Source organism: Brienomyrus brachyistius, chromosome 2 (assembly GCF_023856365.1).
Source record: "Brienomyrus brachyistius isolate T26 chromosome 2, BBRACH_0.4, whole genome shotgun sequence".
Taxonomy (NCBI): domain Eukaryota; kingdom Metazoa; phylum Chordata; class Actinopteri; order Osteoglossiformes; family Mormyridae; genus Brienomyrus; species Brienomyrus brachyistius.
In genome coordinates, this window is record NC_064534.1 from 9869858 (window position 1) to 10014036 (window position 144179).

General features: G+C 44.6%; 3 protein-coding genes and 1 long non-coding RNA gene across 6 annotated transcripts; all 4 read right to left on the reverse strand.

Moving 5' to 3' along the window:
- Positions 1–8823: 8823 nt before the first annotated feature.
- On the reverse strand, positions 8824–9806 carry LOC125718591 (uncharacterized). The gene has a single exon (XM_048992475.1). It carries the CDS (start codon positions 9796–9798, stop codon positions 8824–8826), a length of 975 nt encoding a protein of 324 aa, XP_048848432.1. The 5' UTR covers positions 9799–9806.
- Positions 9807–18789: 8983 nt separating this feature from the next.
- On the reverse strand, positions 18790–29059 carry vsig8b (V-set and immunoglobulin domain containing 8b). Its single transcript, XM_048996075.1, has 9 exons — positions 28811–29059; positions 27967–28029; positions 26000–26082; positions 24734–24903; positions 24114–24318; positions 23022–23174; positions 21860–21982; positions 21251–21389; positions 18790–20024 (listed from the first exon to the last, which is right to left on the reverse strand). Exons 3-9 carry the CDS (start codon positions 26055–26057, stop codon positions 19793–19795), a joined length of 1080 nt encoding a protein of 359 aa, XP_048852032.1. The 5' UTR covers positions 26058–26082; positions 27967–28029; positions 28811–29059; the 3' UTR covers positions 18790–19792.
- An 18663-nt stretch (positions 29060–47722) lies between these two features.
- lrrtm4l2 (leucine rich repeat transmembrane neuronal 4 like 2) lies at positions 47723–84465 on the reverse strand. Of its 3 annotated transcripts, none has more exons than XM_049004797.1 (3): positions 83938–84465; positions 68122–69737; positions 47723–50017 (listed from the first exon to the last, which is right to left on the reverse strand). In XM_049004797.1, exons 1-3 carry the CDS (start codon positions 83939–83941, stop codon positions 49952–49954), a joined length of 1686 nt encoding a protein of 561 aa, XP_048860754.1. In that variant the 5' UTR covers positions 83942–84465; the 3' UTR covers positions 47723–49951. The 3 variants fall into 3 exon arrangements, 2 of the variants coding, with proteins under 2 accessions (XP_048860754.1, XP_048860762.1); XM_049004805.1 differs by having other exon boundaries at positions 68069–69737; XR_007388868.1 differs by lacking the exons at positions 68122–69737; positions 83938–84465 and adding an exon at positions 65490–65860.
- Positions 84466–102497: 18032 nt separating this feature from the next.
- Positions 102498–104359, reverse strand: LOC125725476 (uncharacterized). Its single transcript, XR_007387500.1, has 3 exons — positions 104108–104359; positions 102926–103071; positions 102498–102604 (listed from the first exon to the last, which is right to left on the reverse strand). It is a non-coding gene; the product is annotated as an uncharacterized LOC125725476 (long non-coding RNA).
- Between the last annotated feature and the right edge of the window lie 39820 nt (positions 104360–144179).

Sequence of the window (144179 nt, forward strand, 5' to 3'; positions counted from 1 at the left end):
TGCGAGGACCTCTGCACCCAGTCCATTAGGCTCTGTAATCCGTGCTGCGCGGATGGGCTATTTGTGGCGAGATCCGTCAGCCGCCCAGGAACCCTCCACCAGCTTCGCGATCACAGCCAGCACTGAGGTGGCGTGAACTTCAGCCCCAGCGCTTTTAATTTGCCACGTGGGCCCCGCGGAGGCTGCCTTGACGGGGGTGGGCCCCGGCAGCCCATTAAAAACGCCAGCTGCCGCTGTTTCCGGCTTCGACGCCGCTCTCGCTGACGTGCTCCTTGTGGTGAGCGGCTTTCAGTCATCATACTAAAAAAAGCCTTCATTTAAAAATTAAATCAAAATTAAAAATAACATAGGTGCAGTATATTCAATTTCTGCGATATATATCGTAATTATGGAGACATAAATAGTGACCATGCATGCATATTTATTCAGCTGTATAATTCATATCTACAGTTTCCTCACTGAGCAGATAATATTAGACAGGGAGCAAAACACAGAATGTAATATTTAGTGCTTACCTTCATTTTACTGAACACTAAATTATGCAACAATTCAAGTACTCTCACATGTCTGTGTTCCTGCAATTAACTTCATTTTAGAGGTGAATTATGTAGCTATGACGACGCCCGTGACATCAGTGACTACCGTTTATGATGATGCCAGCCATCCAGTTCGATTCCATCGACGACTGCCCGCACATGCGGGTCTTCTGCAACCACAAAGACTTCAGCCCCAGCAGCAGCTGGGATTGAGTCTGCTTCTATAGTATTTCACCTGCAAGAGAGTCAAGCCAGAGAAGGTAAGTCCCATAGCTCTCTGTCTGTCTCTGTCTGCCTCTGTCTGCCTCTGTCTGTCTCTGTCTGCCTCTGTCTGCCTCTGTCTGTCTCTGTCTGTCTGTGTCTGCTCTGTCTGTTTCTGCCTGTCTCTGTTTGTCTCTGTCTCCCTCTGTCTGTATCTGTCTGCTTCTGTCTCCCTCTGTCTGTCTCTGTCTGCCTCTGCCTGTCTTTGTTTGTCTCTGTCTGCCTCTGTCTGTCTCTGTCTGTGTCTGCTCTGTCTGCCTCTATCTGTCTCTGTCTGTGTCTGCTCTGTCTGCCTCTGTCTGTCTCTGTCTGTCTCTGTCTGCCTCTGCCTGTCTCTGTCTGCTTCTGTCTGTCTCTGTCTGTCTCTGTTGGTCTCTGTCTGCCTCTGTCTGTCTCTGTTTGTCTCTGTCTGCCTCTGCCTGTCTCTGTCTGTCTCTGTCTGCCTCTGCCTGTCTCTGTCTGCCTCTGTCTGTCTCTGTCTGTCTTTTTCTCTGTGTCTCTATCTGTCTCTATCTGCCTCTGTCTGTCTCTGTCTTTCTCTGTTGGTTTCTGTCTGCCTCTGTCTGTCTCTGTCTGCCTCTATATGTCTTTTTCTCTGTGTCTCTGTCTGTCTCTGTCTGCCTCTGTCTGCCTCTATCTGTCTTTTTCTCTGTGTGTCTCTGTCTGCCTCTGACAGGCATCTTAATCACTGGGAAAACAGCAGCTATAAGAATAAGCTGAATACAACTCAATTAAACAAACAGTTAACTACCAATCGCCAGTGTTCCTTGTCATTCCTATAAAAAGTCTATTCACATTAGATTCTCTCTCCAATAAATTTCACTTGAATAAAGAAAACCTTTACTAACATTATTATTTAGTAATATTAAAAAAACTAAAATGAAATCTGAAAATATTAATTCATATCCTCCGCTTCCTCATTGCTAACACAACACGCACTCCTCCGCAGATCCTTCACTGCTGCAGGACTGATGGAAGATAAATACAATGATACAATGACACCCTGTAAGTGCACTTTAATAATGCAATTTTAATTTTTAAGTGTGACAGAAAGCAGTGTCACATTCTTGCAGATACCATCTTCTTTTGATTGTCAGATTTGAGCCCAGTAGCACAGACGTGAAGATGAACATGAAAAAAAATAAAATGCAAAAAATAAAATCAAATAAATTGCTGATAAATATGCAATCAGGGCCCCCTTTTTAAAAATAAAAAATGACAGAATCTGGTCTGCAAGCTCTCTAGGCCAGTTTTTAGCACTGATACACCTAGATGATTTGGATTAACAGCACGTCATTGGTGTCCACTCTACATGCATCTTCAGTCTGCTTATTCAGGACAGGATCACAGGAATTGCTGGAGGCCTTTGCAGGCTGAATGGAGTATGAGGTAGGGGACCGGTCTGCAAGGCACTCCAGGCTACCACAGGGCACACACACAATAAGCAAAATAGAGATGGCAGTTTGTCTGCCTGCATGCCTTTTCAATGCAGGAGGAAACCAAAAAATTCTCCACCCAGAGAGAGTGGGAGGGATGCATGTCCCAACCCCACACAGCTAACAGCACTACCCGCTGAGCCAGCAAACATACATAGACGTTTTGAATCTATCCATTATACTATTCAGGGTCGCAGAAGTCCGGAGGTTATGGGCGCAAGGCAGGGAGGAACCGGTATGGGGCGCCAACCCATCGCAGGGCACACTCACACACCATCCACTCACACATATGGGCAATTTTTAGCAAGTCCAATTAGCCTCAGCATGTCTTTGGACTGTGGGGGGAAACCGGAGTACCCGGAGGAAACCCCACGATGACATGGGGAGAACATGCAAACTCCACACACATGTGACCCAGGCGGAGACTCGAACCCGGGTCCCAGAGGTGTGAGGCAACAGTGCTAACCACTGCACCACCATGCCGCCCCATTAATAATAATAATAATAATAATAATAATAATAATAATAATAATAATAATAATAATAATAATAATAATAATAATAATAATAATAATAATAATAAATAATAATAATAAACTGCCCCCTGTTCCCAGTAATAATTGCTGTCTTCTTTAGACATCAATGGGAATATGCCTAACACATATAACACTCCACCCTGCAGGCTGGCTTTCTACGTGCCCCTGAGCTCCGCCTCCTGCTGATGGGTCCCCATCCAGGAGCAGACCCTGAATAGTTTTCTTTGACCTCAGTAACTCTAGGCTGAATTTGAATAGCATCAGGTATTTGACATTTGACAGTGTCAGGCTCTGCCCACTGACCACCTTCGAGATATGAGTCAGCCATAAATCTCATTGTTGCCTTGGTCTTCTCTGACATATCAGGATTGCATCAGATGTCAGTTTCAAGTCTTTCATAAGTTCAATCAACCATAGTGCTTTTGCTACACTCAGAACCCTTCAGAGTTCAAACATGATGCACTGTGGTCTCAAGGAGATCCCCCCTGGACTCTGGATTTGCTCAGTACCCTGCAGCTGCTGAACTGTAAAGGCAAAAGTCTGCACCCAGACCTTTTCAAGTACAACAAAGACTTCAGGACATTGACTTCAGTCACAACCACCTGCTGACCATTTCTGGGTTCCTGTTCAGCTCCTTTTCCACACCCATTCGCATGAACTTCTCCTCCAGCTTCTTCACGTGTGACTGTAGCCTGATGTGGGCCACATCATGGGTCAGCTCTCCTGAAGACACGCAAGTGAAACAGATCCTCCAGCGTCATCTCCTGTTCTGCATCCAGAGTCTTCTCTGGGAGGACCTCCAGCCTGTGTGTATACTTCAATATGTCTGCCATGTTCTTTCTGGCACCCTGGGGCTTCAGATTTTGGGCGGAGCAGCCAACATGCTATACAACAGCCAATCGGAAGATCTACCTGCAATGGTATATCAAGTTATCCAACCAGAAGAGCCGGTGGGACCAAGAGCCTCTAATCCACAAGACATCTGATGATCCCACCACCTCTAGTTGCTTGGAGTCACCTCCTCTACAATCTGTTTGGTTATCTCTCCAAACCAATCGCTTTTCATTCTGCCTGCAGAACATTTTTCTGTAATTAAAAGTCCCATCAGCAAGCCAGGAGGTCTAGATGGATCACGCTGGGTTCACCTGTGTTGCATTCATGGCGTAGAGTCAGCATGACTTCTTATGGGTCATGCATGAGCTCATCCCTCATGTGGAGGACGACGTGGAACCCACATGGGTGTGGCAATGTGTCCCGGACCGTGACAGGGATGCCAGGCAGCAGCCTGCTGGACGGCGTGGAGAGCAGCATCCAGTGCAGCCGCAAGACACGCTGCATCATCTCCGGATACTTCCTGCGGAGCGACTGGTGCAGGCTATATGTAGCTGTTCTTGGAGAACCATGATGTACTGGCCAGGAGCGTAACTTACATATAATATAAAACTATTCAAGTCAATAAATGCAGATTTATTTCGGTGGGCTAAAGCCCCCCTAAATTAGGCCTAATGACACCCCTGGCCCTTCCGTTCGTCTTCTTGGAGGTGATGTCCTCCCCGTCGTCTGTCGTAGTATCAGTGGCTGCGCATGAAACTCCGCAAGAAGTCCTGCCTTGACTGGCCCGCCAATACCCCCCATGCCCAGCGAGTCGTCTGGGAGAAGCTGCGATCCCTCATTGCAAAGCCTCATGCTGCAGACGGGTACCTACTGTGAGTCTGAAACCAACAGAGCCCAGTGTGGCCCCCAGGGCCCAGGGCCGGACAGCAGGACATGTGATTCATGCACAGAGTGTGGCTGTCAAATCATCGATCAGATGATGTAGCTATGATGCTAAGGCTGAAAGTAAGAAGCGAAATTCCACAATGCTTGATACTCAACTGTGACGATTCTGTGTGTCTTTCCATGTGGAAAATGCCTCCAGATTTTACAACTGATTTTAAATATGCTAATTTTACATCTTAGGGAGTCATTTCAGAACTTAGCAAAATCCAGCAGGACCTTGTTAGGCCAGACTGGAGCACAAAATATGGACCTCAGTATCCAAACTTAAGAGACATTTTAATAGAGCCGTAGATTTGCAGCAGAAATGTATTCATTGCATTGAATCAGCCTAGGCGTTTGGTTGCTGTTCGATAACTGCTCATTGTATTACAGTGTCTACATTTACACTTGTTGTTGGGGTAGTTCTGCCCCTAATTGTGTATTACCCCGGCTGCTAGTTTTTGATGTGAAGAGATGTGTGATAATGGTCTGTACTGCTGGTAGATACGGACTAAGAAGCAGAGCTTTTGTGTCTGACAATGAAGCCTTTTTGCGGGAGTCAGCTGAGGAGAGAGTAAGAGTTTCTTTCGAAGGCGTCAGGTGGCATCACCGCCATTCGGTGTTCGCCGAACCATGAACCATGTGGGAGGCTTCAGCTCCATGATGTCCTCCTGCCACCTGGACAACAGCGGGTGTCTGTACCAGCGTTTTAGCCCCTCTTATGAATGTATCCCGGGAAGTGACCATCAGAGACAAGAAGGCTTACAGCGAATGTGCCCTGATTAAAAGATCAGAGCTGATGTTTGCACACTGAGGCGATTCAAGGATTATTATTGAATTTTAAATTATGTAACAGACAGAGCAGGGGCGTATGGGGGAGGTGGGTGTATTATTCACCATATTGCTCTTGTGCACATCTGGTACCATTTTATGCAACGGGCCTGCGACCCACGTTTTTTCTCGCTGCCTGTGGATGAGCAGGTGGAAACTTGAGTATATAGTCATTAAACATTTAACGCAAGCGGGACTCAATGGTTAAAAACATAAAGATTATAATGGAAGAGAATAAATGGTCTTGCTTGTAGGGATGTTGAATAAGTTGGTCTTACAAAGCGAGCCGGTGTGAGCTCGGGATGTGAGTAGAAAAAAATCATGAATCCACAATCGGTTGTCCTCCCTTCTAGGGAGGCCCTTCCAGGCTACATGTATCAGAAGGTTAGGATTTGAGGAATATATGGGCTGCTGTTACAGCCTCCAGTCCGCCTCTCTGACTTTCTGTGGCACCTGGGACCTGCTCACAGTTGACATTTAACTGAACTGCCTTAAAAGCAGTCAGACGCACCACGGACAGCTAAGGTGAATTTTCTGGGTGTGCAGTGCGTAGCTCAGAGAGTTAGAAAGGTTACTGGTTTGAGTCTTCGTCCTCGGCAGATTAACCGCACGTCCATTCGGCCCTTGAGCAAGACCCTTAAATTCCTGCGGTGCTCCTGGACTCTGGATAAGCAGCCTGACCCTGTGCTCAGACCACAAGTTTGCCCTTTGCCTATATTTATGGACAGTATTGCTCATAAAAGTAATCTATTACTGAAAGAGGTGGAAATTCAGGTCCAGCGACTACAAATCCAGACTAAGGTTTTGTTTCAACCAACCAGCTGAGTAAAAAGAGTCACAGTCACAGAGGACTCAACCGGTTGGTTAAAGCAAAACTTTGGCCTGGATTTGTACTTTCTGGACCTGAACTTACTTTTTGGGGTCACATCCCGAACACAGCTCCTGTGAATGTCTCAAAGGAAAGCAAGATGTGAAAAGAGCATTTCAATCTGCTTGTGCAAATTGCAAATAAAGCACCACTTCATTAATTCATATATTTACTTAGTATGTTGATTACAAATATGTAATGAAATAACACAATTCATCCATCGCTATTATAAAACAAGAGGCACAAAGAAAAATGTTCTCAGGAACTGCGGAACCCGTTTGGCGTAAACACTACATCGTTCTTTATTAGGTCCCTCACACATTCACTGTGATGTTGTGACATCATAATCATGACTTTGAATGGTCTTGTGTGTTAAATCTAGATTTATGAAATCATAGGTATGCAAGCCGTGGTCCTAGACTGGAGAAGCTGTTGTGAAGCGGATGAATGGATGTTTTTCCAAAAAAGAAAATCCATTTTCCTTTATGCTCACCTTTCTGAATGGAGGCCTCGGCGTCCACTGCATAAGCAATATCTCAGCCTTCATACCCCAGATACAGTGGAAAAGACGTGTTACTTTAGCACACACTGTTTTTCTCTGATGAAAATTCACTGCCCCTCTGGTTGATTTTCTTTTCACAGCATGGTCCTCACTAATGGAGAGTGACCTTTTTAAACACCCTTGGGAGTGCAAATGGCAGGTTAATAGATCACTGATTTGTGGTCTATAGATGGGGGAAATTGGGGAAAAAACATAAGAAAATGCTTAAAAATGTAGGTTCCATTCTTTTCTTTCTGAAAGTACAGACTCCTGCATAGATTCAAACCTGATAAGACCAGCCGTAATTGCCCCCGTAGGATTGAGGCCCGCGAGCAAGATAAAATGTTCATACTTAATTGGAGTCTTACAGTACCCTGTTCTTAAAAGTCCAGGGCAGAGGAGACAACGCCTCCCACACTTTCGCCACAAAAGGGGATACATCAAATCTTCTAGATCGAGCTAAATGACAAAAAAAACTACGTTTAATAGACCTTCGACGGTGACGTGATGCCTGGCGATTTTATTTATGGCTGCTTTTAAAACTTAAATAAAATGAGGTACCAGCTGCTCGATGCCCGTCTCCGACGGCTCGATTGCGTCTCTGCTCAAAGCTGCGCTTTTCTCGCCACTTGAACGATCCGGACCAATCGAAGTAAAGACCCCCGATACAGATGGATCTAAATGGCGACAGAACTCAGACGCCACTCTTTTTTAAAAAGTACAAAATGGACGTGTTTTCTATGTTATCCTAACCCTGAGATCAGCATTTCACTCTCATTAATGCTCATCACTGAAAGCTCACAGCAGGTACTATAAGCATAGCTGAACCGCAGTGATAAAGATATAAGGCAATAATGTTGTCATATGTCGAACATCCTTTTGCTGTAAAAAAAAAAACAAAAAATCAAATATGAGCTTATAACTTTTCACTGCTACTCAAAATAAGCAAATGCATTCTTTGCAAAGCTTGATTGGTAAGATTATATTTGTAAGTATTATATGCAATTACATAATATTAACACAATCGTTATAGTGAATTTTACATACAACCCTGTGTTTGATCTATTGCTGAACATATTCATTATGTCCCACTATAAATCCATACTGTACATACATTCATCCATCTTCCATCCTCTACCCCAGTACATGGTCTCACAGAGTACTACTATAATTGTCAGGCAATGATATACAATAAAAAAAAAAAAACAGATGCATTTTTAACTACTCAGACAACTGTATTTTTCATAACGAGCAGCTCTTTGTTGATAAATGTCTCTTTCACCCAGAAAATGCCACACAGTTTAGACTAGCAGGTATCATCCGCTAATTGCTATAGTAATTCTCAGGACAAATTTGGGAACCTTCAAAGTAGAAGGCAAACTTTTGAATATTTAATGAACCCTTTTAATTCAGAATTAAGTGATCAATTGTCATTGTTGACAGACCACAGTTGAAAAACAACAAAATGTGTCCTCTGCACCCAGGGAGCAGTGCTTGGGGGTAGAACTATACGCAGAGTATCTCAGTGGTGGCTTGCTGGTCAGGGATTCAAATCTGCAATCTTTCAATTACAAACGTGCTTCCCTAACCATCAAGCCACCACTGTCCACATTGTTAAAGTTACTTGTCAAACAGTCACTTTCCCATTCATTCAGATTTTACTTGTGCGACTTACGGGACACTGAACACCTTTGTGTATTTACGTTTAATTTATTTGCATTTACTCTGTTTATCTTTTGTCCAAAGTGAAATGCATGCTGTTGAGGTATTGACTATGCATATGAGCAGCTAAGTTGAGCTTCCAATGAATAACCAGGTTCAACTCTATAGCAGCGAGAGCTTTACAACACCTTTCACATGGCAAGAATCTAATAAGACAACTATCAAAAGATGCAGTGCAATGCTAAGAACATTCAGGGCACATCAAGTGGTGTGAGATAGTTTAGGTGTATCTGGAACAAAGAGGTCTTGACTTATACTTGTAACTAATAAACTTTAGCTCATGAATCAGCAGTGGACATACATCAGACACACATGTGGTCATGTAGAACTTGGCTTAGTGTCCTGGAGTCGTCTTCTCTTTGACCTTGTTCTCTGGCACCTTCAGGCACTCCAGACAAGGATACTCATCGATGAAGAGGTTGTGAAGATGGAGAAGACCCTTCCAGAAGGTCTTCTTGCCATAAATGAGTAGCAGAGAGCTGGCGGCAGTATAGATGGAGGAGAACAGGATGGACAGCATCATGACGTTCTCCATCTTGGCAATACTCATGTAGTACACGTAGAGGTCCACCAGCAGGAAGCAGAGGAACACAACCACCAGGCCAAGGTTCATGTGAATCACTCGCATCTCAGAGCCCAGCTTGGGGGTGTGAAAGCCATTGTTGCTGGTCTTCATGTGATGCAGGTGGATGGCCAGGTGGACGCTGATGGAGATGCTGCTCTTGAGCATCAGCAGTCCAGGGATGACGTCAGAAATCAGGAAGTAGTAAATTACGTAGATGGTTCCATTTAACCCGACTGGAATGATTGAGCTGCAGAATTCATTTTCGATGGTTTTGTTTAAAGGGGCGAGTACTGTTACCAGCGGCATGCAGGTAATGAATCCACACACAGGGATGGCGATGACCACGGTGCCTACATGCTTAAGGAAAGCCTCCTGGATCTTCGTGTAGCAGTGGATGGGCTCAATCACTAGTTTTGTGCTGTAGAAGAAGGTCAGGAAAGCGGTGATCCAGATGATGGAAAATTTGAGGCTGAAGACTATCACCAAAATTATGGAGAAGGATTGCTCCTGCAGCATACATTTCCTGTCCAGCTCCTCCATTGTCATCCAGATGTAGGAAATGATCTGGTGAAGGATGTTGGTCAGTGACAATGCTGAAATGATGGTCTCACAGGGCAACCAGTGGCCGTTCTGCCTGTAGCCATGGAGGCTCATCAGTAGGATGTAAAGGTTGAAGAATATTGTGAGGATGGCAGTGAAGCCAACCAGTACCCAGATGCTCAACTCGGTACTATTCGACAGCATGTTCTTCAGTTCCCTTTAAAGGTTTTATTTCTCAGGCTTTAGACAAGAGCAAATGCTATAGCATGTACCACGAGATATTACAATCGATACTGTGACAACTGATATCCCTTAACAAGTAGAGGTATTTTGACCTACTGGCATCAAAGTACTTGAGGTACTTCTGACTGATATTCGAGTCCTTTCACTGCATGCACTCTAATGCAGAAACTCCAGTAGATGGGACAAGAAGACTATGAAGAAAGTTTTAGATATTTTAAAGTACCTTATGTAAAGCATATATTCTCACATGCAAGGCATATATAATTTCAAATCATTTGTATGCATAATCCTACTTTTAAATGGTTACAACTATGTTTGTGAGCCGATACAGCTTAATTCCTCCACTTCATTTCATTCATAAATCCATTCAGATTACCCGGCCCACTTATTTCTGAACTTTCAGCAGTGTCCTGGATATTTTAATTACTTTGGGGAAGAGAAAATGATGTATTACATTATATTGCCAGATAACCAGTCAGTTAAACTTTTCTATCATTAGAGTGAATGTCCTGCATTGTTTACCTAGATTGATTTCCTTTCAGAATTCTCCCTCAGGCTGGAAGTGACTCAAGTCCATTACTCAATCAGAAATTCGATAGAAAAGCAGTTCACCCGTCCATCAACTCCCATCGAGCAGCATGTATGAGAGTAATACCCACACGTCTCATAGTCAAAAGAGAAAACTGATGGAGAGTACTGGCATTTGTTCCCTGAAAGGATCTAAGTCTTGCATTGAGCTTCAGTGAAGGATGTTTCAATCCAGTGGACAGCTCTTACACTGACGTGTCTGATGATCCCTTTGCTTCTGAAGGAACAGTTGTTGCAGAGAAAAGTCAGCCGTGACAAGATCGAGGTGCTTGAGAGAATGACAACCCGGCTCCCGTGATGGGTCCTTCCTTGAACTCCTGGCGAGCCCTTGGCTGGAAATGGAAGCAGAGGAGACAGGACTTTTTATACCTACGTGCATTTCCATAGAAGCTAGAGAAGAGCCCTCATGGGAGCATTTACATAGAGCGTAATAAGGAGGATGTAATGCCTGTGTGATTACAACTACGATTAGCACATCCAGGGGGTAACCCCATCCTTGTGCCTTATGCTGCCCGCGATAGGCTCCACCCACCTGTGAACCTGACCAGAATAAGGTTAAAAGATGGATAAATGGATGAATGAACGAATGGATAAATAGATGAATGTTCACTGCACATAAGGAGCTAAGCAGTGTGTGTGTGCGTTTGTATAGCGTGTCTTAGTTAAATGGGACAGAAAAGACTGAAGGATAGATGGGCTAGTATTGTGTTGCCTGGTAGTGTATTTATGGAAAGGTAGAGTTTTCTTTAAGTTTATGTTTTGTCATGGTGGGTATCCTGCCATGTCCTAGGGTACCTGGTTCAGATCCTCGGAGACGCTCCCATGAGTCATTTCTACACAGTCCATTTGCATGAGGCCACCGCGGAAGATCTTCACCCACAAACCTCAGCTCACCTGTGGCTAAGGAAATCGAGCAGTGACCACAGAAGAGCACATGCAACAGGATGAAGGTCACTCGCTTTATTTATGTACCAAGCTTTTATCCATATTTATGTCGTTTTTTTTTTTTTTTGAGAAAGCAGAACCAGAAATGTTCCGGAGCAATTGGGGGTTAAAAGGCCTTTGCTCAAGAACCCAACGATGAAATCACTTTTGTGATTCTGGGATTTGAACAACAACCTTCTGATCACATGCATAGTGTCCTAGGGTCCAAACCCACTGAGATACACATTACCCCCCAAAGTAGAAACTGATTTGGTGTTGCGAAGGCTGTAAGTCGGATTCATTTGCACCACAACATGATAACTAACCAGCTCTTTTTTTAACTTCAGAGAAAGAACACATCACAACTCTTCAGGAGAGGATGGCTTTGATCCGTCGACCTCTGAGTTTTGGGCCCAGCAGGCATCTGCTGCACCACTCTGCTCCCTGGGATGCTGACATCACTCCCATGTGTACCTTAAGGATGTCTGCTTGCATGAAAATATACAGTACAGGTGTCTGTCAGCTTATGTCCTTGTCAGATACTATCCTATCAAGTCGCCTCAAAATAAACGCAGTAGGAAGTTAGCTGGCGTGTAACAGTTGAAGGACATGGACAGTGCTGCCAATATCTAATTTGTAATGCAGTATGCATGCAGTAATGTATATGTGATGGAAAGCCGCAATAAGTAGATATGATACAGTACCTGTGCTGTATTTCATTACAATAAAAAGACACTTACTGTAATAATGTACAATAAAATATTTCGCCACAGCTTCAGGCACTGTCATCTTTCTCAGCTCCCGTTGTTTGCTACCATACGTATCTTCTGATTTCATAGTGCGATTCGTGCTTTATTTTTGGTGCAATCCCTTTGTGTTCTAAAATGCTTTATATTTACATTATATTACTAATGGCTGTAGAGTACTATGTATATATTACAATTCTGTCTTGCCTCCCCCCCAAGACTATCGAGATATGCCCAGATTGACTTGCGTCCGGTGGTTCCAGTCCCAAATGTGGATGCACATTGACAGATACCTGTATTTATGATAAATCCAATCATGGTATGTAGGGTCACTGGATGCCTCCCACAGTCAACACTGGCCATAGGACGTCAAAGGGCACACACAATACGGACAATTTTGAGATGTCACATCACCTAGAAGCACGTTTTGGGATTGCAGGAAGAAAAATGGAGCACCCAGAGGAGATGCATGCTGATGGGGGGGGGGGGGGGGGGGGGGGGGGACATGCAAGCAGGCATGACACAGCGCAGCTGGCCTTCAAACCTGTAATCCTGAAGGTGTGAGGCAAGATCGCTGCCCACTGAGCCAGGCAATAAAGAAATCAGCTCGTCAGTGTTTCTAAGCATTCCAGAAAACGCGCGCCAGCTGTATGCAGAGGTATGATAATGTGCTCATAGCTGACTGAAGCGCTTGAAGCTGTTTGGTGTTTTTTCAGCGTTTCCGCAGGAGACAGCCTCAGCCACCGCCTCTGCTTGGCAGGCTGACTTTGAACTATTCTCCATGATTTATCAGTGTTTTGAGTAGCACTGTGTCCCTTGGGCCGAAGTGAGGACGTACCGCGGCCAGTGTGCAAAGAACATCTCTCTCCAAGGAGATCCGATCAACATACCGATTCTGCTAAATCTCCCTGGGGGAGGAAGGAAGAAAAAAAAAAAACATATCAAGCCACAGGTTATCGTCTACTTATTTTTGGCTGAATGAAGGAAGATGATGGCCAGAGAAAAGAATAGCTTCACGCTTCTATGTCTTCTACGGCGTTTCTATGGCCATTACGACATCATTCTTCTGGGACGTCCTCAGTGTCCCAATAGCTGATAAGGCAACAGGAACCTTCTGCTGCATATATACATATAAGATCAGCTTTCCACCACACCTTTGACACTCTAGGCGTTTTATTTAGCTATTTTTAATGCTGCAAACTCTCAAGAGGGATATGAATAGTTGTCAGCCTTAATTGGGTAGATGAACTGTAGGAGGCTTTAAAGACCTATCGCACGATGGGATCTATTGGGCTTTTGCTGCGTGGGAATATCTTTTTTTCTCATGGCTTAAGCTTTTTTTAAATGTTATTTTGCCACCTTGTGATTTTCTGAAGGGGCTGTTTTCAAGAGACGGAGACTCTTATCTGCTGACACACGCGGCCGCGATGCGGAGATATTTAACCGGAGTGAGGCGAGATTATCGTCTCTCAGGCGAGAGGCTAAAGAAGAGCGATGCGGCAGCCCGTAACAAACGTGGGTCGTCAGTATCGCTGTCAGGACGTTGTCATGCAAACAGTCGTCACGGGAGCAATGGGGAGGAAATAATCTTTTATCGGAGAATCTCACTGGAAAGGAGCAGAGACGACAAACCAGAGCATGTTTTATTCCCCCTCGGTCTCTCCCCGAGTCGGATCTGCTTTCCAGGCCAAAGGAGAACCCAAAAGGAATATCATAAATATCACAGACGTCTACGTTGGCTCTCATTCACCCTCTACTTTAATATATTTTACAAGGTGTATGTTAGAAAAGATTTTAGGACCTTGTAGCGACCGCACATATATATTGATTTTATAGCTTTTATTAACAGCCAGAACAGAAGGAAACTGAACACAAAGTGCGAAAGGCCAACAGGAAACAGTTTCTCAAAAACGAGAATCTTATAAATCGAATCTGCCAACACACACGCCCAGCATGAAAATCCAAAATACGCACTTCTTTTGAGGAAATGTACGTAACTCTGCATTCACCCATTTATTTTTTTGAAACCACTTGTCCTATTCTCAGAGGCTAGGGGCACAAGGCAGGGAACAACCCAGGATGGGGCACCAACCCATTGCAGCGCACACTCTCACACCATTCACTCATACATGCACACTCGGTATTCAGAAACATTTTTCACCATACAGTTACTTCACATAACATAGCTGTACATTACATTGACTTAGAGGGTGTTTTTTTTCCAAAGCAAGGTGCAAGGAAGGCAAACAATGTTTCATAAGTGTACCGTTGTCAATGAGACAATTCAAGAGTAGCTAGACTGAGCTTTCAATGAATAACCAGAAAGAAGTTTACGTTAAAGCATAGCAATGTTCAATGATGTATCAATCACCCTGATTTCACAGGAAACAGAGGGCTTACATCAGACAAAGCCCTGTAGACCAGTCAGAATGCTTCCCAGTGGCACCAGCAGGTCACCTAGCAGCCCTTAGGGGGCGCTGCACAGACGTGTTGCGGACAGGGAAAACGGTGAGGTATCACAGCATGAGAAAAACAGCATGTCTAAGACACTAGCTGTGTTTGTTAAATGACTACATCTCACATGATGGAGATACACAGGAGAGGATGGGATACAAATTATATCATCCATGGAAACATGGAAGTCCCATCCAAAAACGCATATTTTAAGCTAAAGAAAGAATTATGAAGCATGAATGAACGCGCTCAGCGTCGGGGTCAGACCCAAAGATTTGCCTGTCTAGCCACTTTCCCCTCGTGTTGAGCCCAGAATTATGTGGGTGGCCACATTTGCAAAGCTGATTTACATTTCATAGGCCAGCGATCCCACCTACATCTCAGCTAATTACTACAGAACGGCACGCACGTGCCTCATGGAAAATCAATCATCTCTTGGATCCCACCGCAGGGGTTCCCCTGTTAATGAGTGTGCCAAACCAACTCGTCTATAAAGAGATGATGCGACCCTGGTTTTCCTGGTATGCAGCGGGGGAGAATTGTTTGTGATATGGTGCTTTTGGGAGGACAGCGTGCGATGACAGACACGAGGGTAAAAATAACTGAATTGCAGGGTTGAGAGTCTATATTACTTTTCAGGCAAACTGATAAAATTATACATTCTCATCACTGCGGAAAGACAAATTGTTTAAATTGTCCTCATTTTATCTTGTCTTTGCAGGATGGAAACTCACGGTTCGATACGTATCCGGGTCTGCCCTCAAAAAAAAAAAAATTAAAAAAAACAGGCTGCTAGAAAATCAGAACATCATCTCGGAATAAATGTAGAACAATTTAAAAGTGCCCGTCGCAAGCCAGAAGCTGCAGTGTCACTGGAAAAAGCTGAAGCTGGCGTTCACTGCGTTCTGGGCTCGTACAGTGTGTGTGTCAGTGATGGATGGCAAACGCTGTACTTATCTTACTCTCACCAGCAGAATCCCGTACTGATTTTCCAGGGACACCGTTTCATAGTGATGAGTAGAGCAGTAGATCCATTTGACAGTCTCAAATCTTTCTCAAATGAAAATTGCACCTCTACGTAAAAAAATAACACAATCGCATAGTTTGTCTTCAAAACTACAGAAACGCGTATCCCTGTGCGGACGAGAGGGTGAGAATTAGCACTTTTAAAGATCTCCCTCCATTTTTTATCCAAAGGCTTTCGGTTGAGATTGTTAGTTTTAAAATAGACTGGAATTAATTTCATTTTAATTCAAAGGGGCTGTGTGAATCACTCAGACTGGGATGTGAGGTGAGCCGTGTGACATGGCTTTGGGGGGGGCTGTGGATAAGAGGTTTCCCTTATTCTGGGGTGTAGGGACAGGGACCGAGGGGGAAACACAAGAAAGGAGTATAAAGAACATAAAACATGCAAACCCATGACCGATAATGGGAGATTGACAGTGGGGGTGAGACAGGACGGACTTCATCAGATTATACCAGTGTTTCTAAGCCCAGTCCTTGTGGACCCCCAGGCAGTTACATCTTAGCTCCCTCCCAGCTCAAAATACACCTGTAGCAGGTACACTGTGTTCTTAATTGCTTGATTGTTTGGCGCAGGTGTGTAGGGAGTTGGAATGGAAAGGAAAATGTGGGAATGGGTTGAAGAACACTAGTTCATAGATATGAATAAGGCAGTTTTAATGAATACAAACAATGCAAGTCACCTGATTATTCCACTTGAGATAACCCCCCCCCCCCCCGCAAGGATACCACTACATTTATCTGCATTATCTCACAAATGCAACCCTTTAACCAACTGCCTGGTACATGTTTCAGTTCTGACTCTCTAACTTATCATCTGGACAATTAATCAATAATGGGGGAGAAAAGACTTCTGAATGACTTAATGGTAATGAGAAAGTAGAAGATGCAATTAGCAAGCCTCGTTTCATAGAAAAGTAATGAGTCTTGTCTGGAGATACAGTCTGAAGACAGTATAGCAAGCAACACACTTCCAAGGACCAGGAGCGGTTTCATCGCTTTGTGGTGACGTCATTCATCGGCACACAGCACACGGCACTCTCTGCGGACCTGTGTGATCTTAGATTACACCTCACACCCAGGCTCCCGGTCGCAGTCACTTTTGTAAATGATTCTCTTCTCCACATTTTTTGCAAGGTTATTTACATACCTGTGTGGTTGCATATGAAAATAATGCTTTGTTTGCGTAGTCAAAATATCCCTCATTATTTGGATGAGTCTGCTTAGAGCATTTGGGCTTTGTCATGCAAATAATTAACTGTGTTAAGTTTCAGCCAAGTTCAAATTAAAGTTTTATGTAAAGTCCAAGCAAACTATATCTTTTTTTAATTAAAATATTCCAATATGTTTTGCCTAAGTTAATCTAAAAATTTAAGTGAAGGCACTAATAAATAGAACGCATCCTAGATAAATATTGTATATGGCGGGAATATCTGATTTTAGATCTCCAAATATTTCTCCTAAAGCTTTCTTATCTTGAGTTGCAAGTAATTATTGTAACATCTGATAAGTGTTTTTCGCGAGCAGTATAATTTGCTTTGGTGATATCTGAAAATAAGGAGCTCAGAGCCTATATCGGACATTTTCCACTGGAACTGAAAATGATTAGATGCCTGAGTATTAGATGAAAGAATTACATTCATATACATACCAGCGACTGACTTCCCCCCCTGTGGTCTGACCGGCCCTGTTAAATTCTGCCTGAAGTCTTCATCGCACCCCACTGCATGTTTGTTTTAACCTTCCGGCGGTGTTAGGCTCGGCTCCGACTCGTTTTTAAGTTTAAAATGCATAAAAAGCATCACATAAATTTGTCTACTGCATCAGGAACCTCTATTTAAACAAAAATAATAAAGGCACGTCCCAACATGCAAGGCAAGATAAGACCAACTGTGACCCTCCAGCACAAAACCGTAAGGAAGCCGCATGGCCGTATTTTTAGATATTTTTTGAGGACTTTTTGTGCTCTTTCATTTGATACCATAATCCTAATTTCAAATTTTTGACCCAAGTGTACAGTTTTGTGCTGGAGGGTCACAATTCAGTTTATTTAATTCACTTGAGGTTTATTTTACCATTATATTTTTACTGAAAACGAGAGGTACGCTGTCAAAACAAAGGTCCAGAAAGCCACACCAAAAATATTAAAACCAATCTTTTCATGGAGAAGGAAGCCTAACAAGGTAACCAAGAGGTAAGAAACAAATTGGATGATATATAATTGTTTTGAGGGTATTTTATGGCTGACTTAAGACACGGGTCGGCACCGACCAGTCTAACATGAGAGATAGGAGCAGAAAGCTAACATAGGATGATGGAAAAAGAAAAATAAAAGCCAACATTATATGACGTGTGACAAGCTCCTTTTGATACAAGCTTTTCAGTGCCCTGAGTCGTTTACTTTATGCTTTTTAGGAAGAAACAGTATATTTCATACAAATGCTTTTCTTTTTTTAACGTTTGCCAGTTAAACGATGTAGCTGTTGACAGAGGGATGTTCGGGATGGTACCTCATATCTCTTCATACAGCTACAAATGGCACAGGGTCCTTCTGCGGAGCAGGGAAATTCCGATTTGGCTGCCTACTGCTTACAGCCCATTACCGGCCCAGCAGAGCGTCACCAAACAATCGATTCCAAAGATTCCCACCAAGCGATTTGTCTGCAGGAAACCTTTTATCATCTCGTCATAATCTAGCTGGTAAACAGGTACATAAGTCACAAGATTTCTTCTATGAAAATATTTAGAGCATCGTGTGTGTGTGTGTTTATCTTTGTGTGCGTGTATGTCTGTGTGAAACCGAGAGAGAGAGAGAGAGAGAAAGCACCCAACTCATATTCCCACACCAGCCTGATGTCTTGGAATGATTGTTTTTTTTTAATCTTGAGAAGCCACATGGTAGCTGGCGTTGAAGAAACAATGTGACAAAACACACACACACACACACACACACACACACTTGTCCTTCTCTGTCCGTTTTGACAAAGTTGTTCCAACAGGAGGAATGAAATGGGGGGGGGGGGAATCAAATACGGCCAGAGAAAAGCAGGCCACTCAATAAAAAAAGCTGCTGATTCAACTCCCCCCCCCACCCGACCAAACAGGAAATAAAACCCACCATCAGATTCCACAATCACTGCAGCATCAGCGAAGACTGAAAATCTACACAGCCAATAGTGATCCCAGAAAATACACTTCATAAAACCACCAGCCAATGTGCCTTTGCGTTACATTTTATTGTTATGTACTGGATAAAAAGGCTGTATATGCCTGGCAGTGGCAGGGATTTCAGAAATTTCTGTAATTAGTACACAGGAATGGTTGTTACACAGTGATCATTTTATCATGTGCAGTAACAGAGCATAAATACCATCAGTGCTGAACACCTGCTCGCTAGGGTGACCACCTAATCCACATAGTAATATGAACTAATTCACGTTTTACAACCTACTTCAAAACTGAAAGGCTCCTGTGCTTGGCTAAATAGTCCATCTCTTCTTGGGTTTCGACTGGTTTCTTTCCTTGATTGAAAGACTCATTCAGCTGTTTCACATTAACATTACTGACACATGTGTGATAACAGGAGACTGACCAATCAGCACACAGCAAGAACTCCAGAATCCAGGTTTTTTTAATTGTGATGGTAGTTTGCGAACCCTGTTCTAGCTCATAGTCTCCTCCCTGACATGGATCAGGTGGTCACCCTATTTCTCACAGGTCCTACGCAGTACCACATACCACCCTTACAGGTCCTACGCAGTACCACATACCACCCTTACAGGTCCTACGCAGTACCACATACCACCCTTACATTCACAATTTTGGAAAGTAACTTCTCGTGAATTTGGTGAATAAAATAGACATTCAGCGTTATTTGTCATGTGATCATTTCAAGTCGATTCTCCACAGTAGCAAATATAAAAACAAACTGCTACATCAGTACAAGTTTACATATATACAGCCAGTAATAATATATACAAGGTTAAAAAAATATGTTCTTCGAAAGATGTCCCTCTATCACACAGTACAGAGACGAACCAGTTCACCTTTAAAAAAAAGTTAGTCCATTTGTGTCCTTGACTTTGCAGGTAGGTGGCATCCTAGGAGCTTCAGAGTAAGAGTGCTTTGCTGAGGTCATGCCCAGGGTGGGAAGGGTCACGGTCTTGTGGGTAACCTCAGTGCCCCGCCCCCTGCTCTGCCTGGTCACATGACACACCTGGTCACACCGGGTACCCGAACTGACTGTCGTAGTGCAGCCCGTGGCCACTGGGCAGGGGCGTGTGGTGTCCACTGGGCAGGGGCGTGTGGTGACCACGGCCGTGCTCGGGCCCCATCTTCACAGAACTGTAGATCACCCCCGGGTGCGAGCGGTAACCCATGACGGAGCGGAAACTGGAGTTTCGGCTTGAGGGGCGGCTGGCAGGGCGGCTGGCGGGGGCTGCGGCATCCTCCCTGTGTGCGGGGGAGGGGGAGTTATCGTAAATGAAAACTAAGAATAAGAAAATATTGTTGCGAACTGAACTAAACAACTGCGATGGGCTGGCCCCCTATCCAGGGTTGTTCCCTGCCTCGTGCCCATTGCTTCCGGGATAGGCTCCGGACCCCCCGCGACCCAGTAGGATAAGCGGTTTGGAAAATGGATGGATGGATGGATGGATGAACTAAACAAAACAATAAATGTTGCTCCTGAAACTACCTAAAATAAAATAAAAATAAACATCGAATACTTTCCGTTTCTGCTTTCAATACTATTTTGCTAAAGTAATTATCTATTTATCTTTAGCTGCCACTATTAATACCTGAAACATGTTTTTCCCATTCTGAGGACTTTGCAACAATGTACCTGGGATACTTATTTAGGATTTCGGAACCATCAGTCATAAAATAGGTCTACGACTTTTAGCCCATTCATAGAAATAAAATTACTAACACTTACATTTAAATTAAAATATACAAAGACTAAACAGAAATATCTTTAAAAAAACGAATAAAATCCAATACAATCAAACTGAAATTAAAACCAAACTCGATTTCAAATGAAAATTGAAAATAATATAAAAAATCAAGTGCATGATAACACAGGTGAGTCCCAGTCCCAGTCCCAGTCCCAGTCATTCTCTCCTCGTAATGCAGGACTGCATACATCCCCACATGAATCCTTCCACATGCTGCTGTGCGACGGGGCCCCGCCCCCTTCCCCGGGCCTCCTGGGATACGCTCCAGGTAACAGCAACCCTGATTGTAAGCGATTGCTGAAAAAGGAAGAACGCGGCTAATCCTGCAGGGCTGGCTCGTCTTTTAAAGACGGCTGAAAGCGGGGAGTCTGACAGAGTGATATCGCGCCTGGGGTCTTTGCTCCACTCTCAGCCTTTCCAGTAAATACAACCCTTTGCTTTGCACAAAATGGCAGGAAAATAATAGATAATATTTTTTTCGGGAAAAAGAACAAACTTTCTGCTAACCATTTGATAACATTTCAAAAGGGTCAGGTATGAATTTAAAACACATTAAAATGAATGTGATTCGAAACCTATCTGTGGATCAAAGGATTATCCTTCTTAGTGTTAATTCATGTAATACATTGTGGAAATATGCATGTGTTTGTAATACAATAAAACAGAAAACGGTGAATATGATAAGTGCTCAGCTTAGGTTGCCCTATTTAGTCCACGGCATACCTGATCTCATTAGCCACTTCTTTCTCGTAGCGTCGCTTATTGCAGCAGCAAATCAGAAGCCAGATGAGCAGGAGGAGGAGGAGGAACAGAAGCAGAGCGCCAATCACAGCGCCCACTATCATTGCAGCTTTATTGGTAGCTAGAAAGAGAGACGCAAGCAATAAGCACACACCTGAGTGAACATAACCTGAAAGGTCAGGCAGATCAACCCTCTGCTTTTGTGGCACAGAGACACAGAGATTTATGAGACAATAGGTAAGTTGGTCTGTGTATTTTAGAGCTGAAATAAGACTGATTCCAGTCGGCTGTTGAGTGTAAAGCAAACATGCATTTTGCTTCAGATCTTTATTAGGTTTTCCCCCACTGATTTTAATCTCTGGCTTGAGTAGACAAATGTAAACAGCATAACGGTATCCACATGTTCTGTTGCTTTAAGAAAGCAGCCCCTTTGGATCCCTGCCAATATTCATGATGGATGAAACTCCGGCACAGACCAAAACATCTGCTCAGACGGGGAGCTGGAAGGCAAGGGGACGCCATGTCCAATCCTGGAAGTAAGGTGATGGTCGTGGGGAGTGTTTGCAGCTTTGGGGGGGAGGGGCGACTCACGCTGGTAAGCTCGCAGGCTGTATCTGCACTGCCCCTGACCCACGTTGTTCTTCACGTCACACACGTAGCTCCCGGTGAAGCTCTCCGAATGGTTCCGAATCAGCAGCTCTCCTGTCCCGGGGTCTGAAAGTGACAACAGCCACCGGTAACCCGACGTTGGGGCGACCAGGTCAAGGATCAGACGGCAGCCTTAGCCGATACGTACAAGTGACTCTGCAGGAAGTTTCGTGTGAACTGAAGGCCTACAGCTCCTTTCACCTTGAACGCTGCTCTCGACTAGACACCAGCGAGGCCTCTTCTTTGAAGCCGAGCCATGCGCATCAGCAGGGCAGAACGTTACCCATTACATCACTCACTGACCCAGCACGCTTCTACCTCTGACCTCTGTTTACTTATCATCATGTTCATAACAAGACCAGCAAGTGGTCTTCGGGCTCAGGGATCCTCTTAACCAAACAGGTCTCCGCAGAAGACTAGCGGAGGTCTTGCAGGTCCGCAATATGCTTTATATGGAATGCTACCTTTAACCCTGATGAGGATTATGGACATTACATCAGATCAAGATAATAACCCAAGTTTATAGTAAAACGTTCTGCTTTGTGGGAATGGGTTACGGGTAATCTTAATGGTGAGACTGCTGCAGCTCCAGTACTCAAACATAAATACGGGCAGACGGATCGTTGAAAGTCTAATCTCATGACAAGAACCAAGTTCAGTCTAAATATATTCATATAGAGAAAGGCATAAGGTAAAACTGTATACAAACTTAAATATATATTAAATAACTAGATAAATGGACTGATATATAAATGGGTAAATACCAAGATGTCTATTAAAACAAAGCATAAAATAAGATTGCTTACAAATAAAATACATATGAAACTTATTACTGCAAGACGTGGATAAAATGAGCTTGTTATATAAATTCTAAAACCCTCCTTCCTGACACATTATTAAAAACACCATGCAATATAACACGGGAAAAGAATTGTTGTCTAATGGTACGATAGGCAGAGCAGTCTAATAAAAATATGTTTTATTGTTAGAGGGGTCTTACAATGTTGACGTGATGGTGGATCCTCAGACCTTAATAAAAATGTCCTAGGGTACTTAAATCCAGGAAGGATGGCAGATGAAGAGGAGGTCGGGATACCACACTCACTCTGGGTGGCTATGCTGGGGAGGGTGCCCCCGTCGTCTCTCGTCCACTGGTAGGTGAGCGGCATGGAGCCCTGCGAGGACGTGCAGCGGAGCGACACAGGAGATCCGATATCCTCGGCGCCATTCACCCAGCACTTTGGCATCGATGGGGGCACTGGAGAGGCAGGGACAGGAGCCGGATAAACGCCAACGCACCATAGTGTTCCCGATACCCACCCCGTAACGACGTTTCACGGATAAACGCGTGAGGAGCTCTGGGGTTTGAGCGTGACGGGCCGATGAACCAGCCGTTATGAACCAGCCGAGGTGCGAACCAACTATCCGTTACGGAGTCAGTGAAGCGGTAAATGCCAGGGCAAGGACTCCTGCTTTCGAAAGGGCGCAGGGTCACGCTATGACCCTGAACGGGCGAGCCGATCATTTCACTAAGGAACCTTCCAGGAAATCCAAACCTTCTTCTATTACTGAGCCTATAATTAAACATGCACTGTTAAATAATATACGCATGCATATTAAATAATACAGTAATAAACGGTCAACTGTAATGGAACATACAATTAAACCGCATACCAAAAATAGCACTTTTCAAACAGCCAACTTTAAAAATGTTTATGTGTTTAACCCTCTGCAGCTAACCCTGCAAGATCTTATTTTACGATCCTTGCAGACAGAGGTATAGGAACTGAGGGGGGGGGGGGTTACCCCCAAAATTTAATGTGGATTAATTCGCACCCCATATAAATAGACCTTCATATCAAACTCTCTCCTGCAAGCGTGACTACATGCACATTTCTGCCAAAGATATATAGTCTCAAGAACACACACACACACCCCAATACTTTACTGCTTTCTTGCTGACACAAACTGGGCTCAGGAAGCCTTCGGCTTATCACCGTTTCAGTGGATCGGGATCCGGCATTCGGAGTGGGAGAGCTCTCAATCACAATTACACGCTTTCACATCATAAGAAAACACACTGACGCATGAGACGCGTTATTCCGGAAGAACAAGCAAGAGAATAAACTAGACGGAGACGGGGAGGAACAAGCGGAACCGGAATGGGACCCAGGCCGGTGTCTGGACGCCGCCTCACCCAGCACCACCAGCGTCTGCTTGCGCGTGTCCACACCCGGAGCCTTCTTCACTTTACACTGGTAGGTGTCCGTGTCTGTGGGATTCAGGTTCGTGATGGTGACTGAGGCGTCGCCATTGGCCGGGTTCGGGGAGCTGAAGTTCATCCTCTGAATCCCACCGGAGGCCCCGTATCCGAACACCTGCCCGCCTGTGAATGACAGCACCTGTGGGGGTAGGGGGTCGCAAAGGGGAATTAAAAGGTGCGAGCCCATTTTCCCCACGAGGCCGCTGAAGCTCTGTTGGCAGAGTACGGGAGGCTGGTCAGCCATACGTCGAGATGGGCTGAAGGTTTAGATTGACAAATTACAGCCTTTATGGTGGCTTGGATGGAATAATTAGGGAACGTTGGGGAGTTTCGGTGAGCAATTTCAAGAAGTGAAAAGAAGTCAAATCGCTTGTCTGTGGAGATACAATAAACGGTACAATTTGACACAAGCTATTTAGCAATTCATTGAGGATGAAGGTCATCACCATTACAGCCACCACCATCATCGTCATCAGCATCATCATCGTAATATAAGGATGGAAAAGGCACCCTGCGGAAATCAGGAGGTTCCCCTTAAAGTGAACTGTCCTCACCAGCTGGTCCTTCTGCGTCATGTCGGGGCTAATGATGGACCACTCGATGTCCAGCTCCCCTATGTCGGAGACCGCAGGCGAATAGGTGCAGCCCAGAGTGACCGTCTCCCCCAGGGCTTTCTGGATTGTCTGGGGGCCCGTGGAAGTAATCTGCATCGCCACCGCCATCCCTGCCGTGCGGAAGGGAAGAAGGACAGCACCATCGAGCCGGCTCTTACACGCAGCCGACTGGATATGGAAAAAAAAAGCCGACATTTTAACGTGAAGTGCCGATGGTAAATGTTTTTAGAACGTGGGAAGCGATCGGCGAGCAAATGCAGATAAACACGCACGGAATTTACAACACCCGGCTGACAGAGCTGGCTCCACGCTCAATCGCGAAAACACAATGGCAGAAAGGTGGAACCACCTATGTGCTTCTGACATCACAATACTTTCCCATCAGGCCTCTGTGACACCCATACGCCACCCCCCCACGCCCCTCCCCGCCCTGCCTTCCACATCTCAAGTTTGAAAAGGAATATTTATGTGTGTGGTCAGGGTAGGAATTTTCATCGCCGGTCTGAAAGCCTAACCCGGTCCCTAGGTGAGGCGAACTCGGGTGGGGTAAGATAATTTCTCACCCTTCCTGCTCTGTCTGCTGCATATTTGCACTGGGTGCAACTGAGAAAAAAATAATAAAAACAGCCAGCTGCTGGAGGGGTGCGGTGCTAGTGTGAGGGCAGACAACGGCATGGCCACGCTCCAGCACTCGTGACACAAAGGAATGCTAATAGGACACAGAAATGGCCAGCAGGCAAACCCCGGCTGTGAAACCAGAGCGGTTCCCGGCTCCTGTCCAGCCCCGCCCTGCCTGCTCTCCCCCAGAGATAATCACCGAACAGCACGGGCCAGCGCATTCTGGGGGACCGCAGACCGAAATAGGATTTAAAGTTAAACTCATTCAAAATCGCTCTTGTATTTTGGATGCACTTTTTTCCCCCTCCCAGAAGCTCGTACTGTACTTTGCCGGCTTCTGAGCAGACGAAAGGACCCGGCGGGCCGTCGGCAGGTGATCCCCCTGGAAGAGTCGGACCTCGGAATTTAACAGACTTATCGAACGCTTCCATATTGCGGCCACGCAAGGAAATGGAGAGCGTGTACTATGGGAGTCAAATGCAGGTACCACTGACGGGCACAGTGACGTCAGCGATGACACGTGTGCAAAAAAAAAAAGAAGGTTGAAGAGGGCTAACTTTCTGCCGCGCTGCATCATGTGACGCTTACCTGTATACAAGAATGCTGTGACAGCGCATAACAGCGTCCGTTGCGTTGGGTGCCACATGTTGTATGCCCGTATGGTCTGGCCTCTGGGGAGAACGGCAGACAGAAATTAACAAACCGCACAGAACCGAAAGCCAGATGCAGGCAACAAGCACAATGAAATTTCGGTCTTCGCATTTCCCGTCATGCTCTGTTCGGTACTGGCAGGCAAGCGCACTGACTGGAGCATAAAGTGTAAAAACTGGCCCAAATTGCTTCAGATTCAACTACTCATTGCTCTACCCAGAAATGTCACATTTGAATATTTTTCTCACAAAAAGATAGGATATTTCTTAGTCTTTTCGCCAACGAATGCCTTAGCATCACTTCGCTCAAAAACCGCACTGAAATCGTGCCAGTACCTACTGCTGTGAGACACACACTGATGCACGGGCCCTATTGGTGAGATAGGGGCCCAATGCCAATATGGCCCTCAGGGGCCCAATGCCAATATGATTACTCTGTCCAGGATTTGACCGCTGTCACCTTCGAGAGACAAGAAAAGAATCCTAACCTGGGAAACCACACATCCGCCCACTGCTACTCTAACATCTGACATCAGAGGCCATACCAAACCTTCAGTTCTAGCTGGGAAGACTTCTGATATCGATCGGCACAGGCATGCCCGATGATGATGTCGGGTTTTGGCTCCACACAGGCATCTCAGCTATTCGGCTCAGGGCAGGACAAATCACCACGCTAAGCACTCAATGGCACGGCTCCACGCCCTGCACCGTGTGCCAACTGGCCTCTAATAGGCTACAAGCTCTAACTGCTGTAACAGTAGGCATTATTAAGGCTAGTAATGGGTACCGGCAGGTATGCGCATTGACTGCAGGAAAGTTTACAAGTGGGCGCAATATGGTTGAAATTCAATTTATCATCATTTCAATCAAAAAGCAGTTTGACCACAAGTATTTCTCAATTTCACCCTCGATTTTCTCATAGAAGCCAAAGAAAAACCCCACTAAACTAGGTACCAAAAGAGCTTGAAAGACAAAGTTTTTCAGGACGTTTCTAACAACATCCCATAATCTCACGAATATGAAAATGAGATCCCCCACTCATGAGGTCGTGGGATACCTCAATAACCATACCTCAAACACCATTAAAGACAATGACTGGAAACTGTTTGTGTCTTTATTTTGTATCAAAACAAAACATTCTTAAACAAAATGAATTTTTAGATCTAACCTGAGCCAATTTTCAGTCTTTACCTGCCCAACCTTTTACTAATTGAGACGTTTGCATGTCAGTTACTCCTGGCACAGAACAGGAGGGAAGGTTACAAACTCCCTGTGCTACTGCGAGCCAGTAAAGATGCAAACGATGTGTGCATGCAAAACGACTGGAATGAGAGAGAATAACACCTTGCAAAACAACAGAAACTCCTTGTTTGCTCCCGCGCTGTTAGAGGTTGCATTGTATGGCTTCCGAAAAGTAAACACTGATGACAGATCAAACAAAAACGTCTGAAGGAAAAAATATTTGTGCCGTCACAATTGTGCTTGGGGCGAACGAACAGTGTGACCTTTGGAAGGACAGGTAAAATAAAGGCAGGCAGGCAGACCACGTAGGACCGCATGAGACTTATATACACACCAAGTAAGGGGTTTACACTACGATCTCCCCAAAAATAGCACTGCCCTTTACACCTGCTGGAGCTGTGTGTAAACATTCATCTACAGTATACTCTAGGAACTGTGTGTAGATATACACACAATTGCAAAATATGACCTAATATGGTCATGAAAACAAGCCTATTTGTTATATTAATATCAATGATCAGTCAAAAACTCACTGAATACAAAACATGCCACTAACTAATAAAATAATAAAAGCAAATGTAAAAACCAAAGACAGACAAACAACAACAACGACAAATCAGCCATTCATATGGGAACAGAAATGCCTCAAACAGGTAAACTTACCTATATGTCCTGTATGGCCTTTCGGTTGCTAAGAGCTCAAAGAAACCTGACTCCAACGCCAGCCTGCGGAGGAAAAACAGTTTACCTGAAACTTAGATGACAGCTGACAAGGTGTGGGATGGAGGGGGGGGATGGGTGAAACACTACAGTATGATTGGTATTAGGCTTCACGCAGTGTTTTTCGTCACTCTGTGTGTGTGCATGCCCGGCCCATTCCGCCAACAGCTACAATCTCTCTCTCTCTGTTTCTCTTTCTCTTGACTCTCTCCCGCACCGCTGAGGCCTGGAACAGGTGTGTCAGTACTAGTTACGCCCTGTTTCTCTCGTCCTTACTCTTTCATTCTTCCTCACACACAAATGCTCTAGTAATTAAGTGATAAAAAGTCTCACTCCATAATTTTCAATTTATACTTCACTAAACTCGCGCACAAGTTTGAGGCTCGATGCACAATTTCTTAAAAAAAAAAAGACCACTTGACTAAAATTCCCATTTATCTGTTTTTGCTGAGGCCGCCCGTTTATTCTGACGGGACTGGTAAATATTCCATACGACATAAGTAATACGTCTCTTTACTTGGGAAAAAAACGCCAGTTAAACTTGTTGCACGGACGTCGATGTCTGGTGACCAAGGTAAATTCGTACTAGTGTCTTAAACCTAACGCCTGCAGTCAGTGACAGCCCTCCGGTGTAAAGTCCGCAGCAGATCATGCCCGAACGCATGTCACACCGGCCGCCATTCACTAACAATCAGTGCTGCGCTTTATTTTCCCGTCGGTTTTCCATGGAAAACAAAATGACTTTTTTCTTTCTCACATGTGCCGCGAAGGTTTCATCCCCACCTACCTCTTTGTTGTTACCACGGAGTATGGATGGCGGTAATTCTCCAGGACGAGCACGCCGGTCCCACCACACTAATTCCGGGGCGTAAAGCAGCAGCAGCAGCAACACCTGGGACGGCTCGCTGCCTCGGCGATGACGGGGTCTCCATGGCAACCCGCTCGCGGGTCCGCGCACAGGGGCGGTGCCCCGGGGGGCGGGAGCAAAGGGGCGCCTGAAGACTAAACAAACTGGTTATATGAGGAGGTACGTGCTGTCCTCTACGGTGAGGGTAAACAGCACATATAATGGTGTGGGCGTAAGTAAAGGGGGAAATACTCGATCATTTATCAGCATCGAGAACGAAAAATGTCTTTACTAGTTTGTTTTTCACTTATTAATTTTCACGAGGCGATTAGATGGTAGGAGTCCGTCGTGAGTAGGAAGTTCTTCAGCTAAGCTTAAAACGTGTAAATGAGCTTAATATCGTTTATTATACCGTGACGCTGGAAGCGGATAACCGGCTTGAAAAATGCATGGATGGGATGTCATTTATTATTCATTATTCTTGCTGTTCCATAACAGCACGTTTAGGCTTGGGGTGGGTCTGCTGGAGAAGCGGCACACTGGGCTGGTAGATAGGAACGGCGAGAACGCCGTTCATTTGACAGTCAAACGGGGCACCTGATTAATTTTTCAAACAAAGCGCCCCCCTCCCCCATACCTGTCCTACCTGCTGAAGCCAACAGGAACCGCGGGTCTGGCAGCCGCGCAAGGGAAGCTCCCGGGCTCAGGTGTTCCGCATTCACCGCCTTTTTGGGGGAGGGCGCGTTAATGACTCCCAGAGAAGCGCAATCCGTCGCTTGCCATTTCCTCACTGGGTATAAAGTGTCTACATCACTCTGTTCACTTGAGTAAGCCTTGTGCAGTGTGTTTGGGTTTCGACTGCATAAACATTGTGACGCAATGCACTGAACTTAAAGTTTGTTTTCCTGTTAGCTGTAGGTAGGCAGAAGTTTTGTTTGAATCCATTTAAAGGGTTAACTGAAATGAGGAGCACAAGTGACTGTTCACTTGACCTTCATGTGAAGTTATGGTTACTGGTGGTGTTTTGGCACTCTAGCCCACACCTGTAGGGTTGGGGTCTTGATTGGCACCTACACTCTGTTTTTGTGGTGTTTACATCCCCTCCCTGGCTTTGTGTGGGTTTTAAGTGAGTTCTCTGCATTTTCTCTGTAGTCCAAAGACAGTTAGTTGAACTGATGTCTCTATATTGTCCATTGTCTGTTGCTGTGTGCAGGGTCTACAAAAAGTTGGGGGTAGGAGTCAGTATGATTCCAGGATCCACCTGAGTGACAAAACAATTCAGAACATGATTGGATTGGTGTGGGTTGCGGGCCCAATATAAAAATCTCTAGGTTTGTGTGTCTTGTGGAGGACTGGCATCCCATCAAGGATGTGCCTGACCTCCTGTTCTGTGCATCCTGGGATGGATTCCATGCTCCCCTGAACCTCATACTGGATAAGCGGTTATAAAGCAGTGTTTCCCAATCCGGTCCTTGGGGACCCCCAGACAGTCCAAGTTTTTCCTGCCTTCCAACTCCTAGTAGGGAGAAAGAAATGTGGACTGTCTGGCAGAGAACTGAGGAGGAGCAAAAACAGGAGCTGCTGGGGGTCTGAGAGGACTGTGTTGGGACACACTGTTATAGAAAGGGAGGGAGAGACGTCTCCCCCCATGTCAGCTTGGTCTGTTGGACCGCATGTCTACCGAGCCCTGGATCACAGCCTTTCCTGGGGTGCAACACTCCCATTTGACCACAGCGGGGTGTACAGATGACAGGATCGGATCAGATGACATGGACATGGCGTCTGTCGTGCCTCTGCTGCGAATGCCGGCTGTTCAGTAGGCAGGGGGCTGGCTGGTGGACAAGCCGAGAATCACCCTTGATGGAAATATCAGCGGAACATTCCGGTAAAATCTAACCGTTTTCAAATATCCTCTTGGACAGGAGAGCAAAACTCGCCAGGTGAGCTGTTGTTTGGTTGTGGTCTACAGGGTGCAGAATGCAGGTGAGATCAGCAGTCCAAAAAAAAATAAAAATAAGATGAACTGAAACCTGTGGTTATAGCAGCTTCTGTTTAAACCTGGGGTTTCTATCTATGAGGGACGCTTCCCGCCGCTGGTGCTGTTTCTGTTTGTGGTCGTACATCATTCTTCACACTCCCATCGGTTGCCTTGCCGTCGTGTAGAGCTGTTAAAAATAATGGCCACTATTTTAAGAGTGGACAGGGGAGAGTTTTGAAGGGAAGGTTCGGTGGGGTGAAAAGGACATCAAAACAGTTTAGAGAAACAGAACATACAGAACAAGAAAAAAAATCCAGCAGGGCAGAAGAAGGTGGAGACCAAAGTGCTGCCATTTTAGTCAGGAAGAAATGAAAAGTGAGAGTGAGGTATTACATCCCAGTGTTAAAGCTGAACAGGGCAAGGATGCCTCTGTTGCGCTCAGTGCACCTCCAATGGGCCAGAACTCCACCGATCTGCCTTCCTTTGGCCTGGATGTTAAGCAGGTTCATGTTTTTGCTACCGGGAGCTGGGAGGGAGCAAAAACATGGACTTTCTGTCTGTTCCCACGGAACAGGTCAAGAAACATTGGCTTAGAACCAGTGTGGTAAAATGTCCTATTCATTAACAAAGAAGACCTGCACAAAGGCACAGGCGTGTGAAATGATTTCCACGTGACACACACACACATTTTGCTGCATTTTGTGTTGTTCTTATTGTGTGTCTATATATGAAAAACCAGCCGGACTGGAATGAAAGCAGGTTAAAATAAGTGTAACATATGTAAACACCAATCAGACACTTGCTGTTGAGTTCCTCTGTTCTAGCCCTGTGTGCAGCCAGACACACCCACTAGATTGCTGTGCCCCTAACATTACATTTAGCCTGTCTGCTCCTCTCTTCTCACCGAGGGCTTTTAGCTGGAAATTAAAATGGTAATTGATGATTTTCAGACCACTGGGCTGGCTCATTATTTGCCATAGAAATAATGTATTTGTACAGCATGTATATAAGTGCAGTACATAATCTCTGTGTAATGATTTAATTACGATCTAATGTTTATTATTTCGAAAAAGGAAGACGTTCATCTTGAGGAACGATTAATAATATTAATAGACCTCCTCTGCTCGCAATCACTGTGCCAGTAGCGCTCTGTGAGGTTGGCCCAGTGAAAGCCAGCGAGGTTTAAAGTGCTGTAGTACTTGGGCGTTTCCTCATGCCTGAGGGTTTGCATGCTTTGATACCTGCCCCGATTGTGTGCACATCTGCACTTGAGTTTGGCGTTTCCTCTGCCCAAAGCTATATGCAGCTCAGGTTAACTGGTGGCTCCAGTTTAACATACTTCTGTGCATCTCCACTTGTTACACCTTGTGGAAACAGTTATTAGAAAAAGGTTGAGTGGAGTAATTAGGTCTGGATCGGAAATCAATGCCCTTTGTCCTTAAACCGCCACGATCACCGGTCTCTGTGAAACATACTGTGACATGCCGGTACACTGCTGAGTGAGTAACACAGGAAGGCGAGACATTAACAGCAACGTCCAAGAGCGTCAGGCTGAAGTAGGCGACATGCCCCCGGGTCAGACGAGCTGCTTAAGTGTATGCTCATGAATGGTGAACATGCGGTATGCTGGTCACCAAACCAATGCCTCCAGAGGCAACGGAAACTGACCCGGATTTGAGGTTGGTGTTGCTTTAGTATAAGTGGTCATGAGCCTTTTCATAAAAGAAACTTTGCAAGAATTAATTAAGTAATTTATTTAGCAGGTACTTTTAAAAATGCGACATACAGGTGAGGATCACAGATCAAGGTCAGGCAGGGTCCTGGGAGTTATTGGGCTTAAGGACCTTACTGAAGCGCCCAATGGTGACACCACTCTGCCAGCCACAAGGTTAGAACCTATGACCCACTGACCTCAGGCACAGAGGCCTAATCCACAGAGCCATACAGACACTCTCCATATCATACATGCTCTCATGCACAGTCACCTGTCCGTTTATTCAGGCTGAGACCAATCAAAGGACAGGTTATAATACACTTCAATATAGCAGTGTATCCTTCCTGCTGCAAGGATTTTAGGAACTGTAGCAGCTTGGATCGAAAACTGGTTAACAGACAGGAAGCAGCGGGTAGTTATTAGAGGCACAATGTCACAGTGGGCCTGCGTTCATAGTGGGGTACCGCAGGGTTCAATTTTAGGACCATTATTGTTCCTAATTTACATTAATGATATTGACACCAAATGCATACAGTAAACTGGTTAAATTTGCAGACAACACCAAGGTGGGTGGTGTAGCAGATACTGATCCAGCAGCACAGAGTCTACAACAGGATCTTGATTTAATTAGCAACAGGGCTGATACCTGGTAGATGAAATTTAACATAGATAAATGTAAGGTAATCCATGCAGGGAGCAGAAATATAAAGTACAGATATTTTATGGGTTCCACTGAAATAAAGGTAGCTGATTATGTGAAAGACCTCGGTGTATATGTTGATGCTTCCATGTCCCACTCTCGCCAGTGTGGGGAAGCAATAAAAAAGGCCAATAGGATGTTGGGTTACATCTCTAGGTGTGTGGAGCTTAAGTCAAGGGAGGTGATTCTAACAGGTCTGGATGCTGTTCAGCCAAACAGCTACTTCGGTATTAGTTTAAATACTAGAACTCGTGGCCATAAGTGGAAATTAGCGGGAGAACATTTTAAAATGAATCTGATGAAGCACTTCTTTAGACAGCGTGTAGTTAGAGTACGGAATAGTCTTCCTGCTAGATAAGATTTAAACAACTCTGAGTTGTTAGTTAAGTTCTTCCCAAACAAGCTTGATGCGCCGAATGGCCTCCTCTCGTTTGTAAATTTCTTATGTTCTTATTTCTCTAGTAAGTTGTGTAAGGTGTATATTAAAAACCAGCCGTCATGTGCATGTATGGCTAGAGTCTGAGGACTTTTCATCCCACCTAACTCCACCCTACCAGCATCTCCACAGCAGCAATTCAGTTAAATATCACTAGTTGGTGGGTCTGAACTGGGATCAAAACTCACCTCTAGAGTTTGAGGTCCCCCACGATATATTTTTGACGTGCAGGGGTGTGTGTGTGGATGGTGGGGAATGATAAATTTATGGGCCGACAAACTCATTGGCCTACCAGGAAAACGTCCAGTATGCCAGATGGCCAGACCAGCCCTGATAACTGACAAGATAGTGAAAGTACCGTTTGACGGTGGTAATATCGTAAAAGAACAATGTCAAAAACAAAAACAATGGTGTTGACACTTCAGAGAGCAACAAAGCTTGGATAACATGAATATTGAGTGCAATAGAGCGTTGACAAAGCAAATATAAGCATAGAGGTAATGAGAATTTTTGCAGGTCACAGATAAAATACATGTGTGCAGGTCACGCTTTTGACACCTGTTGGAGATTAACATCGGGCTGTAGCAGGTGGCTGCCCATTGAGTCTCAGTCTTGTCAATCAAACATCTCACACCGTCTGGAATGTCTGTGGGCTGAAATATGTGGTCACGTGATCATTTCTGTCACAATGATAAGGGAAAACATCATGCACCTTCCTCCGCACACACGTGTTACTTGCTACAAGAAATCCAAAATATATGAAATTTGAACACTCTCACAGTGTGTTCTTTTCCCCTGTTTCGGGAGTTGCTATCAATATGGAGATGTTTTGGTGAAATATCCCACGCCCTTGATGATGCCATGTGCAGTTGCGGTTCAGGTCGGGATGGTGTGCCTGATGGATCACCATGGACGGCCAGGGATGAAGGTGACAGGAGGGGGATTGCACGGGGAGACGGGGGAGGAAGCCAAAAACTGGGACACTTAATTATTCAGCACCGGGCCAGATGCTGAATTATGTAGCATCGATCAACCAGGAGTGCAGTGGATCAGTGCCGGGCATTAAATCAAGGGTGTGGGACAATGGGGGGTGGGGTTTGGGGGGGCTGGCGGGGGGCTGTAGGGAGTCTTCTAAATGCATGACCACTGAAATTAATAAGGGCATAAATAAGGGCTGCTCTTGGTTATTTACAGGGTGTGGGCTGTGATCTGTGACCTCTAATGACCCTCCCACCACAAGAGATTCTACTTACACTGGCACAGAGACAGTCCGCAGTGCCACTGGTGCACAGCACATGCTTGTAATAAGGAGGTTCTTCCGTCAGGCTGAGTACGGTGATCTTAAACCAGGGCTGCATCGTCTCGCCGACCTACGTGTCAGTCCTAATCACAGCAGACTTGTCTCCTCGCCTTCGATCCTATTTTTATTTTTTATGTGGCGGGGGGTGAGGAGGGGGGGTATACTCCTACACTCCCCAATAAATAAATAAAGACCACAGTCTTGGAGTTTGGCAACTAAGCCTTTCACGACACATTGTACTGAGTATAAGTGTGCATGTGACAAATAAAATTTTGATTCGATTTGATCGGCAATGCCGTGAAGAATATGGGAAGAGAGAAGAGAGCATAGTTACAGTGCCCTACTACTTCTAACTCGGACAAATACACCTTTGTTGCCTATCCCTGCCCTTTCTCACTTCATCATGGGCCTTTTTGAGGAATAACTCAGCTGGAAACTGGGCACACTTGGGGCTCCCCTGGGCCATTGTCCGTCAGCCCTGCCCAGTCTCTTATTGTCCTACCTGGATACGGACCGGAGATGCTGTCGGACTCGACCTTATTGAACGGTGGCCAAGGGGGCCAGGTCGCTGATAGCACTGTCTGTCTTTGTTGTTTTGGCAGAAAGAGCCTCTCCAACAATGGCAGATGGGTGGGGGCAAGCAAATCACTGTGGATCACGTCCAGCGAGCTGGGAAACAGCCGAGCTGCAGGGACCTAACCAGGCAAAAGAATACAGGGTGTCTCTAGTTGAGTGCTAGCTGAGCAACCGTTGAAGGATAGTGACCACTTATTGGAGATGGGTAACCATGCCCTAGATGCTGCTTACTAGTAATCAGAAGCTGGTACCCATGCATTGGAGGCTGGTAATCATGTAAGCACTCAGTGGAAACTGTTAACCTGTTACTGGAGACTGGTAACCATGTAATGAGGTTAATATCCAAACACTGAAGGCTGGTAACCATGCAGTGAGGTTGCTGACCAGTCACCCGAGGCTGGTAACCATGTAATGATGTTGATATCCAGACACTGGAGGCTGGTAGCCAGGCAGTTAGGTTACTAAGCAGTCACTGGGGGCTGGTAACCATGCAGTGATGTTGCTAGTCAGTCACAGGAGGATGGTAAACATGTAATGAGGTTACTAACCGGTTACTGGTGGTTGGTAACCATACAGTAAGGTTACTAACTGGTCATTGGTGGTTGGTAACCATGCACTGCTGGCTGGCAATCATTTGTTGTAGATAGGTAATAATGTGCTGCTTCTTATCAATAGGAGGCTGGTCACTATTGATGAAAGGCTCCTATGCTTTCATGGGAAGCTGGTAACCATGCACTTGCTGCCTGTGATTCTGATTCCAGCAGCCCACACCCACGGTAGTTTTGTGTCAGCCCTCCACGAGAAAGACATGGCCCTTGATAGGCCCTTTACTACCTCTGTATGAGGGTGTGGAAGACACAGTGTCATTTTGTGTACCGACATACATCTCCACTGTATTACGGCAAAGCGGCACCCATGTTAGCAGCAAAATTGGCTGATTAGTATCTGGCATTGTGTGCTGCAGCCTACGGGGACAGAATTTGAGCCTTTGCGCCTTAGGGCATTCAGACAGCGAAGACATGGAAACACAATTCACTGCACATTGATTTTTTGTTTAAAGTTTTTTTTTTTTTTTTTTTTTTTTTTTGAACCTGCCCCTGAAACTGACAGAAGTTTCTAGCATGGTATTTTAAACGTGTTGTGTATGTCCTGTTTCATATTATCAGTGATAAACAATGGAATCTTCTCCATTTTGTTTTTAGTTAATTATTCTACAAACGTTCTGTTCAACCACTGTTTTCCTGGAATATTTTGACAGTAAACTTGATCATACAGATTATTTATGAAGGTGTAGGAAATTTAAGGCATTCCCTAAGTGATCAGGTAAACCCAGCTGTATAAAATTTTTTTAAAAACTGTCAGGCCATAAGTATCCCAGCTCCACTTCATCCCTGCTCTGTCTCTCTTTTATGACACCCTAAAGGGAGAATATATGATCTCATCCTGAAAGCCAAGTGTAATATTCTACAGTGGTCTCCAATACGAAGATGTCTATGAAGGTCTCACCTACAACCATCTGACAGGTTCCAATCCCCCTAACCCTGCAAATGCAAGCAGCTCATCCTCTGCATGTATTACATAAAAACATATTTAGTCTAAACTAGTGTTGTAGACGGCCTTGAGACATGCCTACAGGGAATCTACTGCATTTCAGATCCCATAGTCCACAAATAACAGAGTAAATAACAAATAACATAATAATAAATAACTTCAGATATCATTCAGCAGTGGAAACTCCTCTATACTCCACTGCCCTCAGTTGCATCTCCATGGATAAATGATCCAGCATGGTAAGTTACAGTATAGTCAGTATAAGATAAAGGGATATGGAGGAAATGACAGAACACGCATACTGTGTGCGTTAACGTTACCATTTCTTACCAGCTCACACATGGCCTGTTATTTCAATTTATTGAAATATGCGTTCTTCAGGAGAAAAGGACTTCTGATGATGAATTCTTGGAAGGGTTATTTGTAACAGCTCAGGTTCTCGCCTTCCAATTTTGTATAATTTGTTCTTCTGCTTCATTTAATGACCTGAATCTGAAACATCTTGGAGTGCTTTAGCTCTCGGGTCATTGTTACGTCTTTAAAAGGGAAATGTTATGTCCTGGCGACACCACATTCGCTGGGTTCATTGCCACCTTTGTTTTCTCTAATTCGAGTCATCATGTAGTAATTGGGTGTGACTTAGAGGGCTGTGCGCTCAATAATTCAGGGGGATTAAAGAGAGGGAGGGCCGGAGGCATTTACATTTGATGCCATGGTGATGGTTGGAATTGATGTTGAGTTCTTTAAGGGGTTGGGCAAGACATTGTTTTCACCAAAGGTTAGTTTAAACGTCTGTTTTTCTGGGTAGGAGGGGACAAATGAAACCAAATGAAATGTGGGGAGTATGCATATTCCCATCCTATCTGCTACCTACACCCCTAGTTTTTCACTGTCCAGGAGTGGATCTAAAAATTCTGTGCTGCTTGTGGAGCGTGGAGGTGTTGCATGTTGGCTGCAGCCTCATTTTGGGATGGGGGGGGGGGGTCAGTGGGCTGGCCATCAGCCTAACAAGGAGGGGGGTGCAGGGTTTGTACAATGGCAGGAGAGGCTGACCTTCTCTTCTTTAAGCGTCAACAAAGGCCACATCGCTAGCTCGGTCTCTCACCAGGGCAACTCGGCGTCCATCGAAACCTCTGTGGGGGGGAGTGGGGGGGGGGCACACAGCGGGGGTGATGCGAGGTCCGTTCGCCTTCCCACACCACGCGTTCTCCCCCAGCATTATCGGCGAATCCTGAGAAGGTCAGCTAATAGGATGAGAGCTCAGGGCTGATGATCATTTCTGGAGCTACTGCCCTTGTCGGTGCCACAAGCTCTGGTGTCCTTGACTCAAAACTCATACTACTGTAGTTCCTTTGGACAAACTTTTGTGCACAACTTGAAGTTCTGCTGTTCAGGCAGCTGGACATTTTACTGAAACCTTTCAAGTTGAGTACCTTTAACAGCAGGGGAAGAATCTGCCATCTGCAATTACACATGCCCTATATATAGCTGATTTCTTGGGCTGGACACATCCACTCCATCTATCTTCCTTAAATGCTCATTCAGTACAGGGTTGCTGTGAATCTGGAGCCTATCCCAGAATGCACAGGGCACAAGGCAGGGGACACCTTGGACAGGATTCTGGGGCCTGAAATTTAATATACAAACATAATATGTGATTTTATTGTTGTTAGCAAACAGAAATACCCTTTGAAACATTGAAACATAAAGTTAATCCATCTTCATTTACCCACCACCACAGCACATAAATTTGACTGAAGTCGATGCTGTGGTTATGCCAAGAGGTTTTAGTAACATCATGATCCAGCCACGGGTACCGTCCGCCCACAAGATGTGGCGGTTTGTTTGTCTGGCCTCTTCCGGGGACTGGAGCCCGAGAACTAGGGGTGCCACTTGGGTAGCTAGTCCATCTCACTACCTCCGTGGACGCATGGGAATCCTTCTTCTTTGCCTTTGGTTTGTGAGCATTACATCGTTTCACTTCCCCCTGAGAACCTGCATCTTTATTTCCATAAAATGTTTGGATCCACGGTGTATAAAATTAAAAACACAGCCTCCTGGTTGGAACAAGTTTAGGGAGCCCAAAATGCATTAGGGATGATTTTTAAAGAATAACTCGATTGCTAGGAAATGTGTTCCGTGCAGCCCTGGTGGTGGCAGTGTCATTAGATTATTCCGTTTATATTATTCAATCATATCATGCACCAGCACTCTGCGATCCTGACTGACCCTAAACTGCAAGAGCTCAGCCACCAGCTGAAGAATACGTACCAAACAGAAGCTCCTCTTTAGGCTACATTTTTCACATATACAAATTGCATTACTTACACTACATCGAGCTGGGGCCTGGAATTTGTTGTACTTTGTTGAAAAAGTGCCCTCTAACTTCATACCTTAGTCACCTGTGTTTCAGCCTGTGCCAAAAAATTATATATATATCAACAAAACATGGAATTTATGTACTCTGCAAATCAGCAAGCCGCCTGAAAGCTGCTGCGCCCTGTGTTTCCCGATTGCCTTCTGCCAGTCGACATTCTCCTGATATTTGCATTAATTGCGAGCGCTCAGCTTTTGCGTCTAATCCAGATCATAAAACGTTACGGGGATTTGTGTGGAACCTGCTGACAGCCACCTGTAAGTCACATGGCCAGAAGTTTAGAAGGATTCTCAATTTATAACCGAAGAAATAGGGATGATTTGCGCCGTGTGATACTGTGGAGGACAGGGGGGGCGGGGGGGGGGGGGGGGGCGAAGGCACAGCGATCACATGACAAGGAATTTTGACATCTCCGAAATTCTGCTCGCTTGTCACCCTCAGGTTAATCCCAGTTGTTCGTCAGATCTTCAGCTTCTCGGGGAGATTCCTGGGACCAGCGGTGCAGAAGCTCCCCAATGTCGCATAACAAGATCGCAAAGTTGCAATCGGAAGCACTGCACGCTCCCACTGGCTACTGCGAGACGGACGGCTCGGGACCGGCAGCAATAATCAGATAAGGTTCCCGGTAATACAAAAGACCACATTTGTTCTCTGATTAGCAGGAAAGCAGGCAGGCTGGATAATCAAAGTGGACAGAACACAAGGGCAGATTCTGGCTCCTCTCGCTCTCCATCACTCATTACCCTGAAACTGTACCGTCACAACGCTAACAAGCAACTCAGTGCTAAATCAGGCAACTTTTAATGTCTGCTCTACGGTCCTCTTCATTTTAATGGACTCCATGAAGGTTAATATTATTTTTGGCTTCTGTCAGCTGACATGAGGAGTAATTTGCCTGCTACTCCAGTCCTTTACCACCGGCCTCACCGCTGCCTCCACCCTTTCGCAGAAATGTGGCCAAATATCGATCGGCGTGAGTCATGCCTGGAGACGCAGTTTTTTTTTTTTTTTAACTTCTTCCTCAGCTTTGCCACCCGACAAAGAGAACTGAAAGAGAACAAAAGGAAAATCTCATCGCAGCCTTTGACCCCAGAGTGTATGGCTTGCTGCAGTGGAGAGCACAGGGGCTGTTATTGCATTTCTTTTTTGGTGAGGCGACTCTCCTCGGGACCATAATGACTGGCCGTGACACGTTTCGTTCCTCATTTTCCTGTCTGTGTAGGAGGAGAGTGCGGAACAGTCTTCCACGGCCTCCTGCTCACCCGTCTGGACCAGGGGGGTGACCGTCATTCCCACGTTTGGTATTCGGAACAGAGACCGGTGTGGAATTTATAAATGCAGAAATACCGGCTTCTGCGTTCCGGGAGAGTCCCTCTTTTAATGTTCACAAAAGATGGAAATGAAGAAGGGCAGTGTCAATGCCAGAACAAACCTGCTGGTCAGGCCTAAGACCTATAGGGGGCATGGGTGGGGGTGATGCCTATGTTAAAAGTTGTTAGCCGAGGGGGGGTTGGTGACTGTAGAAGTAGTCAACTGGGAGCAGGGGAGGCAACTGTAAAAATTGTCAACCATTCTTTTTTAGCATCTTTGGGTGATTGTTTCTGGGGTCTCTGTCCATCTTTCTGACCGTCCATTCATCCACCCATCCGCCATACCACCTGAAGTTCAGACTAGGTAATTCATGTGAAGCTAAGCAGGTTTGGGCCTGGCCAGTACATGGATAGGAGACCACCTAGGAAAGCTGGGTTCCTGCTGGAAGAGGTGTTGGTGTGACCACCAAGTTAGTCCATCCTGTGGTCTGTGTGGACACTGTGACGAACAGGTTAGCCAATCCTGTGGTCTGTGTGATTCCCAGTGCAGTGAAGGGGACACTGTACTGTAAAAATTGTGATGTTCTTTGCATGAGAAAAGGCATAACAGATCCCTGGGTATCCTTCGAAGGAGTAGAGGTGACTCAGATGTCCTGGCCCTTTCAGATCTGGCCTTCTAATCATCCTCCATCTCTTACTGATTCTCTTTCTCTCCTGCCCCTTCACCACCATAGCTGTTGTGTTGAGCGTACTGCTGCAGAATAAAGTTGTTCCATCATCCATGTAGGTGCTACACAGTGGTGGTGGTTGAAGTGGCTCCCTACTGGTTCTCTAAAGCTCTTGAAAAGTGCTATATAAACACAAGTTTCGTCGATCCATGCATCTTCCAATTGGACTAACCAGTAAAAAGTCACGATGAAGCACAGGACACAAGGCAAATGAACACCCTGGACATGCCTGTTCTCATGGGCAAATAAGCAAAATAAATGTATGAATGAAAAGTTTTCTTACCAGACGGTTCAGACACACCCTGCAAAAGTGTCACTCTGAAGAAGGAAGGCGAAGCTTCATTAGCATGTGTATCAGGAAATGTTTGCATACTGTGGGAAGACTGCTGAAGCAGCCATCACTTCTCCAGGATTTCACAAATGTAATCGTGCTGACTCCATGAGTAAGTTGCGGATATTTCCGGAGGGGATGGGAAGGGTGGCTGAAGAGGCTGACGCTGAAGCTGCAGGCAGGCAGATCAGAGAGGTGAAGGACCCTAAAAAGGACTCAGCGTATTCCGGGGTAACTTCACTTGCCGTTACTGTTCCGAGCCTTTCAAGGAGAGACAAGAATTCCCATATAGTCCAGCATCAGATATTCGCTGAGGGCTTTTTATTTTATTACACTTTATATTTTATTTTCCTTATAGGATTCAGCATATGTCGCACCTGTCAGATTTTTGATGATTAAACACCAGGGATTTTCATTTCTTTTGTAAAGGACAATCTCATGTACAATCCTGTCTGCAAGTATGGCCTGTTATAAGGGCTGGGACTCCCCCCAACCCCCCACCCCCAAAACCTTCATCCTGCGGCTGCTGGGCCAACAGATGACCCCAAACAATATTTAGGTGTGAGCAGATGATGATGTGGGGGTCAGCTGACATCTGTTCAATTGAATCAGTAGAGACATGCTGCACCAATCCAAGGAGAACTATGCTGCTCTAAGAGGGACTTTGGACACTTCTGATTGGTCAACTGGAATATGTGTTTAGCAGATTTTGGCAGATTCCCTATCTTCACCCTGTTCTATTCTTCTCTTCCATAGCAATTTTCTATCACCCTTTTCACCTTTACAGTTCTTCCCACTGATTTATATTTATATGTTAATGTCTTTCATGTGACTGCCTGAGCTGTTAGTCCATCCATCCATCCATCCATCCATCCATCCATCCATCCATCCATCCATCCATCCATCCATCTATCCATCATCCAGTTTTGTTTTTCTGTCCAGCATTTTGTCTCCATTGCCGTCAGCTATCAGGCATGTTCTTTATATTACTCAAAAGCACTTGGACTATAGTAAATGAGGTAAAGTCCATCCCAAGGCCACCTGCACACACAGAATTTCCTGTAAGGTCAGTCACTCTTACGGTTATCTCTCTCTCTGATATGTACAAATTCATACACAGGTTTGCAATCCCCCAACTACTGATGTAAATAACTCTCTGTACTTATTGTTTGGTTTTGTACAGCCTGCACAACTATATTACATATGTTGTATGTGCATCAGCATTCCTTAGACTAACATGCTCTCCCGCTCTTTTTACATCAGCCATTCATACACATTCTATAGCAACCGGACTGTATCTGACTATTGCTTTGTCTTAAATATGTATCTGCAGTACATATGTAAGCCAGTGACAACTGGAGACAAATTCCCTGTGGACGTGAACATGCTTGGCAAAGTGAATTTCCATTAATTTCTTTGCCGCAAATTTCTATTTCAGTCTGATGTCTCTCTTTGTTCGCTGAATGTTCGTAATGTTGTACTTCTGGTCCTTGAAAGGCTTTGAGCTTCTTGCTTTGTTAGAGGTTGCTGTGTAGCTCCTGCTCCCGTCCTGCTTACACTTGATGAAATGAGCCAGGTGTTCCATGTGACCTGGCTTCCCACCGACCCTTGATGGCAGACAAATGGCACCCCCACACCCCCCTTTCTGTCGGTATTTTTAAAACTCTCAATGCACTCAACCCCCTGGATCCCTCAAGACTGCGTTCCTGTTTCTCTGCTGGGGGTTCTTCACCGAAATGCCTCATCCGTGCATTTTTGAAAGACCCGCACTGGCCGGAAAAGGGCTGGAAGCGGCAAAACACTTCACCTTCCATCTCCAACCACATAAAGAGCATCCATGGCATTATCATCTGATTAAATAAACGCTAAACATAAATGGGGACACACACACACAAATTAATTAATTCACATTCAGTGGCAAATGTCTAAATTATTCACTCCTTAGCCTAATACTCTCATGCAGTCTTTGCTCCTTTCGAGATGGCTGGGTTTCTAATTAGCCAGGGTAGGGAGATCGAAAATGGCCATTGTGTAATCAGCAGAGCTCCATCTGAATAGATTGCTTCCGCTCTTATACCCCTGACAGGCACATGAAGACAGAAAGACTTTTTCTTCTCGTTGGCTTTTTCAGATTGGAGAACTAAGTTACGAGTCACACTGTGTATGTGCTTTTTCCCGCCAGCCCTCCATATACGCGGGTTTTCCCAACGACTGTCCGTGTATGTTCATGGTTTCCCCTCCGACCATCCGTGTATGTACACAGTTTTTCCCACCAACTGTCCGTGTATGTATGCGGTTTTTCCTGCAGACCATCCGTGTATGAATGTGGTTTTTCCCTCTGATCATCCATGTATGTGGTTTTTCCTGCAGACCATCCATCTATGTATGTGGTTTTTCCTGCAGACCATCCATGTATGAATGTGGTTTTTCCCTCCAATCATCCATGTATGTCGTTTTTCCTGCAGACCTTCCGTGTATGAATACGATTTTTCCTGCAGACCATCCGTGTATGAATGTGGTTTTTCCTGCTTATCATCCGTGTATGAATGTGGTTTTTCCCTCTGACGACCCGTGTATGTATGTGGTTTTTCTAGCCGGCTGTCTTGGTGGAAAGAGCTCTGGTCTGGCAGTGCTCTGAAGCGGCACAGTTTCATGCGGAGGGGCCAGTGTTGTACCTCTGCATGGCAGAGCTGTGAAAGAAACATGAGTGCTATTTTTTTCACCTGATGATTGAAATGAAAAAAAGAAGCATTCTCCCTTTTCACTTCTCGTGGCAGGCTTTCTCGAGTGTTACTTGAAAGCGTTTTGGTCACGGTTTTTAATTCAACTCCTTCAAGTGCCTCCCAGAAATGTGATTTCCTGCAAAGGTGGGCACAGTGTGTCACTTATTAGTGCCCCCACAGGCCCCGGCAAAGCCTCCCTGACACTCACTCTGCTCATCGCCATATCCTGCCAATGGAAAGGGAAAGTTTTCAGAACTCTTCCCTCTACTTGTTTTTCTTCATCTGTAACTCCCTACATCACCTCCAGATCTTCATTTCTTCCTACACTCAGGTCTCCTGTTCATTCTGTCAACACCTGTTAAAGGTCCCTCTCTTCCCCTCGCCCTCTCTCTCTTTCTCTCCACTCTTGCCTTTCTTCTGCCTTTCAACCAAAGATTTTCCCCATCAGGCTCCAGGATACAGCCTAAAACAGAGAATCTGGGCGGATTGTTGCCCTCTGTCCCAGCTTACCCTGAGTTAGGAGGTTGCGGTCAAAAGGCCTTTTAGAAATGCAAGAGCAGCATTGGTTCATTTCCTCGCAGTCGTGATTCTGGGCTCCGAGCTTCTGCTGAGAAGACATTGTATGTGTATATAAGGGTGCAAAGGCCCCCTAGGACACCTGCAAACTGCCGTATACACGCACATACACTCGTGTGAAGATTTGCGAACTTTCACAGGCTGTTTTTGAGTGATCTTTTGAGGACATCTTGTCAGAAAATTGCCATGGTTATAAAAAAAAAACCAAAAAACAACATGCCAATTTCTTTTTTGTGGAGTTGACAGTGCTTGACTCTGGGTGTGTGTGTGTGTGTGTGTGTGTGTGTGAATGAGTGTTTTACCAAGAACGTGTGCACATTTTAGAGGTACCTAACTGTGTGTTTGTGGACTGTGGGAGGGAATCCGTCCAACATGAAGAGAACATGCACACTTTTCACACACTGAGCCAGCACTACACCGTCTGTATGTGTGTAGCTATACGAATTACCTTTGAGTGTATCTCTGTGTGTATGAATGGGTTTGTGTGAGTCTGTGTTTGTGTTTGTGTGTGTGAATGGCTTTCTGCGTGGATAAGCATATTTATTCCCTGTACTGTACGGGGTCACAGCTGCCGTGGTGGGGATGGGGGCCACAGTCAGCACTCTCCTCTGGGGCCTGCACTTTCTTACACGGCTCTATTTAAACAGACAAAGACGGAGAGTGAGAGAGGCTGCGATTTTGCTGGACTTCACTGACTTGTAAGATTAATACATAAGTTCACACTTCTGTCACACTTGGCTTTAAAAATGCAAACAACAGACATATTAATTTGAAGTCAGCACGGTCCTGGGGGAGGGAGGGTATATCTTAGCTAATGTTTTTCTTTAACTCATTAATATGACTGTGATGATTCAGAGTAAGCGTGTCCGCGAAGATGTTAGAGCAAGACGTGTCCTGGGACCAGAACAAATGAGTTGGGGCTGGGGGGGGTGGTGAGCTGAGGGTGGTTAGAGGGCTCATGAGGCGTGCTAAAGCAGCTCTCTCTGCCTCTATCTAAAGGCAGAAAGTGCTGGAATAAAGTATAGCTGCTTTTTGGAGGCTGACACCCACGGCGAACCAGTATTGTAGTTTCAAGCTGACCTTCGCTGACCTTCGAAAGCATGACCCCCACGATCTAATCCTTCTGAAGATGACAGCAGCCAAGATATCACCACTACTTCTCTTGCTTTAAATGTCTCCTCCATTCTAATGTTGTAAGTACGGTAGAGGAATAATGATTGATCATTGATTTCCTCTCTACAAGACATATGGTTTGGGTAATAGACGTCTCCAGTTACCCATAGCATTTGAGTGTGTGTGTGTGTGTGTGAGCCCTGTGATGGACAAAATCCCATCCAGCATGTCCCCAGCCTTGTGATCTATACAGCCTAGGATTAGACTCCAGGTCTGTACTGGATAAGTGGGTGGTAGGTTCACTGATGGCTTGTTGAACATCAAAGACAATTACCAGATTACAGCAGTACTGGAAGCCAGGACACATCAAAAAGTACTGTGGAGGGCGATGGGGCATATCCTACTCCATCGCTGCGACTTCCCAGGTGTTAGCCTTCCTTGACAGATTTGGCCATTTTTTTCCCCTTTTTTAATTAGAGCAAGGTTTTCGGGCATGACGACCCACTGTCAGTTCTTCCTTTGTCACAACCCTCCTCTAATTACAGCACACGCTGCAGAACTGGCGCAAAATCTGAACTCCCGATTTGACCTATCATGATAATTACACACCATATGTAATTAATGATAGGGACTGGACCAAAATATTCAGAACTCTTTAAAAGAGACAAGCAGAGATGCTTCAGACCTGAGTTGCACCTCAGTCTACATCGCTGTTCAGGTTAATTGGGATGAATTAATTTATTAGCTTAGACGATTTATTGCTCTTGTACTCATAATCCCAGGTCACATCAGAAATGGAATTTGAAACGTATTATTCTCTGTAAAGATAAGTCTAAGCGTTGGAGCGGTTTCATTTCTTCAAAATATTTGTGCGAATTGTGAGCAAAATATACCCTGACCAAAAGAATCCCAATTAGGAATGACCACAGAAGGAAAGACCTTTAAAACATCATATGAGATGCAATGTGTATAATTCAACAGGATAACTATGATTCATTGTAAGCTTCTGCCTGACCTTAATTAAGCCAGCATTTAAATGAACATGCATTTCCATGTGGCGCCTCAGGGCGCAGCGCTGTTACCTCGCACCTCCAGGTGGTTGGATCTCACGTCTGCTCAGTGTGTGTGAAGCTGGTCTCTCCCTGTGTTATGAGGTTTTCTGGTCACAATTCAAATATGTGCAGTCAGGCTAACTGGCATCCGATCTAGGCTGTACCCCAATCTTACGTCCTGTCCTGCCTGGGATAGGCTCCATCCCCCACCCCTACCAAGCCCTGACTAGGATAAATGGTTCAGAGATGGATGGATGTGATACTAGAGACAAAAACCTTGTTTCTTTAAATAAAAACAGCTTAGTGATAATGTTCCAAAAAACCAGTGTATATTTTCATATTGATTTTTACAACAACATCATTATAAAAACATGACAAATGCCGTTTTGTGACAATTCGATATAATTTCTTAAAAAAAAATCCATAACTTTCAAAAATTTGTTTTTCTCTTCGGGTCTTCCTCTCTTCAAGGTTCTGGACTTTGGGGTCAGAGGAATCACTGGGAATGTACCACACGTGAGAGCGTGCTTCCTGTATACAGCAGGCTGATAGGTACAGAACATAAGGGGTATACCCTCAATGTGTATTTAATTCCCAAATTGTCTGAGTTCTGCTTTAATGCACCTGGGCTGGGCTGGTGGAGGGGGAGACTTGCTACATGATGTTCCTCATGAGGGAGTAGTAAGAATGTTCCCTTCTCCTAACAGGGGAACACACTAATGTAACAACTCACTCCTCGATGTTCTTACCTAACCTAATGAGTTTGTTCTTTTCAAATGGGTCATATTCCTATTTAAAAAAAAATCACACTCAGCCTCCTCGGGATGTAAGAGTCTCACCGGTGCACATGAGTGCATGTTCTTCAGAGTAAATCTACAGAGGTCCAGATCGATGGGATGCGGAACATTCACGTTAAACCTCTAATACTGACTGCACTGAGCTTGAAATTACAAGGAGAATGAAAAAGAAAATAATAAAAAAAACATCCAGCTTATTCTAGAACCTTCCACATTTATATCCTATGATCCATTCTACTCTTCATCCAGACTATTCCTCACATGACACACTTTGAGATTCCAGGGTTTAGCTTATAAATATAAATCAACCCAAGTGTCCTTTTTCATTAATGGTGGACCTGCCAAAAACACAGATCACGCCACCACTGGGTCCTGGCTAGCAGCTGGACCCGAGGCTGCTGTCGGGATTGTTGGCGGCGAGGGGCGGCTGTAATTGGCTGCACGCTGTGAATCACCTTTTTTTTCCTTTAGCAAAATTACGCGGTGATGGTACCGTCGTGGCTTCGGGACTCTCCCTCCTGCCCTTCGACTGAACTCCTCCGCACTGCTGCTCACCAGGCACAAAACCGGGTCCCCACGGCCTGTCCGATGGTGTGAGCTGTCCCCAGAGCTGTGTGCCCGAACACGGACCGGAACGAGGAGTGTGCTCAGAAACAGGTCACCGTGGGGACCTAGCCAAGGGGCTCAGGAAAGAGCCCGTTATTGATAGTGCAGGCTCAGTGAGAGGAGGGGGCCCATTTTAGTGTGATTTATTATTGATGGGGGAGGGGGGTCCATAAGTGTAGAGCAGCGATCCATCATCACAGAAGGGGTGGGATGGGGAGACTTTGCCGATTGATCTCCAGAACATCTACAGGGGACCCTGCTGGAAAGTCTGTGTCCTCTGCACCAGGAAGTGTGTGTATGTGTGTGTATGTGTGTGTGTGTCCCCGGGGAGGTGGGGGGGGGGGGGGGGGCAAGGGAGCGTCACGTGTACATGTAGTGTTGGGGTCCTCATTTGTACAGAGTCCCTCTGTCGTGTACGGCACGTGCTGGGAGGTTAATAAACGGCCAGTGACAGGAAACGGGGGAGGAAGTGGCGAAGATCCTTGAGTGGTCTCTTCATTGAAGATAAAACTCTCTTCCACAACAAAGACTTTAGAAGCTGCAGATGAAAGAAGGTGACGAGCTTGGCGGGGAGGGGGGCTACATTCAACTGGAAGGACGACACAAAAGGTGTTGAGTCTGAAGGACATGAGTGGGAGGTCTGGTCCTTTCCGAAGGGCCGACGCGTGGGTATGAGGGCCAACTGCGGTTGGCGGGGCCACCTCGGGGAGGGCCGACGGAGTCCTGTGCCTCCGAAAGCGCTGCTCCTTAATGGCCGAGACGGACCTTCTGTGGAACTTGTGCCCCTGGCCAAGGTCCTGTCCTCACTGGCACGTCACAGCCAGGAGGGGGCGCCATGCCCAGCAGTGTCTGGGTATTCCACCTTTGCTTCGCCACCTAGCATCTCGTCGCTGTCCTGAGGGGCCTCAGTTGTGACGGCCCAATGATTTTGGGTGAGAAGTGCACCCCCCCCCCCCATGTCTGAATACCGGGCACATGCATGTGTGGGGGCCGCAGGAATTTCAAGGTCCCTGGTGACCCGCGAAGGCCTGACACACACAAAAACGAAGCGTCGGTGAAAGAGGTGGGCTGAGCCGAATATAGAAAGACTAAGCAAAAAAATAAAGCGAAACAGGAATCCCGCGTATGTCACATGTACGCATGAATGAGCCGACCGGCTCCTCAGGCTTCAGTTTTGGTTCTGTCCGTTCTGTCCTCTCGTCGCTTGCTCCATTCAGTGAATCGCCGACAGATCCCCAAGCCACACGCCCGGCAGCGGCCTGAGACAAGTGTATTCATTCTGAGAGGGAGAGAACAAAAAACGAATTAATGAGAGTCCCCCCCTCAGTGTCTTGCCCCTTCCCTGTGAAAATAAAGGATGTGTTTTCCATTTCACAAACAAAAATAAAACACACACACATAAATCCCAATTAGGAATGAAATTAAATGCAGCGCAATGTCAAACTCCTTCAAAATCTTATTTTTATAATTATGATTTTTTTTTTGATATTTGGAGGGAATGCCATCGGAGGATTTACTGCCGGACACAGCGAGCCCTCAAACGAAACTCTGCTCTGCATCGACCGGCGCTTTGCATCCATTTCCTAAATATTAATTAAACTTGGGCAGATCAAATTAAATAAGTTCCGTTCTGGTGCATCAACCTCGTATCCTCTGCCATTTTATCTTAAACAAATTAAGACCGTCCCCATGAATGCTAATTAGCACTGCATGCAATGACAGCCTGGGAGGGACCCTCATGTGACAAATAAAAAAATATGGATGATTTTTGCTCAATTCTCTGCGTCTTGAAATGTGGAGGGTTCAGCCTTTCCTACCATTTTTGTGTTTAATGTTTTCTTCTTTTTTTTGTTAGCATTTTGAAGTATTCCAAAAGCATCGGGCTGCTTCACCACCTTAATGCCTTCATTAACGATCGACTCACATACAAAATGGGGGGGGGGTCACCCTTGAATGGCACAGCTCCTAGTGACAAAGCCGATATATAAAGAAACACACATGATATTGCTGCAAAATAGCTTCCCTCCAATTACTGCAGCCGGGACCCGCGTTTACCGCCAGCACCCAGGTTACGTCGCCGCGCCTCAAAAATTTCTTTGACTCCGTTGCCATGGGCTAAGACATTTTTTTCTTTATGAAAACCAAAGTGCAACGGCGTTGGCATGGCGATGCAAAGGAGCATTATAATCAGGCAACTCTCAATTTAACTTAGGAGAAAAGGAGAGAGAAAATTACATATCTAAAATATTCAAAATTGTGTAACGCTTGGCAAACTACACGCAAATCTGGCCTCAGCTGCTCTTTTCCATAGCAGCCTGTAGGAAATCCTGGCTTGATAACACAAATGTGCGCATTATTAGGCTTTAACAATTGTGTCTGTCTCTCACACAAATTGCCTTCCTTTGCATTTCTAAAATGAAGCATGGTGGCTCAGTGGGTTGCACTATTGTTTCATACCGGCAGTGTTGGGGTTTGAATCCCACCAACAGTGGAATGTGTATGTTGGTGTACTACTATGATCAAAAAGCATGCAGCTTGGAGAATGCTGTCTCTAAATTACCCAACATGTGTGTTTTAAGACAGCAGGATGTATGTTTCAAATTAAGTTTAGTCCTGTCTGCAGGGGTGCAGCCATAAGTTCTGGACACCCGGACAAAACTTTGCCGCTGGATGTGGCTCTCACTCGATTTGGATTTCTGCCCTAAAATCCTTTAAAAACGAGGACATGTGAGTCTTTGAGGTAGAATGGCTTACCTGACATTTACCTGGGATAAATATTTAAAATTAACAGAACTAATTAAAACATAAGTCCCCAAGCCTCTACAAATGGAGAGGCTGATCAGATGACAAAGTGCATCATATTTCATCGTCTCTTTATTACCGACGTCTGTCGGATTCGCTAATTAACAAACAACTGCAGGAGGCAGTGGACTGGAAAACAGAATTAAAACAGGGGGGTTGGGTGCTGTGAAGAAGAGACCGCGCAGGTGTGCCCCCCCCCCCCCATCCCGTCACTGCGGCACTGATTCGCACTGCCCTTCCTCTGCTGGCAGACGGCTCTCACTGGATGGGGCCAGCTGCCCAATTTGCAGGTATTGCCCCGGACGGCAGTGTCAAGCTGCACTGGAGCGGCATGCTGGCATATCCCAGTGGGATGAGCCCCCACACCCTCCTGAGGAGCTCGAGCCTCACATTCCAGCTGCTTTGACATTGAGACTGCCTCTCCCGCACAAAGAACAGCTGAGTGCACCCACGGCTCTGATATCCCTCCCCCCCCCCGGCTGTCCCGCTTTCTGCATGGATTCTCCCCTTTCCATTCCTCCGTTTACACTCTTTTCTCCCTTGACACTTTTCCGGCGTATGTGTGTGTGTGTGTGTGTAAAAATCAAAGATTCAAAAGTCAGCTTGTGGATTAAAAGTGGCGGGGGGCGGGGGATGACAGGAGGTTAAAAACACGAAACCTTTTTAATACCTGGCCACTCAGAATGATTATAAGGTGAAGATAAGGCAGCCGGTGAGTGGCCACACAGCACCTGCCATTTTTGTTCATCAAGAGTTTAATGCCGTCACTTCAGAGCTGATATGGGCACAGAGTCACACGTGCAGCGGACAGGATCTTTTTATCTTAATGTAGTCCGCTGGGGTCACTGCACTGCATCTCTCTGAGAGCAATGGCTCATAGGCTAAACACTGCCTAATGACTCTGTAAAGGTCTTCCGGACAAGCTCAGAGTATTTTCTGTGTGTGAGGGAGGGAAGCTGGCATAGTGCAAGGATTTTTTTGACATACAATACACAATATAATCTGAGGATGGGAGGGAAGCTACACTGTATGCTGTTGGGCCAAAGTGTCCAGTCGGCAGGCAGATGCAGTAGTCACATGATCCACATGCAGGGTGATAATATGGGGGGAGGAGTTAATCAGATGATGCACAGCATGGAAAAGAACACAGCATGGCGTTTAACACACAGCACAGACTGCATGAGGAGGTCAAACTGACTACACGCAAATGTACAGCTGGCACCAAAGAAGGCTCAATGGGAAGCATGGTGGTTTCACACTGCTAGGGTTGGGGGTTCGAATCCCGCAATGGACTTGTATCCTGTCCAGGCTGCCTCCTGCCATGACCCACCCAACCCTTGACCTTTTGCTGGGAGATGGATGGATGGATAAGTATAACTAACAGCTACTCATGACAAATTACTGGACTTAATGTTAAAATTAATTAACTGTCATACTCTGCTGGCATCATGGCGCTTTTAGGCAGGTTAGCCTCTATCGTGCACATGAAAAAAAAAATAGATTTAAATCGTTTTCAGGCTTCAGCGAAAATAGAATCTGTGGTATTACTTCTGAAAGCGGGAAATCGAGAGGACAGGTGGGAATTCCTTAAGGATAAATTTCAAGCTGACATGGGGAAATATAATTTTTTTTTTTAGATTATTACATATACGTGCATTGGAGCCAGAGAGTCTGTGGGCCCTCGGGACCGAGCAGAATGTTGTGCTGGTTGCCCGGGATTAAGACAGGATGACAGGCGACTCTGAAGGTGGACAACGTGTTCTGCCTGTTAAACCATCTCCTTCTCCACCATCCTACTGCCGCAGACTAAAATTTTGACCCATGGGACGGCAGGACCGAGTGGGCGGATCCAGTCATGCGCAGATGTGCCACGTCCGCATACGGCTAGCTGTCACTCATATGCCGGGTTGCTTGTTTGAATATTTGTTTATCTTTTTTTTTTTTAGACTAGATGTGATCAGAGTGCAGCATGGCCCCCGCCTCAGAGGCCTGAACTGAGGTCGCTGGCAGGAGTCTGGACTCCAGATTTAAGTCTTTCAACGTGACGGAAATGTTTTGAGGAAGTAGCTTGAAAGAGAAAGACGGCAGGTGCATGAACGGATGGCCAGCTTTCCTTGGGGAAGAGACTGATTTCTTTGTTCATGCATGTTCATGCTAAGGGATGCATTATCACATTACGATTGAAGGAGCCTTTTAGCTAAAAAAGCGATATAGCTTCACACTTCAGCCATTTATGTTTACTGAAGCACCAGTAGGACATATGCCTGGTGTAATGGGACAAAATAGCATCCCTGTGTTTGGTTTATGGTTAGTGGAAGGTTTACTTACACAAGAAGAACAGAAGGAGAAAATGATTGGTTCAGAGAGATAAACAGACGTAGATGAAGTGGGTCTAAGCAACTAGAGAAAGCAGGACCAATAAATCAGATGTCTTGTTCCTGCCTCCTCTAGTTGCTTGTACCCACCAACTTCTGTCTAAGTAAAACACCCATGAGCTGGTTTATGTCATTAACAGTCAGACTAAAGGTGAACATGGGTTCTAATCATTTACTTATTCATTATTACATTTGTTTGACATTTACTGATGCAAAAACTACACAGCTGTGGGGTGTTGAAGATTTATCCATAATTAAAAACTGTCTCTCTCACAAGATTGTTCTGGAAACCACCTGTTCAGGCTTTCAGAGGGGACAGTGGCAGTGGGGGTGGGGGGTGTTTATCCTAAAATAAGGTATTACCTGTGTATTGGATCTCAGGCATATTACACGCAAAGCTCATTCGCGATGCCTGTTCTCCTGTCACTCTGCATGGGTTCATGTCATGCCGCCGACTGTGCGGAGCCCCCATATTCCCCAGGGCTCTCTTATTTCCATTTGCGGTGCAAAAGGCGCAGTTAGGTGAACTGGGGACAGTAAATTGCCCAGAATGCGTGCTGCACCTTGTGGACTGGCATCCTGCTCAGTGTGCACCCCTGCCTGGTGCCCTGTGCTTACTGGGATAGGCTTCAAGCTCACTTTGGGCCCATACTGGATAAATGGTCATACAAGGTGAGTAAAAAGCTTTAACATAAATTCCCCTAACGATTTTGTTTCAGCTGACAAAAGCTTTGCTGGACTATAATGTGAGTACATGCTTTATAAAGTGGACCACCCATGGCACTTACACGCAGCATAAAACAGACGCGTGCATCTACGGCTGTGTGTTGCCATGGATACACCTCCATTTAGACATACCCGGTTCTGTGTCCTGTGGGGATTCGTGATTGTAATCAAGGCACTGAAAAAAGCCCAAAAAATAAGAAAGTAAAACATAAAAAACCCTGAGAATCTCAGAAACGAGTGACACGCGCTTCTGACTGAAGGCTGACGGAGCGGAGAACCTGGCCGTCAAAACGGACACTTCCTTCAGTTGCTGGTGTGTGCGGTCGAATGCCGCAAAGAGGCCGCACTTCCCCATACGAGACCGCCATGTTCCCGGGCAGACATTCTGAAAGACACACACTCGTTCTGCGTTCTCCCCTTCCTTCTGCGTTTAAAATCTATCGCCAAATTTAGGCCCGATATTACAAGCCACAGAATCTGTCAGCCGCTGAGAATGAATGTCACCGTAATAGACCAACCCGCCTGCATTGGAAATTCACTCAATATTTTTTGCCATTTCCTGTGTATAAGTTCCACAGAAGACAGGACATTCAGGAGAAATGCTGTCTATACGGTCACCAGGAGGTGATACAGACTTGATGGCACCTAATAATAATAATCCAAGTTTCACGGCTGACCCAAGGTACAGAAAATATAATGATATATTTTTAAATATGCTGGTGTTCCGAATTTTACAGATATTTACGGCCCCCGTCCATAGCTGCTAGAGGCTCGCTAAGGATGCTGGGATAAGCTCATGAACATGTTCCCCTGGATGTAATTTCTGTCTTGCAGAGGGACAGTACAATGCCTTACCCAGGAGGCTAACAGGCTAATAGAGAATAGCAGAGAAAACAACCTGAAATCATTAAAATGAAAAGAAAAACATCATTGATTTAAAATGACAGCATGCCCCCACCCAACACCCCAAGGGAATAAAAAAATAAATAAAAAAAACACTAATCTTTGTGGCCTGATGAAAAATTGTACCTGCATCTAAACATGCCAAGTTTTGTTAAAAGTGTAATAAAATTCCACTTTAATTTTTAATTCAGGTGGCTCTACACAAGAACGGCATCTTTTTATTCCCGTGAAATTCTCTGAGCAATTACTCAGAGCAGGCTATGGAGCAGAGTATCAAGGCCCAATACAATAATTTATATAATTAAACAGCTTCTCTTCTATAATTCATGCGGTTGTTTTTTTTTTTTTTCCTCAACTCTCTGCAATGCTCTAATGGAAGCGATTAGATAGATGCCCTGTGAAATTAAATAGTGCAACCACTGCAAAAAAGATGATCACTCACAAGTGGGTTTTATACTGTCATATCTTTTAACCTAATTTAAGAATTTATCTGCCCGGCCACTAAAACACTTAACAGTAAACTGCTAACAGTTGATCAGTTTATTCAGAAATACTACATGTTAAATTTTGCATCCTTTTAAAACATCAATTTTAAAATGTGCTAAATAAAATCCATCCATCCATTTTCTGTAACCGCGTATCCTATTCAGGGCAGTGAAGGGTCTGGAGCCTATCCTGGTGACTACGGGCACAAGGCAGGGACAACCCAGGATCAATACAGGATAGGGCGCCAACCCAAAACAGGGCACTAAATGAATAAAAACAGTGCTTAGCAAATGCCACATCCGTATTGGACATTTTAAATTGCTTATCCCCTAGTGAATTCTGGGAGAATATCAAAGACTTCCTTCCTGCCTCGTGTGTGTGGACTGCAGCCTCAGAGGGAGCCTCTAGTTAGTGTTTGCAATGGGAGCTTTTTAATTCCCTCTTACCACAGTTGGCGGTAACCCGAGCTCCTAGCTGGGGGCATGTATAACTTTTGGAACACACCCTGTGTAGCAGCTTTGCTGTGAGAAGGCGCTGAGCACACTCCTTGGGCACTGTGCATCTTCACAGGAGGTGCACTACCTGCACAAATGTGCTTTTCTTATTAAAATGTCCCCGACATCTTCTTCTAGATCTTGCTGAGAACATTCAGTTCTGTGTATTATATATAGGAATGGTATAAATAGTATAGTATTTAATATTTAATGATACTTAATTGTAGTACAGTACATGAAGTATAAATTGTGTATATATACACACATGTGTGTAAGCTTTGATTATACTCATTGCTATAGTTATAGGTATTTTTGGTAGGCCATGATTTTCATTTTCCGTATGGCAGCGTTTAAATCGAACAGGCACATATGGTGCCATAACCTTTTCTTGGCTTTAACATTTGTCATTTTTTAACGTTCGTGTACATGCAGCAGAAGAGTTCTGCTTTAATATTATTATTATTGTACCAAAACAAACAACCGAAGGCAGAATGACGTGAATTCTTGGCTGCCCTCACACCTCAGGGCTGTGGGTACGATTCCGCCCGGCACGCTCTCTCCATGCTTACGAGGGGTTCCCTCCTGTGATCCAAGAGCACGCTGAGAGCTGGCCTGGCGTTTCGGCACTGCGTGAATGTGACACTGCGTCCTGTGCGTCCTACAAAAGGCTACTTGGCCACCTCAATCCTAGACTAGGTCAGCGGGTCTGGAAAACACTGCTGGGGGGGGGGGGGGGGGACAGCTAACGGACAATTCCTTAGAGGTCCTCATTCTTCCACAGTGCCTGCATAAAATGAGAGCATTTATAGGTAGTTTCAGGCGCCCACCCATCCAGTACCACGGCTGATTACGGACTTTTAGGGCTCAGTATGAGGCGGTAATGTAACAGCTTCTGAAAGCAGGGGCACAGAGGTGCGACTCATTTGCAGTTTGCTCTGCATCGCTCCCGCATAGATGCTGGTGAGGTCAAGGCCCGCTCCATCTAGATACTTCGATTGGACAGAAGAACGGCATACGTGGGAAGTCGGCGAGTCCATCACATCCCTGGGATCCTTATGGACCTTTTCTGAAGGCACTTTGGAGGGAGACCCGATTCTTACTGGAGTGGGTCTAAATGCTGACATGGCCGTCTGGGAGAAAATGCCTACTACTGCACTGAAAACATTTATAAAATGGCATTAGGCTGATGACACTTTTCCAAGGTATTCTTGTTTAATCTATATGAGCGTATTAGCCCATAAGCTGATAGCTGTGTGGCTTGTATGTTGCCGAATTATTTAATAAGAACAGAAGGGCCTCTATAAAAATTAGTGGCCCACGACTACCAACAGGCCAATCCTCTTCAATCGACACATCTAATCCGCTTGGAATGTGCGAACACCATGCTGCCTGTTTTAATTTCCCTCCTAGACACAGGGATGCTGACGGGAGGGGGTGGGGTGGGATTCTAATAAGTGTAATGGCCTGACCTCCGGGGGGGGATCACAATCCCTTACATGAGTAGCTGTCGTGACTTCTGTTGCCTGCCCCCTCCGAGCACCCTGCTCTGAGAATGTAGTATAGGTGTTGGGGGGCATGGCAAGGTTCCCAGAGACATGAGAGAGGACGGCAAGGGGGAAAGGTGAGCGGAATACACCCGACAGACGGCATGCAAGTGTGACCGCACGTGATTGGATGGCTAACGGGCTACCCAGCATGCCTTGCTCAGTTTTTGGCCCACCTCCACCCCCAGACCCCAGGATCCCCACCTCCGACCGGACAGACACTTCTCTCGTACCATCGGCTAATCCACAAAGACCGGTCCGCTGTTGCCCTTTCGCTGCAGTGACCGGAACCCACCGCGACCAGGTCTATTAATACCTGCTCCCCCCCCCCAACAAATCCCTCACAGGGACGGTAATGAAGACATTGTAAGTGTCGCTGGCCTTCCCGGGAACTGAGTGAGATAATTGGCTGCAGGCTTTCGCCGAACAAGCGCCTCGTTGTGCTTGCGGAAGGAGCTCAGGGATTGGCGCAGAAAGGACAGGCCTGGTGACAGAGGTGGTCTCTGTGACGATGTGCGAGGCCCGCTCTTATTGATTCAGTACTGCCCTCTTCATTCTGGGGTTTCTGCTCAAGCAGTGGGTCGGAATTTTCATTTATCCCATCTTGCTCTCCTTTAAGACACACAGATTTTATGACACACACAGGGTTAGCCATTTATCTGGCACCCCTGGAGAATTTTGGGGGATTAAGGGCCTTGTTAATGAGCCCATGGCACTCCACCCAAGCAGAGGCACACTGGCCTAACCCGTTGAACATCATCACCCTCCACAGGTTATCCACCTTGGTTTTTACCAGGACTGAAATCCAGGGTAAGCTTACAGTGTTAAAGGTTTTTTTTTGTGGGGGGGGGGGGGGGGGGGAGGGGGGGTTGACATATAATCAGGCTCAGATTGATTTCAGCACTGGTAATCCCTTTTGAAATCCAATACCTCCTTTTTTACTCCCACAGCATCTTGGAATTAGTTTTAATATCCACACCCCCTTCATAATAGAAATGTAATAAACAAACATGCCAGTCCCATGTGGGATCCCAAAGGGTAACAATCGCCGTCCCTAAGAAGAATGCTCTCACACAACTCGCAAGATGACAGATCGGATCAGAAACCTCCCAGAGTGCCAATATGAAAGACGTAGATGCAGATCCCACTCTAGCTACACTGGACTAAACAAAGCCTTATTATGGATGCAAACCGAGCTGGTGGACCACAACAAATATTTAAATATCATTAAACTGCTAAAGACAAATATGCAGAATGGCGGCCGATTCCAAGCGGCACTCAATTTTAATCTCTTCATCAAGCCAGATGTCCGCAATCTGGTGCCGACTTCATGGATAAAATATTCCGACCGTGTCTTGAAGCCGTGACCTCACGGGGTATGCCGGTCTGTGCGAGCTCAGTACTTTCTTTAAGACAGGAGCAGCCTTGACAGTGAGAGAGTAGGGTGAACGAGTTCAGCCGATAAATCATTCACATGGTTAGACAGAATTAAATATGCGTATTCACTACTCCGTCAGGGCTAGTGTTGGGAACCCCTGTTTTACAACCTAATGTCAACGCGACATCACTGTGCTAATGAAGTATGGGCCAGTACATAGCTCACTGAATTAGGCCTCTGTGCCCAAAAGGTCGTGGGTTCAAATTCCATGGCTAGTCCTGATGGAAGGCCCTTAATTACAAATACTCCAGGGACACCTGCTGATCCTATCTGAACTCACATATACATTGCTTTGGACAAAAGCCAAAGGTGGAAAGTTTAGGTCCAGAAAGTAAAAATCCAGGCTAAGATTTGTTCCAACCAATCAGCTGAATACTCACTGATTGACTCTTTAAGTTCAAATAGTTGGTTGAAACAAATTCTTGGTATGGATTTTTACTGAATTTTCCACCTCTGACAAAAACATCTACTGAGTGAATTTCTCAAATGCTATAGTTTCGAATGGTAGCGTAGTGCCTAAGTGGGCAGTATTATGGCCTCACGCCTCCATGTTATGAGTTCCATTCCTGGCCCTCGCTCGTTGTATGTTTATCTTGTGTGTTCTCCTTTTTTCATTTATTTATACACTTCCATGGGGAATTATCAAAGTCATCAAATCAAAGGCTCTGATACACGCTGTGGAGTGAAACATGGGGCCTCACATCAAGTTTTAATAAGTTTTATCAAGTTTGTGACTTCCTCAGTTACTAAGCATAAAAAAACACCTTCTTCCTTGAGCAGGCACAGTTTGCAGCCTAAGAGTAGCTGGCAAGCCGGCGCCTTCAAATCCAGTGTGTTTAGCCGGGCTGTCTAGAGGCCGCACTCATAAGCGCGTGTGATCAGCCAGGCTGATGTGGTGTGGCCCTGCCCACCTTGAGAGACTGGGGCAGCCATGCAGAACAGGAAATCAGCCCAGGAGTGCTAAAAGCAAAAAAGGGCAGCTATGCTGGAAATATAACGCTGTCTAGCTGACGTTTCTAATCCAAAATTATTTTTTGTCTTTTCCCTGATGCCTTGTTCTTTAAATGCTCTTATGTTGCACTTCTGGCCCGCGAAAATTATCAGGTTATCAAGTCGCTGTCTAGTTGTTATGTAGCTCCTACTCCAATACCGCTTACACTCGTACCTGGGCATTCATTGGAAGCTCAGTCTAGCTGCTCTTATGCCTAGTTGACTCCTTGACAGAACAGATGTTTGCCATGTACTATTTGCCTCACTTGTATGTCGGTTTGGACAAAATATGTAAATTGTTATACAGGTTATTATCTCTAAAGGAACTTGGATTATCTTTATTTAACCATCATGCTGTCAAAAGTCAAATCTGTCACCATCCATCCATCACGCAACAAATACAACACTACATCAATATCATCTATGTATCTTCTATAACTGATAATCGAGCAACAATATCAATGGAGGTCGGTAGTCTGTCCCAGGAGGCACAGAGTACCAGGCAGGGGCCCTCCCTGGATGGGGTGCCAGTCCATCAGGGGGCACCAGGAAGCAGGAGGCCATGACACCTGCCCACATCAGTTCCCTGACAGGTAAACTGTGTGTATCCTCACTATGGATGGGTATTATTTGGGTTTTATCGATACTAATGATAATGATAAGTAGCGGCATTGATTAGCATCGATACTCTTATCAATACTACTCTCCATAATGTGGTGCAAAAAAGACATGACACGACGTGAAGAGATTTAACAGTGATTTTAATATAACATTTTTTCAAAAATAAGTTAGTTTCCTGTATTAATGCAGTGCTACTTCATTATCCTGCTAGTCCTGGATATAGAAGGCTGAATTTCAGGCCGAATTTTAAACCACTGAAAATTTGGCAGTGTATTTGTAAAGTGAAAACAAAAGTACTGGATATTACCTCTTGAGTTATGAAGATGGTATTAAAACACAACAAATGTTTACAACTGAATTTGTCATTTTGAAATGTATTTTGAGGAGAAAGCAAATTAACTGAATTCAGGTGACTGAATTATACAAATGAACTTCATAAGCTGTATATCTTGGAACTGAACTGTGGTAGCTGAGCATTTTTTCATTGATTATTTTACCAATGAAATTACAACTGAAATATTTTTACTGAAATATTCAATGTTGAAATGTATATTCACATGAAATTACAGCCCCCAGATATTCAAGAATTATTGAATATTTTTATTCAAGCATTATTAAATGCAATGTGTTTTTATTCGCTTAATGTAACTAATTTTTGCATCGATGTCTTCTGTCATTAATTTACTTTCATAAGCATTACATTTACTAAAGTGAGCCTACACTTTTGAACGCTTTACCCCATCTGTCATGATGACTGGAGAGCACAATATATAAACATGCACTTTTGCAACTAAAATATATGACCTGCAGTATCATCATCATTTGGGGATTGTTAAGAATTTAAAAATGCCACTATGTTAGGTCACTTCTTACGGTACGGTACTTTCGTTACTTTCCCTATTCCAGTGACTTCCAGTCACGTTCCAGTACCAAAAGTGCAGAACCGGGGTGCTTTTCCGGTACTTTGGGGTGGGACTTGAAATAATGTCTTTGTCGACTGGTTACGCAAATAGCCTGCCTCTGAAACACAATACAACAGATATCTATATAAAAAAAGTTGCGAACTCAGAGAACAACGATAAAGAAAAAAAAAATTATAATAATGGACGACCCAATAAAGAGACCCAAGCATTAACTGTGATCTAGTTGGAAGCACAGACACAACAAGATCAGGATGGCAGGGACAAGAAATTAAGTACTTTGTATAATATACTAGGGCGGAACGGTATTATTTGGTTGTAATAAACACTGGGGTATTTATAAAGCAAACAGGAGTTTTTGCCGATAATTTCTCACAAATCCATCTGATTTAAATGATTATGATTGTTCCGGAGACGGCATGTAGTACTTATGCACAAGCAGCAGAGGTAAAGCTTTAAACTAATTTTTAAACATATGTACATTAGATAATCCATAAAAGGAATAATAATTAAAATTGCAAAGCTGGTTAAGTATTTTGTTTCCTACGACAAAGTAAAAATGTTTTAACGAAACAAACCCCCTGCGCTATAACGTCTGTACAGAACTGAAAGAAAGAAAAAGGCTGATCTTAATCTAGATGACTAGACACATAGGAATTGCATGTGCATAACACGCGATGTTGGTATTAATATCAAACATCGTCTAGCCATTTAATAGCCTAAAGCCTTTTTTTGAATTCAGTACAAAATGCCCTGCCTCGCGTTGTGACGTTATTCAGCACCAGTACCAGTTTTTACACCAGTAGTAAACTAATACCTTGATTTATAGTACTTTTAGTACGTTACTTAAGTACCAAAAGTACAGTACTTGATACGGTGGAAAAGCGCCCTTAGAATGAATTAACAGCAAAAATACTGATAGTGGCACCGTTTGTCTAGGAGCTTATCGATAATATCGGTATCTCTCATTGCCGAAACGGTAGCCATTCAGTACCGGTTTTTCAATACCCATCCCTAATCCTCGGGCCATTCCAGGAATGATTCATTTCCGACATCTTGTCTTATTTGCTCAACTGCTGTTATTTTCTTTATTAGCGCTTTATCTCTGACTACTTTGGCTAGTTTGATTACTAATCGCCGCTTCAGCCCTCGCAGCATGAATATCGAGCGGATGGCTGCAGAATTATTAAAGGCACGTTCGTGTTTCGAGGGAGACGACTAAATAAAACAAGAGATTGGCTTTAATCTCCATGTTTTTGCTCCAGAAAGACAGCCCTGCTTCCCACAACTAATCCATTTGCTACTTCACCAGGTGTTTGTGGGCACACATTGATAAAAAAAAGGCAATTTCGGTTAAAAAAAGAAGAAGAGAAATGGCCTAACGGCGATTAAAAGGCAGACAGACGTCAGCTAAGGTTTTCAAGACACTCAGTTTCATTTAGCCCCACATCTGCATGAAAAAGTAGCTCACTGCGTGCGATCTGCATGTATAATGTACTTCATGTGATTAACCTGCTTAAAAAAAATTTTAAAGTCAGTTTCTTTTGGTTTATCATAGCATCCTAATAGGTAAAGAGGATTTCGCATGTGGTAGACACAGCTCACAGGTCATATACATTCATAAGCTACGCGTACAAGATTAAATAATTCAAGGTTAAAATACACCATGTTAAATATTGATCTGTATTATAACCAAGAGCCTAAAATATTCACATTTATTCATACATCTTCAACACTGTCTTATCTGGTACAAGTCGTATGTCGTCATTGGGCCTGAAGCTTAAGTGGGGGGGGGCGGGGGCACACTTGCCTCACATACTTTAGACCAGGGTATTCATCTGGACACAAACCATGCAAATCGAACCCCCTGCCCTAAAATCTACCTAAGTGGAATCCCCCCCTCCCCTTCCACTGGCAAAATCTAACAACGGGGGAAACCCCTCGGAAAACTTTATGGGAGGGTAGTGGACCTTGGCTTTGTGTGCTAAAGGAATATAGACTTGCTTTAGGCGGACCATCCCAGTTACCTGCATGTTTCTGGACTACGGGAGGAAACGTAGGTAACACATGACATGAACATGCAAACTACTCACAAACATAACTTTGTAGAGATCATCCAAAAAAATGGTCCCCACAAGGTCAGAATGACAGGTTTTATCACATCATGGGGGCATTTGGTCCTCACAATGTAATGTATAGCTGGACCACACACACACATAGTCGTGTAATCATATATCTTTTTGGGAACCATAGATTCATTTCTATGGGAAAAATGCTAATGCTAACTATAACAACCTTAGCCCCTACCCAGCATTAACCATAACCTTAAGTAACCAAACAAAATACAAGAGTTTTTGCATTTTTAGTTTTTTTCAGTCACTTATTTTTTATAAAACGGAGGAAACTGGTCCCCATAAGGTAAAAAAAAAAAAAAGAACACAGGTATTCATCACATTCTGGGGACATTGTAGGTGTGGGTGATCCAGGTTCTTACCTTACCTTGTGGGGACATTTGGTCCCCACAAGGTAAGGTAAACCTGGATCACCCACACACACACTGAACCCCAAACTGTTCGACTACATCACTACCACTGAGCTACCCATTAACAGTCATATATGTATTTTTATGCTGCTTACTTCCCCAAACCTAAAATGAAAACATGTACAAATCTCTTAGAAACGTGTTGTTCTGATCGCAAACTGCCTCAGGAAAGTGTTTCTGCGTTCGTTATTACAGCGTCTGGTGCTGAAATCCAGCGCTAGGTTACCACACGGTAACGGCCTTGTCCTGCTGTCTGTCACAATTACAGGACGGAACATCACAAGTAACATTGTCTTCATACAAACAGTACACAAGAATAATTAAATTACAGTTCACTCCAGCATTGAGGCTACTGGCCAATAAGGTAAGCTGACACGGTGAACCTATTTAGAATAATTGCTATTTCGGTGCATAGAAGGACATCACAGACACACTTAAATAAAACAAACCTCACCTAAAGCTTCCCGCAGCACTTCGGACAAACCAGTTCGCGTTACTATGGCGATGCACACAAGTGCCATCCTGCCTATTTTCCTTTCATCTTGTTCAATTTATTTATAGGTTACTGGACGAGCTTCGGGATAAAAGCGTAATTGTCGGTGTTGCATCCTGCTTGCTCCTACCACTGAGCTGACGGGGGTGGGGACGGGGTCTTTGTTTATAAGACATTTAATCATACTGATTCTGTTACGGCTATAGTTCTGCTGTGGGCCACAACGTGTTACGCGAACCTGTAATAAAAAATTACGGTACTGAAATATCTCGCTTTATATCAACCTGTAATGAAAAGGGGTTCTCAACTCCCCTAAATTGGGAACAAATGTCCTGAAAAAATTATTTTCAAAGAAATACCAGTCATATCCCTAATTACTTAGCATCACAACGAGTGAGGCAATGAATAAAGATTTACCTCATTTTTAATATTTTAAGCTGCATCCCACCACCATTAATTCTCCCAGCGCGCCACTCGTTTTAGGCGGCCAGCACGAGCCCTAGCCGCGAGGACATCGAAGCGTCGCGCTGACTGTCGGGGCGGCGGGACGTTGTGACGCTGGCATATGCAGGCACGCAAATCCGCTTGTTTACCAGGCCCCTGCTAGCTGGCGCCCGCGACGCTCCTCCGATTAGCGCTGCCGCCAAAACGCAGGTTGCGTGTGGAAAACAGGAAGTCGACTGGCGGGGATGTCGCCATTCCGCTGGCCTCCGCATGCTGGCCGTCGTGCTGATGCGCGGAGTGCGATTAACAATCCAAAACGGCAGGGATTACGGCTGGCGACGACAATAAACACTGTTACTCCATTAATTATTCATTTCCCGCGCCGCTCTGTCCGGCCTAATGACCTCATTAAACAGGGAGGGGTCACCGGAGCTGGCCCTCCTTATTCATTGCTCTCATGCTGTTTAAATTTCCAACATTATTAAAGAGCCGCCTGCTAAATCTGCATCCTGCTAATGACGCAGCACAAACTAATGCCTTTCCAAAGACGGTCGATGCAAAAATGCATAACCTTTGCTTAAAATAAAACATACCTACGCACATAAATATGTAAATATGCACATACATCCATCCATCCATCTTCCATAACCGCTTATCCAGAACAGGCCTATGCTGCATATACAGTATATGCATATTTTAATAAAAAACCAGTCATGAGTAATCGCCTGCAGCACGACAGATGGGGAGATGAAGGCTGTGTTTTTATGACCTGAAGTGTTTACGTGCAGTAATATCCGGTGGTGCGGATCCTTCCTACCTCCCCGACATCCATTCGTTTCACACATTCCCGTGAGGGCTGACATCACATCCTCCCGTGGATTTCACAGAGGGCCACCGCGGCTGTGGGGAATAAGGCATACGCACCATAGCGTACATATGCTACCCGAGGCGAGAGGCCGTCCTCAGGACAGCTATTACACGTGAGAGCGATTCCATGTATCCATCCGCCCCCCGAGGCCTACCCATGCTTGGCCATCACATAGCACGCACAGCGTAATTAGCTATGTGGCTGCTACATGGCCATCTGCCTAATAGGTTGTAAAACTGATCTGCGGTGGCATAGATATCATTACAGTGTAGTTGTCGAGGTGTTGTTTGCACAAACAGCATGGTGTTTAATTGTCGTTGTCCCCCCAAGCCCCCCCCAACAAACCCATGCTCATTTTAAATGGCTAAAGGGATGAGTAATATACCGGGGGTACCCAGAAGTGAATGTGTACCGACATTTCATATTCCTCTCATCATGGAAATGACTATAATGTGTCATGGTGGTTCTTTAGCAGAGGAGATGGATATCGATGCTGAGGTTAATGGACCTTGGTGGGCGATCTTATTCCTGCCAACGCGTTTCCACTTCAGGGTTTTCTTTTATGCTAGACTTGTTCTCCCCCCCTTATTTTGCTTTAATATCTAACTCTGAGGAAAGACCTTATATCCCTGCCACCCTATTTAAAGCATGAAATAATCTTGTTTCTATGATGAGGTGAAAAAAAAAACACTTGGGTTAAAGCAAAGATGTATCATTCACAACCTCTACATGGAGCCTGGTATCTGTGTTCTTGAGTGAAATTGTGTTTTTACCATGTAGCCTAACGTACGCAGCTGAAATAACCAGCCATGTTTTCCTGAAGAACCACGGCCTTCTCTATCCCCGGCAACATGTGCGAACGAGCCAGCCTCGTACCATGCGCTCTTCGCACTTTCGGCCGGCTTTTCAAACTCCATCTGTGCGACTGAACTCCCGCGGTGATCAGTGGTCAGCAGGTAGACAGAACAGAAGGATCACCCGAGTCATTACTCAGTCACGGTTCATTCATAAGCATGCACACACACACACACACGCACACACACACACAAACCACATGCTAATGTAAGGGATTCCACGTGTTGTGCTTTAACAAAACTAATCTAACCTGAATCCCTAGTTCACCTTAGCCATCACAGTTTCAAAACAGTCTGTCAATGCAGTACCGAGACGTCTACGTTGTGCTCCACCCAACCCTGCCCAGAACCTTCCCATATTTACACTTGGTCTGGAGAGCTTCTTATCAACAGGTCAGAGAAATGGTTCAGTCTATGAAAGAAGGCAAAGGGAAGCCCAGATCCATGTAAAAAGACGGCATGTGGAAGCTTCCAGAAGCCAACCTCTGGAATGTGTTTAAATACCATTTCATTTTTAAACTTATACAGTCTTCTTGGAGGCTGCATGACGCCAAGGGTGAGTAACAACGAGACAGCAAAAAAAGGGCACATGTAAAAGCGACTGATGATGGTGTTATTAGTAAGAAAAACACTGAATCGGGGGTAGGCACTCTTAATTCTGAGTAATCCTGTATTTGTTAGGAGACAATTTTCATGACAACAGGTCTAATTCTGTAATTACGGCTGCCTGGAATTAACTGAAAGCATGTTGGCCCAGACAGAAGAATCAAAGGTGCTTAGCCCTCAGAAGTCAATGTTCAAAAACAACAACAACAACAAAAATAAATTACCTCTCACTCCCAGACGCGGAGAGCATTTTGAGGGAGCTTTTGACGGATCATACCTCACATTCTCTGGAGCCGGAGATGGTGCAGGTGCAAGGGGCTGTACCGTTAACCAGCATGTCCATGGTGTCTGAGCTCGTCGGGTTGTAGCTCATGTAGTACTCCTGGAGCTGGGGGCTCAGGCCAGACTCCGGCTCCGTCTCTGGGGCCTTTTTCCTCCGCTTTCGGCCCGCCGAGTGCTGCTGGAGCTGCCTCATGGTTCTGGGATACCGCTTCCACGACACGTAGATGACCAGAAGGATGAGCGACACAGACAGGAAGAGGGCTACACCACCCGCCACGATCTTGTGGAAGGACATGTGCTCAAACGGTGGCTCGGGGGTGGCAGGTGAGTTTCCGGGGGATGTGGCACCACTTGGACGAGGCCAGAACCCCCTGTCAGTACGACCAGAGTCAAGAGGCGGGAGGAGTTGGGGTTTGAGCCAAGTGGGGACTGCTCGTGTGGTGGGGGCAGGAGTAGGTGGGGGAGGAGGTCTCACAGTGGCTGTCATGGGGACCATAGTCAGCTGGTCCGTCGGCATCAAGGTCGGTGCCAAAGTTGGCGTCTCCTCACAGACGGAGTAATTCCTCACAGCCTCTATCACCTTCTCCCCCTGGAGTGATTTGGGGCTGCTACATATCATAGTGGTGTCCTTGCTGCCCTTGAAGTTCCTCAACCAGGCCACCAGGGGGCAGATGCCCGGACCGCAGTCCCACACATTGCCGGCCAAGCTGATGGTGTTCAAAGAGGTCCACGAGGCCACTGCCTCTTGTGACACGTTGCTGAGCTTGTTGGACTCTAGGTTGAGTATCTGCAAGTTGGGCAGGCACTGGAATATGGCCGGGTCTAGGGCTTGGATCTCGTTCCCAGAGAGGTCCAGTTTCTGCAGAGTGTGCCAGGTCCAGGGGAGGCCCTGGGTGATTAAACGAATGCGGTTCCATTGTAGGTAGAGCGCCCGTAGGTTGAGGAGTCGCGGGAAGAGGAAGAAGTTAATTCGGGAGAACTGGTTGTGCTCCAGATGCAGCTCAGTGAGCTTGAGCAGCCCCAGGAAGGTGGTGCGTGTGACGGCACGCAGGCGGTTGTATCCCAGGTCCAGGAACTCCAGGCTGCGACACTCCAGGAAGGCGCGGATGGGGATACCCGTGAGCCCATTGGAGCGCAGGTGCAGGCTCTGCAGTTTGCGCAGACCCTGGAACTGACCTGGCTGCAACTCCTGCAGCTTGTTGTAGGACAGGTCCAGGTTGCGCAGGTTGGGCACGCCATGAAAGGTCTGGTTGTGGAGCTGTGAGATCTTGTTGGAGCTCAGGATCAGCTCCTTGAGCCGCCGCACGCCCTGGAAGGCCCGGCTGTCCACCACACCGATGGCATTGTGGTCCAGGTAGAGCCAGACAAGCTGGCTGAGGTGGGCAAACTGGTATGGCAGCAGGGTCGTCAAGCCATTGTAGCGCAGTGACAGGCCCTGGCAGCCGCTGGACACGTTCTCAGGAATGTCCTGGAAGGATCCTGACTCGCAGTAAGCGATCTTCCCCTCGCAGCGACACCCCCGGGGGCACATCTTCTCCGCGCCGGCAAGCAGTGCCAGCACCGAGACTTGGAGAAGGAGACATACCAGCCGGCTGCCACCACGGGACCACCCTGCAGGAGAAGACAGGATACGCAAGTTACGTCGGTAATGCAGATCACCCACGCATCCTCTGGGCCCCAGCTGGATCATGCGACTGACCCCAAAAAAGTGCTTTACATTCTCAGAACATTTACAATTTTCAAGTACTCCCCCCCCCATTGGGAAGAGCTTCTTTGTTCTTTCTGGAGTTTTACTGCTGTAATGAAGGTCTGGACGTCACTGTTGTTGGAGTGCAGCCTGCGTATGAGCTTAATGCATCATGTTATCAAAGCCCAGGCAAGAGTTGTAAGTACTTTAATTTAAGAAATGCAGAGTGAAACTGGAGTACAGGAAGGGCAAAAAAAATTACCATTTCCCCAAACGTTATGGAGCTGACGCAATAGGCAGCGTGCTTTGCTCTACAAATTAAAATCCACCTGTATGTCTGGCTTTTTGCTCCCTCCACACGTAGCATCTCATCTTCAAAGCTCCCGATTTTGTTCCTATGTTTTGTCTTGTGTGACATGTTCAACTAACACCGTGTACTTAAATATAAGCATATAGCTGCAACATCATAAAGGAAAATGCATTTTTACAGACCACTTTTTTTTTAAATGTTGCTGTAGGATCAAGGCACAGGAATGGTACACATCAGTCTCTGGGAAACGGCTGACTAATTTGGGTCATAATGGCATCTTACACAAAACCGACCGTCATCTAGAATGTTCATGGTGAAAATCCAATTCTGAAAGAGAATGGAAGTGCCTCCATTTGCCTCTGTTGGCTTGACACTAATTTCACTGTACAGTCAGACACTAATTTCACTGCACCAGTGCTTCTCATCCCTGTCCTTGAGGACCCCCAGACAGTTCACATTTTTGCTCCTTCTCGGCTCTCAGCACGCCCGAACCAAACAAGCAAACAAGTACATTCTGTACCTGGTACAGGTGTGTTGGGACCTGGGAGGGAGCAAAAATGTGGTCTGTCTTGGGGTCCCCAAGGACGGAGTTGAGAAACATTGTCCTACGCTTTCCCATACAGTCAAACATACTCCACAGCTGTTCCTCACTCTAAAGCAGAGTTAACGTGCTGGGACAGTTTGTTCCAAAATAATCCAAGTACCTGACCCTCAAGACAAAAGATTTCGTTTAAAAAAAAATTTGGGGGGTAAGATGTGAGTCGAAGAACTGCTAATAATTCCAAACAATGACTGTATGACATAATCTGGCTGCTTTGCTTCAGGAACGTAAGCCGCTTCCCTTCAGCTTCTCGGTTTAACGCTCTGCTGCCCTGCAATGCTATCTTATAATACATAAACTGCATGCATTTCGCAAGCAATATGCATCCTTCTAGAAGACACATATGAATTCAGGGAATCTCATTCCAAGTGATCTGGGTCTCCAAACTACATTCTTTTTCTAAGCATTCCTGCTACAAATCAGTGAAATAACGTGACGTAAGGCAGTAACACTAAGAACATTAACACTTGTATCTAAGCACGGATGTCTGCAGTGGCTTCTGGTGCAAAAACAAGGCTCCTGTCCCACATGGGTGCTGCTACACAGTTATGTGGTGATAACAGTGAACAGCACCTCAGCATTATGGAAATCCTCCCTCGACCGTGACTGGTGTAGGGTGGCAGGGGGGCCCGGAGCCCATCCCAGGAAGCACAGGGCACAAGGCAGGGGACACCCTGGATGGGATGCCTGCCCAGTGCAGGATACACAAGCTCATACTCACGTACTAAGAGCAATTTAAAGACCACGCTACAGCTATGATTTTCAGATGGCACAAGGAAGCTTCGCCAGGGGGAACCGTGCACAATCGTGGAGAAAGTGTGCAGCTTGTTAGCACACAGACCCACAGTCCTGGCTGTGTGAAGCCACAGCGTTACTCCCTAAGCAGCCCTTACAGAAGCTAAACGCCATTACAGCAGAGACGTTTATTTATATACTTTATAACTTTTTCCTAGACGCTCGTTTTCCTTTTAAAACACTTTCACACAATTAAATCTTTTAGCGAGATCATCTAGGTTAATTATCTCTCTCAAGGGGTACAAAGGCAGTACGATATTTTTGGGGGGTAAACTTCAGCCAGCTCCCTTTCCGTTACGAGCCCCACACCTCTGCAGGCGTGAGGCTCTCCAGCCCAAGGATTTACCCATAAATGGGGAAGTGTTGCCAACATGCAGCTCTTCCCCAGTTCACGCCCCCGTCGGCGAGCCTGCGGTGGAAAAAGACGCACTCCTCTCCCACACAGATGGTCCCCACATCCTCACAGCGAGAAAAGCGTCGGTACGGTTACCGGGAGAACCGGGAGGGGGGGAATGACTGCTATCACCGCAACGCACAAAATAATGCTTCGCATAAGAGGCGATGTTTTGGCAAAGAGAAGTCACAGGAGATAAGCTTCCTTTGAAGCGGGGTTGGGGGCTTCAATGAAACACGGAGAGATTGAAATACATGGAATTAAAAAAAAAAAACAGATGGAAATGTCATATTCTGACAGGCTAAAGATGAATAACATTCAGTGTACATCGTTACCTTTTCCAGGTAATACATACACATATACACACAAAAACACACACACACACACACACACATAAAAATATAACAGTGGCACTGTGTGTCAGCACAGGTTGGGTGTTTGCATCCCACCTCTCCTCTGTCTTTGCATGTTACCCCTATATTCTGCAGGCTATGCTTAGGCTAATCGGCATCACAAAACTGTCCTTAGATTTTGAGTGTGTGCATGTATCAGACTTGGGTACAACCCCAGTCTTGTGTTTTGTGCTACCAGGCCCCACCAAGACTGCGATAAGTAGCTGGAAGATGGACGGCTATACATCTCCTGAATATTTTAACTAGCATTCTGTACACATGAAATAGAGGGGGTTATTTTATGATAATTATATAAAATAATTAACTACGTCTTATAACGATACTGGCTTTCAGTGATATATACGACAGTACGAGGTCTTTAACAACAGTATACAAAATCTACTAAGCACAATTTATACCAGCATATGTGCTGAGGAATATATATCAGTATATACCCAGGTATTCATTATTTCCGCACATTTTTCCGACTTAATCCCGGCTTATTGAAACTGGCACCATTAAGACGACCGTTCCTTATTCAGCACATTACCTGCTGGACAAGCACATTTAGAAGCCTCCAAAGATGTGCCTTAGAGCACAGAAAGTGAGGTCGGGGCCAATGCAGTGTGCACAGCTATTTATGCAGACAATTTTGGCTAATAATAATGCCATCGGTACGGTTAACGCGCTTAACTACAAATTCCACTGGCCAGTATACATTAGCGAGGTCATTTTAAACGTGCAGATGGAGCCCAGGATGGGATCGGGGACGACGGCGACCAATCCGTGGAAAAAATCGGCACGACACTAATACATTAATGAGACACAATCGACTGTATGCATCTTCTGTGTCGTGTTCCCTACTCCATTGCTATGGCTCAGGGGAAAATTTATAAGGGGATGGCAGCGTTCAAACGTCACATCAATTTCCCTGAGTGCTTTTTTAAGTGCGGGTCTGGGAAGCGTCATCCCCCGCGCCTCAAACCGATCCCAGCGGCCGTCGCCGATCGTTAACGGCGCTTGCTGTTTCAATGTTTCAAGAATTGTTCCTTACAAGCTCCCCACGACATGTGCATGGACTTGGCGCATTGACATGCCCACCCCCAGGATAACTTTCGGGCAAAACCTATAGGTGTTTGCGGCTCTCCACCCTGCAGCCTAATTTCCAGTCCTAATATAGCAAAGAGTAAACAACGAGATTTAAATGTAATGTACTGTTTACTCATCGTAATTATTTCTGGAGACCCGGCTCCAGCTGACCACCCCCTCCAAGAATCGGAGTGCGCCCCCCTTTCCATTGGCTGTGATATACATCATATAAAGAAGTTTACCCAAACGTATGTGACGCGATTGTGAGCACAAATCAAACATAATTATTGTACGATTATGATATATATATATATATATATATATATATATATATATATATATATATATATATATAACCTTGCAATAACCTTGCAACGTGCGTTAGTAGCTCAGGATTGGAACTGAAGGACCCGAATAAGCAACGTGAAGAGGATTATAAGCGTTTTATGTAACATATGCACGGCACATCAGCTTCACAATGCTGCCATTTACAAAGAGGTGTGTTCTCTGCTTAAGCGCAGTTCCAGAAATCCTGCGGCTTGATGAAGCTTTCAGACTCAACGCTCTACCGTGACAAGCAGGGGAGGCTTATGCCAGCTGATAATATCAGTACCGGTCCAATAAATCTATATTGCAGCATGGTTTGCTTTCACAGCCACGTCAAAGAATTGAAGCCGCAAAAAATATATATTTATGTCTTAGTTGTGACAGTTGTTATCATACAGTGTAGTACGTACTGGCGCCCCGAAAGGCTGGGGGTTCAGCTGCCTGGAAGCGCCCCAACTCCCCTAGCTCTAACAGTAAAACATCCAGTTGCATAAACGGGCCGAAACATAATGGAAAGCCGGAGAATGCCTAGCAAAGTAATTTTGCAACAGGCATGATTAATCTTTGCCAGGAGTCTAGGGCGACAGCGGCAGAAGCCCGGCTGAGCAGCATGTCGTCGCGGCGCTCCGTCAAGCTGCCGGGAAAGCGCGTTAAGGCGAGCGGCCCTTCGAGCGCTAATCACGGTCCACCTGGCGACGGGCCGCCGCGAATAAGCAAAATTACGTTTCGGAAGGGAAAGATGAACTGAATAAAACAAACACCGGGCGCAAGCACGGCAATTTCCTCAGTTACAGGTCTCCCAGGGTTCACAAGGCGAATAAATAAAGGCAAAAAATAAACGTGCCTATAAAAAAGCAATTTAATATGTGAGGCCGGAGGGTCCGAAAAGAATAGATATTTGCGATGAGTACTTGCAAGCGGATGGGCGTCCGCAAACATCTTCATCTAAGGCTGCACAAAGGTTCTGATATAAGAAAAGCATTTTTGTGTACAGCGTACTTTTGAACATTAAATGTAATTCAGGGTAATTGCGGGCTCACTGTAATTTCTCCATCGCTCAACCCTTTTCGTCCAAATGCACCACGACACCCATAGCACGGCCGACACTGTGCACCGCTCCGTCGGCGTGTCATTAGTGTTAACAAGGTGTTTTGAATGCCATGTGTACTTCCCCCTGGGGCGTGACGGATTCATTTTCTACTTTTGTGTTACCTAATGATCCACTACACGCATAAAAACAGAAGGCATAACTGTCCACAGCGCAACTCTGCGCATATATAAGTCTGAATTGAATGAATGTAAATCGCGGCTCTTACGTAATGCGCGTTCACGAGCAAAAAAAAAAATGCAGGGGCGCGCTTTAAGTGTATAGGTAAAAGGGGTTAATGCGCGACAGTGCTCGCTGCCGGCTGACACTTAGGAGAGATCAAGGCCAGGGAGCATCTGGCCTGCAGTTTGAAAGCGCGACTCGTGCTACACGGTGAACGTCTCCCGTCAAACTGATGGAAGGAGATGCGAGATAATTGGTGTTTATTTGTCGCGGGTGCTCGGCAGCCTTTTGTCAGCCGCGAAAATGCCACCGGCTGACATCATTGCTTGCCTTCCGGAGGCTTCCACTGCTGGCGGAGTGAGTGGCACCGCATCCCAGCCACTATTTATTGCCGCCGCTGACTCATTTGCGTGAGCAGAGAAGATGCATTCATTCCCAGATGAACATGGACGGTGCACTTAACCACATTTTCCCTAAAAGTCTGATTCACGCATGTACTTAGAACGCTGTGCTGCCCTGCCAGCATTTAAGGGCATAATTGTTTTATTTTCAGACCTTCATTTTATTTTGTACCTTTTCAGACCTTTCAAGCCATAATGATTTTAGCTTAATTTCCTGCCTTTGACTAAGAACTGCCTTCTGACGGTATGGATACAGTAGGCAACCTGTTTAAAAAGCTTCGATTCTCGTCAGTTATGATTGAAAAGCATTTGCCCAGGGATCATATTTATGACTCAAAAATGGATACCACATATCATTTAGCTAATCACCCTGTCACCTGTGTCTTTGTTCACAGGTTTTAATGGAATCACATCAATTTGCATAGTCGTGTGTGGGAGGAGAGCTGAGCAAGGGGTGGTAATCAGTACTTAAAAAGACAGCCTAGCGTAAGCCAAAACCAACCGGTATTTACTGTTGCACTTTTACAAGGCAAATACTGCAAGGGCGGTAAAGTCCCATGACCCCATGAGATCGCTGAGGTTTATGAGACAGTCACAAGGCAACCCCACAGAAGACCTGCTTACTCTACTGCTCTGTTTGACTCTGTTTAAGGATGACGCCCTCTGATTGGCACAGAAAGCATGTCGCAGTACCACAAGATTTATATGTCAAAGCGACTGGAATCCAGAGGTGGAAATCTCAGGCCCAGAAAGAAAAAACTCCTAAATTTTGTTTCAGCAAAACCAGTTGAGTATAAAGAGTTACAAACACAGAGAACTGGTTGATAGAAGCAAAATCACGGTCTGGATTTTTACTTTCTGGACCAGAAATTTCCACAAATGCTAGAATGCAGGATGCCTCATGCCTTAAGCATCCTGGGATATGTTCTAGGTACACCATGACCGTGTGGCTCAGTGCGCTAAGCCTCTGTCTGTGATCCAAAGGTGGCCAGTTTGAGGCTGGGTTGGGCAAATTTGCAGGTCCTTGAGCAGGGCCCTTAACCTCCAGCTCCCTGTGTACTGCTACGGGTGGCTGCCCTTCACAGCCTGCTCGCACCTACAGAGAGCAAGTTGGGGAATGCATAAAGAGAATTTCCCCACGGGGATCAATAAAGTATCAGTTATTACTGTTAAGAAGAATGGGGTGTATTGGCTCACACACAGGGAACTGGACTGCAGTTGTCTTTGGCTCTCCAGTGAATGTAGATGAGCTCGACAAAGATATAGTAAATGAATATGGAGCTAAGACAATGGTTACATGTAGTCCAGTTTAGGACTTTGCAGAGAGTGCTTGAGGGGCAGGTGGTCAAATGTTTAAAAGGGGCAATCGGTACCAAAACAGGCAGGTGATCAGCGCCCCCCCCCCCACCCCCGTTCTGCACATGCCTGGTGCAGTTCATATATACAGTGCATGTGCAGCTGATAAACTCTTGCACTTTTTCTACAGTTATGTGAGTGCAAGGAATGTCTGAATTTTATGGCATTAAATATTACCATCCTTTACAGGTACCATTTTGTATTTTTTTATTGTTTGTTCATGAATAGATGAATCAGGGATGCCTGTGCTCATTCACCATCCTTCTTCTAAACATTTCTCCTGATCAGGGGCATGAGGGGGGCTGGAGCCTGTCCCAGACATCACAGAGCACATCCTGGACGGGGTGCCAGTCCATGACAAATGGGAAATTTACAGATAACAATTAGCCTGATTGTCTTTGGACTGCAGGAGGAATCCCGTGTGACACGAAGAGAACATATAAACCACACACACACATTTGTATTCATATCTTTGTGGGGACCTTCCATTCATTTCTGTGGGGAAAACCTCAACAATGACAGCCTTAATCTCTACCCAGCCCTAACCTTAACCACAAGTAACCAAACAAAAGACTTTTGGCTATTTGAGTTTTTTTAATGTAGTCACAGAATTTTACAAAATTGAATTGTCCTTTATGTGGTCAGAAAAATGTCCCGCAGGGTCAAAATAACAGGTTTTTATCACATATATACATGACCACACTCCCCTTTATGCTCACACAAACACAAACAGATTGGAGGTTGGATTTAAACCTACAACCCAGTGGCAGTTAGCCAATGCCCCACTTCTTCCCAGTGTAATTCTTTAAATGGAAAGAAATGAAGAAAAAAAATTAAACAGTCCCTCTGGCCACAGAATAATGGTGAGATGGATGTCATTTCCTAGACCAATAGTAACGTCTCATTAAATGAAAGGGACAGGTCAAGGCCAGCCTTGTATAATTATGAATGCTAAGCATTAACATTTCTGTCAGTACATGAGCTGCTCTTTGGCAAGGTGATACTAGAAAATACATCCAGCTAATGTGACTGGTATTAATGGTCATGTCTCTAGTATATTCTGCTAATCATCACCGGCTGTATGAATTTAGGCGAAAACAGCGAGGGGGCTGGTACTGCTGATGAATGCCATGATTTAGCACTAAACATTTTGTTTGCTGATTAGTTTTTGGGGGCTCCGGACTCGTATTAATCTAACATGATAACAAGGCGTCTTGTTGAGAACACAGAGTTATTTGATCCATTCCACTGACACAAGAAAAGCACTTTTGAAGTCTATTCCAGAAATGAAGCTCAGCAACACAGAACGGACCGTCCTCCGAATGTGTGCTTCTCAAACGTGTTTCTACCGCCCCTGGAAAAGACGTGAGGGCTCCGCCGTGCCCCAACTGCCACCTTCCATGGGGGATGTACCCCTCGTCCTTCACACATAACCGGCATGGGCTGAGAAGGGGCTTTTTCTTAGGGGTTCAGGCCTGTGAATATGCAAAAGCACCATCTGTCTGCAGCAAATATGCTACATTATTGACGGTTAGTCACAACTGAAGGTGTTCAAATATGAAATTCAGGTTTTAAAACGAATGCAATGGTACATTAATTGCATCAATATAAGACAAAAGGAGAGTTCATCATCATGCCTGCCTGGATCTATTATAAAAAGTATAACAAAAAATATATTAAATTTTTCAGGTACTCAGTTCACCTGAAAACAAGTAGTAAACTCGAGTCACAAGGACACATCTGGCTAATTAAACCTGAATAACACTGAGCTGAAGAGGAGTGGCGAGCTGAAGAGGATCTGATGATTAAAGCAGGTCAGCTATGCAGATGTATGGTTCGTCGCGTGTCAGCGGACTGACAAACCGCCCTTGCTGTTCTGCGCTGCGCTTGGAGCAGGAATTTCGGGAAGCTTGCGTGGACGGTGTGGCTCCTCGTGGGAAGTTTCCCCGCGAGTCCTGCCACGTCATGCCTCCCTGTAATAACGTGACTCACTTTGCCGAAGGATCGTGTCCCCTTCATCCTTCCTTCGCACTCATGCTATGTGTGTCTAAACGGCTGCCGGGAGCGTCGATACGGACAGCCGCCCTGGGGATCATACTGCTGGGAAGGAGGACCTGACAGCGTCCCCACGCGTGGGTCCCTGTGCCCGAACTGCCGAGGAAACTTTCATGGGCCATCATGTATGTCAAACTTCAGGAAAGTATTGCACCGACTTAGGTTAGATCCACACAAACTGCCAAGACGGTAATTTCCCAGTGCGCGGGTTCCAACACTTTGTCAACAATGGCTCTGGGAAGCAGAAATACAGATATCCCTCATGACAGAGTGGAATCCGAGAGGGCGATAACATCAAAGCCAGGTAACAGAGGAGGTACGGAGCCAACTTCTTCAGGGGCCTTTCATGGTCCCCTGAGTGACTGACACATCATTAGCAAATAGACCAGTCATGTATATCTGATACCACAGAAGCAAAAACCACAGACACTGTGTCCAAAATTGCTTTGCAGGCCAGGCTAATCCCCAAGCTTCATGCGTGAACAAATACAATTATAAGACCTTAGCAAGGTCTCAGCCAGGTAATAGACTTTCACCTGCATGCCACTCAACCCAGAATTTCTCACCTGTAAAATATTAGCTGAGTCTACAGATAGCTGAGTGACTTAAAGCCGTTCCTCTTCCATCCATACTAAGAAAAGTGTTGCATACAAAAGGTTATACTGGAATATATATTTGTGTTGCAGATACTTTCATCCAAGGAACTCTCAGAGTTTACAGGGTTTTTTTTTAAACACATTTATCCATTCAATGGATATTTTGCTATAAGAAATTCAAGTCAAGCACTTCCTTATAGAGTATAGCAATGGGGCTGCTTCTCAGGAATGAACAGGCAGCTTTTTTTTGCTGAGAGAGAGAGAGAGACAGAGCCCCTCAACGGCTAAGAGTTACCGTTGACCCTCCCTGGGACCATACTGTGAGTCAATTGTGGTACCTAGGAGAGTTCTGTGGCACCGAAATTACCGCAGATGAGTCAGTTCTTCCTACATAACTCACTCCGGAAATCCTCGGGCCCCGTAAAAGCCCAGGATCGCCGAACACTTGCATTATCACCCTGACATGCAGACGCAGAACCTGCAGGACTTTTACACATCAGTTACCGAATTCTGAAAATTCTCAGTTACCGAATTCTGAAAATTCAAAAAGTCACTGCAGTAAACTCTGCAACATCTAAATCAGAGTAAGCAAACCCCCCACGCATGACCAGATATCCCAGTAATAAAATCCAGCAAAAAATTCCTAAAAATGGATGCCCATACATTACTAATTGTTGTTTTGCCATTTCTGCAGCATATCCTGCTTCTAATTGTTCTGTTTTACTACAGGATTAGTAATTTTAATTTATCCTGGAATGCAAGGCAGGGTGGGAGCAGTGTCAGAGTAATGAACTTCTGAAACTCACATGGCCTGAATCCAAATGCATGATTAACAACTACACTGAAATTGTTCCCTTGAAAAACAGCGATAAGCCACAGACAGTGTTTCACAGCCCTTTAATAGGTGCCAAGCAGGCACTCTTGCAAAGCAGCCCGGCAATCGTACAGCCGACGGATTCATAAAGCCGGATGCTTCTCTGTAGAAACTGACGCCGGATGCCACATTCAAGGTTACCTCGGTCCCTCCCCCGCCCCCATTTTAATCAAACATCTAGGTTCAAAACCACCACCTGTTATGTACAAGCCATAATTTATCACTGCACTGTAATATGCCTTTTTATTAAAGGAGAAGATAATCCACAACGAGTTCTCTTGCTGAGGCTAAAGCTCAGATTGACCTGCCATCCTGCATATCCTCAGATCTTCTGTAGCAAATATAATATGCTTGGTAAAGAGTGTGGCACATTTTCAGAATGAAGCCAGAGACGATCCTAGGGACTCTGGGGGCCCTAGGTGAAGAATTCCATGGGGCCCCCAGACTCCACCTCCCCCAGCATGGTAAAATTTATTACCTTTATTTTAGTGTGAAGTGCAAATTAATAATATCAACAAAAAGAATTCCATAAGCATGAGACCTTTTGTGAAAAACAGAATGCACAAATAAAGCAGATTTGTCGTTGCAATGTAATTGGCCACCCTCAGGAGCCCCCCCTCCCAGCTCGGGGCCCCCGGGCCCCTGGCCCTTGCCTATCCTGTCGATGCACCTCTGACAGAAGCTAAAATCTAAACAATGCCTGACATCTCAATGGCACATCTGAAAGACCAGTGTTCCAGTGGTAGTTGCTGTCTCTACCAACTATACTGGTTCACCACTAGTTCCTTCCAGTAATGAACTGCTTTCAAGACTCGAAATGCAAATGTTCACATTTTTAACAGCATTACTGCTTAATCAGTCAGGCAGCTAAAAATGACAGTGTGTTAATGACATTTAACGTGCATCTAACTGCGTGCTGAGTTCTAAATGTAACGCTGTTAAATTGGCATCTTGTGGCTGTCTTAAACTGGCATGTGCATTGTTTTTTTCCCCTTCTCAGTCTGTGGATGTCACTGGGGATAGTGGTGGTTGTTAAATACATGAATAATAATTAATTTGCATACATCTGCGCTGTTTATATAGTTAGACAGACCATTAATCCTCATTAGGCCTTGATTTCATCCAACTGCCAGGTCACCTCTCTTTGGTAATGAATGACTAATTTAAAGTGTCACTTTTTTTGTTACATACAAATCATGATAAGTTTTGCAGAGTCTAAATCAGTCCAGTGTAGTGTTTCACAAAGGACAGGCTGAGGCAAAGGCCCAGAATGCAGTGCAGAGTCAATATGGAAATGTGTAGTGATATCTATTCATATGCCATAAGCTCTTGTCCTGTACAGTCACAGTAATCTATCCCAGGAAGCACAGGGCACCAGGCACCCTGCACGGGATGCCAGTCCAGTGCAGGGTACATCTTCACAGCCAGCGGAATGCCTGGAGTTTCTGGCCCCCCTGACAAAATGTCACCTTGCCCTAGGATGACCAGATAATCCATGTCATGGAGGACACGTTGGGCTGCAACAGGATTTGTAAACTACCATTTCAGTTAAAAGGACCAGGAATTCACCAAATCGCTGAATTCTTGCTGCGTGCTGATTGGTCCGTCTCCTCTAATCACTATTGTATTACTATTGTTAATATGAAACAGCTGGATGAGCCATTCAATCAAATAAACAAACCAATCCAAGAATAAGAAGAACTGAACTATTTGGCGAAGCACGGGAGCATTTCAGGTTTATGGTAGTTTACAAAACCTGAAATAGCTCAAAGTCTCCCCTCTGACATGGATGGGGCTGCCAGCTGTTAAGAATCAGGTGTGACACTCGCACTTTCTGACTCTCATTGTTTAGCAAGAAACCTTACAGCAAATTTATATTATTACATTATAAGCCTAAAATTAGCTACATGAAATGCGTTGCTGAAGTTCGCGAAACCCTACAGATTATCCAGATATCACCATGTTATTGTTTCAACGTTGAATTATGGTTAAATGTGTTGAATTATAGTCAGTGTTAAATTATCAACGTTGAAACCGAATTGATTTTTGGTCGGATTTTCAGTATTGAAAAACTGATGGTGGCAAAACCTTAATTCAATGTTGATATAAAGTGAAACACTGAAGATTAACGTTGTTTCAACCTTTTCGTCTGATATGGAATCAATATCATTTCAACATATGTGTGCTATGTGTGTTTGTACAATTAATGTCACATACATGTAAATGAGTGCGCAGACCTGTCTGAAATTGGAAATCTCACGCAAGCCATCTGACCATAGTTGGCAACACTGCATGGATTATTTGGTCACCCTCCTTTGTACTCCCCAGTCAATTTGACACATATCTTTACATATTCAAGGGCTTCTATCAAGTCCTCCCCCCACCCGGAGCCTGCCAGGGGATCCACGCTTCTCTAACGCCCCTGCAATGCACATATCAACTCACTTAAACCACATGTTTTCATATGTGGGAGGAGACCCACACCAACACGGGAAAAACGTGCGAACGCCCAAGCAAAGAGAGCCAGAGGTGAGAATCAAGCCCACAATACTGTAGGTTTAAGATCACAGAGTTGCCTGCTTAGCCAATTCTGCGCCTAAAATGTAGCATCCATTCATATTTCCCATTTAAAGTTAAGAGCCACTCCGCGAACTAAAGCAATGGGGAATAACTGTTCCATTCACACCTGACCATGTCATTGAACTCACAACAAATAGTTCTAAATAATAAGCCCTACATGACTACTGGAGTTAATCTAGGCTAAGGTACGCCCCCTTTCAGCAGCGGCATTGATATGGAACATGGTAAAGACAAGGCGCTGCTGCCCGAGCTGGGGCGGGCTGTCACGCACGCAGACCCTGCCCCTGGGTACGATGTAAACACGGTGCCCGTCAAGGCTCGACACCGGCTTGTCAGTAACTTGTCGGAAGATGCCCAATTACAATAGTCGGCTTGACACCGAAGATATCGCTTCCCGGCAGCGTGATAGGATTACAGAGGACATCAATTTTCTCATGCAGAAACACCGACTCAAGCCTGTGTTTGCCTGATGCACAGTTTCAAAAGAACTTAATGCATACAGATATTTCCATAATATATATATTGTATTTGCTTTATACAAGGAATATACATGCATTTGCCAGTTTGCAACATAAAACAAAATAAAACGTCTGGTTTTATAATATTTGCACCTGGCATACGACGATCATGTTCAACGATTCGCTGATATGCAGATGTGAGAGTCGCTGCATCACAAATGGGGATAAACCACTTACTAAGGCATAAAAACTCAGTCACCAGAAGTCAATATTACATTCATAAACACAGAAAATCGTTGCCATGTAAAAGTCACGATATTGTATATAGGATTCGTTTGATGTAAATAAGTTAGACGTTGTAAGCCGAGAAAATATTAAGCAAACGTAAATGATACTGATTAGTGGTGTGATGGTTTTTGTCATAAATATACATTTAAATAATGACCATGGACTCTAGAAATAGTTATGTTTAAAACAACTTATACGAAAGACAATACAGAATATTTGGCTAAGAAAAATTTGTATAATGCAATACCCTCCCGATAAACACAGTTGCGTCAGGTTTGATTTTTATTATTTTTTGCGTAATACTTGTTTCAGTAAGGAATTTATGTAAACACACTTACCCATATCAGAAATCCTGTTGATCCTTATGTGGAGCTAAAGCTTTGAAGAACTTGAATATTTAGTGACTCTTTAAATCCCCGAGCCGGAATGATGTATCGGACCAGACCCGGTGATTTGTTCTCCCGCAGCAAACAAATTGTGAAACTATGGATGCGCTGCACATGCAACGCAGCGCGTCTCACACACTTGGCCAGCTTCACACCTAACGACCGCCGGCGGAACACGCCTCGGACGTGCCTTCAACGCGTTCATTTGTGCATCAGTTCTGGGGCACGGAGACACGGAAATTGACTAAGGTCAGAAAGAGAAAAGAAAACGAGCAAACGAAACCCTGTGCATCCTAATTGCTGTTCAGCAGGAAAAAAAACTGACCTACATGGCTTCGCAAGTAAATAAAACAATGTTCTAAGACACTTTAAGCAATGTTAACCATCCAGGATTTACGTTATGATGATACTGATGAACGGATTTGAGAGAAAAAAAGGAGAGAGAAAGAAAAGATAAAGACCCGGCATGATGCGGGGGTTTTGGCCAGCGCAGATAGACGACTGCGGACGGACTGCGCAGCGCTGCACGGCGGATAGCGAACAGGAGCGCAGCTCGCCGTACCAGCAGAAGCGCCGTGTGAACGGCTTGCCTCTCTCCCTTACTCACACCCTTCTCCCCCTCCCTCCATCACACACGTACACAGGAACACACGCAGACAAACTTAATACGAAAGCGTATCTGATTTCACACGCAGACGATCTTGTATGAAATCATACAGGCCGATTAATAATCGCAATCGCTCCGACACTCCGTCGGTAAAATGATGGTACGGTAAAATGATCGCTGGTGATTTATTCTGTTTCATGATGTTGGGATAGCCTTTGGAACAAATCTTTCCACTTATAGGGCTTCTATACGTGCTCAAATGAGTGAAGAGGCTGTACACGTTACACCTACTTTTCATCCGCTGCAATCCTAAAGCACACTTAATTTGATGTGCTCCTTTTTCATTTGGACATGTTTCAGTGAAATCGAACAGTCGATCAAGCTGGCAAACACGCAGATTATTAACTCAAATCCCATGTCCGTTGCTGCTGATTTCAAATTATGCGCATTGGCTCCTGATGTTATTGGAGGGACAGGTAATTATGAATGTGATAAAAAAATATCTCCAGCAATAGCAAGGCATTGACTTGAGAAGACACCATGTATAATGATTGGTGGTAAACCAAAACCAAGACATAGAGATGCTTTTCAAAGCCTTTTAAAAAACCATTTTCATGCCCTCTTTGGGCTTTAAACGGAAATAATGTGTACCTTGCTCTGAGCTGGAACATGTTTGCTGACAAACTTTGCGAGCACAAGCTGGCAGGTTCTGCATCAGGCCCAGATTTGCCCTCTCTGTCAAACACTCGGAAAACATGAATGGACTGGACACTTCCAGACATGGAAAAGATTATTTCTGAAATGGGTGGGTTTGGCCTCGAGGCATGAGGGAGATGAAGAAGCCAGTAAACTGAAGAAATAGGGGTCTGTTGTTGGTGACATTAAAGACATTTTAAAGAATAATATCTTTTAGTGCTTCTAACATTGTTTCTCCCCCCCCCCCCCTCACAGCTTGATGTGTATATGAATTCAGTACCATGATAAATGGGGAATCATTTAGCTGGATGCTTGCAGCCCAGGTCATGATTGTGCTGTGAGTGTTCACAGGATGATGTCAAGGGGATCCAGCAGTACGCCGATTTAATCACACAAAGCAAATACACAGTAGCTTAATTGCGATGAGAAATGTAGAGCTATTTGCTATATGTTTCCATTAATAAAATGGAACGCGTTATTCGTGGTTCAAATTACAGGTGAAATTACTCCCCTGAATGGGACACAAGCTGCCTTGAAAGCCTCCCCTGAGACCTTTAGGGAGGGTCTAAAAACTGTCCATTTTTGTGTTATAGGATATATTTTATTTTGTTTATATTAAGGTTCCTGAATATATATATATATACTTTAGAAGTCATGGCACACATTGGAAAATTGGGCGACTCCAATTGTATAATTCGAACCCTGGGTTGGTCCCTTGTTCTCAGTTGTTCCCTGCCTGGTGCCTGTTGCTTCTGAAATAGACTCTAGACCCAGAGGACAAGAGGGCATGGAAAACAGATGGAGATGTAAGCCACAAGACTCCCAGAACTTGTTTCTCCATCCCTATGTAGGCAGCATGTATTATGGAAACAGGTAATGTGGTAATATCAGGGTTCTTCATCGGTGCAGTGTTACCTGAGAGTCCACAAGAAAGGTCAGGGCAGACTCTGCTCCACTGAGGAACATCAGGTCTTTTGATGCAGCAACCTGCTGGAGATATTTCACCACAGCGGCTGGAGTACGTTTGTGTGCTGTGATCTGCTGGAGAAGCATGATAAGTTCCGGTGAAGCCAAACACCTGAAGAAACTCATCATGAAAGGCAGCTCCATCACCGGATTGACCCTGGACCCAGTGGAGGAAGTTGCAGAGAAAATAATGTTGGTAAAATTGGAGGACATGACTCTGCTCTCTGGGCCCAGAGGGGGCGCTCTTCTCAGAGCATGTTTAGCCATTGGATCACCCCACCAAGGTTAAGATTAATTCCACCTGCTGCCATCAAGCAGTGTAATGTCTTCTCACAGAGAACCAGCTCTCACCCTCAGCCATAAATGATGCCGGGGTGCCATTTAAAAACAACTACAAATCTAACCAAAGATTCAAAATGGTGTTAAAAAGAAAATGTGGATGTGCAGGGGATGTCTGTGTTAAAGAGAGTGAAGAGGTGAGCTTGTCCTTGGCAGAAGAACATTTTTTTTTGTTTATGCTAAAAATAAATGAATAAATCAACAAATAAATAAATAAATAAGCCTTCACAGAGAGGTGACGCGATCTGACTGATTCCTGTCAGGCGGAAACAGCAAACACTGGCAGCTTTTTCCCCCACTGTCTGCCGGAGCTCTGAAGTTAACATCCCCGAAATATTTTGCATTTCACTTCAGATCCACGTCAAGCCCGAGAAGTCAGACTGCTACTCTGGAGCCGGTAGTGCTCAGGTGGAATCCGGCTTCCCTTTGATCGGCTTCCCGATGTGTCTTGGGTTATTTTTTTCCCCCGTCCTCCTCTTCGGCCGAAGCCCTCTGGGCACCTGCGAGCGTTTTGGCATGCTCCGGACCGGTCACGGTGTCCTTATGCGCGCACCTTGGCGTCTACGTCCAAGGCGTTAATTATTGGAAAGCCAAGGACACCCAGGTGCGATTAAAGTGCCTCTTTGACTTTCCTCTGCCCATGTTACTGATCTTGTTCAGGTGGCTGTGGAGCTTCTCAGGACAACATGACAGAACGCTTGAGCTGGGATGAAGCTGCAACAGCCTGGTCATCATTACTGATCTTCCGTGACTGGTGGGCAGTACAACGGGAGCAGACGGATCTGTGAGACCGCTCAGCCGCTCACGTACAGTATCAGATCCAGACAGATGGCCTTGTTAAACCTCCATTAAGTATTAAGGCTTGCAGTGACCATGTGCGTTTCTCTTCATCACGGGCCAGATAAGACCCAGAGTCTTGGCTTATGTATTGATTATACAGTTCAAGTTAATAAGCCGTTGATTTAGTAATACAATAGGTGCCCCCAGAATTGCATACTTATTGGCTATGTAGTATGCATAATATAGTATGCGACATAGCAGGATGTCCGAATACTCAGTTTTGATTTTGACAGTAGATGAGCGCTGCCTACATGACATTTGCGAAACCGATGGACGTTAGACTAACCCACAAGGCCGTTGGAGCTGTTAGTAGAGATGAAGAACTTCGGACACTCACCAATTTTTGTCGATGGTGGAGGAAGTGCCGTCTTTGTAAAAAATTAAGTAGAAAACAATACCCACTTACATAAGTTGAAAATAGGATTTTTGTTGTTGATAGTTTTAAACAGTTTTTCACTTTTGTGGGGGTCAAGCTATGCCACTGGTAAACATTCAGATCAAGTAATATGCAAGATAGTGTGTCCAAATGCAAGCATACTGTTCTCATGCATACATTCAGTACATACACATTAATGGTCAAGTAGTAGGCTTCACAGTAAATACTGTGCAAGTATGTGATTTTGCATGAAAGTTCTCCTGGCCAGCTTCTTGTTCATCTTGGCGCATGAAGGGAGCTGGAAGAGGTGCTGTCTGTCACAGCCACTTCAGGCTTTGTGTTTGGCAGAATGATGCCTCAGAACATCCTGACTCAGTCCCTGGGCCTATCAGCTGCTAACGTTTAAAGTTAGCCACTCGTGATATTTTGATATCTGAGGGAGCCTGTTGAGTAGGGGAAGCAGGATCTTATTTTTAAAATGTTCATATACAGGCGGTGCAGAGGAAACATCGAGGACCCCTATTTCCTGGTTGGGCGTGATGCAGTGGATTGCACTCTGCTCCTACAATTAGCCATGAATCCGGTCCAGCTGATCCAGAAAAATTGCAGAGGTGCATGAGAGCACTTTAAGATGCTCAGTTGCATTGCCTCATACTCAGTGCCTGAGTGCTCTGACCTCATGTTTCGGGGCACCTCTGTGGACTGACTGCATGCACGCAGGTTTGACGGTGCTTGCTGATGGTGGGAGCCGTGTGTGGAGCCTGTGTGCCTTGCATCCTGCTGCGTTCGCACCCCTCAAAGACTCAGTATGAGCCTGGAATGTGGAGAATGCAGGCATGAGGATTTCCGAGCCCTAAAATGTACCCAGGATCCAGGTCTCGGAACCGCTCCTCTTCTCGACCCCTTTTCGAGCATGTTAATGGCCAATGGCTTGATGATTACTGATGTGGAGCTCGCTGCTGTAGTACCCTTAAGCAAGGTACCCAAATCACTTTGGTAAAACCCCAGTTGTATAAATAGATAAATTGTACGTTGCTTTAGGAGAAAAAACATCAGCAATGTAGCAAAACAACAATAACTATTTCAGTCACAAGAATTGCTCTGGTCTGACTGTGTTTAGTTGTAATGAAGCAGCAGGAAAATCAATCTTTATTTATTAGCAAATCATAAAATATGCATTCAAACGGTATGGAGGGCAGAAAGAAACACAGATGAAATAAGTTTAATCATCAAGTAACAAAATCAATGTCGTCTGGTATGCAGGGTGTAGTAGTGTATAATTTCTTAGTCTTATGGATTTTTTAAACAACGTCATTTTGACAGGATGAGTGATTGGGGCGGACAGCCCAGCAGGTAGGTAGTAGCTTGGAGGAAGCCGACGAGACTTCCAGAGACGGCGCCGGGATTTCCGGCCCTCAAAGGCAGGATAAAAGGCAAGTGATAGATCTTCTGTTATCCTTGGCCAAGGACAGCAGGTGCTGGTCATTTAACTGGCGCCCGGCCTGTGACCGAGATGCAGAGATCACATGGGGCTTAATGCTGAAGCACGATTGGTGGCGAGAAGAGTTCTGGAGTGTTTTGGGTGCGTGTGTCTCTGTGTGTGCGCACGTGTGCCCACGTGTGCCCTTGCACTCTTCTTGAATCCCGGCATAGAAATTAGCTTCATTGGCAGGCAAGTGGAAATGTTCTCCTGACGTTACATTAATGTCAAATATAATTATATTGTGATGCACTTATCATCAGCTGAAATCAGTCTATGTTGTGGCTCCCCTTGTTAATTACAGATAAGACTTTTCCTTTGGCTGTCGTGCCTTTATGCTGCAACATGTGTACTGGGTTCCTTCTTGACAATAAAAGGTCACATTTACATAATTAATGGTTTCCGCTTCTCCTTTTCCTTTTTTTTTTTTTAATTTTACTTGATGCATAATGTAATTTGGTCTTAATTAGTTAAACTCAATTAATCTTTTCGGATTAATCGGTCCAACCGCTATCCCAAAGGCAGCGACATTATGCACCCTACTTCTAGCTGAACTGATCTGCACAGCCGGGATTTTAATGGTTATCGCAGTCGTTCGAAATGACACTGCGTTCCAGTGACGGTCGTCGCCGCCGCAGCTCAGTCGATCTTTGGGTGGGCAAGCTGTGCGGTTGAGAAAAGGGCCGAAGAAGCAAACGTTCCCAGCTATTAACTAATGTACTAATAAACCTAGCAGCTGTGGTAGGAAGTGAGGATTATTTTGGTGCCCTGTTTTTGCAAAGGAAGCGTAAGTGAGACCTGAGGCTGGTTGCTGTCTGGCAGGTGGCAGCGTCTCCTTTCATTCTGCTGCCTCGCAGAACATTTCCACTGTGCATATGAAATACAGAGCAACATGTCGACGCCGATCCTAATATTAGCAACATTCTGGCATTAGAGATTATAGAAAGCAGTTCCCCCCCCCCCACTCATTTGTCACTATGATTGCTGTTTTTTGTCGTATTTGTATTCGTATGGCATGGACTGCAGAAGGGGGGGGGGGGTTAATGGGGGAGGGGGTAAAGTTATGTCCACTTGTCTGGCACTTTTAGAATAACCCTTTGTTTAAAAAAAAAACATGCATCTTATTCAGACTTTTATTAATGAAGGTTCATCGGTTTGAAATAATTATTTGCAGGTAATTATCTTTGTGATCATTCATCACTACATTATTAATGGTGCCCCCCCCCCCCCCCCTTGGTTCTGCAGTGCATCAAATGTGGTTGTCCTACTTGATGGAGATTGTAGTTCCCTCCTCTGAGGTCTTCTTATTGGGTGTTTGGCTCGAGTCCAGCGCTGTATGCTAGCATATTTTAGCTGTGCTGTAACCGCAGGGTTAGCGTTTGACGGGGGTGGGGGCGCTTCCAGCGCGATGCCTGCCAGGAGAGATTGGGCAGCAGTAGAACCGCAAGGCGGCGGGTTCAACAGATGGCATGTGAGCAGCGCCCCCACACAAGGGGGGGGGGGGGGCAATGCACCGGCGGCAGGTGCGCAGAACCCAGACACCTCCATGAAGCTGCCGCATGCGAAAACTGCCAGTGGGCCTGTGTGAACGGAGATGAGGCAGCATCAAACAGGGGCGTGTGGATTGAGGGATAGAAGGGCGACTAACCCATCCATCCGCACACACCTTTGCATTCATATCATTGTGGGGACCGTCCATTCATTTCTATGGGAAAAAACACTAATCTCAATAATAACAACGGTATCCTCTACACAGCCCTAACCTTAAACATAAATAACCAAACAGGACCCCATAACGTCAAAATGACAGGTATTTATCACATTGTGGGGACATTTGGTTCCTACAATGTAATATATATATATAAGTCCCCCCCATCCACACACACACACACACACATCATTAATGCAGCAGAGCCTGAATTAGATTGATCAGGGTCAAAGCCAGAAATTCTGGAGCCCCTGACAAAATGTCAGCCAGATATGGGAACTATGGCATATAAACACCATAACGGTTCCTGGTGAATGAATGTGCAGGGGGGAAGCAGTGCATCATGGGATATGGCAATCTCTCTGGACTGCGGTACTGCGCTACGACCACAGTGCCATCTAATGGGGTTGGTGGACCTGAGCCATGTCAGGGGGCCTGGAGCCTATCCCAAGCACCACAGGACACAAGGCTGGGGTTCCACCCCAGATGCGATGCCAGTTATATCGATTGCAAAACCCATAATATTGTAATATGATTCTGTCCAACTTTCACTGTTGTGACACTGACCTGTGCTGTAGTATTATTGTGTCATATTGCTGCTGCAGCTGTCAGGGGAGAAAAGAATCTGTATCATATAACAGAAGATTAGGTCACATTTCTTCACTTCGCGTCATACAAGAAGGTCTAGAAAGTATTTGACTTTGCTCACCTTGTAATGAAAATTAATAAAGTGTAACAAGTAGCGATACACAAGAACGTAATCAATAGTAGGTGCATCCTTAACGGAACTCCCGAAACTTGGCAGACCTTTGAATGAGCCTTGATGTTGTTCCTCTGATAATCACAGAAAATCATACGTATCGCCTATTCAGATGGAGGACAAATAGAATTCTGTGTGATTGTATATTAAGTATGTTTTGTCTCTGGCCTTGATGCATAAAGTCAATGCGGCAGTTGCGAGCAGCCGGTGAGAGTCTCAGCCTAAGTGCTCAGTGCATTAGTCACAGGGTCCTTACAATGTGTAGTGAAAGGGCAGGATAGAGAGGAAAGGAGAGATGGGGGAGGAATTAGGCATAAGTCTTGCTGGGGGGGAGGGGGGCGCATGTTGAGAAGTAACAGAAATCAAAGAGCCTATGATGGAGGAAGTCAGTCAACAATTGGCTGGAACAACAGCACACAGAGGCGCTGGAACTGGGGAGGATGGGGGGGGCACATGTACCCCCAATATTTCATTTTATTTCATTCATCGACACAATAAATAGTGAATCATACTCTCTCCTACGCCGTTGTCAGGACATGATGTAAAGCAATGTTTTTTTTCCCCAAATGCATGTACAGTTTTAGCTCTCCTATAATGGAAAAGGTAATAATGTAAATCTATTTTATAATTACATGTAGCTAACTAAAACTAGCAAAATATCAGAAAGAAAAGCATTGCCCAATCCTACACGCAGCGGCACACTTAGGTCATCTTCTCGCTCGTCCCACCATTGTTTACCTTGTAGTCGTTTGTGTTGTATCCGGCTGTGACATTGCAGCGGTTTCAAATTACAGCACGATCATCACTGCAGTGTGTGCATACAAGGATTAAAGTCTATGGAATAAGTTATGTTTTAGTGTTTTTCCAAAGTAGCATCGAAACGTCTGGAAAATGCAATTATCAGGCCGTGCCTTGATCTGGACGTTGCCAGATATGAGAAGAAGTACTGTTTATATTTTCACGGTAATGATGATTGGGTCCAAACTGCCGCACGGCCACACACTGACGAAGGCCTGGTGCCAAAACATTTGTGATGAGAAATTGTGAAATATAATTGTGGTTGTGAAATACAGAAAGTACATCACCAAAGCCCTGAATCTTTATTATTTTGCATTATCGCACTGCATTCCATACGAACCAATACTATCACTCATCTGAGTAAGCAGAGTGCTGCATTTTATGTGATTCTCCTGTATATTCATTTTCACAAAATAACTTGCTCAAATGTATAAATTATAACTGAAAACAATGCTTCCAACAAACTGGATCATGGATATAGATGTCAGGTTAACCTTTGATAATCATTTCAGGATTCTTTAATCTACTGGAACACCGCTGGTAAAGCTTACTGAACTTACTGAGTACAATTCTTAAAAATACAACACTGGGCCATACTGGGAGTTGACTGGGAAGCCTCTGGTTTATGAGTTAATTTCCGTAACCAACACGCTAGGGAGGTTTGAACAGACCTCGTAACTTCTGTTTTGCTTAAAGACACAGCTTCGTTATTAAAGGATCATTGTCTGAATCTTTCACGGCTGTAACTTTTTTGGGGCCTGTGTGGGTGAACCGGAGAGAAAAACTACTTACCGTTAAGGCAGCCGTTCTCAAACTCGGTCCTCGGGCCCCACTGCCGTGCTTGTTTTCCAGCTGTCCCTGCTCTACGCACTGTTGATTACCTGGAATAGGTGTGTTCAGTCAATCAGAAGCTGAAAGACAGCTGGGACTTGTGTGTGGGGCAGGGATAGCTGGAAAACAAGCAGGGCAGTGGGGCCCGAGGACCTAGCTTGAGAACCGCTGCGTTAAGGCGTCGAGTTGCTAGGCAGCTTTTTTCTTTACGGCTTGATGCTTGTGGTGATTTTTGTAGCGTCATCGGTGATCAGATAGTGAGATTGTTGTTTTCTAGGTAGAAGAGGAGGGGTCTTTTGTCATTGTTGATCTCAAATAATGCTGTACAGAATATGTGCTATATAAAGCGAATGATGCAAGTCAGCTAAATGGATGACTAAACTTTACCTTTCGTTTTATATTATGGCCATTGCATTGAGCAACACTAGTTTTCAAAGGCATATATTATTTATATTGCATAATACTCTGTGATGAACTGACATCCCCTCCAGGGTGCCCCCTGCCCTCTACCACCTACACACTGCTTGCTGGGTCAGTTTGCAGTGACCTTCTACCGAGTAACCAGTAATGGAAGTCATTGGATGGATTATTATGTCCAGTACGTGGCTTGTGATGGACCTGCCTACTACCTTGTGCCCAATGCTCCCTGTGGGATGCTCCAGGCACCTATGTATATATAGGTATAAGGTATATAAGGTAACAGCTATGGAAAATGAATGGACGATAAATATGTTAAAGTATACAGGAAGTGTAGCGGTTACACCAATGCATGATTAACTTGCTACTCTACGCATGGACCAGGGAACATAAGCTGCTAACGTAGCGAAATTATAAACCGTCAGGGTTCCACCTGGCTCCCCCACCACCCTTGGGCACGGTAATTACATACAATCCAGGAAATAGCATGTGAGTGAGGACAGAAATCGAGGGGACAGGAGGCGGGCCTTCTGTTGATTAATAAAGTACAACCTGTCTTGTGTAACTCATAGCATTCTGCAGACTGCAGCCAGGGAGGTGACACAGGAAGACGGGTGCTGGCCAGTCTGTGGGCATGCTGGGAGTATGGAGACTGCACTGGGAGCCCTGGGAGGTGTGACTAAATGCAGCCTGTGCATGTCGGGAACGTCGGCCCCACTGCTTCACATCAACATGGGTCCCCAGGAAGAAAACAAAAAAATAGCATGTTATTTCAGTGCTCCTGTTACTATATTGTTCGTTTTTTTAACACCACATGATGGTAATCCTGCCAGGTGGGTAACCTGACCATCGGCACAATGGATGCTCTCAGCCAAGGGCTGCGCGGAGGCCATAACAAGCGAGCAGGAGCGTTTGACCATCGCACATACAATTAGCTGCTGATGAATGATGCTGCCTTAGCAACCAGAAGCCAAATGCTGTAACAGATCTGCAGTTAATGCAGACTGAACCGAAAGCTAACGCTAATGCTAATAGCTACTCCGCTTTCTGATGACGGAATTCAGTTTTTCAAAAATTGATGCTGTTTGTTTATCTTTTTTTATGATTTCTTGAGGGGTTTTCAGAGGTTAAAAACTAGAATTTTAACACAGGACTGCTAGATTAAACAATAATGCCCCCAAACCTTTACCTTTAATTAATCAAAATGATTTTTTCCTTGAAGAGGTAGTATATAAAGATCAAAGTGCCTGTTGCGGGGGGCACCATCCATCACAGGTAGCTAGGCAGCTGACTGCAGGGGGTTAGTGTCATCTTTCTCCCACCTGAGCTGTTGTTTGTTGTTTATACGAGTTTGTTTACGTGTGTGAATCTCGCATTTCCATTCCCGGTGAGCACAGGCCGGAGGGAAGCCTGGTGCTCTCCGCCCTCCAGTGCAGTGAGTTGGGTTGCTACGCCCCCCCGTCTCTGCTGAAAACAGCACCTTCTAGGTTTTCTGCAGTAACGGAGAAAGTTCATACCAACGCCTGGGAACGCTCCCACAAGAGCTCTCTTCTGAGGCTTTCCCTTCCCACATCCTGGATGCAGTTCAAAAATGCAAACTATATATTTTATAACATTTAAATTCATGCATCTAACAAAAGATTCTAGAGTGCTCCAGAATAAGGCCGGGTCTTGTAATAAGGCCTGCTTAGCTAGTACATCCATCCATACATTTTGTAATTGGTTATTCCGGAATCGCAGACAAAGTGACCGTCATTCTCCGGGCCCTAACAGCAAGCCAGCTTCTTGGCGTCCTGTGTCATTGCATCATTGCATTGTAACCGTCCGACACCCAGACAGGGCAATCGGCACTGGCTGAGGTTGCGAGGAGGCGAGGAGAGACCCTGATGGTGGCAGGCGGCCCTAGTTGGACTGATGTTGTGTTATGGGTGATAACGAGATGCGAACACATGTTATTTTCCTCTCACATCTTAATCAAGTATGACTGAACAGGCAGTGCACCCCCCACTCCGCCTTCACACTACCTAGCACGAACACCCACGCACACACACACACCTACACACACGCACATGCCCCTGGTCTCTGTCCTCATTTGCATAAACTCCACCCATTCTTCCCAGTTGATCACCGTGACAGAAAGCTGTAATCAACGCAGGGTAAGTGAATTAGCAGGAGTAAGTTACATAAGTCGATGCTGCCTTAGCAGTGCCCGGGGCTTGCTCTCCAGACAAACACGGCAAGAGCCTTTCTCTCTCGTGCTCCCAGTAGAGTTTCTCTGCTTGAGGATCTCATTCCTTTGCCCTAAATCACATTACAGCCAATACACTCATTTCATTGTGCCATATACATCAATACTTTAGTTGGAGGGGTTTCCACTTCCTGTGTAGGGAGAACAGATCTCCACTTATGTGATTAAATATCTCATTTATTGGGGTTTTAGTGTGGGGCCGGGGGAAAAGTCATTGTTGAATATGGGTCTAATGGAGAAGGCAGCGGTCCTTAAGGCTGTACAAGGAAACACGTACCTTTGCACTCTGTCTGCTCGCTACCAAAATATCGCTAGTTTGAGCGGGTGTATTTTGAGCCTAGTACACTGAGTCAAAATTGTTTACAGAAAATGAAAGTGATGAAATTTTAGGTTAGATATATACCCTCTCATTTGTTCATCCATTCATCCATCCATCTGCGAAACATTTATCTAGCACAGAGTTGTGGGCGGATCTGGTGCAGTGGAATCTATGTACAGACATGACAATGAGCACCTTCATAGACTGTCCTGGCTCTCTTGTATGTGTACACATGCATATTTTTTTGCCAGGATGTATATAAGGGCCTGGTCACATATGAAGAAATTTTTTATATCTTTAGTTAGAAGTCAACCAGAGCTGAGAGGAAGTGAAAAGATCATGTCTTGGGGAGAATTTGGGAACAGAAACGGTTGACATGTAATCACCCAAATGCCACTATATGTGCACAAGTCCCTGCTGAGATTTTAGGCTGACATAAGAAAACTAAAGGGCAAAAAAATGTCCACGTTTTTTTAGCAACACTACGTGAAGTTTACAGATGTCACTGATTCTGAGCCACATAATATCGGAGGTGATGCTGAAGGTCTCGGATTAAATCACTTCATCTGGGAAGGGTTTCTCTGGACTAAATGAACTGGGAGATGTTTGCTGTCCATCCTTTTGCGGAGCCATAGCGGGCGGGGGCCGGGGGAGGGGGGAGGTAGCCATCCTGCAGCACCGTCTTGCTTTGGTACAGGAAGTCTGCTTTAACAAAGCCGCTCCAGCCAAAGGAGCACATCTGAAACGGCATCTGCAGTGTGGTCTATCGAGATGGACAGTTATGTCTTTATTCTGTTCACCGGCTGACTGACTAAGGGGGGGGGGAGGGGGAGGAGGTTAGTCACTTGCTGATGGAGACATAAAATCCAGAGTTTAACGTTATTTGCATATTTACATAACAGGGCCCAATCTGGAGTTTGCAGTGACGCAGCGAGAGAGAATGGGATTTGACGAGGCACGGTTCCATAAATTCCTCACCCATCTGTCATGTTTCACCTAAAATGCACCAAGGACTTTTCCATTTAGCCACAGCGGTTGGCTCGATCTGCCGGGAGGGGAGACTTAATCGCAAATTGTGTCATTTTGCATAGATGCCACGTGACAGACTGCATCCGGAGCGGTCCACACGTGATCTGGAAAGGAGGTGAGCACCCGGTTTCACCACACTCAAGCACGGCACGAGAGCATTTAATCAGATTAGGAAGCTTTTCTTTAGCCGAATGCCAAAGCCGGAGCCCCCGTGTGGCCGCATGTGTCTGCTGGTGCCCACTTCCACTCATATGGCGCGCAGGTCATCCAGCAAATCAGAAGGTCCCTTTTGTTTGAGTCTATGAGAGTGAACACCTTTGTGCCCGTTTTTTGTGGACTCTTTAGTCCCAGATCAGGCGAACCCTATCTTGGGATAGACTCCAGATTACTGCAATGCCTGGAAAGGAAAGGACGGATTTCATAAAAGGGGCAGATGTAAACACAGCGTGGATTTACGTGCCATTTCGTTAATCTGTTGTGCCTGAGATGGCGGGCAGAGTGTATTACTTGTCCCACTGATTTAGCAGACTGCGTGGGGACTAGGAAAACCATGCTGCTTGTGAGCAGTGATGACGTGAGGAAGTGAAGATGGCGAATGTCCTTGATCTGATGAACGACTTCACCATTAAATGGCTCATTCAAAGCCGCGGCAGACAGTTAGATACCCCTATGGTTTTGGACGGAACTGGTTCATAAAACAGTATGCAGTTTGGTCAAACGATAAATGAAGGCATCTGAGCAAGAATTTCATTGCACATATGATAATAAGCCTTTGAAACCTTGAACTAGGAAGGATATATTTAAGAAAGGAAAAGCTTAGCCCTGTTGGAATGCTGTCAAATGTTGGAATGTTGGCCATGATGGGTCCTGGGAGAAAAACAGCCGAAACACACAGAGAAAAGACACTCAAAGATACACAAAACTGCTGCATCTGTCGTTTCCTGTGGTTTTTCTTGAAGCGTCATAATCAGCAGCTTTTGCCTGAATGTTACCTGCGGCTGCCAGTTGCAAATGGGAAAACACACCTATGAGTTTTTGAACTTCCCCCATTGGATTCACTGACTTTCTTTCCATTCCAGCTTGCTCAGATCCATCCATCCATCCATCCATCCATCCATCCATCCATCCATCTATCTATCCATAAATCATCTATGCAGGTAACTTGATTAAGCTCATGGGGGCCTAAATGCAATAGCAGCGTACACAGGACACAAGACTGCAGCATAGCCTGGATGAATGCCAATCCAAACACATAGCACCCCCTCCCTTGTCAGTTAGCCTAAATGCATGCCCCCCCCCCCCACACACACTATATGTGCCAGTTAGCCTAAATGCATGCCCCCCACACAGACTATGTCTCAGTTAGCCTAAATGCATGCCCCCCCCCCCCCCCACACACAGTATATGTGTTCTAAATTTCCTTCTGGATAAATAAAGTATATCTATCTATCTATCTATCTATCTATCTATCTATCTATCTATCTATCTATCTATCTATCTATCTATCTATCTATCTATCTATCTATCTATCTATCTATCTGTCTGTCTGTCTGTCTGCCTGCCTGTCTGTCTGTCTGTCTGTCTGTCTGTTAGCCTAAATGCATACTCTGTATGGCATTCAGGCCTATCAGCCCAGAACTGAGGGAAGGGCAGCTTCCCTATGCTTTTCTTTGTTAGCCTGGCCACCCTCCAGGTCCTATATTAGCCCTTAGTCAGCAAATGGGCAGGACAAATCATCACAAACGCCTCGCACCCGTGCCACAACCTCTTTGAACTCCTCTCCTCCTGCCGGTGCTACAGATCATTGATTTGTCAAAACAAACAAGCACAAGAACAGATTCTTCCCACCCTCATGACCCAACAACGTCTGCTCAGTTGCACTGTTACCAGCCTTAACAAGCAATACCTCATTGCCATAAGTAACTCAGCGTACTTATTGTGTTCTGTTGTATGCATTGTATTTATCACAGCCGTACGTGCACTGACATGCAATCCTGCACTTTTAATATATTTATCAACAACATCCATATTGTGTATATCAACCAAATTGTACGTGACAGTTGTCTCATCTTGCAGCGACTGTTATCTATCTGCTGCACGTATAACAGCTATTTTGACAATTGAAGACAAACTCTCCGTGTCTGTGAACATGCATCGCCACTAAACCTTAGTCTGATTTTGCTGCCTTGAACCATCTGAAAACATATAAGCATAATATAAGTATGGTACCTAAGTATTACAAATGGCACAAGCTGGCTTAGGCAGCTGTAACAGTTGGAAGGCGTGGGGAATGAAATCCAGTACTGCTCCAGTATTTCAGTAGACTTGAGTGTACTATAATGAAGACATAAGCAAGGCATATGTAAGTGATAACGAATGCATGATGAGGAAACCTACTGCTGCAGATCTTAGAATCAACATTTGTTGTACTTTTATGCTTCAGTCAGCGCAACATGCTCGTGATGTCACCACAAAATGTGAAGCGAGGAAAAAAAAAACACAGCTGATAATTATTAGAGGGAATCTAATTAAGTATATTAACAAAGATATTTTTGAGCGTGACCATTTTCTTTAATAGCATGACCATAAATAAGAGAGCCCAACGGTCATCCGGAACGTCAGCTTAATAATGTTCACTGCAGTTTTCTTGGCTGCTAATGCTTTCCTTAAGATGACTTTCCCTTGTGTGCCAAAAGCTAAATGGCCGCCGACGGTAAAACAACATAATTCATGAACTCCAATTCATGCGCAAGCGATGAATTTTTTTTTCCCCCAGAATTTTAATTGAGTCAGAACAGGACAATAGCTTTCAAATAACTACTAGAAAAATGCAAACCCTCTATTAAATGAGAATTTTGTCGGTGGGAAAGTGCCATGGTTACTGAAGCATTCAGGTGTATGAATGGGATGAAGTTAATTTGCATAGAAAGATGTACTTCCTGAGAATAGCTCCTCCTACTTCACTCTGATTGGTGGAAGGCTAAGTGAATTCATTAAGTGAAGGTCATATTCCTGGGGAGTTAACTTTTGTTAGTAGAATGGAGACTGTCAACTAGCCAGTGTATTCATGCAAAGAAAAAAAAATTATTGAATCACGATGCGTGTTTTTATTTATTAATTTGTAATTTTACAGTTTACACAACACAGGATTTTTGTATGGATATATTAGACCAGAAGAGATGTGTTCACACAATAACATGCTAATGTTTATACTTTGGGTGACCATGGAGACAATCAATCATCTCTGTTCGAGGGCTGTACACATTGCATTTTTTTTCTTAGTGGAATTGTGTTTCAATGCCATGGAAAGAATTCAATCATTTTAAGTATTTTTGTTCTCAGAAGCAAAGTAATTAGAGTGATGGCAGAGAACAGGCTCGGTTGTACAGAAACACAGGACTGGTCCTGTTCCTCACTGAGATTTTTATTATGAAACATGACATTGCTAATCAAGAATGCTGGCATCCAGCGACAGCCACAGGGTCTCATTGTGGGGGCTGGCCGCTCACAACAAGAGCAGAGTAAGCAACTTCGGCCCCACAATGACTTTTATTCGAGATAGAAATTAAAATATCACCAAGAAATTGCAGCATGGACAAAGCAATTCCTTTCAATATCTAATAATTAGAACTGGATTTCCTGAAGTTATAAATATGAAGCATATTTACTATGTTATATATTGCATACTTTCATTATATAATACATTATTTCAAGGCGATAAATATTTAATAAGACATTAAAATGTGCTGCCATTTGATTTTTGCATTGCTGCTAAACCAAGACTCGTGCATGTGGGTTTCATATAATGCACTCAATTAAAATTCCAATATAGATTGTGTTTTTCTGCTAAAATTCCCGGAAGGGGCTCCGTGGGGTGTGAATTCTGACTGTTCCAAGTGCACTGAATTATAATCAGAGTCACATCAGATGAGAATGTCTGGTGTGAGCTGACATGAGGCATTTGCTGGCTTCCACGCAGTTACTTCATCTGTCTTTGGATATGTTGTGCTTCACACACCCTGTCTGAAGGGAAGGTGTCGTTCGGTTGAGCTGCGCCGGACCTACGAAGCTTAGCCCGTTGGCACCAGCTGAGGCGATCTCAGCGGTTTGGTGCAGGCCAGCCACGCTTCAGAGTGTGATTGAGACGTGAGCTTCCCTTTAACTTGGGCAAGATTAGGTCCCGGCAGGCAGCTGATCATGACGAAGGTGGCATCAATTGTGGGCCGACTTTATGAATATTGATATGACCCATTACTACATTTGTTCCATTGAGGTTATTAACTTTTGGATCAATACTCAATCATTTTTCCAAAAAGAAAAACACATTTTTTTTCCCCACTTTCTTAATTATGTTGATTTATAATGAAACTGTCATATGACCATTGATTGTATAATTACTTATATATTGACATAATATTACCTTCCATAGTAATTCTTTTTATAAATTATATTTCCAGCAAATATCATCTGGTGCCTGGTGGGATGTCTCAAAGTTTCCATGCAACAGGGTCCATTATCCAGCAATTACCGGTCCTTAACTGTACGGAAGGCTCCTTTCAGGAACAATAATATCCGTGAGGAGCATTTCTGAACTGATGCACATCTTTTCATGTCAGGAGACGAGTGCTTAAAATATCTGCCTTACAATGACACTTCAGCTCAGCCATCTCAGCGGCATATGCTGCCTTCTTCTGACGTCACCTTCTGTCTCGCTTTTCCGAAGATTCACAGTTAAGTTCAGTTGAGCCATTATAATTGGTGATAGTGGCGAAGCTGCCTTGATGTTCCTCAGTGAGGAAGGTGCACAGTCAAGTCAGATTGTTGTTTTTTTTGCATGTAAAATCTACTGCTCAGGACGTCCAGTTTGGGGATGAAGAAGCTTGGTCCATTGCAGTCGAGTCGTCACTCGATTAATATCCGATTTACATGCCTAAATCTGCAGCTGATTTTAGCTCCACTGCCACCACCATCACCAAGGAGAACAATAAAAGGAAGAAAGACACAAACAATATTTATTCAGTCAATCAATCATCGCTTAATTCATTAATAAACAATAAACTGGCTAGACTGAATTGGTCTACATTGATGGACCAGGGCTCCTTGCCCTTGACTGTACAAAATCTTACTGACGATGCTTTTCCCTTCTTTCCCTGTAGGGGGCAGTCTCCAATGACTGTCACACTGGAAGGACAACGTGCGCCAATTCTGAAACAGACACGATTCTCTTATTATTATTATCACATATTTGTATCCCCCAAACAATCTCTTTAGCGCATGACTCATGTTGGCAATAGTCTCCTAGTACAACCACATTATGTATTTTTTGGTTAATTATTATGCTGAAGAGTAGCTTTCATTTGTGCTTAGAGGGGAAGTAGCTCCAGCTGTTTATACATCTGCTTTGACTGCTCTAAGGTCTGAGGTTAAGCGTCACTCTTAACAATACCCTGGGGTTTGGGTTTTATGCAGGTGCTTAAGGACCTTACATTGCTCTTGGAGAAACAAAAAAATTCTATGTTAATGCACCTGAAATTTTAGCTCTCCGGCTGTTTTGTGTGCGGGGGATGCACACACGCCTTTGGCTGGGAACAGGGGCGGACTAACTTCTCTGGGGGGCCCAGGTGGACATGAGTAGGGGGCATAAGTGGGCCATTTGAGCTATTGTTTTGGAGCTGAAAGAGAAACGAGACAGAATTAAAGACGATGGAACATCAATAATAGGCTAATCGAAGAGCGTCGGGTGCCAGTGCTAAAACTTACTGAGCAGGGTGGGGGAGGGAGTGCTGCTAGTAAAATTAGGCAGGCGGGGGGTGGGGTGGGGGGGGGCAATGAGAGGTACTGGGCCAGTGGATCAATCAACTAAATTTAAGATATTTTATTATAGATTACAATATTTCAACCAAAATGGTTGTAAAAATGGATCGTACATTTGATCAATGTGTTTTGTCACTAAAAAAGAATGTGGGGCCAGGGGTTGTCCCCCCTCCAAATTCTTCACTTGGCTGGGAACCGACCTGAAGTCTGAAGCTGCTACTTGAGCATAATGAAGGGGGAAATCGGCAGGCGTATGATGAAGGTCAGTTCCTGCAAACTTCTTATAGAGGGCTGCAAAGGTTTGTGGGTCTTTAAATAGATTACAGTCATTAAAATGACTCAGTGACTTTCTGTTCAATTCTACAGCCTAAAATGCTTAGTCTAAAAGTCTAAAAATTTCTCTGCTGAGCTTTCCCATTGGGAAATTAGATTTCAAATGTAAACAAGTAATGATCATAAAATGATAAATACGGACTTTAGAGGCTGGAGAAAGGGAAAGTACAAAAGTATAAGTCACATCAGTGCAACATTCTTGCCCTCGCAAAACAAACAAAAAAAAAACAAAACAAAATATTTAGCTTTCAGATGTGAATAGTCTTTCGCTTTGTCACAGGAGAAGAAATGACTGCAAACGATTCTTTCAGACGTGTGGAAAAAACTGCCTGGAGCGGAACAGTCATCTGCTGCTGTTCTCTGCTTTCGTAACCTGGTGTAGCCAGGCTAAAAAACAGAAAACAAACACGAAGTGCTAAAATCACATCTGCTCCCCGGCTCTCCCGTGTAAATCCCTCAGACTTCGCCTGATGAATTTGTTGAATCAAATGACCATATTTTTTCTCTTTTTTTTTTTTTTTTCGCTGAATGAGTTCGAATCGAACAAGCTTCCCTTCCTACCTGACTCACCGCTTGCGTTTAGTAGATGGAAGTGATTCAAAAGTCTTGTTCGAGGGTACAACAGGAGTGTTCTGTCGCTGCATTCATTGGCTATTTGTTTAGTCTTGTTAGCTGTTTATTGCGCAGATGCTACATGTCTTAGGTCATAGCGTCTTTCACCGTGGGACTGAGCACATGCAAGCCAGACGGCCTCATCAAAAATACATCAAAGTGCTCCTTCACAGACAACGGTTAGCGCTGTTAGATTCTCATACTGCCCATAATTATACGTCCAGGGCAGGACGTGTGCGGGGAGGCAATTTGCCACATAAACCATGTTTTTTTTTTTTTTACTTTTATTTTGGAAAATGAATTTAAAAAAAGTCGCAAAGAGGTTCAGACTAAAGGTTCAATAACACAAAAAAAATTATAATGAAACGGAAGCGGAAGTCGATGTTTATGTTCCGTGTGTGATACTCAATTGCTCACACAAAGCACGCACTTGCTTTTAAAAGCGTGTAACTGGACAGAAGGGTCCTTGGAAAACTCGCATCATTAAAATATGCGGATCCCCCGCAGCTACAGGTATCCAGACTTAAATCACGGCCCTGATATGCGTGGAGTTCGCATGTTCCCAGTTCATTACCTGTGAGTCTGTTAGCATTGGAAACTCGGTGACACACAGTGTGTATAGCTCGATATCACGTCTGTATGTGATATCTGGATTTTATTATATTCTACTGTATGACCATTTCTGTGCTGCTCAGCCTAGCCAAAGATTAACTGGATAAGCAATAATTGAGAATGCAAATAGAAACCAATCCTCTAATTATAAAAAATGACACCATGACAATGTGACTGCAATACTGAATGGAATCCTGCAGTACTTATATCATTATTATTGTCTAAAAAGCACACTCGATAATTCTCCGGATGCCTGCCCCGTAATTGACCAGACCACTTCTGACGTGCCCTTAAGAAGTTGTCTGTCCTCGAAACTTGAAATATTTACAAAAGTAAACAGAAAAAAAGGTTTGTGTTTTTCTTCAGATGCACATGGAAAATTTGGCACAGAAAGTGTGAAAAAGAAATATAGAAAAATGTAGAAAAAAAAACATTTTTTGGCTTGCCGAAGTATGTTTGGTTATTTATTATTAACCTATGACTTTGCAGGCTATCTATGGTCCTTTAATTAGTAATTTTTGCATTTTGTATTTTGCACCTGCGTCTTCATTAGCATAAGATAAACAATCACAGGTTTTGTAATTAAATTAGGTAAATGATTTAAGCTGTGTGGGCTGTGCGAATCTGTACCTGTTGTGTTGAAGCTGGCCCTCCCTGCTGAATGTGGGCAGCAGCTCCGAAGCTGGATCGCCACACTGCATCTGTAATGTAAGTCACTGTCAGCTAAAATAATGAAGCTAAATGGGATGTGTGTGCACTGCATGCACCGCAGTGATGAACATGGATATCTGGGTTTGAATCTCCACTGCAGTGCAGAAGCCGGCCCGCTGTGTGTGCAGTGAAGCTGCCGTTCTTCAGTCTGGACTCCCGAGATGAAGCTGGATTGCAGTGCTGAAACTTGGCTGTTACTTTTATATCTGGACTCTGTAGATAAAACCGGGTTGCGGGTCTCAATGGGATCGATAATGCTGAAACTGTGCTGTAGTTTAATAGTAAAGCATCTACATTATTTAAAAAGTAAACAATCAAAATTCCTGATATACTTTAACAGTTCAATTCTTCAGTAAAGTTCTGCAGTAAAATATCTAGCTGCGTAAACTTATCAAAATTGCCATCAGGAGGGACAACATTAGATTAAATTTAAGTGATTTTTGCCATTTCCATGGCAACAGACCAGTTGTTCTATACCTACAGGTAGTCCATCTTATGAAATCCAGTCAGCCCTTGGTGAACTAATTGCCTCCGTTAGGTTTTTATAGGGCCAGCTGGGAAAACCCACAGAGAAACATGCAGACTAGTGGGTTTTATATTTACTGTATTTCATTGTTTATTGGTGGCTTTGATCTAACTGGTTTGAGTTTGATTCCATCCTGCTCCCGGCACCTCTGTCGTGCCCCTCCTGATCATTCCAGCAAAGTGCCGAATCTATTCTTGTATAGTATTGTTTTAAACTCCGGAATCTATTCTTGCATATGCTCTCATCAGCCCTATAATCACAATCAAGTCCTCTATGTTCTGGTTCATGTCACAAAGAGCGGGTCCACCACTGTGCTTAGTGACGTCACGCCGCTTTGAGTCAGAGGCTGCTCACCTTCCCGCCGTCTCTGTGTGCGGGTCACGCTAAACCCCGCCGTGCCACACAAAAGGGGCTCCTTAATCATTTCTGGGAGGAAGGATGACTGCTGAGAAAAAGGCAGTAATACAGAGATAGGGGGATATGAATCACTGACCCATAGCTCCGCCCCCCACCCCAATTCATGACGATGCAATAATTTCACAATGTTACACTCCTCAGAAGGCAGCCTGGTAACAAATAGCAGCTAAAATAATAACAAGATCGAAATAACATCGAGGTTAATGAAACGCGGGGGCATTTTGGATTGGCCCTGGCAATACAAAACAGTTAAAGCATGAAGATGGAATAAAATAATAGCAGATCTCCCCCCTTTGGCAGCACAACCATGTACTCATTCCTCCAAACACGCACAAACCCACAGAAAACAGGAAGATTCCGAATTCATGCCGTCACTCTCCACATCAGCTAGTTTGTTCTCATGGCAACGGAAAGTCAGTCCAGCAGAAACCGTTTCTGTTCCGTTCCCTCGGCGTCGCTCGCCATGGACGGTATCCCTCACCGGTCCGCGTGCCGCTGGAAACAAAGGGAGCTGCTCTGACGCGGTTATGTAACGTGTCAGGGCCCGGAAAGCGCTATACGCGCCTCGCAGATGGCGCGCCACCCACCCCGCACCCCCACATCACCCCTCCTCATTTTCACCTTCCCTGGAGCTCCAGCAACAAGCGCTATATGGGGCAAAGCGATACGCTTTGAAAGAGGCCTCCTCTAAGACGTTGGGTACGTCTGTCAAACGTCCAGTGGGATTCAAAGCGGTTTTCTCAAGACTCAATGTATCTGAACAGCAGGAATTTCATATTTTACAGGAAAATAAAATGAGAGACAGATGTATACGAGCTTTAGGTTGAACTGGGAAGGGAGAATGTTGTGGAGAGTTCGTCAGAGAAACCCCAATGTTTTATAGAAGCAGACAAGGAGGACATTTGCTCCACCGCTTTAAATGTTACGAAATTCACATACTGCATATAAAACTGTCCTGTCATAATGAGTGTGTCTTCCCTAAGAGTGTAAAGGGATATGCAGTGAGAGCAGGCACAGTAAAAAAGAAAAAAAACAGCCCTCCTTCAATTTAAGGGGCTGCAGATTGTTTCCAAACCATTAAATACTTTCCTTTGTGGTCGTCCTGTTGCTGTACCCTTGGACATTAATGAAGTGCATTTGCAGAGCATCCATTATTCATCGAGGGAGGAGGGACAACATGCCTTACGCAAAACCGCTACATTGCAAAAAATGTGTGTGTGTGTATATATATATATATATATATATATATATATATATATATAAATGTGTTAGCATAAAAAGCATAAATGTCACCCTAGGCTAAGGTTGAAACCGAAGTTAAGGTCACTTTGAATTGAATGAAAGTTGATGTGAAGTCATACAGGTTACCGTACCAGTGACTAACCAACAGCTCAAGAGTTAGTTTTGGTTAAAGTTAGTTATACATGGCTTCAGGGAAGACAAACTGTAGACATTTGGATATTTTGTAACTCTAAGTATCATTTGAGGGTTATGGCTTTCGGCCAGTTCTCGTTTGTGATGAGCTGTAAAAAAAATAATAATTAAAATAATCTGTTTACGGTGCGGTGCTTACATTTTAACGATGAGATCCACTTGGCGGACACCACCGAGCCTGAAGGCATGATGGTACTGGCTCAGCCAAGCCTGGGCCTTCCACCAAGCGGGGGTATAAAAGGCTCACGTGTCGGATGGATGCTTCAGCGATCCCAGACATGGCCTCACTGAGGCCTGACGTGCTGCGGCCCCCCCTGCATCTGTGCCCCATGCTCAAGCACCAACCTGCCTCTCATCCGAATGGTCTCAGCGTGCAGCCTGCGATCAAACCAGGCAGGGGAACGTGTCTGACTCACAAAGAAAGCTAACGTTGCCCAATCCTAGCAGTAACTAACTATTTCGCCGGCCAGCAATCTCCGACAGGTTAGCTGCCCATCTTACAAATCCAAAGTTAACTTTTGCATCATAGTAAGTAAGTATTGCGAGTAGTCGCTTTGAGGTAATGGTGAAGCATTTATATACATTCGGTAAAAGCTGTGAGTGGCTCTAGGGCTCAGTGGGTAGTGCTGCTGTTGCTTAATACCTCCAGGGCTAGGGGTTCGACTGTGGAATTTCCATTTTCTCCTTGTCTAATTTTCCTCTGAGTCCTCCCACAACCCAAATACAGGTCGTTAGGCAAACTAGTGAGTGTAAATTGCCTACGGTGTGTGTGACGCCGTGCCCTGGGATGAACTTCCCGGTGTTTCCTGGTGCCTCATTTCCCGTTCTTCCTGGAAGAGGCTCCGGGCTCAGTACAGCCCAGCTTTGGATACGCTGGTATGGAACATGGACGAAGGGGCAGAATGGTCGGAGTCGGAGCGGGGCCTGCTTCCAGTGACACCCGGGTCAGGATTACTGGTGAGGAAAAGGAACCACACCTATCAATCCCACAGACGTCTGATGGCAGCTTGTGCATCAGGCGGTTATGATGCAGTACTTCTTAAATTAATCATCATAAAAATAACTGATTATTGAAACAAAATGACATATGTAATATACAGCTCTGAAAAAAGAAAATTAACAGACCACAGCACAATTATTTTTTTTCACAGATTTCTCAATTTGTGAGTGTGTGTCTGTGAACAATGTTTTTTTTGTTAGCTCCAACCTGGCTCTTCTCAGTTTCTCATTAATGAAGGGCTTCTTTCTTGCTACGTGGGACTTCAGTTCTGCTTCTAGGACCCTGACAAACTGTCGTAGCACTGCGCTTCACACCTGCACTTAATGTTTCCCATTCCTTTTGAAGGTCACTTGATGTCATCCTCTGATTCATGAGAAACTGTCGCATAAGTTAACGGTCATCTCTGGAATTAGAAAGTCACTTCCTCCTTTTACCTGGCTGCTGTCTGGTCGTTCCCAGTGTCTCCTGCTTCAGCTTGTTCTTCTGAACTGCTGTCTTAGAAATTTTGAACCTGGGAGCACCCAGCTCAATGTAGCCGTCTGTCAGCAGAACCAGGATTAAAATAGGATTTGCAAATGCAGATTTGTTTAAAAACAGAGTGGTCTCCTAATTTTTTTCCAGAGCTGTATGTATATATGCATATACAGTATGTAAGTCAGGACAATCGAGTGGCATCCCATCCTCTTCGAGCACACTGAGCTGGCCTTCTTATCTCTAGATGTACAAAGTGTAAAGTAGCTTCTTATCCAAAACACCCCGCTAACGCTTTTATTACATTGAAAATGCAGCTTTGTTGCCATGATTCGACCCATTCCATGTTTTCAAATTTCTGCTACTAGAAGCTTTTGTATCCTCTCATTGTTTTCATTGTAGCCCCCTACTCCACCTCACTATCAGGATCGCGGATAACTCTTTATCGACTGTCAATCCGGTAGAGCTCATTTCTGAACGTTTCTGTCAGCTGTGTGCTGATGCAATGATGAGTAACAGAAAGACCCGGAAAGCCTCATTCATATACCGGGATACTCAGAGAAGTGCAAGATAAATCCAGTAAGACAAGCGAATATCAGAGAACAGATTTTTTCGGATACTTTTGACAAATATATACAGTATATGTATATTTAAGCAAGATGATCTGTGGATTTTTCCATATGACTTTGACTTTGAAATAGAGTTATACATGACCCACACAAGCTCACAGCTGTAAATGACGGCCATTTCATTTCCTTTCTTTGAGACGCAAAGGAATTGACTAGTAAAGTTTGAAACTGAGTAATAATGAGTTCCCGTTCACATCAAACCACCAAAAGTAAAGAGAAGCATAGAGTTGAAAAGGAAGCGTGACCAATGAGAGTGCTTGTTATTTTTTAATGCGAGTCGCATGTTCAAAGTTCTGGTCCGGTCGGACATTTGCTGTTACAGCAAACAATGTCTTCATTTTGTAAGGTTATTTGAATGACTTTGAACAAGAAACATGAAGTCTGGACTTCAGCACCACGGACAGCAGCCTGTCTTGGTCCGGGGGACCCATGCAGGACCCTGTATGAGGAGCACGCGAAGACCAGGTGTCTCCAAACTCCAGTCCTGGATGCCCCAGCCCTGTACAGTTTAATTCTTTCCTCCACACCTCATTCAACTGAAGAAATGGGCGGTAATTACCAGAGAAGCTGAATCAGGTGTGTTAAATGAGAGGCGACCCAAAGATGTCCAGGCCTGGAACTCTCCAGCACTGGAGTACGAGGCCCCTGACTTAGACAGTCTGCAGGTCTACTGATCCATTCAGGGATCTAAGAGGGGAATTATGGAATCAGAGAGGGGAGACGGCTTCAGGCCAGCGGGAACACTGCTGCCTCTGCACTGATGAGCTTGCCCGTTTCTCCATTTTTCAGGCACCCTGACGTTAAGGATCCTGCAGATGTAGCTAACCCAAACGTGGACCTCCCTACATGCCTTGTGGACTTGTTTATTTTTCGCTACCGAACCATTGTGCACCAATTTCCTGTCAGGGGCCAGAAAGCATCAACTAAAATGTCTCCATATCGCATTTTACGACGCCTGTCCAATTTGACCCTCATTGTATCTCAGTGTATCCGATTTTTATGCAGAAATACTCAAGCCATTGTGATTTTGGTGGAGAGACCAAAACATTCATCTTCCTGCCACTTTCCCTGCTCTGAGAGGTGGGGCATATAGATAATTGGTTATCCTATTATGGATTTGGAAATCAGAAGCCAAACCCTGAAAAATGTAATGGATACCAATCCATCACACATTGGCTCTCACCTACTGAGAGCAATTTATGGGCAGAGTCAGCTGACCTTCAGACTGATGGAATACCCATAGGACACACAAGCTCCTCCACACATAATTGGGGCAGAAAGCTAAGTATCAACCCTGAAGCCTGAGGTGACAGTATTACTTACTAGGGTATTTCGGCACATTGTCCGCATATTGTTAAAGTTTCTGAGCAGACGCTTGCACCCAGATCACCTTAGAGTTAAATTCATACTTTATTCAATTACACAGCTGAGTATTTGCTTACGCAATTAAGCTGAGTGTTCGCCAGACCATAATAATTTGATTAAAAGTCCTTAACAATTGGGCTATGTATCTCCCTGCTGGTTTTTTTCATTCAGATGTGGCTCTAAAACTGGCCTCATGTATGCTGTTGACATAACATGTCTGGTGTTTTTTTTTAGGAGCTCGACAATCAAGCGATCAGGAAATTGCCAAACATGGAAATCTGTGTGCAGTAAATTAATTACTAAACCGGCACGCACTCATATAAATCATCCTGCCTGGCTCCTTTCGAAATCGACTCTGCTCTGCGGCAACTGCAGACGCGAACCGTACCCCCATTCGTTCTGCCGCCGTTACCTGGAAATCTCGCCGTCCGCAGAGCACGATAAAATTAGCATTTTAATTTCTCGGTCTGTTCCTATATCGCTTTCGGGAGTGGAGCTCTGCTTCCCTCCAAGAGGGATCATGGCTGACCCCCCTCTTCACGCCTCTCCTGTTATCTTCCCAGATCTTCCTTAAGTGGAGCCACACCTGCTTCCAACGGCCCATGGATCTCTTCCCCGAGCGTATCGGCCTGAATACCGAATCAACAATCTAATTTCTCTGACACCTTGGCAAACGCTCTGCTCAGTCTTCCATGCCTGTGTCACTGTGCTCACTGCCTCTACATATTACAATTTTATCCGCATAACACTGCCCTTCTGCCAGCTTGACAGCAACATCAATCCCATGCAAGAGAACCCTGGGTGTCAAATCAACATAATTTTTTTAGCTATCTTCGTTTTCATTATCGTCGTCATCATCTTCATCATCATCATCGTCATCTTCTTCTTCTGCTTTTATTGCTAACCCTAAGCCTCTGGATACCATTTTTTTTTACCTGCTGGATTCAACAACTTAAATCCAAGTACGGAAACGTTCAGCTGAACGTTAGGCCGCGGCGTCAATAATCTCCACGGTCGGTCGCGAGCTGAAAATGTTTAATCACCGGTGTGGCTGCTCTGGTGGGAGGTGGGAGCGCCACCCACGGCCGACGGGCCTCGTCGGCCAAATGCGGTGGGTGTGAGTGCGCATTGTGATACCACGAGGACCTTTTTTTTAAGCCCCCTCTCTCGGATGCGGTGGGAAGGCACTTAGTGAGAGCGTTTAGCCTCGCGGATCTGTGGATGGAGGCTGTCTGTCCTCTGTGGGCACTCCCACATGGAGTCGGGAAAGCTGGCCGGCCGGTCCACCTGTGATGCCACCCTGGTGTCTTTGCCTTTACGCTCCTCTACCCCCTCCCTCCTCTGCCAGTTCCGAAGTCCCAGCACCAGTCAGCAGTTTGTCCTGCTTCACTGCAGTCCCACCCCCCCCACCTTGAACCTCCCCCAAGGGCAAATAGTTGGTTGAAGGAAGTCTCAAAACAAACTGAGACCTCTGCAGTGTTGCCAACGTGCCGTCAGAATGCCACATGCCTCCATCTTCGATTCCTGAGTATTTATTACAGGACCACTGTGGACCTGGACCCCAGCACAGGAATTAGGGAGCTGAAAGCAGGCAGACGTGCCACTATATTACAAGGCGTATCCTCTTTCATGGCACCAATTCAGAAGGCTGCACAAGGAAAACGCCGGATCTCCACACACAGAGCTGAGGCGGGCAATCTACAACACTGGAGGTGCAAGGCTACAATGCTATTGACCAGACCACTGTACCAGTGCAGGAGCCTGCATGCAGTGATGTTTAAAGCAGTAGCACCGCAGGGACACTGGCCCCAACTGAAAGCTGATTGGCCCCACAGTGCCTCTTGTCCTATCACTTACCGATTCAAAACATATCTTTCCCTAATGATAAGGTTGGCCCCTCTCTATGAATAATGGCCCCTCTTATGCCCCCAACCTTAAAAAAATCCTCCATCGCCCATGGCTGTATTGCCGCAGAAATATTTAGTTCACGGCCAACCTGTGGCTTAGGTGTTACAGTATAGTAGCTATAGTGTTCCCACCACACTGCTATCTGACACCTACAGTTTTCATTTTCACAGACTCACTGAAAGAGGACCACGTCTTGCCAAACTGGATGAGTAAGGGAAATCCAATCGAGGAAGCAGGAAAGCTTCTGAGATGGCTATTCTTTACATCCATTACTGTGAGAATATGAGTTTGCCTGTGCACTTAGAGGACCATCGCATTATGTTACTAATACGTTTGCCTGATGAAAAATAATGAACTGAACAGCACAGATAATGTGAACAAATTTTGTACAACTTAATCTATTTAAACACTTTTCTCAAGAAGTTCATACAGGTATTTATTAAGTGATTCAAAGCCTCTTGAGCTGTCAATGTCAATGCGATTTATTTACATGGTGAAGCACAAATAGTTTTAATTAGACATTAATATAACAGTCTGTTATGCCAATTTAGTCATAAGCACCCAACAAGAATGTAATAGAAAATGTAATATACCCTGCTATATTAGCATTGAAAAGTGTGCAAATTCACAGCAACAATAAAATATAATTGCAGATGCCTGATATGTTCCTCTTTTCGTTTTTTTAAACCTCCATTTGTCTGTGATACTTAAATCAACATAAAAAGCCGATTTACCGTCATGAAAAGCCTGGACGTCAATGCTGTCGCTGACGTTTCCCCCCATCGCATTTCCCGTCTTTCAGATCTCGCCGGGAGTGGGGGCCATGCTGCCTCAGTGCTCATTCACGCACCCTCGCATTTTCCTTTTCAATGACTAAATGAGAAAAAAAAATCAAAGGAACCGCAGGGGTGTCACATTCACATTGTCTCATTAAACAGGCACAATGTTTTAAAGTTATTCTGTATGCATGCTGCTTTCGAAGCGTCGTCCCTGTCGGTGGGGGGGGGGGGAGGGGGTAATAAGGGGGTGTGGTTACACCTGGCTGGAGTCTCAATGGAGACTGTTATCCTCCACAAAATATGACGGGTTTCCTTTAAAAACCATCTTCCCTAACAGATCTGTCAAACTGATGTCTGATACTTGGGAATTAAAACAGCAGAAGTTTAATATATACTACAAACAGTCATGCAACTGTGAAAGTGAGCCTATTTCAGCCTATTATAGAAATTTTTTATAGATTTAATATTTGATATTTAATTTATATATATATATATATATATATATATATATATATATATATATATATATATTATTTTTTTTTTTTTCAAGTCTCAAAGTAGTTTACTTTACTGGCATCATATGTCAGAATGTGTTATGCTCAAGGTTTGTGCTTTAGGTACAGCAAAGTGCATCAGGACAGCAGCGTAAAAAAAACGGATGAGTATATAAACGCTGGAGTTTCGTATCTGAAAGAATATCGACTCTGACAGAAGTAGACATGCATCCATACATTTTCTGTACATATATACCGCTTATCCTACTGGGTCACGGGGGGTCCGGAGCCTATCCTGGAAGCAATGGGCACGAGGCAGGGAACAACCCAGGATGGGGGGCCAGCCCATTGCAGGGCACACTCACACACCACTCACTCACACACCACTCAGTCACACACCATTCACTCACACATGCACTCCTAAGGGTAATTTAGTAACTCCAATTAGCCTCAGCATGTTTTTGGACTGTGGGGGGAAACTGGAGTACCTGGAGGAAACCCAGAGGAAACCCCACAACGACATGGGGAGAACATGCAAACTCCACACACACGTAACCCAGGCGGGAGACTCGAACCCGGGTCCCAGAGGTGTGAGGCAACAGTGCTAACCACTGGACCACCATGCCACCCCGAAGTAAACATGCAGTAATTAAATAATATTCTAATACCTTCAGGATTCTGTGGCCGAACCGTAGATGTTGATGGAATATGGGACTCTTGAATAAAAGGCCGGAGCAGGTCCGGTCCCGTTTGAGGCCTGGATGTTCGTCTTTTCAAAGCAGTATTCAACCACAGCAGAGCATTTAGCAGAAGGAACATCACGTAGAGACAAGCCCTGCACGGGGCAGCCCTGGGGCCTGATGCTATTCCTCAAGCTTGAAGATTCTTTTTTTTTTTTTTTTTTTTTTTTTTTTTAGAGGGAAACAGAACGTTCTTTAAGTTAATAAGCAGCATTTTTATTGATTTTTTTGCAAAACCTATTACTGTGTTTTTTCCCTCCATGTAAGTAGAGGAAGCATGAAGGTCACAAACCTTGTTTTTCGGTCTATATAACATTTGCACGTATTGTTTGATTTTTTTTCCCTGCAAATACATGCCAAACAATGTAAATAAAGAAAATCCTGAATCAGGGATACTCTTCTTGCACCATTCTTGATATGCATTTTCTACACCTACTCCAGTCTGCCCATGACCTTCTACTACATAAATGGTTAGAAGATGGATGGATGGATCGATAGGTCTGCTATCTGCCTCACTTGTATTTCACTTGAGTGTGTGATAAATAAATACATAATGAATGGATGAATGGGCTTATCCAATACAGGGTAACAGTCTCCCTGGATGCCAGTCACTCGCGGGGTACACACTGAAATCTTTAGAGATACCAAATCCTCTAACCACTTGTTTGGGCCGAAAAACCACAAAAACGGCCTGAAAACTACACATACAAGCCGAAGGCTGGACAATCGGAGGTGACTACCGAGCTCTCGCTGAAATTAAAATATTATATAACTTTATGCAGGCTTGCTGGTTGCCACCCTGAAAGACACAGAATGCAAAACACACAGTGGATCGATCTGAATAGATGGCATAATAGAGAGCAGCTCTGGAATTGCAAAAGAATCACCGGCAATATCGCATCTAACCTTTGACTATGCTAAGTTCAGCGTCCCAGCTGTTAGAATTCCAGGTTGCTATGACTACGGAGTGTCTTTAACTAAGATGATCATGGTTTTTAAGGAGATTCGAGGTGATTAATTTGCTGGCTGTTTTTTTTTTCAGCTCTGCACATCGGGTGACATGGCTCACTGTAGTTTCCCGTTTAGCAGCTTGACTATGTTTGCACAGGAAAATTAATGAAAGTGCTGAATCTGACTATGAACCACAAAAGATGCGTATATGTCACATTGGGAATGTCCAGAGCTTAGCATACTGAGGATAAAATGCTACGTGTCTTGTTTGATTACATGATTACAGAACACATGCTAATTAGAGAATTAATACTACCCACCTGTCCGACGGGTGCCCATTGTCTAGGGTGACGTAAATTAAAACAAATGAAGGAAATGTAGCAGGATTAGAAATTATATCAAGGATAATCTGCCCACATTCATCAGAAAGGTCACCCCAATCAACGCTTTTACAGGTAATGGAGCGTCATGTCTGTCTGACGTCGTAAAAAAGCCTCTTTCCTTGTTGGACGTGCAGGCGCTGAATGCAAAGTGAATCTCGCACGATGGCTGTAGCTCCTGCTGAGGGTGTCTACCCTCCGCTACATGTTGAGGCCGTTCCCTCTTAAACATCATCCCCCATCTACCGATGCAAATGAGGCTTTTTCCGGAAGTGTTGGTGATATGCTGGTTAGTATAGCTGTCTCCAAGGCAGTTGATCGGGGTTCGATTCCCAGCCAACACGGGCTCTTTTCGGGCAGTGTGTGGCTTAGCAAGTTAGCATTCTATGCCCGTAGCAGAGGTCCTGCGGCTGCCAGAATGATGCCACCTTTGCCCCCCCCCCCCCCGAGCAAGACCAGGGGGGAAGGACACTGGCCAGCCCTCTGCTGTGACCTCCAAGCTTGCTCTCTCCTCTATACGTGTTTGTGTCTCCTGGAGAGCAAGATGGAAGAGGTGAAAATCCAATTTCACCCCTGGGAATGAATAAAGTATCATTATTCTATTTAAAAAAAGAGCCTTCCAGTAAATGCTAATCTTTTTCTGTGTACATTCTGGTATCTTCACAGCCTCTGCGGGAAAATTCAGTGGCTGACAGCAAGAAAAAAGTGACATAGTACAGAAAAAGAGGAACACAAAGTGCCCCCCCCGTTTACCGGGCTCATCCTAAAGTCATGATCCATTGTATTGATCTAATTTAATCATTTAATCCAACTGGCTTTAAAAATTAGGCCTTGTCTTTGCTTAACACTTAGGTCTTATAACTGTTTACTGGCTTTGCTTGAAATGTTGACCGTCTTGGGGTAAAAAAGACTGACTTTTCAAATTAATATTTGAATAATGGCTGTAAGAGTAGTTCACTGCATTTCTACCCACATACAAGCTCGGATCCTTGCCCTATCCCTCACCACTTGTTCCTGGTACCGGGCTCTGTTCCTCCAACCTGAAACCCAGGCCATTCTCCAAAGAAGCCAGGTCTGGATCCTCCGCTGCCTCTGTCTCTCTCACCCTCACCCACAGAAGTCCCCTAATCATACACCTCTCATATTTCTTTTGCCATATTCCCAGTCTTACTGGACTGTGTGCTCTGCGTTCTGAGATCTCCAGTATATTAAATAGACACATGACACATTAACTTGGAAGCATATTTCAGTGCTGCTCTGTGGCATCAGTACATTCTCTAATCATCTTCCTCCAGAGCAGAAAATCCATCATAGCCGCACACATATTTAACGGCCGTAATTTTTCTCATCCAGCTGTTTAAGGTTACCATCCACCGTGCAGGGTGGGGGGGGGGGGGGGGGGGGGGGGGATTGGCCAGCCAGTTACTCCATCATGTGTTTAGCACTTTCGCTTGAATGCGTTGAGAAAAGCGGTAAATAAGAATTATTTAAATTGAAATGAGCATCCATGTAAAATGTTGCATGCAGTGACCCAGGCGGGATGTTATGAACGAATCGTGCGCAGACCTGTTAGATGCTGCCGCATGTTTTTCTGCATGGCTAAGATGTTTCAGAATGGCGGCATCTAAAAAAGCACCGGAGATCCATCTCCGGTTTGGCAGGCAACCCCAAAAACACAGAAATTGTGCAAAACCAGCACGTAGCCCCTGATAGCGCTGGCCAGGCACGTTCACCGCTTTTTGCACTATTTATTTGAGGCCTTTTAAACTACAGCAGCATCATTTAGACGACCTGCTATGATCCATTCATGGTGCTTTAGGCCAAAGAGAACATTAAGTCCATATTTACTGTACCTCACATTCCACTCATTCACATTCAGATGCACCTAACAATGTTACTGCTGTAACCTCTTAAATCTGACTGACACAAAACCAAATCCTCAAATTGGTATTTTTTTAGGTTTCAGACAACACCCATCGCATTCATCAAAAGAGTTTGTATGAGCATACAAAGCACATATCGATTCATGTCATCTATTATCCTCCTTCATCCCTTTTCCACCCCAGCATTTTGTAAACCCATTTCCCCCCCGTCTGATCCCGTAAACACCAAACATCCTGGCACCCGTCAAGCCCAGTCATTAAGAGACGAGGCCTGTGGTTTGCGCGCTTGGCCCCTTCCTTCCTGTGGGCACCGCGTAGCATGCCGTGAATCCTCAAGATTTTACTATCAGACACCAGAGAGCACGGTGGTGATCCAAGGGAGTGCGTCACGCTGAGCACACGTTCAACAGGTGTTCGCCGGTGTGATTTAAGCTGCTCTCAGAACAGAGAGGTATCTGGTCCCAAAGGTCTAACTGAATCCCTAGTTAAGCTCATACTCCATGCAATTACATAATAGAGCCATATTAATATTTCAGCACTTCTATTTCGTCAAAACAGCAGCTATTTTTCTGAACCTTGTTATCCGAGGGACTTTTGTCTGCTTTTGAATGTATTTTTTAATGCACAAATTCCTAAAATTCTAAAACCCTAGATGCTGTGCCTGTGAGGATTTTTATTTGATAAAGGCAGAATGTCAGGTACCCTTGTTATGTTTTGATGTAGGCTTATGTGATTATGCCAAAGCTTTGCACTAGTGCTTGTCCACTGTTGTTTTTTGAAATAGAATCTTCATGGAATAATCAGAAATGGATGTGTAACTGCGCTTTGATAACATCTGCATTCTGCAATGTCTTTATGAGCGTGAATACTTCTGTGAATATGACCAGAGCCATGGGACCTGGGGATTTGGAGGATGGAATAAGACCCCCTTTATTTAGGGGGGGGGGTCAAAGATTTTATGACATAGAAGAGAGACAGGGAGCATGGTAAGGGAGGTGGGACTGAGTTTGGGCTTAGGGATTTGGGCATCTGGGAGAAAAGAAGTGTTTAATAAATTCATACAAATAAATTAGGATTAATTGCAGCTGAAAGGGGGCTTAACTCCCACCCCTGCAATCCTATATTGTTCCTTTAACAGCATTTTTGTTCTGGATTTTTAGCGTGGGCTTACTGGAGATTAAGCATCACCCTGTATAGTTCTAGATCCTCCTGCCAGTAATCTCATGGCCTCAGCCACTCTGTCCAAGCTATTCTGTGGAGGTCCTGCTTCAGGGCTTTGCGAGTCCTTCTTGCAAGATAGCTGGGGGGGGGGGGGGGGAGTTGGCTTCCTTTGAATATTCTTGTTCTATGCCCTGCACAACGAGACCAAACTTTGTCACAGAGTGGTCTTGGAAGACTCTTACGGGGTTTCCTTTCATGCAAACCTAAAACTGGCTGGATATCCCTGATTTGACGTCTGAAGCCCGAATTTCTGGCCAGGATCATGGAGCATAGCTAACTTGGTAAGTCTCCTTAATGTCTATAAATAGGGCTTGCTTGATGGCTGAAAGTGTGGCCAGCTTGGGCTCCGGGGGTGACACCGACATAGATGCTCCATTTTTAGACTTTTATTAAACCCCTTCTGCAAAGATAAGCTGGCTTGAGCCCTGTAACAAACCAATCCCCCGCCCCCATCTCTTCACACAATATATAGGAACACAATTTCATGTGTGTTATAACGACATGGTCTTTCTGCCCTCCCCCTAACCAAAGCTCTCCACAGCCTCTTCAAAACTTCAAATTGGCCTCACCTGAGCATGACTAGGATAAAACAGACGGGATGAAAGAGCGGGGGGTCAAAACCTCCCCCCACACACTGCTTTTTTGCAGAGGGGACCCTTTTCCTGTCGAGACCCACCAGCAGCTGAAGGAAGCAGGAATCTAGAGAACACAATATATGACCAAGAAGAGTGCAAAAACGAGGGGGTGGATAATCGCTTCCCTTCTCATTCTCTGACATCTCTCATCCTGTGATGGTAAACATGGCAGTCAACAGGAAGGCATCAGACTCAAGATCTTTATTGGCCATGTGCTGCAGGTGCTTTGAAATGCTTAGTTGCTCAGCCAATGAAAGCCTAAAGACAGTGTAAATCAATGCAATATAATGCAAAATACGAAATGGATAGTGTAAAAGAAGACAGACAGTATACAGCAACACAATGCAGTGCAAAACTGGACAACATATAGTCAGTGGCTGGTAAAGTGCGATATGTATTTTATGCGATGGCGCCGCCCTGTTGACCAGCCTTGTGCCATTGCATGCCTTTGGTTGAAACCACGAGCATTACAGCTGACTCTGGAACTCTTCCGGGCTGTCCCTGTTTTGTAAGCAGGTGAGGTTTGTTCTGGGGTGTCGTTTGGACGTTGGTAATGGTGTTCTCACTTATATAAATGGAACGAGTCACCGGCCCCCCACCCCCCATTAATGGGGGGGAGCATGAAGGTGGCCGAAGAGGAATGGGTTTGACACTGGTCATGTGACGCTGAATTTTCATTTTAGCGGACATTTGCTATTGGTCCTCGTCGACAGCATGCCCCTGCAGGCAGCGACGAGGAAGTGACAGGGCTAGACAATTTACTGCCACTTGCTGTTCCTTCCGGGAAGGACGTCGCAGCTTTTGCATTCCATTTACAACCCTGCAGCACTGTAAGAGCACTGCCACATGTGACCGCAGCAGTCTCTCGCCACCTGACAGCGTCTGACTCAGCCCCTGCGCGTCTGTACATGTTAGCGTGTGTGTCTATTCGCCCATCTCCTCTCCTGCAAGAAATACCCCTGTCTAGCTTAACCGGGAACAGTAGACATAGTAATAAATAATGCAATACACAAAGTATGTGCATATTATCAATGCTCATATTTACCTCAGCTTGTCCGCAGAATATCAAGTGGGATCGCCCTGTAAATATACATCTGGCTTTGATTTTGCGAGATGGGTGACCGCCTTTCATGTCGGAGAGATTCTTACGGGTATAAAAGCCTGTATCCACCTCACCTTTGTGGATTCAACTTTGATTCTTAAGTGACTCTGCCTTTTTGCATGCTCTTCTGGGATATGGGGGCTTTCATTCAGCAGAAGGAACTAAATATTTGCTGCCGTTATGCAAATCAACTAGTACTTACTGATGTTATTGCAAGTCAATATGGCTTTTTAAAAGTATTGCTTTGGTTATTTACGAAGTTCTCTTGCAAATTTTGGCTTTATTAAAAAAAAAAAAACAAAAAAGTAAAAAGAAGCAGTGGATGAGCCCAGTAGACATTAACGCTGTAAAATAGCTCATATTGTTCTGTATTTTAATGCATAATAGTGTTTTTATATTTGATTTTTGTTTTAGCGAGTGCATTCCCATGATTACTGTAGTAAAACACTGAATATTTCCTAATTTGGGGACTGCAATAGATTAATATCAACGGGCAAAAACATTTTGCGGTGGTTTGACTTTCAGACGATATAGCAGCTCATGTAAACCCCGTAAAACACTGGCACCTTAAATCCAGAAAGGCTGGTTATGGAACATTGGACAGACCCGCCTGACAGCGAACACAGATCAGAACAGCGAAGCTCCCAGTGAATTTTTTCCCTGCTTTACAGAGATGTAATTCTGCATGTTCTGGCCTTTTATGGGCTGCAGTGCTGTATGCCAGCCATTAATGCAGGTACTTTTCTCATTTGGTTGTTCTCAATGAACATTTTCCCTCTCGCTCTCTCTCTCTCTCCTTCTCTCTCCTTCTCTCTCCCGCTCCCCCTCCCTCCCTCTCTCAGTCTCTCTCATCTCCCCCTTTGCTTGGAAGTGCCAGGAAGTGGGGGAGGCGTGATGAGTCATGAGCCTGGGATGTGGAGGAACGGACGGACTTCATCAGCTGTAACAATAGCCCCAGAAATGCTTGTTGATGCGCAGATGCTGCAATGCCAGGTCTAGATTAGCTGCATGCGATAGAAGACGCGCCTCCTCAAAGCTGATGCGATGTTTGCATTTACCCAGTGGTGCCTTTTTTTTTTGCTATTTATTTTCTTGTTTTCATTAACCCTGCAAATCTGCCAAAAGAGAGGCAGAAATGCAGCCAAAGTGCTTTCATTAAGGGTTACTGGCGCTTTTACACACCAAACAGCTCCTCTGATATGAAAAATTGCAAGCAGAGCGTTTCAGGGGTGCAGGCTGTTAGGGACACACAAGTGTTAAGGCCCCCCCTCAGTAATCTGTGCTTAGTGGATGCTCTGCAGTGGCTTGTATGAGGTAAACTATGATGTGAAGTGTTCTGGGATCATAAATGTGTCTACATCCTGCTCCCACTCGTATGAATACATACCTATATGTGAAAAATAAGCAGGAAACCAACAGTCATGTAACATGCATCCATGTGTAGTGAAGGGTGATATGATACTACTGCGCAAATGAGGACTTCATATGCAGCCCTGGCTGTGTGTGGTTTACATGCCCAGTGTAAAATCAAGCAGGGAAGGGGAATTGATGCCTCATGCCCTTTGAATTCCAAGGAAAGCTCCATCACTAATTTGGATAAATAATCAGTGGCAATGGGGGTGATGCAGTGGTGTGGAGCAGCAGGTTGGAGGCCTACCCCACCCTGGGAATGTAGATTACAAGCCCAAGGTGCGTAGGATTCCTCCCCCAGTCTGTAAACATGTAGCTAAAAGAAAAGGAGTCCTTTACTGCCCATGGGCTGTGTACATGACCCCAAACTGGGAAAGAGATTAGCAGATATACAGATTACTGGTAGTAGATATAATACTGCAAAGGCAGTCATCTCTCTGCAGCTTGTATGTAAGAATAACAGCCTTCAACTTGTTTTCTGTGCACTAATAACATCTTCCTAGCAAAGAGAGGGATACAGACCATGTGAACGTATTCGGTTCCTGCAAGGGCGTAGGTTTGATTTCAGCATCGGCAGGGACCAAACCGGCCCCACACCCCCTACCCGCCTAAGCACACACAGTACTCCTGCATTATTGGTAGGGACATGTCCCTGCCATCCTTATCCAAACTGACACCTTTGGCTTCACGATGGACTATGGAGCCAGGTGGCAAGTGGGCTTGAGTGCAAGGAACAGGTCGATACACCAAATTTTCCCTTTTTGCAGTGAGCCGAGCCAGTACAGCAAACACACAAATAACAGGAAGAGGAGCCAGAGGAAGAGAAAAGGAGGGAAATTAATACATCAACAAATGTAGGCCTAATGCATGGAGGTGGGACAGGGAACATGGCTGCAGACAACTGGTGTCCGGGATACGGAGAGAAAACTGAGCCAAGATGTCATGAAAAATGAGGTCCTGGTGTAACCAATCAATACGAATAGCCCCTCCCACCTGACCCTCCCTCTGGTGTAGTCCTGAGGCCACACCCCCTACTCACACTGGACTATTATTTTTCTGCACACGGAATTTAGTTTATCATAATGATCCTACAATGTAACAAAGACTGCACAGTATTTTCCCGAAACTACCATTTACCTTCCTCCTATATAATGCATTATGCAATTGAACAGATTCCAGATAGGCTGCCTATACCGACGGGTGAAGTAATCCAGTGACTTTACTTAATAACGCAATTAGAGGGCTGTAAAAAAGTAGAGGAAAAGAGAGCCGGGATGCTAAATGTTTGCACTGCATTTTTAAGCTCTGTGGGCAGCATTTTAAGAAATCATTTTTATTCTCCCCTTACCCATTAAATTTTATCACTGAATCAATTATTCTTTATTTAATTAGCTGTTACCGGCTGGGCTCACGACACGGTGAGATGAAAGATTGCTGCCTAAAAGCTAGGAAGCATGACAAGGAGGAAGGGAATCGAATGAATGTAGGATATTCGGCGCTGCATTCATGCTGGTGTGCAGCGAAAGGCAGGCAGCCAGGGTCCGGAATGACAGCGGAGGATAAGCGTCCGGCTGCCTCCGACACCGATAGATGCCAAACAGTGCGTTTGCATACATATGCGAGAATAAATTAAAACACCTGATTGGCAAAGATTGGCGTGACAAGGGACCAATGAGGGAGCAGGAGGGCGGGCTTTAGAAGCGGTCGATAAACACGCTGCCGCAGCACGTCGCGGTGGCATTAGACACATTCGACAATCTGTGCGGCTTCGCTAAACATTGATTTAATGCCACCAAAGAAATCTATTTATCAGTATGTGGCAGGGAAGCGGTGCTGGGAGAGCAAACCGGCGGTAGGTGGGGGTGTGGATAAGAGGGTGGGCGGGGGGCAGCTCTCGGCGGAGTTGCTCCGGGGGACAGCGGGGCAGCCCTGTCGGGGTCCCGCGGAGGCGTGAACATGCGCGGCGATGAAAGGGGCCGCTTGTCCGGGGAGTTCAATGGGCTCCCTGTTACGACCGCTCACAGGAAGCGTTTACCCGTGTCTATTTTAAATGCAGGCTATGAGTACAGAACCTAAAGGAGGAGTCCCAGATGAATTTGGGGCACTGCGGGAGCCAATTAAAGAGAAACTTTCAACAAATGCTGGCAAGTAGCTGTGAAGCGAAGTCGTATTTTTTTCTCCCCCCCCCCAACCAAATTCCTCCCTTTAGCATTTAAATGGTAAAAATATTATGGAAGTTTGTCTGTAACACTGTGGCACAGTGGGAGGGAGTCTCCCTCAAATGAAGGAGTATTGCTTTAGTGCATATCAACACCAAAGGCAAAGTACTGGGGGGGGCAAATGCAGCCTGCGTGTGTATAAATGATGGCCTGAGTTGAATAGGCCCCCCAGCAGACTGGAGGGAGGTCAGCATGAAAGCCTCTGAAAATCAAGACTCCTTCTCCTCTGAGAAACTACACGTGGCTCCTTAAATAGCTCCGAATTCTCCCATTGAGCGCAGTGACCAAAACATCGGGGGGGGGGGGTGATCTGAAAGACATGAAATAATAATCATAAAAACCCTCCAGAACTGATGACGTCTGAGTGGCCTGGAAGTGTTTATTTGTGGACGGCGGGACTGTTATTGGCAGGTGCGAACCGTTCTCTCACAGGTGCTCATCCGGAGCCATGCCTGAACGGAAAGGCAATTTTAGATCCAGGTCTGCCTCGCTTACCCATTTTTCACTCTGGGAAAAATGCTGTGGTCCTGCCTGAGCAAAAATGCAATCACCAAACTCAAACAGAATGTGTCCCGGTGTCCAAATGGTGAGGAGGGCAAGGACAAGCTGAGGTCAAAACATTCGGATAATAAAAAAATGATAAAACTCATCACAGGTTTTCCGTATGCAGTTTAGAGCCACCACCATTGGAAAGGAGTCTATATAACGGGCTAAACAGGTCATGGTCCTCAATGTCCGAGCTCTGCTGATTTGCCAGCCTTCCTTTACCTGTGAGCCAGGTGTGAAGCCTCATGACCAATCAGAGTCATTATTTAACTAACTGCCTGCGAGAACTGAAAACAAGGCCTGGATTTGGAATCAAGTCTGAATCGGTTTGGATCAGGTTTGCTACATAAAATTATCTGAACTGAGCATCTGTCTCCCAGGTCATTCTTCTGCTCAGCCTGGGGGGGGGGGGGTGGTCTCACAGAGACCTGCAAGGCACACACCTTGGGTGGCATGCCAGTTCACCGAAAGGCAAAACTGGAAATGTTTAATGGAATTAAAGATTACCGTGCTCAACTAATCTGTGTTTACATGAAAGAACAGATTTGCCACATTTTTCTTTATCCCTGAAAACCAACTTGTTCTAGTTTTTTATTTCACGTTTCACTTCAACATAAACACGACCATGCACTATAGAAACAAAAATACAGAATGCAAGCCTTTGAATTTCTGAATAAGAACAAGGAAAGCCTCACTAATGTAGGGCACTATCAGGGGAACGTGAAGCACGATTCGTACAAGGTGGTGTAACCAGCACACACACACACACACACACACACACACACACACACACACACACAGAGAAACATGGGGAAACAAAGCAGTAATTGCAGAAAGGGACCTCAAACCACAGCATGTCAGTCCATCACGACCACAGAAATGCAAGTAAGCGTCCTAATGAATCTGTGTCCATCTGTATCCTGGGCTTTTGCACAGTCCATGTCTTCATGTCTTTGTGGGGACTCCCCATTCATTCCTATGGGCATAACCCTAATATCAGCTATGACGACCTTAACCCCTGCTCAGCCCTGACCTTAACCATAAGTCACCAAACAAGATAGAAGACTTTTGGCATGTTTAGTATTTTGATTGCAGTCCCAGATTTTTATAAAACTGTGGTTTTTATGAGACAGAAAAAATGTCCCCACAAGGTAAAAAGTTACAGATTTTTATCACATTGTGGGGAACCAGCTGGTTCCTCCAACATAGAACAGACACTACCCGGGTTCCGATGGGGATATGTTCCGATAAACCTGCCATAAGGTAAAAAAATATCAAGGGCGAAAACGCGGTAAACCTAACCTAACAAACATGATAGCCTAGCTTAGCCTACCTTGAACAACCTTAGGACACTTGCCTTAGCCTGTGATTGGGCAAAATTATTAACACAAAGCCTATTTTATAATAAAGTGTTGAATTTCTAATGTAATTTATTGAAAAATGTATTGAAAATGAAAAACATAATGGAATTGCAATACTCATCGTAAAATCGAAATGTCGTAACACACTTCAGTGTAACCTGGGGAGCGTCTCTAATTACAAACACTCATACACACAAGCAGACAGGAAATGTGCAAGTTTCAATGTTCAACTCAGACTTAATTGTGCAGCAAGTAGGCAACCCACTGAGAAGCCACTTATTATACATTATATCGAGAAGCTACTTATGTTATTATATTAGTTAATTAAAGTCACTAATGGGAGGATATTTCTTTGTAATTCTCCCAGTCCTGAGGTGTAAATCTCCAAAGCATAAACACTTAAAGCCAAAGATGATTAAGATGTAGTCGCCCCCCAAGTGGTCTGTGTGTCTGTATTTGTGTGGAGGGAGATTTGTACTGAGCGCTTGTGGGAAAGAATATTTAAAACAGAATTTAGAAGCAGGCATGTAATTCTGCGTTCCCGAACACACCATAATTGTCACATTAATTATCCGTGTGCTGTGCTTATTGCAGAGTGGATGTCTCCAGTCACACTGGATTGGGTTCCCCATGCACAACGCGCACGGCACGCCTGCCCCTCAGGGTTACGGGCGTCCCTGCAACTTTAAAGACGCTGTTTATTTTTTAAAAAGGTTCCGAAAGAGCGGCAGACAAAGTGCAAGATGAATAACTGAGGGAAAGCAGCGTAAAAATATTGTGAATGAATCGTCAACTGTCTGATTACATTCACAAAAATGTTTCAGCGGTTGAAAAACTCTAGCCTGAGTAATCATGTATGTCTCCATTGTAGGATCACACATGCACATATCACAAAGCTTAAATTCCAGGTGGCCTGAGACAAGGCCTACCCTGGTACGAGAAGGCACACATCGACCTAGGCCCCAAAGGGGGGTTTGTGACCCCACACACATAGATAACCAGGGAGGCCAGCACTCCAACTTTTATTGCCCAAAGCTTTAACGACCTACAGATAGCAGAGTGGATCCCCAGGGACAGGGGCCCCTCGACTTGGCACACAACCCCATCCCCCGACGTCCTGCCTTACATACCACTCACCGAACAGACCAACACCCCAAAGAAAGTTTCTTTTAAGTTTGGCTTTTGTATATCTGTATATGTATTTACTCTTGACTACTAGTCTTAATATACAGATATGTACAGGTTATGTTCGAATGTGTCTTAACTTTTGGAGATTCTTTTTCTTTGTTTGACAAACCTTCTCCCCCCCATTTGCTTTGCCACATTCCCACAACCCTTATCTGATCTTTGTATTCTACCATGCCTATCTAAGGGTAAGATGTGCTTATGACATGAGAATATGTCATATAATGTCTGTATAAAGGGTAATATCTGTTGAGGTACAACCTAAACCACCTGTACCATATACTGGTGTGAGTAATAGAACATAACATAATAGCATAATATAAGTTATCATTAATTAATCATCACAGATGGTATTTGGTGTGAACCGCTAGGCTGGTACGGCATGTTTGGTATCAAACCGAAGGAAAATCACTCCAGTTTCCAAATCTGGTCAGTGGTTACCACAAAAGTGGACGTATCAAAAGTTACACCAGCCTAATGAAAATCACCATTACCAGAGAAGTCAGTCTGGTCATAAATCCCAAAAAGACTGATACCGACCCCCTTCCGAAGCCCGCCAAATGGATGGTCAGCCATTGGTCCAGGACTCGAATTCCTGGTCACTCCTAATCACGAACCTTACACTATAAAACCTGGCACCTCAGAACAAAGCCAGGGGAGAGAAAGGCGGAGAAAAAGAGAAGAAAACGGAGAAACAAGCAGCGTTCTTAAAGCCCGTCGGTGAAGACCCAAAGAACTGCAACTCAGCCCAAGCTTCACCAGAAGAAAGAACCGGAGGAACTCCACTCCAACAACCGCTGCAAACACCGCGCCTCCCTGAGAGCCATCACCCATCAGCTCATCAGCCACTGCAACCAACTGCAAAGACCTCCCTCTTTCCTGCATCCAAGTAAACCAACTTCCTTTCCTTTCTAACAACCTAAACTGTCCTATTCACCTGCTATATTCCTTTAGGTTTATATTCCTACAAACTGCTTGCTTTGCAGAACAGTTTTCCCTTTTCAGGTTAATCATTTTAAATCTGGTCACTGCATTTTCATGATTACATCGTTTGTGTCTTTTCCGTTACTTAATGTTTATTGTTTGTTAGGTATAATGTCTGTTTTATGTTAGTTGTAGGAATAAATGCATGTCTTTTTACACAACTTCAGCCTCCGTCATTGAGTGCTCACAATAGTCCCTGCCTCTGTGCGATCTGGCTACTACGCTCTGAAACCTCTAAACTCGCCTGAAATATCGCGAGACTCTCTCTCATTGACCGTGAGGGGAGCTTCGCTACCGATCGTTTACATTACCTGGTGACGCAGCTCGCTGGACGAGCCTACTAACCCAGGTTATTAAGCGATACTGGTTATTAATGAATCCCATTTAAGTCTCACATTAACAGATATCGGGGATTCGCAATTGAGTTTGGAGGAGCCGACCATTCGGCATAACAATTGGTTAATAATCAGCATTAAATAATAATTAATTAAAAGTTAATTAATTTCAAAACATATTGGTGGAGATATAAAAATTTACCTGAGCTAATAATTCCTACACCATATATTTATTACGCTATAAAAATTGTAATCAGGGTTTGCGGTTCACAGTATTATTATTATTATTATTATTATTAATAATCATAATGTTGATAACAACAACAATAATAATAACCGGTTTTCCAGGTTCCCCCTCACAGTCCAGAAAACAAGCTGAGGTTGATTGGAGTTACCAAATTACCCATTGGTGTGCCTGTGTGAGTGAGTGTGCCCTGCGATGGGTTGGTGCCCCATCCCAGGTTGTTCTCTGCCTTGCGCCCATAGGCTCTGGCCCCCTCCTGACTCTGAACAGGATCAGCGGTTTCAGGAAATGGATGAATAATCATAATAAATTTGCGATAATGAAAAATTGGGTGGTTAAGTGATTCTACTCATTTTCCTCCCACTGAACAAAATCCGGGGTGGCATGGCGGTGCAGTGGTTAGCACTGGTGTGCCGGCTTTTTATGCAAGAGTCCCATATTCCATCAACATCTATGGTTCGCACACAGAATCCTGAAGGTATTACAATATTATTTAATTACTGCATGTTTACTTTGGGGCGGCATGGTGGTGCAGTGGTTAGCACTGTTGCCTCACACCTCTGAGACCTGGGTCTCCACCTGGGTCACATGTGTGTGGAGTTTGCATGTTCTCCCCATGTCGTCGTGGGGTTTCCTCCGGGTACTCCAGTTTCCCCCCACAGTCCAAAAACATGCTGAGGCTAATTGGACTTGTTAAATTGCCTGTAGGAGTGCGTGTGTGAGTGTGCCCTGCGATGGGCTGGCCCCCCCATCCTGGGTTGTTCCCTGCCTCGTGCCCATTGCCTCCAGGATAGGCTCCGGACCCCCATGACCCAGTAGGATAAGCGGTTTGGAAAATGGATGGATGGATCAACAAAATCCTGCCTTTCATTGTGCTTCATTGGGATCCAAATGGAAGTTAGACTCACAATAAACTCTATTTCTGTGAAGACGTTAGGCTTTGCTAATAGAAGGCTGTACTATTAGCACATGTGTAGTTATTCATCATCAGCATCCGCATTGGCCAGGTCTTACTGATAGCTTACTTAATTCTTCTTGAATTCTAGGTCAACACCCCAGCGTTTTGTATGCCCCCCTCCCTTGACGTCTATGAGTAAGGACCTCAGTTTAGGATTTCCTCTGAATGGTTGCACCCTCGACTGCACACTGTCTCCCTCTCCCCACTGGGGCATCGCTGTGGCTGCCCTCAACATGCACAACCACATTAGCGGGAGGTACTTTTGTAGCACAGATCTGTTTTCCAAAAACTAATCAAGTGTGACTCTGCTTAGCTTCACACATTTCGAACGGGAATGTAAGAGTGCCATATTACTGGCAATGAAACCTTCTGAAATACACAAAGATCGGCTCAGCAAAGCAGAAAAACTTGTTTATCTGTTTTTGCCATCAAAAAAGTACAGGCATTCCCATATCTGTCAGGCATTTTTCCTGATATATATTTTTACACACTGTTTCAATGCTGAGCTCCAGATTATTGCAACTCATAACTCGTTTTAAAGTAAACATATTCTAAACATGTGCCTCCATTAATCACAACATATATATCTTCTGTTTGGGTTTCTTCTTCCTCCTGCCGCTTTTGACCATGCATCTATGAGCCACAGATGTAGACGTTGTGGGGACTCGAATAGTAATGATTCACAGTCAATTCAGCCATTAGTTCAGCTTGGTTTTTTCTTGGTCTGCGTGTGTTTTTGTTTTATACGTACGTGAGCCTGTTGTCAAAGTATTTCATGTTCCTCACCATTTTCCCTCCCTGTCTGGCATTAATTAGTCCAGTGTTTTTTTTTCTTTTCTTTTTTCATTCTCTCTGTTTTCTCTTCCCCTGCTGCTCACAGCAAGGTCCAGGAAACTCCAGGGTCCGATTACGCTTTGGTGCCAGTCTCGGAGAGCCGCTCGAGCCGTTATCCGGAGAGAGAAGCACAAAAAAATAAAAAACTGAACCAAAAAACAAACGCAGAAAAAAAAATGACAAAAATGCATTTAACCGACACTTAAATCGACTTTAAAATCTTATTTTTCAATAATAAAAAAAACTCTCTTTAATTCCACTGCTCGTTTGACCCACGGCTTCGGGAGTGCTGTAAATAAGAGGATCAGATGGAGCCCACCTGGAACCAAGTTCCCCTTCGTTTGCCGGCTTGGTTCATGGATATGCGGCGCGGGGAACCTGTCCGTCATCCTTTGCGGCTCCTTAAAACGGGAGGACAGCCAGATCTCTGGATGTGGGCCTAGAACACATACATCTTCCCCTCCTATCGCTCCTTCTGTCAGCAGCCTGTCCTCCTTTTGGGCACCGACGACTGAGAAAGAGCCATAAACACTACAAGACAGTCGTTGTTAAGCCATCCTGCTTTATCGACCCAAAGTAATAAATATTTGTTCCTGCAGGCCTTGTAGGGAAGATAAGGGCATGGCAACTTGGTCCTTTACTATTGTGGCTTTAATACACACCTGTGCTCTGTAAGAAGCCTTTGTGAGATGCAGGAACTTTGGAGTCCTTTAACTCCACACTTTCTTCCTCATCACCCCTCTCCCTACCCACTGTACTTAAAAAATCAGATCATTTCAGGTGAAACTAACAGTCGATCTATATGGAGGAGAAATAATGTGTTTTTTTGCCAGATGACACCAAACGGACTTCACTTTGCATTCTCGATAAAATCAAAAAGTCAGCCCTTGAGAAACATATAAGTCTCTCTTCCCCACCCTTACATCTGTCAGAGGAATTATTTAAAACCTACTGCTTCTTGCTTGTGTAATGGCATAATTTCCACAGTCACTTGGCGGTGATAACAGATGTACAACTAAGCATTGAGGATGGATGAAAAATGGCTCCTTGCAAGTTGATCATTGGTCCACTGCTTTTCAAATAAGCCACCAATCAAAGCTGGAAGCACAAAAGGACACATTAAAGTGTGATTCATATTCATGATGAATTGTTTTGTGAAATTATTCCGTAATATCCGACCATCAGTTCTAGTAACGCCACTTAAAGTGGGGTTTTCATAAGTTTGGGGTTTCTGTGAGCTCGGCATGTCGTGTGACTCTGTGGGTTCGCGCTCCGTGCCTGTGATCGGAAGGTTACCGGTTCAAATCCTGGGGCTGGTAGACTGAGGTCCCCATTGAGCCCTTGAGCAAGGCCCTTAATCCCAGTCACTTCAGGGATGCTGGCTGACCCTCCTGCCACCTCTATGTTGTTTTGCACCAAAACATCAGCTGTAAATGGTGAGATATTATGCTTCCCACGTGCTTCTTTCCTGCAAAAATGCTCCTCAACTGGAATTAATGGTAAACACATAAATAAACAAGATGAATTTTACTTTGCACAAAAGCACTGACACGGTGAAGAGGTCACTAAATAAGCAACTATAACAATATCACTAGCTGACATCAAATTTAGTGAATAATTTCAAATGACATTTTTCAAACACCCTTCATAAACAAACATTTTTTGTATATTTAGTTTTGCTCCAGCATGTCTGCTTTTTCTGTGATTTCGAATTTTTTTCCACATACAATGCATTGTATACCTAATAATGTCATTTTAATACCAGTCATATAAAATCACCAATAACCTGTCATAGACTATTTTCTTTGTACAAACTAGTGAGCAGGGTTTACAGGCAGCTTGCAGTTATGTAAACTTACAGGTATGATACCGCAGGTCCACTGACGCTGACCTTAAACTTCGTTAAATGCCTTGGATAAGGAAGGTGAAGCTTTTCAGTACCTAGTCAGTGAATTTCCAGAAATCAGTGAAATTAAAGTCAGGAATTTTTGTTGGACCACAGATAAGAAGGTTGCTGAAGGACAGTGTATTTGCCGCCAAAATGGTGACAGTGGAGAGGCGAACCTGGGAAGAATTCTGTGAAGTCGTCGATGGATTTCTCGGAAACAAGAAGTCATCTGACTATGAGGTTCATGTCAAAGATATGACATGTTGTTTTCAAGATCTTGGATGTAGAATAAGTGTCAAGATGCATTTTCTAGACTCGCACCTTAATTACTTTCCAGAAAATTTGGGTGAGTATAGTGAGGAGCAAGGTGAGAGATTTCACCAAGAAATTAGTGAAAAGGAGCGAAGATACCAAGGACGTTGAAACGTAAATACGATGGCTGATTATTGTTGGAGTTTGTACAGTTTGTACACTTCGCAGTGCTGAGTGACCAGCAGAGACATGAACTGTATAATGTAACATTTGCTATAATTTACGTTGAACTTTAATAGTAAATTGTGACAAAACCGGACATGTTGAGGCAAATTGGAAACCATATTGTGAAACTACATGAAAATAATTTCATGGTGTAATAAGTAAGCAGAAAAGCAACGTTTCAGTAAAGACGCCCCATCGGAGGTACAATGTCATCACTGCCTTCTTAATCCATGTTTTGCGACTTTCTCTACAGGCTTTAATGTACCAAAATATATGGTATAAACAGGCTGCTGGAGCTGGAAAGGCCAAGAAAACTCAGACGGCGACCAAGCTGTAGGATGCTGCATCAAGCTGCATTTTCCAAGATACTGTGCATCTCAGAAGTACTAATATTCTTCCTGACTGAACATGACTGTTCTAACAATCAGCTTGCCGCTGGGGAACATAACCTGAATTTGTTTGTGAATAAACTGACTCAAACCAGATTACGCTGTGGGAGTGGGTGGGGCGGGGGGGGGTGACTGCTTTGCAGTTTGCCTTCATTTCCCATTAACATCAGAGACGCAAAGTCCACGGCTTCCTGCCTTTCGTGTGTCATCCCGCTAATATGAATAAGACTCCTTCGCACCGTCCACAGCTTTAACCAACTGATTCACGCGCTGCTGGCGGTTAGCATGCTAGCTAAGATACTGGGCGTCTGACCAGATGCTTTTTCGGCTCCACATTTCAGGAAGACGACTCTGCAATAGGGCTTAAAAACAGGCAGAAAGAAAGGAAACGGTGAACAAACAAAGAAATGAAAAAAAAAAATGCATTCCATTCATGTATTATAAATGATTCGACCAAATTGCCTGTTAAATTAATGATGATAATAATAATCACATAGCCGGCTGATTACCTGGGCTGTGATACAAACACCTGCTCTGATCCTCCACAGCTGGGCCAAACACCATAGGCTGGCTGGGGGCTTCGTTCCAGACACTGATTGGTTGGGTAACACCCACAACAGGGTTGTTTCGGATTGACTAGTTAGCCCCATATACCTAAAACCTTGCACACTGAAAATTATACTGCTGACTGATGAGCTCAGCACAAAGGCTGAGACCTGGACGTCTAAACATCCATCCATCCATCCATCCATCCATCCATCCATCCATCCATCCAATCATCTGCAGCTGCTTACCTAGTATAGGTTCACAGTGAGCCTAGAACCTATCCTAGGAGCAGGGGGCACAAGGCAGGGGGCATCTGGACCCCCACCACCCCACATAAGACAAGCGGGTCTAGAAAGTGGATGAAATAAGAAATAGTGTGTCCCTGGAAATTAAATAACTTAAGTGTGTTATATTTATATTAGTAATATATAAACCTCTGCAGGACAGTATGTGGTCCAGTAATATTAGAGCAATGCATTGAAATTCATTGCAGCTCATGCCTCCAGTGTTACATCTCTTTACACAGTCTTAGTCATTTTAATTAAACTGCAGGCTATTTTAAAACTTCAGCTGATGGCAGCTTTAGCAGTCGCATGCAGAGTTTTAAAGTGTTTATTTATAATAGCGGGAGCTGTAACCGAATAACTCGGTGCGTCCCCACCCTGCCATTATGAAATGAGGGCCAAAAATATTGAGCTTTATTGTGTGACGCAGCAGTCTGAAAATAAAGAAATGAATAATCAGCTCAACTCGCCCTGTAAATATTCGCCACGTGAGCACAGCATAAGGCTGGCTGGACAGACACAGTTAATAATATTTAGAGAAAAGCCTTAAGGATTTAAGAACAGCGGATCGCCAGCCCAGCTGAAAACGAATCAGCTGCCCTTTCCTGCCAAAACACGGGCATTTACAGTCATATTACATATGCTAGAGTTTCTGGGTTATTGTACATAATTTCTTTAGGGTGACAGTCATTTGCATAATTACTGAGACACAACTAGTTGACTAATTTTTGTCATTTTTTTCGGGAACCTCCAACAGTGAGGCAGCTAAGGAAATTAGATAACAAAGGTGATATGATGCTTCGCTGAATCGCAGAAGGAAAGTAGAAAATCATATTCCTGAGGGTCCGGATTTTGGAAATCATTGGAGCCTCAAGCCGGATTAATGGTTTTTGGACGAATTTTAATAAATAAAATGGCACGCAGTTTTATTTGATGGTGTTCCAATCGCGCTTAACTTAAAGAAACACTCAAATATAAATGTATCTCTCCATCCATTCATCCATTTTCCATAGCTAATTATCCAGTTCAAGATGCCTACTCCAAGAAGGATGGGTATGAGGCCATGCACAGCCAAAGGTGGGAAATTCCCGAACGGTAACCTGTTAGATTGCATGTCACAGACGTATCCAGTTATTTGTCAAAATGTTTGTTCTGTGAGGATTGATTGGCTCGCTGCCCTGCACTGAACCAATATGAGTGTAATTTATCGTCAAACAGCATGCAGCATTTGGGTAAACAGCTTGCCAATCTAACGCTGTGGCTGTCGGACATCAGACGGGCAAATTATCCGACACTTACTTCATCTACTGTAGCATTTGGCAAGATGTACACACACACACACAGACACACACACACACACACCACTGTATAGAGGACAGTAAACTGAGGAGGGCTGTTTTCCGTTGTTGCTGGTCCGTCCCGTGCTTGTCGACAAGTCGGCTGCGCGCGTCGTACATCCACCGTGACTGCGTTAACGCAGAAGTGCAGGCCTGCAGAGATCACCCACCTGCATGAAAATCCGCCGCGGCTGTGTGTTGGGAGTTAATGTAGGAAAGGTGCCTCCTGTATCCTTTATGGATATTACAGCTGCTTCAGCAAGAGGAAACCAGGCCCAGAATCACTCATGGTCTCGACTCGCAACTGACAATGAGGTAAATAACATGCTGTTCATATTAATGTATCAAAGATCGGATTTCTTCAGGATCTGGGAAATTGGATGATACAGAAACACTTCGCTGCTGGGTTTCTATTTTCACTCGCTCTGCACTCTATTTGACACCTATGTGTTCGTTTTCTGCATCACAGTTCCTAAACAACAAATGGGCAAAATGAAAACAAATTAATATAGATTCCCGTGATGTGACCTTCAGCATTGCATCTAATATAATTACGACTGTAAAATATGTTTTACCTATTAAAATAGGGTTGGGACATTCAATATTCTTAATGTTTAAAACACTTTTGCATGCAAGCTGACCATCACCTGTTATGAATTTCTCCTCATTTTTTCCACGTAAGAGTCACGCACATCTTTGCTATTGGCATCAGACTATCATACCCCGTGCAGACGGCCTACGCTAAGCACTGCCCTGTCAGTGTTTTCTGTGAGGGAATTTCAAATTTTTGTATGTCAGTAATTGCTTTAGTGTTTTTTTTTTTGTGTTTCCTTGATCTTGTTTCAGGTGAATTTGTAAGGATATTGCTGTATGAAATTTCAAGTGCTCTTGGATTGAACTGAATTAGATTGGCCTCTGCTATCTTGAAGAAGGAAAGTTTGAATTACAGGGTGATGATACTTCACAGAATCCCAATGCTTGTGTGCTAGTCAGGAGGGTTCAACTAATAGTGGAACCTCTGATTTGGTAAAACACTGAAATCAAATTTATTACCATTTACACAGGTACTGGAACCCTGGATGCTTATTTTCACATATCCTGTTTTTCTCTCCTTTGAGACAAACACACCTATACATCTAAGACCAAAGCTAAGGTTCTAAGCACAGGGTTACACATTCATCTGGTACCTCTGGAGCTTTTCAGGGGTTAAGGGCCTTGCTCAAAGGCCCAATGGACATGTGGCTATCCTGCTGAAAATGGGATTCAAACCAACAACCATCTGATTACAGGCAACTTAAAGAAGCAGTACAATATAAACAAATCCGTCCATCCATTCATCCATTTTCCATAGCTAATTATTGAGTTCAGGATGCCTACTCCAAGAAGGACAGGGTACGAGGGCACGCAGAGCCAAAGGTGGGAAATTCCTGACCGGTAACCTGTAAGATCGCATGTCAAAGAAGCTTAATTCGCTGAGCACACATGCAGCTTGTGTCCTGTATTTGGAATAAATAACTGGCTTTTCACTCTCTCAGTGATGTTGCAGGGCTGAGGGGAAGATAACCCAGTGGATCTGGAGATGCCTTATGGCCATAATCTGAAGGATGATCAGCGAAGGCATGGAGTTCTCCAAAGACTGTGTACCTACTAAGTCTCAGAAATCAGACACTAGAGTTTAATCGTGCAGTTTTTTTGGGATTCCATAATCACTCCTGTTGCTGATCTCCATGGACTGAATATCTGGGCAAGGCTGTGCCAAAGAGCTGGCGTTCCCTCCCACTGCCACAAGAATGATGTTGTCCTTCTTCCCTCTGTACTCTTCAACATGCCCTGGCACGTTTTGCTTCCGACTGTGAGGAATGGAATTTTTTCTTTCGGTCAAGGTTCAAGATCAATGATGCAGTCAAAGAAAAATAAAATCATCTTCAGACTGAAGGAGGACGGACCATCCCAGAGGAGCACTTTCTTTCATGACATTCTGACTGGACGGGAGGAGCATGATACTGGAGAAAGACGTCAACTAGAGCAGCTATATCGATCCGCGTCTGTGCACTGGGAGACTCTGTTGAGCTTCTGTTTTCCAGGTCAGCATCTGTCTCCACTCTCATGAATAGGCTAAAAGGATAACATTGCAGGCACAAGCAGCTGAGATAAAATTTGTTTGAAAGGCGGCTGAGTTGATTCTCAACAATGACGGCTCAGTGATCTGTAGAGAACCTTGGTACAAAGTCAGCCCTCGTTCATATCAACATACGCATGTCAAGGGCTCTTGAGATCTGAGAACATCTGGAAATTGTCTTACTGGACGGCATGCAATCTCACTGATGAATGGGAACACTGGTTTTCTTGCTCCAAATGTGACCCCTGACCTAGATAAATGGTTTTCAAAATGGAGTGCAATGGAGTTTCAAAGTGCATCATGAGGACGTGACTGAAAAGGTGCTAGATCTTCATTATATATTTGGATATGGGGCATATCAGGTCATCAAAAAGTTTGTGTGGTGATTCAGAAATTCCCCACTTCTCCCCAATTGCTTGCTTACAGAGGCATGCCACTCGAATCAGACCCAGCTGACTATGAGCCAATCACGGCAGTGGGATTTGGAAGGCAGTTAGCTGTTCGCATGCCGTTCTTCACCAAACCGGGCCTGGCTGCTCAATCCAGATCCTTTAAAGCTCCACTTTAATTTCCCCTGGATTACCAAACTCTCTGTCTGTCATCGGCACTCTTTCCTCCTTATTTATAGGCATAGAACTCATGGGACTGTGTGCCGATCTGAGAGTCTGAGAGGGTGTGTGATTTTTTTTTTTTGGTTACTCAAGTTTGCCCGTGGGCAAAAGGGGCTTTATGTGCGTCAGAGTGTTTGAAACTTCGCTTTTGCCACCTGGTTTGTCAAATGTCGACTTTAACAGGATGCAGTATGTTCTCTTGGCTTGTATTGTGTGGATCCTTTGGAGATCATACGGCTGCTTCATTAAATGCGCTTGGAAGCCTTACGACACACCATTACTTTGTTTATTCTTCTTCTAATTTTTGGCAACATTGTGTCTTAAGTCATGCCCCTTAACTGTTAATACAATGTTGCTATTTTCATTGTCACTTAACTGTTAATACACTGTTGCTAATCATTTTATAATATTCTAAGAAGATAGAAAGATTCACAAACAAATTTAGAAATGTATTACAATCATATTTTGCCCTTGGTATTTACTAAACAGCTTGTAAATGACTTGCAAATACAAAACAATGGGCTAGTAATCATATTCAGAAATGAGTTATAATTAAGCATTTACAAGCTCTTCAGTAAGTACTTTGTGAGAAAGGAGTAAGATGTCTTTGTAATACATTTCAAATTCGATTGTAAACAAGTCTGTATTTACTGAGATAACAAATTAGATAAGTTATCATCAAACTAGTAACAGTTTATTAACAGCTAAGAAGCAGACCTTTATAGCTTAGGTATAACTACTGTAATTCCTAAATATGCTTACTAATGCACTGTTTTTTGTTACAAGTGATTTCTGGACTTTTCAGTAAAATCTCTGTGAGGCAGGTGTAATTTTATAATACATTCTAAAAGTGAATCTTTTTATTTAGTAATATATTAGTATGTAAGTAGTTTATTAATAAGGAAGTTTACTAATAGGTAAGGAGCAGACCTTAAACTATAGTGTTAAACACCATCATTATTATTATTATTATTATTATTAGTTCAAGCACCCGGTTGCTTCTTGCGGCTAGGTGCTAAAACTAAAGCGGCACATGGCAGGAGAGGCGGGCCTTGTGCAGTCCAATCAGAGCGGAGGAAGCGGCACGCTTGCGATGGGGCTCTTCAGCGCCGTGGCGACTCCACAGACCCATAAATCAAGACGCCTCCTGGCGATTACCAGCGAAATGTAATCAAATTTCCTTCCCCCAACTTTCCGTATGACTTGACTTTTTCCATAGAAATAAATGTTACCACCCATGGCACCCAAGGCCGTTCAGCCAATAAGCACAGTTTCCATATATTTACCTAAAGCTATTCTTTGCTTGATGCCCAGTGGTAATTTCTCCCTTGGGTAGCCTGGAGATAAATATAGCAAACTGCACAGCTAGTCGTTCTACCAAAACTTACCTTATGATACATTTCAGAGTTTCAGGCACTTTAAAGTTATGATTTATGAGCCTATTATAAGCTTGAGTCGACATCCAATAACTGTGGACAAGTTATGAATAATCTGATGAGGAATTGTTGAAACTGTCATGTTTTACGTCAGTCCATAGGACCTATTGAAAGCACAGTTTTTTTTCTAATCTAGTTTTAATGTAATACATTTAATTTGACTTTTATGCTGTTCTGAGTGTAAACACTTTTCAGTTTAAATCGCAGGAACCAAACATGTAATAAAAAGCAAGTAACAACAATATACAATCCATACACACTGTAACGCTACTGGGAACTGTGGAAACTTTGAACTGGAAATAATAATAAAATAAAACTCAGGCTTCGTTATTGTATGTTTTTTTTCTACACAATCTGCAACAGAAATATGAGAAATGAAAAAGAAAGAAAGAAAGAAAGAAAGAGAAAACTTAATTCTGCCTAGAAATCATTTCCGGCAAACACCAGTCACATTTCTAGTGTATTTTTGTTCTTCAGTGAAACATTTATTTGTGGCAGGACACAGGTGCAGAAAGAAATCCTACCCTAGAAATATTTTTACAGAGTGCACTAATAAAAAAAACAAAAAAAGAAAACCTCGGTTGACAAAAGAGTTTCAGAGTTTTGTAATTCCGTGGCCAGGGAGATTTTTTACTTTTTTATTTTATGGGTTGGTTCTCCTATAGATACAAGGACGACGGAGGCCTTTAAATTTCCCTCATACTGCTGAAAATGCATATGGCTAATCTGAGACTTCAAAGGGTGTCCTTTACAGACCATTTGAGGTTCCCGCAAACCGTCATGCCGATTTCATAAATCTGTCTGTCGTTTTCACATGTTAATTTCCCAGGCGCCTGGGGTGCGGCTTCGAGGAGCTACGACCCCCCAGACGAATCCCAAATAGAAGAGCAGAAAGGCGATGACAGAGACTGCAGCCCGATTTAAATACAAACCAAACACGGCTGTACCATCAACGCTGATAAAAAGTAGGTTTTTCTGCCCCACCTCCACCTGGGATATGAGGGATGAGACGCCACTGACAGACAGCTGCATGAATGGGCGGAGCAGCTTCTCCCAGTGCCCTACATCCTCGCGCCTTCCTGTCTCCTGCTGTTTTCCTGCCACGCTGTCTCGGCCCCCATGCTGAGGGCACTCGCTGGTTGGTTCTCTCCTCTCCCCACTCGGTTTTCATTCAAATGTCTTTGGCAGGACGGGCAGTGCCAAGTTGTACAAATATACAAACTTTATTAAGTACTCATGATTGAATTCAAACATCAGTAGGGATAGGAAATATACAGATGGGTATCCCAGAAATCTGAAGTTTCCTAATACAGATGAGTTTTAAAATGAAGTATCTTTGCGTGTTAGACGCTGCGAGCAGAGGGAAACCTGTGCGATTTCAGAGAGAGGTAATTATTATTTGCGGAATAACTAGGACTGTCCGAAATTAAGAACGTGGCCAGGTCCGACCATATGCAGCAGGCAATTAAAAGAAACACTGACATTATTACTGCGTAAAGTCCTCAACTGAAGTTTTGTTACTGTGGAAACACTTACAGAAAACTAAAACCAAAGAACCTGACTCATTTCCCCTCCACACCTCTATCCTGGAGATTAATGACAGCCAGAAGGGGATATTAATATGGTAATGGGCGATATCAATACCTGCATGTAATTGTACTGTCGGGGTCCCAGCAGATTTACTAAACTCATTTGCACATTTGATACATTTCTTTGGACAGGGCTGAGCCCTTGGTGTGGAAAGGCTGATGGACACAGAGGGCGATGCGTGCGTTTGACACGGAGAATGCAGACGAAGATGGGCGGGGAATGAATCATCTAACATACAGTAAAAGACCTTTAATCCGCCCTTTCAGAACAAGGATCGTTGTGTTTCAAATGCACCTCCGGTTTTTCAAATTTGTCGCGAAGCCAACTTTATATATAAATCCGATGTTGCTCAAGTTAACGACTATATATATAAGTAGATACGAAACGAGCAAGAGAAACCTATATATACAGAATGTGGGAAAGTGGAACATCTAAAATTACCTCTATTATGTCACTCTGATCTTGGCCTCTACCCCAAACACTGGGGTAGCATAAATACCACCTAAGTGGCTGTGCTTACAAAGCTTTAAAACTGTCTCTCCTTTTTCTCTATTTGCAGCGACTGGACAGAAGGGATTAAAAGGTGTTGGCTTTTCACTGACATTCGTGTCACATGAATGTGAAGGGCTGTCAAATATGATCAGGCTCTGCAAGTCACATGAATTCCTGCTGCCAGGGCCATGTCCGCCATGGCGGGATTACGCCGTGTCACAGGTTACGTCTCTGTGAAAGCTGGTGCTGATTCAGGACGGGCCATTAGAAGGTGGATGGATGTTCCAGCGTGACAGCACACTGGCCTCTGTTTATTTCTCTGTTATCGATGGCAGAGTTTGGTTCTTTTTTCTCCCTTTTGTTTTCCCCGAAAAACAATGCAGGTGATTTGAAATGTATATCGTCTCTTTTAGATTCCTGGCATCAGACTTCTTCCGTAGCTATTGATTCTGCATGATTGCAAAAAGACTGTCTACTTGGTAATGTATTAGCTGAAAACACTGGGAGCTGGAAATACAGTTTGTTGCACTCGTATTACCTTCTGCTTTTATATCAAGGTCTATACTGACGTTAGCTTGTCAAGTACCAGACCTGTGTCCAGTTGAAGAAACAAAAAAAGAGATGGTGTTGAATATTATTTTACAGCGAGAGGGGAAGATGGGCCTAAACTCTCATTCAAACTGAACTGTGCCCTAATTTGTAGAAACTTGGTATATGTCTACCTTGGAGCACAGCTACAGAGAGAATATGCATCAGAAAGTACACACGCTACCCAGGCAAGCCGAAGTCACTTTCACTCTGGGTGAGATCTGGACTGAATGATGAGTTCCGCCCAGAGCATAACCAAGGAGTCTTCCATCTCGTCCAGAAGCACGGCTGCCCAGCGTGTGGAGTAATCTGTCACGAATGGTCCCAACAGATAAGCAAGATGCAAGGAACGAAAGAAGGTCACACACCTCCAGGCTGAAGAGGGCTGTGCTGTGATCGAATCTGACTGCGACTCTGTAATAAATGCCATAATTCATCCATATCGGGCTTAAATATTTATTAGATGTCAGATAATTTCAATAGTATTTTATGTATTAAGTGGCAAATGAAGGCTATTAAAATTTGATTCACACTATTCTTTGAAATAAAAAAAAAGTTTTGGCATAAAAGTTCAAAATGAGCTCTTACAATGGAAAACAGCATTCGATGCTGGATTATCGGTTTTTATATTTCGTACTAATCACGAGTGAAATTTATATGTAAAGAGAGAATGCCTAAAATGTAAAATTACCCTGGAGAAGTTGTTTAATTCATATAGATTCTAGAAGGGCTCTGAACCGAGAATTGGATCTGGTCTCCAACAGTTTTCTCACCACAAATGCCCAGCATCCGCCTCTACAGCACTACAGATGGCGCTCAAGCTCTTGCATCCGCGAGAGCAGCTGAGTGTCAACGAAGTGCAACAGAGGAAGGGAAGCTCAACGGCTCCAACCGAAAATTACTTTCGGGCCTGACCTTTGCAATAAGGAC

Excerpts from the sequence above, each read along its gene's own strand:
- LOC125718591 (XM_048992475.1), bottom strand. The coding sequence starts at position 9,798 with ATGCTGTCGAATAGTACCGAGTTGAGCATCTGGGTACTGGTTGGCTTC.
- vsig8b (XM_048996075.1), bottom strand. The coding sequence starts at position 26,057 with ATGTGGCACCCAACGCAACGGACGCTGTTATGCGCTGTCACAGCATTC. Across the intron at positions 24,904-25,999 it reads CACAGCATTCTTGTATACAG|GGATGGCGGTGGCGATGCAG; the intron begins GTAAGCGTCACA and ends TCCGCACGGCAG. Across the intron at positions 24,319-24,733 it reads TGACGCAGAAGGACCAGCTG|GTGCTGTCATTCACAGGCGG; the intron begins GTGAGGACAGTT and ends CTACCCCCACAG.
- lrrtm4l2 (XM_049004797.1), bottom strand. Across the intron at positions 50,018-68,121 it reads CCGGCTCCAGAGAATGTGAG|AATGAATACACTTGTCTCAG; the intron begins GTATGATCCGTC and ends TCTCCCTCTCAG.